Genomic DNA, 144,179 nt, shown 5'->3' with positions numbered 1-144,179 from the left:
GGCGCCGGCACACCGGGTTCTAGTCCCGGTTGGGGCGCCGGATTCTGTCCCGGTTGCCCCTCTTCCAGGCCAGCTCTCTGCTATGGCCAGGGAGTGCAGTGGAGGATGGCCCAGGTGCTTGGGCCCTGCACCCCATGGGAGACCAGGAAAAGCACCTGGATCCTGGCTCCTGCCATCGGATCAGCGCGGTGCGCCGGCTGCAGCGGCGGCCATTGGAGGGTGAACCAACGGCAAAGGAAGACCTTTCTCTCTCTGTCTCTCTCTCTCACTGTCCACTCTGCCGGTCAAAAATAATAAAAAAAAAAAAATATATATACCATGGAAAACTTTAGAGTCTTAATAATTTGGTGACAAAAATGGTTGTCTTGGTGTGGGCATGTGGCACAGTAGGTATGACACCCCTTGGAATGCCAACATCCCTTCCTAAGTGCCTTAGTTTGAATCCTGCCTCTGCTTCTGATGCAGCCTCCTGCTGATGCACACCCTGACAGGCAGCATATGCTCACTCAAGCACTTAGGTTCCTGTCACCCAGGTGGGAGAGCCGGGTGGATTTCTAGTTTCCTGTCTTCAGCCTGGCCTGCCTTGGTTGCTGCAGGTATTTGGGAAGTGAATCAGCAGTCAGATGATCTCCCTCTGCCTCTCTTGCTGTCTCTGACCCTGTTTTTCAAATAAAGTGAAAATAAATAAAAGAACAAAGAAAATATTGAAATTGATTGTCATAAAGTACACATTTTGGACACATTAAAATCATTCCAGTAGAATAGGCTAATACCTGATTAATTCACTTGTATGGAATTACACTTGACTTATAGCTAAATACTCTGAAATGGATGCTACTCATAGCTTTCATTTGCTTCAATTCAAATGTCACCATGACTTAATATTCATATAAGTTTACACATTTCTTGCTCTTCTATTTTGATTTCAAATTTCTGCACAGCTTTTTTTCTTCTTACAGTAAACAATTCAGACGAATACATAAATAAAGTAATAAAATTATGCACAATTATTTCTTTGGAATTTTTCTTTTCAGCCCAATGGCTGCTGCGGCCAGCGCACTGCGCTGATCCAAAGGCAGGAGCCAGATGCTTCTCCTGGTCTCCCATGGAGTGCAGGGCCCAAGCACTTGGACCATCCTCCACTGCACTCCCGGGCCACAGCAGAGAGCTGGCCTGGAAGAGGGGCAACCGGGATAGGGACAGAATCCGGTGCCCCAACCGGGACTAGAACTCGGTGTGCCGGCGCCGCAAGGCGGAGGATTAGCCTATTGAGCCGTGGCGCCAGCCCAAACTCATTTTCAATAACAGTAAATTCCTTCAGTTCTTCAAAAGGCTTAAATTTAAATTTTCACATGAACATAAATCAGAAGTGTAGGTGTTCTCTGTATTTTTCTAAGAGTAAAATATTAGATGTGTGGTGTTTTATGAATCTTAAGCTATACAATCCCAAATATGTGGTTGATGACAGAATACATAAATAAAGAAATTTAGAAATCAGTAACCAAAGAGAGTATCAGCCCATCACCAAAGTATAAGGAAGTTGCTAGGAAACCAAAACAATGAACCAAAACTAGGAATTCAAAAGGTGAAATGCCTGAGTCATGATTAAAAAAAAAAAAAAGACTGACTCCAATTGCATGAATCCCACTATCTGGCATAAAGCTGAAAACTAACAGCTAAAAATTTTAAAAAAGAATCCAAAATACAATGATACAATGTATTATTGAAAAAAAGTCAGAAAAAGACAGAAACTGTGACCTGGTCTGCTAATCAAGTATAGTAGTAAAGAAACTGATTTTATCTGGTGTGCCACCCAAAGCTGACCAATGAAAAGCTGCTCTAGCGTTCCTGATTTTTGAAAAGGAAAACTGAAGGCAAAGTCATTGCTAAAATTTAATAAAAAAATCCAAAATAAAGTGTACTACAGGAAAATAAGAAGAAGAAAAAAGAAACTGGCCTGGTATGTTAATCATGTTTAGTAGTAAATTAACTATTTTTATTGAGTTTAAACCATTTGAAACCAGCCACTGAAAAATTCCTCTGGCATTCTTTATTTTTTAAAAAGGAAAATAACAGCAACTAGTTTTCAGTAACCATAAATTCCTTATGTTCTGAAAAATGCTTAGATTTAACTTTTGGCCAGTGCCACGGCTCACTTGGCTAATCCTCCACCTGCGGCACTGGCACCCCAGGTTCTAGTCCTGGTTGGGGCACCAGATTCTGTCCTGGTTGCTCCTCTTCCAGTCCAGCTCTCTGCCGTGGCCCAGGAAGGCAATGGAGGATGGCCCAATCCTTGGGCCCCACACCCACATGGGAGACCAAGAGGAAGCACCTGGTTCCTGGCTTCAGATTGGTGCAGTGTGCCGGCCGTATTGGCCACTTGGGGGGTGAACCAATGGAAGGAAGACCTCTCTCTCTCGTCTAAAAAAAAAATTTAACTTTTACGCAAATACTATAGTTGTTCTCTGTATTTTTCTAAGAATAAATCTCAGATGAGTGGTGTTTGTTTTTGTTTTTGAATCCTAAGCTATAATATGTCAAATATGTTGCTGCTGATGACAGAATAAATAAATAAGTAAATTTAGAAAACAAGAACTAATGAGGTGAACAACATATAGCCAAAGGATAAGGGAGTTGCTAGGAAGCAAAATAACATTAAAAAATGATCCCAAAGTGTGAAATGCATGAGCCAGGAAAAAAAATACTATATGTCAAATTACATTAATTCTACCACAGGTGCAGACTCAGAAAATAAAAGATTAAAACTTTTAAAAAATTCAAAATAAAATGTACTACAGGAAAATAATACAAAAATAAAGGAAGGGAACTGTGGCCTGTTCTGTTAACCATGGTTAATAGCAACAGAAGCAGTTTTACCCAGTTTGTTGCACCAAAATGCAATTTTAATAATGATGAAATAAATAAATTTATTAAAAAAACATGAACCCATGAGGACAATAGACAGCCCATAAAATGATAAGAGAGGCACTAGGAAGCCAAAATAACTAAAAAAAAAAAAAAAAAAAAAAACAATAAACAAGGAATCTAAAAGCTGAAATGCTTGAGATATGATAAAAAAAATATACAATTACATGAATCACACCATCTGGCAGGAAGCCAGATAATAACAGACTGAAATTTTTTTAAAAATCCAAATAAAATTTACTATAGGAAATAAAATGAAAGAAACTCTGACCTGGGCTGTCAATCATTGTTAGTAGCAACAGAACTGATTTTATGCAGATTGTACCACCCAAAACTGGCTAAGGAAAAGTTGCTCTATCATTCCTGATATTTTTTAAAATCAAAAAGAGAGGCAAACTCATTTTTAATAAATTTAAAATCCTTCTGTTATGCAAAAGGCTTAAATTTAACTTTCACAGATATATATACCAGAATTGTAGGTGTTCTCTGTGTATTTGAGGAAAAAAAATCTCAGATGTAGGGTGGCTTTTGTATTTAAGGTATGTTATGTCACATGTGTTGTTGCTGATGATAGATTAAATAAATTAATAAGTTGTAAAACAGCAACACATGAGGGGACCACCCCACAGCCATAGGCTAAGGGGGCTGATAGGAAGTCAAAGAATAAAATAAAACTAGGAAAACAAAAGGTTAAATGCTTGAGCCATGATAAGAAAAAAAGACCATATATCCAATTATATGATTCCACCTTCTGGCATGAATCTAAATAAATGACAGACCAAAATTTAAAAAGCAGCCACAATAGAATATACCACATGAAAATAAAAAAAAAGAATTGTGGCCTGATATATAATTGAAGTTAGTAGCAACAGAACTGGATTTTTCCAGCTTGTACTACCCAAAACTGACCAATGAAAAGTTGTTCTACCATTTCTGACTTTTTAAAAGGAAAACAAGAAGCAAACTCATTTTCAGTGATCTTCTGTTTTTCAAAAGGCTTAAATTTGACTTTACCCAGATATATATATCAGAAGTGTGGGTGTTCTCTGTACTTTTCTGAGAGTAAAAACTCAGTTGTAGGGTTTTTTTTAAATATAAGTTATAATATGCCCCATATTTTGCTGGTGGTGAAAGATTAAATAAATAAATAAATAAATTTAGATACAGGAACCCATGAGGTGAACAGCCAAAAGCCAAATGATAAGGGACCCATCAGGAAGACAAAACAATAAAAAAAAGCCAAGGAATGTAACAGGTGAAATGCTTAAGCCATGATAAAAAATAAATATCCAGGGGTCAGTGCTGTGGTATAGCTGGTAAAGCTGCCATCTGCAGTGCCAGTATCCCATATGGGTGCCAGTTAAAGTCCATAGGCTCCACTTCTGATCCAGCTCTCTGCTGTGGCCTGGGAGAGCAGTAGAATGTGGCCCAACATAGGAGACCCAGAAGAAACACCTGGATCCTGGCTTCAGATTGGCACAGCTCCAGCCATTGCAGCCAATTGGGCAGTGAACCAGCGGATGGAAGACCTCTTTTTTTTCTCTCTGTGCCTCTCCTTTTCTCTCTGTGTAACTCTAACTTTCAAATAAATAAATCTTAAAAATATATGTATATCCAATTACATGCATTTCATCATCCAGAGCGAAGACAAAAGTCAACAGATTGAAATTTTTAAAAATCCAAAATAAAATGCACTACATTAAAATTTAAAAAAATAAAGAAGCAAAGAAACTGGCACTCGGGCTCCTATCTAGCCCACAGCTTTAACAGTAGCAGGCGCACAAATTTTAGGATTAAAATTAGTTCAAAGAGAAAATGGGGGAATGAAGGGAGTGGCCAAGAGCCGCCAAGAGCCGCCCTAAAGGTGGCCTTGATAAGATAGAAAAACAGGAACTTCAACCCAGTACTTTTCCACTGACTATACTTTCTCCTCCTCAAGGACCCCCTCCCCTTGTCCAAGCTTAACAAAGAAACCGCAAGGCACGTAGGGCACGTAGCCACCCGTTTCTCCTCCTCAACGACCCCCTCTCCTTGTAGTTGCCCAATGAACTCACGCCACCCTATGGTATGTTAATTTTGTGGTTTTGCCCCTTAAAATCTGTGTGAGATAAGTGCTCGGGGCTCCTCTCTTTCTTGCGGCTTGCGGCAGCCAGCAGAGGGCCCATTTGCGCAAATGAAATAAAACTGCCTCTTGCTTTTTGAAAAAAAAAAAAAAAGAAAGAAACAGGCCTGGTCTATTAGCTGTGGTTAGTAGCAACAAAACCTGTTTTATCCATTTTGTACCACCCAAAACCAACCAATGAAAAATTGCTCTAGCATTCCTGAATTTTTTATTATTATTATTATTATTATTATTATTTGACAGGCAGAGTGGACAGTGAGAGAGAGAGACAGAGAGAAAGGTCTTCCTTTTGCCGTTGGTTCACCCTCCAATGGCCGCCGGGGCTGGCACGCTGTGGCCGGTGCACCGCGCTGATCTGATGGCAGGAGTCAGGTGCTTCTCCTGGTCTCCCATGGGGTGCAGGACCCAAGCACTTGGGCCATCCTCCACTGTACTCCCGGGCCACAGCAGAGAGCTGGCCTGGAAGAGGGGCAACTGGGACAGAATCCGGCGCCCCGACCAGGACTAGAACCCGGTGTGCTGGTGCCGCAAGGCAGAGGATTAGCCTAGTGAGCCATGGCGCTGGCCCCTGATTTATTTTAAGATTTTATTTATTTGTTTGAGAGGTAGTGTTACAGACAATGAGAGGGAGAGACAGAGAGAGAAAGGTCTTCCATCTGCTGGTTCACTCCCCAAACGGCTGCAATGGCCAGAGCTAAACTGATGTGAAGCTAGGAGCCAGGAGCTTCCTCGGGGTCTCCCACACAGGCGTGGGTTCTCAAGGACTTGGTCATCTTCTACTGTTTTCCTGGGACACAACAGAGAACTGGATCAGAAGTGGAGCAGGCAGCACTAGAACCAGTGCCCTTATGGGATGCTGGTGCCACAGGCAGAGGATTAATCTACAGCACCACAGAGCCAGCCTCTCCCTGTTTTTTTTTTAAAGGAAACTGGTGGCAAACTCATTTTTAATATCTGTAGAAGCCCCCATTCTTTTTTTTATTTGACAGGTAGAGTTATAGACAGTGAGAGAGAGAAAAGGTCTTCCTTCTGTTGGTTCACTCCCCAAATGGCCGCCACAGCCATAGCTATGCGAATCCAAAGCCAGGAAGGTGCTTCCTCCTGGTCTCCCATGTGGGTGCAGGGCCCAAGCACTTGGGCCATCCTCCACTGCCCTTCCAGACCACAGTAGAGAGCTGGACTGGAAGAGGGGCAACCAGGACTAGAACCTAGTGCTCATATGAGATGCCAGTGCTGCAGGCGGAAGATTAACCATGGGAACCACGGCACAAACCCCAATCCTTCTATTCTTCAAAAGGCTTAAATTTAAGTTTTCTCAAATCAATATATCAGAATTGTAGGTCTTCTCTGTACTTCTCTGTGCATAAAAACTACATTGTATCCAAGGTATGCTATGTTAAATATGTTGTTAGTGGTGACAGAATGAATATATAGATTTAAAAAACAGAAAACCATGAGATGAACAGCACATAGAAGAAGGATAAGGGAGCCACTAGGAAACCAAAATAATTAAAAAAAAACCTGAGAGATCCAAAAGGTGATATGACTGGTTTTAACTAGTTTCTACCACCCAAAACCAGCCAATGGAAAGCTCCTCTAGCATTGCTGATTTTTTTAAAAGGAATACCAGAGGCAAAATAATTTTAATAACCATAAAATCCTCTGTTCTGCAAAAGGCTTAAATTTAACTTTTGCACATATCAGAAGTATAGATGTTCTCTGTATTTTTTAAAAATGAAGTATCAGATGTGGAGTATTTTTTGAATTTTAAGGTGTACTACATCAAATGTGTTGTTTTTGATGAGAGAACAAATAAATAAATTTAAAAAACAGGAATCCATGAGGCAAACAGCCAATAGCCAAGGATAAAGGAGCCACTAAGAAACAAAAACAATAAAAAAATGGAGGAATCCAAAAGGTGAAATGCCTCAGCCATGATTAAAAATAGACCATATAGGCTGGCGCCGCAGCTCACTAGGCTAATCCTCCGCCTAGCGGCACCAGCACACCAGGTTCTAGTCCCAGTCGGGGCGCCGGATTCTGTCCCGGTTGCCCCTCTTCCAGGCCAGCCCTCTGCTGTGGCCAGGGAGTGCAGTGGAGGATGGCCCAGGTGCTTGGGCCCTGCACCCCATGGGAGACCAGGAAAAGCACCTGGCTCCTGGCTCCTGCCATTGGATCAGCGTGGTGCGTCGGCCACAGCACGCCGGCTGCGGTGGCCATTGGAGGGTGAACCAACGGCAAAAGGAAGACCTTTCTCTCTGTCTCTCTCTCTCACTGTCCACTCTGCCTGTCAAAAAAAAAATAGACCATATATCCAATTACATGAATTCCACCATCCAGTGCAAAGCCAAAAAATAACAATAAGATTTTAAAAAATCAAAAACAAGAATTATACTACACAGATTTTTTAAAAACAGAAAGGAATGTAAGAAACTGGGGTTTGCTCTGTTAAGCATTGTCGGTTGCAACAGAACTTGCATTATCCAGTTGGTACCACCCAAAACCAGCCATTGAAAGTTACTCTAGCATTCTTTATTTTTTTTAAATGGAAACTGCAGCCAAACTAATATTTAATAAACATAAAATCATTTCTTCTGCAAATGCCTTTAGTTTAACTTTTCCCAAATACACATATCAGAAGTGTAGGTGTACTCTGTATTTTTATAAGAATGAAATCTCAGATATGGGATGAATTTTTGAATCTTAATTTATACTATGTCAAATATATTGTTGTTGATGACAGAATAAAGAATTAAGTTTAAAAAAATAGAAATCCATGAGGAAACAGCCCATAGGCAAAGCATAAGGGAGCTGCTAGGAAGCCAAAACAATACAACAAAACTAGGACTCCAAATGGTAAAATGCATGAGACATGGTAAAAAAAATAAAAGACCATATATCTAGTTACATGTATTTCACCAGCTGGTTCATTGCCAAACAATAACAAATTAAAATTGTAAAAAAGCCAAAATATAATGTGCCACAGAAAGGTAAAAAAAAACAAAAACAAAAACAAAAAAAACTATGGCCTGAGCTGTAATCCTGGCAAATAGCAACAGAACTGGATTTTTCTGGTTTGTACCACCCAAAACCAGCCAATGAAAAGTTCCTCTAGCATTCCTCAGTTTTTTAAAATAAAAACTGGAGGCAAACTCATTTTCAATAAGATCCTTTTGTTCTTCACAGGGCTTAAACTTAACTTTTCCCAAATACATACATCAGAAGTATAGGTATTCCCTATATTTCTGCAAGCATAAAATCTCCAATGTGAGAGTTTTTTTGGTGTCTATAGGCTTACTCTGTCAAAGGTGTTGCTGTTTGTGACATAATAAATAAATAAATAAATAAATAAATTTATTATACAGAAAACCGTGAGGGGAACAATCCATAGGCAAATGATAAAGCTGTCACTAGGAAGACAAAACAATAAAAAATGAGGAGTCCAAAAGTTGAACTGCCTGAGCAATGATTTAAAAAAAAATAGTATATCAAATTAAACAAATTCCACCACTTGAGAAGTAGTCAAAATAATTAGAGTGAATTTTTAAAAACCTAGAATAAAATATACCACGTGAAAAGAAGAAAGAAGAAAGAAGAAAGAAGAAAGAAGAAAGAAGAAAGAAAGAAAGAAAGAAAGAAAGAAAGAAAGAAAGAAAGAAAGAAAGAAAGAAAACAGACAAACTATGGCCTGATATGTAATCTAGATTACTAGCAAAATAACTGTCAGCTGATCTGTAATCATGGTTAGTAGCAACAAAACTGGAGTTTCTGGATTGTACCACCCAAAACCAGCCAATGAAAACTTGCTCTAGCATTCCTAATTTTGTAAAAAGGAAAACCAGTGGCAAATTCATTTTGTATAACCATAAGATCCTTCTGTTCTGCAAAAGGCTTAAATTTAATTGTCCCAGATACATGTATCAGAAGTGTAGATGTTATCTGCATTTTTCTAAGCATAAAATCTAAACTGTGTGGAGTTTTTGTATCATAATGAATAGTATGTCATGTATGTTTTATTGATGACAGAATAAATAACTAAATAAATTTATAAAACAGGAGCTCATGATTTTCCCATGATTTTTCCAGCTTGCACCACCTAGAACTCATCAATGAAAAGTTGCTCTAGTGTCGCTCCTCGTCTTCGTGGAGGAACGACACAGGACCCTGCGTTGTTCTTTCATCTGCTCGGCCCTCCCCGGGTTTGCTGCTGGTTCTTCCCGGGTTGGCTACCATCCCTTCCACCTCCGTGGAAGGGCGGTTCCCCCTGCCACGTTCCCCACTTCCGCGGGGGAGCGGCACACCGCCGGCCGGCTCTCTCGGGGGCTGCACAGGTGTTCCCCTTAGATGTTCCTGGTGCATGCCGTCTCTCTCCTCCTTTATAGTCCTTTTCCACCAATCCCAACTCTGCTACCCACACACCGAGTATGCTGCTCTCCTCCAATCAGGAGCAGGTCCTGCAGTTTATTGGTTGAACTGGAGGCAGCTGTGTAGAAGCTGTTTCTCCCTTCTCAGCGCCATATTGTGGGAGAGCAGATGCATAGAATAAGTCTTAATTCCAGTAACTCAGTCCAGTCCGGGTTGCTCCCCACAGATCCCCCTTTCTTTTTATTTTTTGGCATTGATACGCGCCTGTCTTCGGTGTCCCACGGCACACACTCTACTCTACTTGCTAGAGTTGCCCACAGGTGCTTACAAGTCCTATCAATCAGGCAAACCGAATCCGGGTCCTCTCTTCGCCATGTTGTGAGGAGGTTTTTAGGCGCTGATGCGTGCCTGTGTTTGGTGCCCTGTAGCACATGCTCTACTCTGCTAGAACTGCCTGCAGGTGCTTACAAGCCCTATCAGGCAAACCGAATCCAAGCCTTCTCATTGCCGTATTGTGGGGAGACTTATTGATGTTAATTCGTGCCTGTCTTCGGTGACCTGCGGCGCATAAGCTGCTAGCCGCCCGCAGGTGCTCACCACCTCCCTAATCAGGCAGACCGAATCCAAGCTCTCTCTTTGCCATGCTGAGGGGAGGCCTCATTCTTCTCTATTTCTCTATCTCCAGGCATTCCTATCTCTCCTATTTTACTTCTATCTGCCAGCATTCCTATTTCTCTCATTTTACTTCTAATCTTCTGTTTCTCTTATCCCTGCGGCTTCCCGGCGCCCGCCCCGAGGCTGCTTCTCGGCGGCTTCCCGGCTCTGAGCCGCTTCAGCCCGCGCTTCTCCCATCTGCGCGGCTTCCCGGCTTTGCGCGGCTTGGCTTCGCGCACTCCGCGGTCTCCACGCCCTTCACGTCCGCACCACGGCCTCGCGCCAGCCCCGCGTTCCCTATCTATTCACGCCCCCATGCTCTCTCTGCACACGGCGGCCTCCACGAGTCACACAGCCCCAGCTCACGTTTCCGCCACTAGTATTCAATCCAAGTTCCCTGGGCTAACCTGGCGAATTCAACCTAGCTCACGCGTCTGCGCCTTTCGGTCTGGCTTCCCGTCCTTTGCTCCCCGGGCTAATCTGACGGATTCCAACCTGGCGGCCCACGTCTCTGCCTCTGGTTCCAGACCTTCGCCTTTTGCCCCCCGGGCTGACTTAAAGAATTCCAAACTGGCTTACGTCTCCGCCTCGGCCTGCCCCCCGCGGCTTCAATTTCCCTAACATTTTTCTCTACCCGGTATGTTTCCCTAAGTTTTCTTCCAACAATATTCCTCCCTCATTTCTCCTGGCCTCTCCCCACAGTCCGTATCCAAGTCTAAGTTTCTTATAGGTTTCACTTTCACTTTCAACCTGCAGTCCGTATCTAAGTTTCTTCTTGCTTTCACTTTAAATCCTAACTTCTTTCCCACAGTCCGTATCCGAGTCTATGCCTAGGCTTTCAACAGCTTCTTCCGGCACCTTTTCTGTCCGGCTTTTCCCTAGGCTCTTTGCTAGTTTCTCTCTCTGGTATTTTCCACTTCTTCCCGTTTCTTCCCTCCTAAGTTTCCTATCCGAGTCACGGCACCATTATGTCACTCCCCCTCTTCGTGGAGGAACGACACTAAACCCTGCCAAGGCTTCATATCCGAGTCACGGCACCATTATGTCGCTCCTCGTCTTCGTGGAGGAACGACACAGGACCCTGCGTTGTTCTTTCATCTGCTCGGCCCTCCCCGGGTTTGCTGCTGGTTCTTCCCGGGTTGGCTACCATCCCTTCCACCTCCATGGAAGGGCGGTTCCCCCTGCCACGTTCCCCACTTCCGCGGGGGAGCGGCACACCGCCGGCCGGCTCTCTCGGGGGCTGCACAGGTGTTCCCCTTAGATGTTCCTGGTGCATGCCGTCTCTCTCCTCCTTTATAGTCCTTTTCCACCAATCCCAACTCTGCTACCCACACACCGAGTATGCTGCTCTCCTCCAATCAGGAGCAGGTCCTGCAGTTTATTGGTTGAACTGGAGGCAGCTGTGTAGAAGCTGTTTCTCCCTTCTCAGCGCCATATTGTGGGAGAGCAGATGCATAGAATAAGTCTTAATTCCAGTAACTCAGTCCAGTCCGGGTTGCTCCCCACACTCTAGCATTCCTGATGCTTTTAAAAGAGCTAACTCTTTTAAAAGAATGACCCACCGAATGGAAGACCTCCCTCTCTTTCTGCCTCTCCTTCTCGCTGTGTGTAACTCTAAGTTTCAAATAAATAAATCTTAAAAAAGAAGTATAGGTGTTCTCTGTATTTTTATTACACTAAAATGTCAAATGGAGGCTAACTTATTTTCAATAACTATAAGATCATTCTGTTTTGCAAAAGATTTAAATTTAAAATTTTCCAAATACATATAACATGATGACAGAATAAGTAAATAAATGAATTCAGAAACAAGAACACATGAGGGGAACAGCCCATAGCCAAAGGATATGGGAGTCACTAGGAAGCCAAAACAACAACAACAACAACAATAATAATGGAATCCAACATGTGAAATGCCTGAACCATGATAAAAAAAAAGTCTGTATATCAAATTACATGAATTCCACAATAAAAAATGACTGAAAAAATAAAAAAATTCAAGATAAAATGTACCACATGAATATTTTAAATAAAGCTCTTATCCTTTGGCTATGGGTTGTTATCCTATTGGTTTACTGGTTTTTTAAATTAATTAATTAATTAATTAATCCTGTCATCAACAATGTGACATTATATACCTTAGATACAAAAAATAACACCCTACTTCTGATATTTTATACGTAGAAAAAATAGAGAATACCTACACCTCTGAAATTTGGAAAGAGTTAAATTTAAGCATTTTGCAGAACAGAAAGATTTTAATGTTATTGAAAATGAGTTTGCCTCCATTTTTCTTTTAAAAAAATCAGGAATGCTAGAACAACTTTTCTTTGGCTGGTTTTGGATGGTACAAACCAGGAAAATCCAGTTCTGCTGCTACTATCCAAAATGATAGATAAAGCCACAGTTTCTTTGTGTTTTTTTATTAATTTCTTGTGGTACATTAAATTTTGGATATTTTACACTTCAGTCTGTTAATATTTTGGCTAGGAGATGGATGGGGATATTCATATAATTAGATATATGGTCTTTTTTATTGTTTTGGCTTCATAGTGGCTCTCTTATAATTTGGAAATATGCTCTTCCACTCAAGTGTTCCTGTTTTTAAATTATTTATTCTGTCATCAAAAAGAACGTATTTGACATCCAATACCTAAAGACACAAAAATACACCCCACATTGGAGATTTTATGCTTAGAAAAATATAGATAACACATACACTTCTCATATATGCATTTGGGAAAAGTTAAATTTTAGCATTTTGCAGAACAGAAGGATCCTATGATTATTGAATATGAGTTTACCCGTTTTTATTTGCAAAAATTCAGGAACAAGAGGGCAACTTTTGATTCACCTGTTTTGGGTGGTATAAACTGAAAAAATCTGGTTCTATTGCTACTAAACAGGAATTAGAGATCAGGCCACAACTTTCTTTTATTCGTTTATTTATTTATTCATTTATTTATTTATTTTTAAAAGATTTTTATTGATTTATTTGAGAGGTAGAGTTACAGAGAGTGAGAGGGCGAAACAGAGAGAAAGATCTTCTGTCTGTTGGTTCACCCCCCATGGCCATAATGGCCAGAGCTGCACCGATCTGAAGCCAGGAGCCAGGTACTTCTTCCTGGTCTCCCATGTAGGTGCAGGGGCCCAAAGGACTTGGGCCATCCTCCACTGCTTTCCCAGGTCACAGCAGAGAGCTGGGTCGGAAGAGCCGGGACTAGAACCAGCGCTCACATGGGATGCGGGCACCGTAGGTGGGTGATTTACCCACTGCGCCACAGGGCTGGCCCCAACAACTTTCTTTTTCTTCATTTGATACACTTTATTTTGAGTTTTTTTAATTTTAAATTTAGTCTTTTTTTTTTTTTTTTTTTTGCTTCATGATGGATGATGAAATTCATGTAATTGGATATGTGTTCTTTTTTTATTATGGGTCAGACATTTTACCTTTTAGATTCCTATTTGTTTTATTGTTTTGGTTTCATAGCAGCTCCCTTATCCTTTGGCTATGGGCTGTTCCAATCATGGCTTCCTATTTTTTAACTTTATTACTTTATTTATTCTGTCATCAACCATGATAATGTGACATTGAATACCTTAAATATAAAAATACACCCTATATTTGACATTTTATTCTAATCAAAATAGAGAGAACACCTCACTTCTTTTTTTAAGATTTATGTATTTATTTGAAACTTTAGAGTTACACATGGAGAGAAGCAGAGGCAGAAAGAGAGAGGGAGGTCTTCCATTCAGTAGTTCACTCCCCACCTGGCCACAATGGCTAGAGCTGAGCTGATCTGAAGCCAGGAGTCAGGAGCTTCTTCCAGGTCTCTCTCATGGGTACAGGGTCCCAAGGACTTGGGCCATCTTATACTGTTTTCCCAGGCCACAGCAGAGAGCTGGATTGGAAGTGGAGCAGCCAGGACTCGAACTGGTGCCCACATGGGATGCCATCACTGCAGGCGCTGGCTTTACCTACTACACCACAGCGCCGGCCCCCACACCTACACTTCTGAAATATGTATATGGGAAAAGTTAAATTTAAGGCTTCTACAGAACAGAAGGTCTTACGGTTATTGAAAATGAGTTTGCATCCATTGTTCCTTTCTGAAAATCAGAAATGCTAGATCAACTTTTCATTGGCCCGAATTTGGATGGTAGACACACTAAAAATCAAGGTCTGTTGCTACAAACCACTATTATAGATCAGGCTACTTCCTCTTTTTTATTTTTCTTTTTTGTGTGGTAGATTTTATTTTGGCTTTTTAAACTTTTAGTCTGTTACTTTTTGGCTTCACTCAGATTTTGAATTCATGTAATTGGATATTTGGATTTTTTTTATCTTGATTCAGGCATTTCACTTATTGGATTCCTAGGTTTGTTTTCTTGTTTGGCTATTCCAATCATGAGTTCTTGTTTTTTAAGTTTATTTATTAATTTATTCTGTCATCAATAACGACACATGTAACATTGTATTCCTTAAATACAAAAAATAGCATCAACCTGAGATTTTATTCTTAGAAAAACACTTCTGAAATACATATTTGGGAAAAGTTAAAGTCTTTTGAAGAATAGAATGATCTTAGGTTTACTGAAAATGAGTTGGCCTCCATTTTTCATTTAAAAAATTCAGGAATTCTAGAGCAACTCTTCTATTCCTGTTTTGGGTGAGGAAAATCTAGTTCTATTGCTAATAACTGCAATGACAGATAAGCCTACGATTTCCTTTCTTATTAATTTCATGCTGTATTTTTCATTTAGAATTTTTTACACTTTATTCTGTTAATATTTTGGCTAGGGTATGGATAGTTGAATTCATATAATTCGATATGTGGTCTTTTTTATCTTGATGCAGGCATTTCAACTTTCAGATTCCTCTTTTTATATTGTTTTGGCTTCATAGTGGCTCACTTATTCTTTGGCTATGGACAGTTTTCCTCAGTGGTTCCTGTTTTTAAATGTATTTATTTATTTAGTTTGTTATCAATAAAAACATATTCAACATAGAATAACTTAAGACATAAAAATCACCCCAAGGTTGGAGATTTTATGCTTAGAAACATATAGAGAGCACCTACACTTCTAATATGCATTTGGGAAAAGTTAAGTTTAAGCCTATTATCAGGACAGAAGTATTTCTTTCAGAGTTATTCAAAATAAGTTTGCCTCAGGTTTTCATTTTAAAAATCAGGAATGCTAGAGTAACTTTTTATGGACTGGTTTTGGGTGGTACGAACCGGAAAAATCTAGATCGTTTGCTACTAACCATATTAATAGACCAGGTGAAATTTTCTTTTCTTAGTTTTTGTTTTATATATTTTATTTTGGATTCTTTTTTAGTTTTAGTTTGTTATTGATTTGACTTCATATCACATGGTGGAATTAATGCAATTGGATATGTGGTCTTTTTGTTTTCTTATCATGGCTCATGTTTATCAACATTTGGATTCATGAGGTTGTTTTTTTGTTTGTTTGTTTTGTTTTGTTTTTATTGCTTTAGCTTTCTTACCGGCTCTCTTTTCCTTCTGGCTATGTGCCATAGCTCCCAGGGATTCCCATTTTTAATATATTCATTTATTTTTTCTGTCATCAACAACATTGCATTTGACATGATATACATTAAGATACAAATAGCAACCTTCATCTGAGATTTTGTGCTTAGAGAAATACAGAGAATACCTACATTTCTGATGTATGCATAAGGGAAAAGATAAATTTAAGCCTTTTTCAGTACTGAAGGATTTTAATCTTTTTAAAAATGAGTTTGCCTTAGATTTTTCTATCAAAAAAATCATGAATGTTAACGCAACACTTCATTGGCTGGCTTTGGGTGGTACAAATCAGAAAACATCAGTTGTGTTGCTATTAAACATAATTAAAAGACCAACCCAACTTTTCTTTCTCTCATTTTTTCCTCCTTTTGTGTGTGGTATATTTTGGGGGAGAATTTTTATATATACTTTAGTATATTATTTATTTGGTTTCATCACTGATGGAGGAATTCATGTAATTGGATATATGTTCTTTTCTTTTTTCTTCTTTTTATTTTGTTAATCATGGCTCATGCATTTCACCTTTTGCATTCCTCAGGTTTTTTTTTTTTAATGTTTTGGCTTCCTGCTGGCTCCCTTATCGTTTTGGCCACGTCCCATTCTCCTCACAGATTCCTGTTTTTTAAATGTATTTATTTCTCTATCATCAACAATAATGTATTTGACATGGTATACATTAAGATACAAGAAAACACCCCATATCTGAATTTTATTCTTAGAAATATACAAAGAACTCCTCCACTTCTGATAGGAATATTTTTGAACTGTTAAATTTAAGCCATTTCAGTACAGAAGGGTTTCATGGTTATGTATGAGTTTGCCTCAGGTTTTCCGTTTAAACAAATCAGGAATGCTAGAACGACATTTCATTGGTTGCTTTTAGCTGGTAAAACTGAAAATACCCAGTTCTGTTGTAAAAACCATGATTAACAGACCAGACCACATTTTCTTTCTTTTTAAATTTTTCTGTGGTACATTTTATTTCAGAATATTTTTCAACTCTTCACCTGTTATGATTTTGGCCTCCTGCCTGATGATGAAATTCATGTAATTGATATGCAGTCTCTCTCTCTCTTTAATCATTTCACTATTTAAATTTCTTGCTCTTTTTCTTTTTCCTTTTTCATTGTTTTCACTTCCTGTGGCTCCTTTATCCTTTTGGGTATGTGCCTTTCCCCTCAGGGATTCCCATTTTCTAAATGCATTTATTCAAATTTGGTGTCATCAACAGCAACACATTTGACATGGTATATCTTCGGATACCAAAAAACACCCCACATCTGAGATTTTACTCTTAAAATATAGAGAGAACACCTACACTTCTGCTATCCATATTTGGGAAATGTTAAATTTAAGACTTTTCCACTAAAGAAGATATTAATGGTATTGAAAATGAGTGTGCTTCATGTTATACTTTTAGAAAAATCAGAAATGTTCGAACAATATTTCATTGGCCACCTTTCTGTGGTACAAACCAAGAAAATCCAAATCTGTTGTTACTAACCACAATTAACAGACCATATTTTCTTTCTTTCTTTCTTTTTTTTTTTTGAATTTTTGGGTCGTGTATTTTATTTTGGATTCTTTAAAAATTTTAATTTGTTATTTAATTGTTTTTTTGCCCAGTGGTGGAATTCATGTAATTCTATATGTGGTATTTTTTTTAAAATCATTGCTCACATATTTAACTTTTTGGATTCCTCAGGTTTTTTATTGTTTTTGCTTCCTGGTGGCTCTTTAATCCTTTGCACCATGTGCCATTCCACTCATGGATTTCCATTTTGTAATATATTTATTTATTTTTTCTTTCATCAACATCACATTTGACATGGTACACTTTAAGATACAAATAACAACCCTCATCTGAGATTTTATTTTTAGAAATACACAGAGAACACCTAGAATTCTGATATATTTCTAAGGAAAAGTTAAATTTAAGTGTTTTTCAGTACAGAATGATTTCACTTTTTTGAAACTGTTTGCCTCAGGCTTTCCTTTTAAAAAAAATCATGAATTCTAGAGCAACATTTCACTGGCTGGCTTTGGGTGGTACAAACTGGAAAAGTCCAGTTGTGTTACTATTAAACAGGATTAACAAAACATGCCAACTTTTCTTTCATTTTATCTTTTTGTGTGTGTGGTATATTTTGTTTTGTTTTGTTTTGTTTTGTTTTTATACTTTAATCTGTTATTTGGCTTCATGCCCAATTTTGGAATTCATATTTGGATAATGGGTTTTTTAAAAACTTTTTAATCATGACTCTCTAATTTCACTTTTGAATTCCTTTTTAAAATGTTTTTACTTCTTGCAAATTCCCTTATCCTTCTGGCTATGTTCCATTCCCCTCATGGATTCACATTTTTTAACATATTAACTCATTTTTTTCTGTCATCAAGTCTTTTGGATTCTTCTGTTTTATTGTTTTGGCTTCCTTTCAGCTCCCTTATCTTTTCACTTATGTGAAATTTTTGGTGAGCTGTAGTTATCCTTATAGCTATGGGCTGTTCCCCTCATGGATTCCCATTTTTAAAATATATTTATTTATTTTTCTGTCATTAGTAACACATTTGAAATACTGAACATTAAAATGCAAAGAAATTCACACATCTGAGATTTTATTCTTAGGAATATATCAGGAACATCTACACTTCTGATGTCTATTTGGAAAAAGTAAAATTTAAGCCTTTTCAGTACAGAAGGATTTAACAGCTAGTGAAAATGAGTTTTCCTCAGGTTATACTTTTAGTCAAAATTCAGGAATGCTAGAATAATATTTAATTGGCTGGTTTTGGGTGGTATAAACCAAAAAAAATCAGTTCTGTTATCACTAAACGGACCACGTCACATTTTCTTTCTTTTCAGTTTTTAATTATCATTTGGTATATTTTATTTTACACTATTTTAATTTTAGTCTGTCATTTATTTGTCTTCCTGCCTCATGGTGGATTCAGTTAATTTGATATGTAGTCTTGTTTTGTTGTTATTGTTGTTGTTATTGTTGTTGTTAATCATCTCTCATGCATTTCATTTTTGGATTCCTCAGTTTTTTATTATTTTTACTTAGTGCTGCCTCCCTTATTCTTTGGGCTATGTGCCTTTCTCTTCATGGAATCTGTTTTTTAATACATTTATTTGTTTTTTCTGTTCAACAGCAACACATTTGGCATGGTATACCTTAAGATACATATAAAAAACTCAGGTTTATTCTTGGAAATATACAGAAAACACATACAATTCTTATATATGTATTTGGGAAAAGTTAAAAATATGCCTTTTTCAATTCAATAGGATTTCATGGTTTTTGAAAATGAGATTGCCTCAGGTTTGCCATTTAAAAAAAACGAGGAATGCTACAGCAACATTTCATTGGCCAATTTTGGGTGGTACAAACTGGAAAACTCCATTTCTGTTACTACTAATCACATTGAATAAAACTTGCCACATTTTATTTTTTTGTTTGTTTCTACGGTACATTTTATTTTGAAGTTTTTTTTAAACTTTAGTGTTATTTTTTGGCTTTCTGTGTGATGGTTGAGCACATATAATTGAATATGTGGTCTTTTTTTTAAATCATGGCTCACACATTTCATCTTTTGGATTCCTCAGTTTTATTATTGTTTTGTCTTCGTGGTGGCTGTCTTATCCTTTTAGCTATGTGCCAATCCCCTCATGGATCCCTGTTTTGTTTTTGTTGTTTTGTTTTGTTTTTAGATAATTTAGGTAATTATCTAAAATTTTTTAGATAATGGTTTTTAAGCCATCAACAACACATTTGACATAGTACAGCGTAAGATACAAAAACAAAAACAAAAAAAAATCTGAGATTTTATTCTTGGAAATACACAGAGAACACCTAACTTCTAATTCATGTATTTGGGAAAATTTAAATTTAAGCCTTTTTCAATATAGACTGATTTCACAGTTATATTAAATGAGTTTGCCTCAAATTTTCCTTTAAGGAAGTCAGGAATGCTGGAGCAACATTTCATTGGCTGGTTTTGGGTGGTACAAACCAGAAAAATTCAGTTCTATTGCTACTAACCATGACTAACAGAACAGGCCATGACTAACAGAACAGGCCACATTTTCATTCTATTTGTTTTAACTTTCATGTAGTACACTTTATTGTGTAATTTTTAAAACATTTTAGTCTTTTATTATTTTAGCTTATTTTACTCTTATTTTTCATATCATGACACATGCACTTTACCATTTGGATTCCTCAGCTTTTTTTTTTTTTATGTTTGTCTCCCTGCCATTCCTCATCCTTTTGGTTATGTGCCTTTACCCTGAGAGATTCCTATTTTTTAAAATATATTTATTTACTTTTTCTGTCATCAACAACAACATATTTGACATGGTATAAATGAAGATAAAAAAAAATCCCACATCTGAATTTTATTATTAGAAATACACAGAGAGGGCCGGCGCCATGGCTCACTAGGCTAATCCTCCACCTTGCGGCACCAGCACACCAGGTTCTAGTCCCGGTCGGGGCGCCGGATTCTGTCCCGGTTGCTCCTCTTCCAGGCCAGCTCTCTGCTGTGGCCAGGGAGTGCAGTGGAGGATGGCCCAAGTGCTTGGGCCCTGCACCCCATGGGAGACCAGGATAAGTACCTGGCTCCTGCCATCGGATCAGCGTGGTGCGCCGGCTGCAGTGCGCTGTCCACAGTGGCCATTGGAGGGTGAACCAACGGCAAAGGAAGACCTTTCTCTCTGTCTCTCTCTCTCTCACTGTCCACTCTGCCTGTCAAAAAATAAAAAATAAATAAATAAAAAGAAAAAAAAGAAATACACAGAGAATATAGTCACTTCTGATTTGTGTGTTTGGGAAAAGTTAAATTTAAGCCTTTTTCAGTTCAGTAGGATTTCACAGTTATTGAAAGTGAGTTTCCGGGAGCCAAGATGGCGGAATAGTGAGGGCGCGCACCGATAGTCCGGGAAAATTTAGTTTAATAAAAGGGGAGTTACGGTAGCCTCAGAAAAAAGAACCAGGAAAATATTGCAGACAAAACTCTTCTGGATCCAGTGGGCATGAATCGGAGGACCTACTGGGAGAACAAGGTCGCCCACCGCGCGCGAAAGCCAAGCCGCAGGACCGAGCCGCGGGACTGAGCCACGGAAGCCGAGCCGCGGGACTGAGCTGCGCAAGCTGCAGGGTCTGCGCGCAAGTGCTCGAAGGAGAGTGCAACAGCGGGGAGACTTGGGACGTCCAGGGCTCCGAGTCCACACATCAGCGCTGGAAGGGGAGCAGACCTGCGTGGAGAGCGTGGGAGCCCACAGTTCGGGACACCAGCGGCAGACTCAACACACCAGCGCTGGAACGCGAGGTGAGCCGAACCTCAATAACCCGAGACACCGGCAGGCAAGCGGAGAGAGGAGACTAGAGGGAACGACCCCCGGGGCGGGGGGAAAGTTCACCAAGCTAACTGGAAGAGAGAGAGAGGGAAAAAAAAAAAGGTGACTGGTACGGACACGGGTTTCTCTCTCTCCGCTCACCTCTCAAGGGCGAGCAAGACAAAGAGCAGGCGCCATCTTGGACATACGTCATAAGCAGAGCGACCTCAGCTCTGCACCGGCCCTGAGCCTAGCAGTAAAACCTGACTCTGGGTGGGGCGAATTAACAGGAGATTAGGACCTAGTAAATTTATGGTGCTACTGAACTGAGACTGTGAAAAAAGAGACGGTGGGGGAGAGAACTCACGGAATTCACGTGAGCACTCTCCAGAGACGCTACAATTCCGTAACTTTGGCAACCCAGTGGGAGACTGAAGGAGAATTTGAGCCCACTCTAAGGGCCGAACAGATTCCCTGTGTGGTCCTTGGGAAAGAGCTTCTGATCTCTGGCTCCTGTGGGTATATCATTTGCCTGCTAACTACCTCCAACTTCGTTCAGCTGTGCAGAATAACTTCCCTTTTGAATCAAAGAGAGAGAGAGAGAGAGAGAGAGAGAGAGAGGTTTACAACGCCTAACCTGGGAGTGTCACCTTTGGCACACCAAACAGAGCTCTCAGGCCACACCCATCTCAAGCCCTAAGGCTCCATCAAAAACAGATAGTCCACTTAATCTAGAGTCATAGTATAACAAGAAAAAGCACCACAGTGAAGAAACCAAATATCTCCAATATGACAAATAACAAACGCAAAAACCAAGGTAATAAAAACAAGGAAGTCACCATGAAGCCCTCAAATGAAAAAGACACCCAAATTCAAGATTATGAGGATGATGACATAGAAGAAATGCAAGAAGCAGATCTCAAAAAATTGATAAGAACATTAAGAAGTTCTCAAAAACAAATTCTTGAACTACAGAAATCCTTAATGGACAAGATAGAAAATCTCTCTCGTGAAAATGAAATATTAAGGAGGAATCAAAATGAAACGAAACAACTAGTACAACAGGAAACTGGGATAGTGACTGAAGTGAAGAATTCAATAGATCAAATGAAAAACACAATAGAGAGCCTTACAAACAGAATGGGAGAAGCAGAAGAGAGAATATCGGACTTAGAAGACAGAGAACAGGAAAGGATACAGTCAGACCAAAGAAAAGATGAGGAAATTAGAAATCTAAAACATATTGTCGGGAATCTTCAGGATACTATTAAAAAACCCAACATTCAGGTTCTAGGAGTTCCTGAAGGCATGGAGAGGGAGAAAGGATTAGAAGGCCTTTTTAGTGAGATATTAGCAGAAAATTTCCCAGGTTTGGAGAAGGACAGAGACATCCTAGTACAGGAAGCTCACAGAACCCCTAATAAACACGACCAAAAGAGACCCTCACCACGACACGTTGTAATTAAACTCTCCACAGTGAAACATAAAGAAAAGATCCTAAAATGTGCAAGAGAGAAACGTCAGATTACTCTCAGAGGATCTCCAATCAGACTCACAGCTGACTTCTCATCAGAAACTCTACAAGCTAGGAGGGAATGGCGAGATATAGCCCAGGTACTAAGAGAGAACAACTGCCAGCCCAGAATATTATATCCTGCAAAGCTATCATTTGTGAATGAAGGTGAAATAAAGACTTTTCATAACAAACAGAAATTGAAAGAATTTGTTGCCACTCGTCCAGCCCTGCAAAAGATGCTTAAAGATGTGTTACACACAGAAACAAAGAAACACGGTCATCAATATGAAAGAAGGTAAAGGAAGGAAACCAAGGAAGGAAAGCTCACAGCAAAAGATCACAGGGAATTCAAAGCATATATTAGAACTTATCTTTGGCAAATGGCAGGGCAAAGTTACCACTTATCATTAGTCACATTGAACGTGAATGGCCTGAACTGTCCAGTTAAAAGACACCGTTTGGCTGACTGGGTTAAAAACCAAACCCATCTATTTGCTGCTTACAAGAAACACATCTTTCCAACAAAGATCCATACAGACTGAAAGTGAAAGGCTGGAAAAAGATATACCATGCCAACAGAAATGAAAAAAGAGCAGGCGTAGCCATCTTAATATCAGACACCATAACCTTTACCACAAAAACCGTTAAGAGAGACAAAGAGGGACACTACATAATGATTAAGGGATCAATTCAACAGGAAGATATAACAATTATCAATGTATATGCACCTAACTACAGGGCACCGGTTTATCTAAAAGATTTGTTAATGGACTTAAAGGGAGACTTAGACCCCAATACAATAGTACTGGGGGACTTCAATACTCCACTCTCAGAAATAGACAGATCAATAGGACAGAAGATCAACAAGGATACAGTAGATTTAAACGACACTATAGCCCAAATGGATCTAACAGATATATACAGAACTTTCAATCCTACAGCTAAAGATTATACATTCTTCTCAGCAGTACATGGAACCTTCTCTAGGATTGACCACATACTAGGCCATAAAGCAAGTCTCAACAAATTCAAAAGAATTAGAATCATACCATGCAGCTTCTCAGACCATAAAGGAATGAAGTTGGAAATTAGCAACTCAGGAATCCCTAGAGCATACGCAAACACATGGAGATTGAACAACATGCTCCTGAATGAACAATGGGTCATAGAAGAAATCAAAAGAGAAATCAAAAACTTTCTGGAAGTAAATGAGGATAACAGCACAACATACCAAAACTTATGGGACACAGCAAAAGCAGTGTTAAGAGGAAAGTTTATATCAATAGGTGCCTACATCAAGAAATTGGAAAGGCACCAAATAGATGAGCTTTCTATTCACCTCAAGGATCTAGAAAACCTACAGCAAACCAGACCCAAATCTAGTAGGAGAAGAGAAATAATTAAAATCAGAGAAGAAATCAACAGGATTGAATCAAGAAAAACATTACAAAAAATCAGCCAAACGAGGAGCTGGTTTTTTGAAAAAATAAACAAAATTGACACCCCATTGGCCCAACTAACTAAAAAAAGAGAGAAAAGACCCAAATCAATAAAATCAGAGATGAAAAAGGAAATGTAACAACAGACACCACAGAAATAAAAAGAATCATCAGAAATTACTACAAGGGCTTGTATGCCAGCAAACAGGGAAACCTATCAGAAATGGATAGATTCCTGGACACATGCAACCTACCTAAATTGAACCATGAAGACATCGAAAACCTAAACAGACCCATAACTGAGACAGAAATTGAAACAGTAATAAAGGCCCTCCCAACAAAGAAAAGCCCAGGACCAGATGGATTCACTGCTGAATTCTACCAGACATTTAAAGAAGAACTAACTCCAATTCTTCTCAAACTATTCAGAACAATCGAAGAAGAGGGAATCCTCCCAAATTCTTTCTCTGAAGCCAGCATCACCTTAATTGCTAAGCCGGAAAAAGATGCAGCACTGAAAGAGAATTACAGACCAATATCCCTGATGAACATAGATGCAAAAATCCTCAATAAAATTCTCGCCAATAGAATGCAACAACACATCAGAAAGATCATCCACCCAGACCAAGTGGGATTTATCCCTGGTATGCAGGGATGGTTTAATGTGCGCAAGACAATCAATGTGATACACCACATTAACAGACTGCAGAAGAAAAACCATATGATTCTCTCAATAGATGCCGAGAAAGCATTTGATAAAATACAACACCCGTTCATGATGAAAACTCTAAGCAAACTGGGTTTGGAAGGAATATTCCTCAATACAATCAAAGCAATCTATGAAAAACCCACAGCCAACATCCTATTGAATGGGGAAAAGTTGGAAGCATTTCCACTGAGATCTGGTACCAGACAGGGATGTCCACTCTCACCACTGCTATTCAATATAGTTCTGGAGGTTCTAGCCAGAGCTATTAGGCAAGAAAAAGAAATTAAAGGGATACAAATTGGGAAGGAAGAACTCAAACTATCCCTCTTTGCAGATGACATGATTCTTTATTTAGGGGACCCAAAGAACTCTACCAAGAGACTATTGGAACTCATAGAAGATTTTGGCAAAGTAGCAGGGTATAAAATCAATGCACAAAAATCAACAGCCTTTGTATACACAGACAATGCCATGGCTGAGGAAGAACTTCTAAGATCAATCCCATTCACAATAGCTACAAAAACAATCAAATACCTTGGAATAAACTTAACCAAGGACGTTAAAGATCTCTACGATGAAAATTACAAAACCTTAAAGAAAGAAATAGAAGAGGATACCAAGAAATGGAAAAATCTTCCATGCTCATGGATTGGAAGAATCAATATCATCAAAATGTCCATTCTCCCAAAAGCAATTTATAGATTCAATGCAATACCAATCAAGATACCGAAGACCTTCTTCTCAGATCTGGAAAAATTGGTGCTGAAATTTATATGGAGGCACAAGAGACCTCGAATAGCTAAAGCAATCTTGTACAACAAAAACAAAGCCGGAGGCATCACAATACCAGATTTCAGGACATACTACAGGGCAGTTGTAATCAAAACAGCATGGGACTGGTACAGAAACAGATGGATAGACCAATGGAACAGAATTGAAATACCAGAAATCAACCCAAACATCTACAGCCAACTTATATTTGATCAAGGATCTAAAACTAATTCCTTGAGCAAGGACAGTCTATTCAATAAATGGTGCTGGGAAAATTGGATTTCCACGTGCAGAATCATGAAGCAAGACCCCTACTTTACACCTTACACAAAAATCCACTCAACATGGATTAAAGACCTAAATCTACGACCTGACACCATCAAGTTACTAGAGAACATTGGAGAAACCCTTCAAGATATTGGCACAGGCAAAGAGTTTCTGGAAAAGACCCGGGAGGCACAGGCAGTCAAAGCCAAAATTAACTATTGGGATTGCATCAAATTGAGAAGTTTCTGTACTGCAAAAGAAACAGTCAGGAGAGTGAAGAGACAACCGTCAGAATGGGAAAAAATATTTGCAAACTATGCAACAGATAAAGGGTTAATAACCAGAATCTACAAAGAGATCAAGAAACTCCACAAAAACAAAACCAACAACCCAATTAAGAGATGGGCCAAGGACCTCAATAGACATTTTTCAAAAGAGGAAATCCAAATGGCCAACAGGCACATGAAAAAATGTTCAAGGTCATTAGCAATCAGAGAAATGCAAATCAAAACCACAATGAGGTTCCACCTCACCCCAGTTAGAATGGCTCACATTCAGAAATCTACCAACAACAGATGCTGGCGAGGATGTGGGGAAAAAGGGACACTAACCCACTGTTGGTGGGAATGCAAACTGGTCAAGCCACTATGGAAGTCAGTCTGGAGATTCCTCAGAAACCTGAAGATAACCCTACCGTTCGACCCAGCCATCCCACTCCTTGGAATTTACCCAAAGGAATTTAAATTGGCAAACAAAAAAGCGGTCTGCAGCCTAATGTTTATTGCAGCTCAATTCACAATAGCTAAGACCTGGAACCAACCTAAATGCCCATCAACGGTAGACTGGATAAAGAAATTATGCGATATGTACTCTTTAGAATACTATACCGCAGTAAGAAACAACGAAATCCAGTCATTTGCAACAAAATGGAGGAATCTGGAACACATCATGCTGAGTGAAATAAGCCAGTCCCAAAGGGACAAATACCATATGTTCTCCCTGATCGGTGACAACTGATTGAACACCAAAAAGGAAACCTGTTGAAGTGGAATGGACACTATGGGAAACGGTGACTTGATCAGCATAGCCCTGACTGTTAATGAACAACTTAATACATTATCCCTCTTAGTAGTTTTTTTTGTCTGTTCTACTTAATATGACTGGTTTAATTCTGTAATTAATACACAGTTATTCTTAAGTGTTGAAATTTAACTGAAATGTGATCCCTGTTAAACATAAGAGTAGGAATAAGAGAGGGAAGAGATATATAATTTGGGACATGCTCAAGCTGACTTGCCCCAAATGGTAGAGTTAGAAACATACCAGGGGACTCCAATTTAATCCCATCAACGTGGCATGTACCAATGCCATCTCACTAGTCCAAGTGATCAATTTCAGTTCGCAATTGATCATAATGAAAGGACTAAGAGTCAAAGGGAGCACATAAGCAAGTCTAGTACCTGCTAACACTAACCGATAGAATAAATAAAGGGGAGAGTGATCCAACATGGGAAGTGAGATACTCAGCAGACTCATAGAATGGCAGATGTCCTAAATAGCACTCTGGCCTCAGAATCAGCCCTAAAGGCATTCAGATCTGGCTGAAAAGCCCATGAGAGTATTTCAGGCATGGAAAGCCAAGACACTCTGGCAAAAGATCTCTGTGAGTGAGATCCCAGTGGAAAGAACAGGTCTTCAAAGAAGGAGGTACCTTTCTCTGAAGGGAGGAGAGAACCTCCACTTTGGCTATGACCTTGTCTAAACAAGAAAAGAGTCGGAGAACTCAGAGGGCTTCCATAGCCTTGGAAACTCATGACTGGAGCATAGGGAGATTACTGATGCCATAGACAGGAGTGTCAATTGGTAAAGTCAACAACAGGAGTCACTGTGCACTTACTCCTCATGTAGGATCTCTGTCCTTAATGTGCTGTGCATTGAGATTTAATGCTATAACGAGTACTCAAATAATATATTTCACTTTGTGTTTCTATGGGGGTGCAAACTGTTGAAATCTTTACTTAATGCATACTAAACTGATCCTCTGTAAAAAAAAAAAAGAAAAGAAAAGAAAAGAAACTATCAACTCCCAACTTGACTCTCACTGGGATTAAACATGACAATAGGTCTGATCTGATTTCATCATCATTAAAAAAAAATCATCTATTATTTTTCACTTTATGTTTCTGTGTGGGAGCAAACTGTTGAAATCCTTACTTAATGTATACTAAGCTGATCTTCTGTATATTAAGATAATCGAAAATGAATCTTGATGTGAATGGAAGGGGAGAGGGAGTGGGAAAGGGGAGGGTTGTGGGTGGGAGGGACGGTATGGGGGGGAAGCCATAGTAATCCATTATTCGTACTTTGGAAACGTATATTCATTAAATAAAAGTTAAAAAAAAAAAAAGAAAGAAAGTGAGTTTCCCTGAGGCGTTCCTTTATACAACACAAAAATTTTTGAAAAGAAGAAAAGAAATAAAATATGGCCTGGTCTGTTAATCATGATTAGTAGCAACAGAGTTGGATTTTTCTTGTTTTTACCACCCAAAACTAGCTAATGAAGTGTTGCTGCAGCATTCCTGATTATTTTAATTTTATTTATTCATATATTTTTTTTTATTTTCTTTTGACAGGCAGAGTGGACAGTGAGATAGAAAGAAACAGAGAGAAAGGCCTTCTTTGCCGTTGGTTCATCCTCCAATGGCCGCCGCGGCCAGCACGCTGATCCGATGGCAGGAGCCAGGTACTTATCCTGGTCTCCCATGTGGGTGCAGGGCCCAAGGACTTGGGCCATCCTCCACTGCACTCCCTGGCCACAGCAGAGAGCTGGCCTGGAAGAGGGGCAACTGGGACAGAATCCAGCGCCCCGACCGGGACTAGAACCCAGTGGGGCTGCGCCGCAAGGCAAAGGATTAGTCTAGTGAGCTGCGGCGCCGGCCAATTCCTGATTATTTTAAAAGGGAAACCTGAAGTCTGAGGTGAACTCATTTTCTTTCTTTCTTTCTTTCTTTCTTTTTTTTTTGGACAGGCAGAGTGGACAGTGAGAGAGAGAGAGACAGAGAGAAAGGTCTTCCTTTGCCATTGGTTCACCCTCCAATGGCCAACGCGGCCAGTGACCTGTGGCCGGCGCATAACGCTGATCTGAAGCCAGGAGCCAGGTGCCTCTCCTGGTCTCCCATGGGGTGCAGGGCCCAAGCACTTGGGCCATCCTCCACTGCACTCCCGGGCCACAGCAGAGAGCTGGCCTGGAAGAGGGGCAACCAGGACAGAATCCGGCGCCCCGACCGGGACTAGAACCCGGTGTGCCAGCGCCCCAAGGTGGAGGATTAGCCTAGTGAGCTGAGGCGCCGGCTGAACTCATTTTCAATAAGCATGAAATCCTTCTGTACTTAAAAAGACTTAAATTTAACATTTCCCAAATACATATATTAGATATGTAGGTATTGTCTGTATTATTATTTTTTTTGACAGGCAGAGTGCATAGTGAGAAAGAGAGAGAGAGAGAAAGGTCTTCCTTTTGCCATTGGTTCACCCTCCAATGGCCGCCGCGGCCAGCGACCTATGGCCGGCGCATAACGCTGATGTGAAGCCAGGAGCCAGGTGCTTCTCCTGGTCTCCCATGGGGTGCAGGGCCCAAGCACTTGGGCCATCCTCCACTGCACTCCCAGGCCACAGCTGAGATTTGGCCTGGAAGAGGGGCAACTGGGATGGAATCCGGTGCCCGGACCAGGACTAGAATCCGGTGTGCCTGCACGGCAGGTGAAGGATTATCCTATTGAGCTGCCATGCTGGCTATTTTGTATCTTAAAGGAAAACATGAGACTACCTCACTTTCAAACTGGGAAATGCTTCTGTACTGAAAAAGACTTAAGTTTAACTTTTTCCAAATGCTTATAACAGAAGTGTGGGTGTTCTCTATACATTTCTAAGAATATCAACTCAGATATGGGGTGTGTTTTTATCTTATGGTATACCAGGTCAAAAGTTTTGTTATTGTGTTAAAAATAGATTCATATATTTTATAAACTGAAAACCATGAATGGAATGGCACATAGCCAAAAGGATAAGTGAGACAGCAGAAAGCCAAAACAATAAAAAAATGAGGAATTCCAGAGGTGAAATGCATGAGCTATGATTTAAAAAAAATTCCATATCCAATTACATTAATTCAATTATTGGCAGGAAGGCCAAAAAAATAAACTAAATTTCTTAAATACAAAGTAAAATGTAAAATATAAAATAAAAATATAAAAGGAAATTTAAAAAAAGAAAATTTTACCTGGTTTCTAAATGTGTTAATAGCAACAGAACTGCATTGTATTCACTTGTATCACCCAAAACCAGCCAATGAAATGTTCCCTTAGGTTTCCTGATTTTCCTAAAAGGAAAAAAGGAAAATGTGAGGCAAACCCATTTTAATCCCCGAAAAGTTCTGCGCTGAAAAAAGTTTAAGTTTTCCCTAATGCATATATCAGAATTTAAGGTGTTCTCTGTATATTTGTTAAGACTAGCTTTGTTTTTGTTTTGGCATCCAGCAGCCACTTTTTTTTGTTTATGGGAGGTTCCCCACGTTTTTCTCCTTTGTAAATTTATTTACTTGTTGATTAATTTGTTTTTTTTTTATTGATTCTATCAAACAAAACACATTTGATATAGTATCCCTTATGATTAAAAAAATACCAAAAAAATTGAGTTTTATCATTACACAACTACAGGGAACTCCTACGCTTATGATCTATCTGTCTGGGAAATGTGAAATTTAAGCCTTTTGTAGAAGAGAAATATTGAAAGCTTCTCCAAAATGAGTTTGTTTGTTTCTTTTTTTGTATTTTTTCATGAATTATATTTCACTTTTTTATAAATATTATTATGTTATATTTTGGCTTTATACCCAATAATGGAATTCAGGAAATAAATTAAATTTTTTATTTTATCAGGACTCAGGTATTTTACCTTCTGGAATCCTAGGTTTGTTTGTTGGTTTTGACTTCAAGGAGCTGCCTTTTCCTTTGTTTACAGGCTGTTAACCATATTTTTTCTGGTTTTAAATTTATTTGTTTATTCATTACTTATTCTGTCAAAAACAATACATTTGACATAGTATCTCTTGTGATACAATCAAATTCAATAACTATTGATTTTATGAGTTGAAAATTGCAGGGAACACCTACCCTTATGATATGTGTCTGGGAAAAGTGAGATTTAGGGCTTTTGAAGAAGAAAAGGATTTAAATTTCTGCAAAATGAATTTTACTGCAGTTTCCTTATTAAAATCAGTCAGAACGCTAAAGAAGCCTCTCCAGGTTTTGGTGGCCCAAAGCAGAAAAATCTGAATCTCTTTTTGCTATGCTGCACATCAGTTCTGCCTACAGCCTCTGTTCATTTATTTATTTTTTTGTATTTTTTCATGTATTACATTTCATTTTGGATTACAAATTTTATTATGTTACATTTTGGCTTCATGCAGGATAAGGGAATTCTGGTAATCAGATAATTTTTTTAAATCAGGGCACACGTATTTTATCTTATGGAATTCTAGGTTTGTCTTATTGTTTTGGCTCCAGCAGATGTTTTTTCTTTGTTTATGGGCTGTTCCCCACCTTATATCTTCTTTATATTTATTTGTTAATTCATTTATTCTGTCAAAAACAACAAAAACACAACTAGTAGGAGTTTCATGATTAGAAAACTACATAGAACACCTACTCTTTTGAACTTTGTGTCTGAGAAGAGAGAAATTTAAGCATTTTGTTGAAGAGAAGGAATTTAAATTTCTCTAAAATGAGTTTGACTGCAGTTTTCCTGCTAAAATCATCTGGAATACTAAAGCAATGTGACAGGTTTTAGGTGGCACAAACCAGAAACATCTGGTGCTTTTTGCATAGCTCCATACCAGATCTGGCTACAACCTCTTTGCTGGTTGGTTTGTTTACTTTGCGTTATTTTCATGAATCACATTTGATTTTTGTTTATAAATTTTAGTATGTTACAATTTGGCTTCATGCTAGATAACAAAATTCATGTATTTAGCTTAATTTTCCTTTTTTAATCAGTACATAGTAATTTTACCTTCCAGTTCCAATTTTTCTTTCTTTATGTGCTATTCCGCACTTTTTTCTAACTTAAAATTTGTTTATTCATTTGTTTATTTATTTATTCTGTCAAAAAAACAACTCATTTGACTTTTGTATTGCTTATGATACAAAAACACAACAAATTGTCTTTTTATGATTTGAAAACTATAGGGAACAACTACCCTTATGATCCATGAGTCTGAGAAAAGTGAAATTTAAGCCTTTGTAGAAGGGAAGCATTTTAAGTTTCTACAAAACAAGTATGATTGTGGTTTACTTGTTAAAATAATTTGGAATGCTAAAGCAACTGGGCCAGTTTTGGGTGGCACAAACCAGAAAAAACTGGTTTGCTTGTTGCAAAGCTCTGTATCAAATTTAGCTACAGCCTCTGGCTACAGCCTCTTTGTTTCTTTTTGCATTTTTCATGTATTCTTTCATTTTGGGTTATAAATTTTAGTATATTACATTTTGCCTTCATTCCAGATAATGGAATTCAGGTCATTGGATTTAATATTTTTTAATGAGGAAACAGATATTTTACCTTCTTTAATTCTAGGTTTGTTTTATTGTTTTGGCTTCCAGCAAACGATTTTTTGTTTACAGGCTGTTCCTTACATTTTTTCTGGTTTTAAATCTATTTAATTCTGGACCTTTCTCTCTCTCTCTCTCACTGTCCACTCTGCCTGTCAAGAAAGACAGATAGAGATAGAGATAGAGATAGAGATAGAGATAGAGAGAGAGAGAGAGAGAGAGGCCGGTGCCTGCACCTGGCACTGTGACCCGGAAGTGCACCCGCACGCCTGGCGCCTACAGCCCAGTGGTCTCAGGTGGGAGTCAGCACCGTGTCCGCTCCTGCCGAGAGCCTGCACGAGCCGTGAGTAGCTGTCTGCGATGCTGCTGGCCGAGCCTGAGGGACACCCAGCGGCCCCAGGGCCAGGCCGGGATCAGGAGAGGCTGCCGCGCTGTTTCCCAGGCACGTTTTTCTTCTTCAGCCCCTTCCAGAAGCAGCGGCCTTGGCGGGCCTCTGTCCCGCCAGCAGACCGGACCCCCTTGGAGGTGAGTGACGCGTGGCTGTTGCGGTTTCCCACTGGGTCCCGACGGTGCGAGTGGCCTCGTGGTCATGCTGTGCGAGAGCAGAGGTGGCTCTGTCTCCTCCCGGAATGGCCCACACGTTCCCGTGTGTTTCCTTTTTGATGGCCCAGCCGCCCTGCTCTAGACCTCTGAGACTCTGGACTGGAGGAACAACGGCGAAAATGCTGGTCCGTTTCCTGGTCTAGGAGGACAGTTTTGGGTTCCTTGCATTTGGTGTGATGGTAGGGCTCTGTGGATTTTCCGTAGTGCTTTTTGATTATTATTTTGGTAAGGTTGGTAGTAATGTCCTCGCTGTCATTTCTGTTGTTTAATCACTTGAGTCTGTTCTCTTTTTCCCCCCTGTTTCCTGTGGATAAATGTTTTGTCAGTTTCACTGAGTTTTCAAGAACTGTATTTTGGCAGGCGCCGCGGCTCACTAGGCTAATCCTCTGCTTGTGGTGCCGGCACACCGGGTTCTAGTCCCAGTTGGGGCACCGGATTCTGTCCCAGTTGCCTCTCTTCCAGGCCAGCTCTCTGCAGTGGCCCGGGAGTGCAGTGGAGGATGGCCCAAGTGCTTGCGCCCTGCACCCCATGGGAGACCAGGAGAAGCACCTGGCTCCTGCCTTTGGATCAGCGGGGTGCGCTGGCTGTAGTGCGCCAGCCGCGGCAGCCATTGGAGAGTGAACCAACGCAAAGGAAGACCTTTCTCTCTGTCTCTCTCACTGTCCACTCTGCCTGTCAAAAAAAAAAAAAGAAATCTATTTAATTCTTATCTATCTATTTATCATTCTGACAAAAACAACAACACATTTGGCATAATAAACTTATGTTACAAAAAACACAATTTGTAGTTTTATGATTAGAATATTACAGGTAACATCTACCCTTATACTCTACGTGTGTGGGAAAAATGAAATCTAAGCCTTTTTTAGAAGAGAAGTATTTTAATTTCTCCAAAACATGTTTGACTGTGGTTTTCTTGTTAAAATCATTCAGAATGCTAAAGCAACATCAGTGGATTTCAGTGCCACAGATGAGGGAATTTCACTGCTATTGTTGCTAACCTCCATATCCAATCTGGCTATAGCTGCTTTGTCTTGCATTTATTTCATGTATTGCATTTCATTTTGTTTTATAAATTTTATTCTGCTACATGTTGGCTTCATGTTGGATAACTGAATCCTTATGATTGGTTAAATTGTCTTTTCAATCAGGGAATAGGAATTTTACCTTTTGTAATTCTAGGTTTTTTATTGTTTTGGCTACCAGCAGATGATTTGTCCTTTGTTTATGGGCTCTTACCCACATTTTTTCTGGTTTTAAATCTATTTGTGTACTGATTTGTTTATTTATCCTTTCAAAAACAACAACACACATGATATAGTATCCCTTAGAATACAAAACACACAACAAATTGGAATTTTTGATTAGAAGCATACAGGAAGCACCTATCCACATGATTTATATGTCTAAGAAAAGTGAAATTTAAGCCGTTTGTAGAAGAGGAGGATTTTACATTTCTCCAAAATGGGTTTGACTTTTTTTTTTTTTTGATAAAATGCTTTGGAATGATAAATCAACTTGGTTGGTTTTCAGTGGCACAAACCAGAATAATTACTTCTCTTGGTCATAATCTCCATATCAGATCCAGTGACAACCTCTTTGGTTTTTTTTTTTTTTTTGGTATACATTTTATGTATTACATTTCATTTTGGTTTATAATTTTATTATGGTATATTTTGGCTTCATGTTGGATAATGGAAACCTGGTAATTTGATTAACTGGTCATTTGAATCAGGACACATGAATTCTACCTTCTGGAATTCTGGGTTAGTTTTATTGTTTTGTCTTCCATCAGCCATTTTTTCCTTTGTTTATGGGCTATTCACATGTTTTTCTGGTTTGTAAATTTAGTTGTTTATTCATTTGCTTATTTATTCTATCAAAAACAAAGACACATTAGACATAGTATCCCTTAATACAAAAGAACACAATAATTTGGATTTTAATCATTCTAAAACTATAAGGAACAGCTACCCTTATGCTCTATGTGTCTGGGAAAAGTGAAATTTAAGACTTTTCTAGAAGAGAAGGATTTTAGTGTCTCCAAAATGAGTTTAACTCGTTTTCTGGTTAAAATTATTCAGAATGGTAAAGCATCTTGGCTAATTTTGGGTGCAAAAAACAGAGAAATCCTGGCCGCAGAGCACCGCCCTCCCCCGCCTGGCCCTGGGCTGGCACCTGTTCCTGTGCATGGAGAGCTGCAGGGAGGGGCCCGTGGATAGAGCAGACCCCAGGGACAGAAGCGAGTCAGACTCGGAGAAGGCTGCCTGGTGCAGCCACGTGATGATGGAGTTGGCGCCCTCCTGGATGGTGCGCCACTGGACGCTGTCCAGGTCCGAGGCCTGGTCTGAGGCGGCCGCCTCCTTGAGGCAGTCCTGGGGTGCCTCTACTGGCCACTCGTCCTGCCCAGAGCCCGGGCCTTGCGGCGCCTGGGCAGGGCTGAGCCGATGCAGCGGTGCAAGAGCTCCTCCTCTGAGCACGAGCTGGGGGAGCTGTGGTCCCTGGCGCAGGGCCTGGGGGACCGTGGGCTCCAGGCCTCCCAGGTGGCTGGCCTGGCCGGCTGCTCACAGGGCTCGGGCTCGCTGAGTGAGCTGGCCGAAGAGCTCAGAGAATAGCAAGGTGGGGGTCTCCTTGGCGATCAGCCAGGGCTGGGCTGAGGAGGGGAGCGGCTGGGCCTGAGAGGCCGCCTTGGCTGGGGCCCGGGCCTCCTTCCCGCCCCGCCTCAGGGCCTGCAGGATCGTGGACAGTCGCCATGGGTGCGGCCCGGCAGAGGAGGGCGCCTCCTCAGAGTGATAGAAGCAGTACACGGCCTCCTTGGTGGGCGTCCTGAGGCACAGGGACTGCCTCCCCACTTCCCCCAGCCTGGTCCAAGTGGGCACTTGCGGGCCGGCCCAGGGGCAGCTCCAGCCCGGTCCGGCTCCTGCCTGTTCCCCGGCCCTGCTCCGGGCTCTGGCCAGCGCCCCCGGCTTTGAGCCGGTTCCTGGAGATCTGGCTGGCTGGGGCCGCGAGGCCGGGGGGCTCCCGCCTGTCCAGCCAGCCTCGGGGCTGCTCCCTGGTGGGCCCTTGCAGGGTCTCCTCGCTGAGGGACGCGGTGCTGGAGAAGCTGACCGGAGTGCCCTCGGCCGAGTCGGTGCACGAGTCGTCGTCCTGGGCCCGGGTGGGCACCAGCATGTAGACGGGGATGGGCAGTGCCCGGCGGCCGGGCACCAGTGCCAAGGCCACCTTGCAGAGCCGCACGGGCAAGGCCGCCCCCAGGCACTCGCGCAGCAGCTCCAGCGCTGGCCCCTCCTGGCGTCCGGCGGCTTCTTCTCATCAACGGTGGCTGGCGTGGAGGTCGGGGCAGGTGGGCAGCAGTAGCCCCAGCTCCAGGTCCTGCTGCACGTAGTGCTCGTGCAGGGCCAGCACACTAAGTCTGGAGGCACAGAAGTTCTCGTCCAGCTTCTTCACGGTGAAGCAGATGCTGCAGGCGTCCAGCTCAGAAGGCAGGCGGCAGGGCTGCCGGCAGTTGGGGATGTCCAGGAAGCGCTTCCCGTAGCTCTCCCACTGCAGGCTGACCTGGCTGTCCTTGGGCTGGCCGGGCTGCGCGGCCAGCAGCGTCTTGCTGCTGCTGGGTGGCATGGTCTGCCCGAGGCTGTTGGGCAGCTCCCTGGGGCTCACCATGCTGCTGCCCAGTCCGCCTTTTCTCCATTAGTTTATTTCCCAAATGCCGACAACAGTTAGGGCTGGGCTAGGCCAAAGCCAAGAGCCTAGAATGCAATCTGGTTTTTCTATAGGCTTGGCAAGGACTCAAGTGCTTGAGCCATTACCTGCCACCCCAAGAGTGAACATCAGCAGGAACCCTGATTGGAAGCAGAAACCCAGGACTCATACTGGACGGTGTGATATGGATGCATACTCCCAAATAGTGACTTAATCACTGCACCAATGCCTTGCTTCTAAAAATCAACTTATAAAAAGAAGTTACAGTGAGTATTAATAATTTTATAATCAGAAATGGCCACTACGGCTGGCGCTGTGCCGATCCGAAACCAGGAGCCAGGTGATTCCTCCTGGTATCCCATGCGGGTGCAGGGACCCAAGCACTTCGCCCATCCTCCACTGCCCTCCTGGGCCACTGCAGAGAGCTGGACTGGAAGAGGAGCAACCACGACTAGAACCCAGTGCCGGCCCCAGGCTATTACCCAAGTGAACCACGGCGCCAGCCCCAGGTTTTGGTTTTTATTTTAAGATATTGTCTTTTTTTTTTATTATTTGACAGGTAGAATCATAGACAGTGAAAGAGAGAGACAAAGGTCTTCCTTCCTTTGGTTCATTCCCCGAATGGCCGCTACGGCTGGAGTATGCCGAACCAAAGCCAGGATCCAGGAGCTTCTCCCTGGTCTCCCATGTGGGTGCAGGGGCCCAAGCACTTGGGCCATCCTCCACTGCCCACAGCAGAGAGCTAGACTGGAAGAGGAGCAACCAGGACTAGAACCCGGTGTCCATATGGGATGCCAGCGCTGCAGGTGGAGGATTAACCAAATGAGCCATGGCAATGGCCCCGAAGATACTGACTTTGATAATCCTGAAAGCAAATGAGTGAACACCCAATTCATGCCACCATAAACCTTCAAAGGAAATGAAACAGAAGGAAACTCATGATCCTAAAAGTGAATATACTGAACTTGATGAAGCTGTTTGATAAGCAAGAAAATTATCACTGAAGCCTACAGAGCCCACAGCAGATAAAGTCAATGGGAACCAGATAAGTGGGAATTTTCGAAGGAGTGAAGGAAAACACAGATCACCTATGATGATGGTGATGAAAAAACAAACTATATTCAGAGACTGGAGACATACAATAAACTGGTTTTAAAAATGAGGAGAAACCAAAAGAAGAGGGAAGAGGACAAAGAAGAGGAAAAAGAAGCAGAAAAAGATTGAAGAGGGGGCAGAAGCACACAAGGGGAAACCCACTCAACAGCATTTTAGCTATGGTGTCTTTAATCAGTAGATAGTTAAGTGAATGCTTTATTTGTTTAAAAGCTTATTTTCGCCGGCGCCGCGGCTCACTAGGCTAATCCTCCGCCTTGCGGCGCCGGCACACCGGGTTCTAGTCCCGGTCGGGGCGCCAGATTCTGTCCTGGTTGCCCCTCTTCCAGGCCAGCCCTCTGCTGTGGCCAAGGAGTGCAGTGGAGGATGGCCCAGGTGCTTGGGCCCTGCACCCCATGGGAGACCAGGAAAAGCACCTGGCTCCTGGCTCCTGCCATCAGATCAGCGCGGTGCGCCAGCCGCAGTGCGGCGGCCATTGGAGGGTGAACCAACGGCAAAGGAAGACCTTTCTCTCTCTCTCTCTCACTGTCCACTCTGCCTGTCAAAAAAAAAAAAGCTTATTTTCAAAAATTTTGCTCTACATCGAACTGTTGGTTAATAGACTGTTGCTTCAAATATATATATATATATTTAGTCAATTTTATAATGTTTTCTCATTTTCATGATTTTTATATTTTGAATTTCTGTCATTGAAATTTAAGATTATAGTTGCTAAATTTACCAGAAGCATTTGTTCTGCTAAATATTTCCAGAAGAACCCACTGAAAATGATGCTGAACCATGCTCCACTAACGGCATGCTAATCACTTTGTGTTAGAAATGTAATCCGGTGGCCGACCCTGCAGCATAGCAGGGTAAGCATCCACCTGAGATGCCAGCTGCTGTGCACCTGAGTCCCAGCTGCTGCACTTCTGATCCAGCGCCCTGCTAATGGCCTGAGAAACAGTGGGAGATAGCCCACTGAACCCATGAGGGAGACCCGGAAGAAGCTCCTCGCTCTTGGCTTTGGATCGGCCCTTCTCTGGCTATTGCGGGCCTATGCGGAGTGAAACAGCAGATGGAAGACTGCATTCTCTGTCTTTCCCTCTTTCTTTCCTTTTGCCTCTCAAATAAATAATCTTTATTTTAAAGTAAAAAATAAATACAATCTTTATGGTAACATTACCTACTATAAAACCATTAACTAATTAAAATCAAGTAAAAGTCTCAGCATTTTTAAAGCACCACATGTAATAGTCATAAAATCTTGCTTGTTTGCATCAGATCCAAAAGAGAGTTAAAAGAAAGCTAGTCACATTAAAGTCATATTTTTAGAATGACTCTACTATTAAACATAATTTTACCTTATTTAAAAATTATTATCTAGAGTGAAATCTATTTAAAATATCGATATTATTGAAGTGAATTGGCATGTATTTTATAAATTAGTCACATAATAGTTTATTCAAGAATAGGATATTTGTAAGACTATAAATATCACTGGTTCTTATTTGAGTTGTAGAAGGATCCAGACACACTGACAAATGTCCACTAGAATGCACTTCATTCTGCTGAAGTTTATTCTCAAATTGGTAGTAAAATACATAAAACCTTCAGAAAGTATTTCAGGTCTTTCTGAGACAGACAGAAAAGAGAGCTGCCATCTGCTTGTTCACATTTCAAATTGCAATAGACAGGACTGAGCTGAGCCAAAGCCAGGAGCCAGAAACTCAATCCAAGTTTCTCACAGAAGACAATTACTTGATTCATCACTGCTGCCTCCTAGAGTCTCCTTTAGCAAGTAGCTGGAGTCGGGAGCTGGATGTCAAACCCATGTAGTCCAATATGGAACACTGACATTTGAACAGCTCAGTCACTACCGTAAACACCTGCCTCCTCATGCAAATACTGAAAAGTTGATGCACCAATATAAATATAAAGCAAGTAGTCACATTTATGTTTATAGAAGGCAAAAAGCATTAATTGGTATGAAGAGGCACTATATGAAATAAAGGTGATAGTCCATCAAGAAGATGTAACAATTATCAATATGTACACACAAGAGTGTAGTTTTAATGCTCATTTATTTTAAAAAGGCATTAAAATGAAAAGATCAGCAAACCCAACTTTCACAATGGGACCTAGAAAAATGTTCTCTGCTTCCTATCGAGTTTCCTGCCAAAATTTCCTATGAGGCAGCAGATAATTGCCCAAGTACTTGGGCTCCTGCCACCAATGTGGGAGACCTAAACGGACTTCCTAGCTGCTGGCTTTTGCATGACTAACTTTGCTCAGGTATTTGGGGAGTGACCCAGTGCATGAAAGATGTGTATCTACGTGTGTGGGTCTATGTATCTCTCTCCACTCTCTCTTAGCCCTCTTTCAGATAAAAGAACATTTTTTGAACAGTGATGGCAGTGAAATAGGTGATTCATCACATTAAAATAGGAGAAAGGCCTGTAAATACAAAGCTAGTAACAAAAAGTTATGTAGCCAAAACATAGGACTTTAAAAGTAATAACAGAATACCATAAACAAAGTTTATCTTAAAATATAAACTTACTATTTTTGATTTAACTTATTGTAAAGACAAAGAGGGAGGCAGGGAGGGAGGGGGGAGGGAGGGAGGGAGCGAGCGAGCGCGAGCAAGCGAGCACAAGTACGCTGCCTTCTGCTGGTTCATTCCACAAAATGTTTGCAACAACTAACTGAATCCAGGAGCTGAGAAGTCTGTGGTTCTCCCACATAGGTGGCAAGGACATAACTAACCTAGTTATGATCTGCTGCCACCCAGAGTGCACATTATTAGGAAACTGAAACTGAGAATGGATCCAGCACTTGACTCAGGCACTCTTATATGGGATGTGGGGGTCCCCAGCGGTATCTTAACTTCTAGGTTAAACGCCAATACTAGCACATATTGAACTTCCTTCTGTAAAAATAGAAAATCCAAATAATAAACATTAAAAAATACCACATTGGTGACCATAGTTCTCCTATAACTATAAGACATAAAACCATGTATTTTTAGAAGACACATTCTCAGTGTTCAAAGAACTGCTCATTTTCATATTATGTAAACCTTTTGAGAACAAAAGGGACAGCAGTCTGGTTTGTTGTATAATACTGATACCAAAAGCATAAATGGAAAGAAGAAATATAATTCATTGTATAAGTCTCAAAAGTGGACATAAATACAAATATTTCAATAATAATTTAATAAACCAAATGTAGCATTTTAAATATCAAACAAAATAGAAATTCTGGTAAAATAGCATAAGAGACGCATGGGAACTTTAAATACGTTAAAATGAGACACGGAAGAAAGTTTAGCCAATGAGTTTGTATGTTTAATGTTGGAACATCAGGTAACAGTGATGGTTCCTGTGAAGTCACCGTGCCCTTGGACATCAGTATGAAGGAGTAGCATCACTCCAGTACTTGAGAGTACAGTCTGGACTTCAACAAGGTCTCCTCAACCGGTGTGAGAAGCAAAAGCCTATTGCAGATGGTCTGTCAGTGACCTCTCTAAGGGCAAAAAATAATCCAATTATTACTTCTCAGCTGGCTGTTACACAAATTAAGATAAATTTAGGAAATTATACTCTGCTTCCTTTATATATGAAAATGATTTTAAATAAAAGAACAAAGAAAAATCAATACACAAAATCACCATCAGATGAGATCAGTTGTAGTCTCTGAAATTTAAAACAACAACAACAACAAAAAAAAGTGTCAGGTATTTTCAGAAGGAATCAAAAATAGTTGTAGTCATAGGCCTTAGGGGATCTTGAGAACACTTTGCCCCCTTGGGCACAAAATCACTAGAAATTAAAGAACAGAGATTGTTTTCTGATCAGAATATTCCTTCCTTGTTTTTACTCTAGTTAAATCCTACAAATAGAACTTAACAAGTCCCTTTGGGACAGCTGATCCACTTTTCTGAATTCTTAATCTGTTCCTGTAACTTCTTGCTACCTAATCTTTCTTTGTGAATTGATTTTTAAAAAATATATATAGGATAAATGTTCAGGTCAGGTATAACATAAAATGTAAACACTGAGGAGGATAGAAATACTGATTGGGCTCCACCCTCCCTAAATAGCAATTAATCTATCAAAGGATTCATAGGTGGAGAAATGTTGGAGTTCTTAAAACTCTAATTAATCTGAGTTTGTGGCAACTATACTGCATGAAGTGGTTTCTAGAAGTCATTCTATTGCTTCTTAAATTTGTGGTCATGGCTCCTGTGGTGAGTGAGTCATCAGCTTGGGTCTCTTTCTGTGAACATCCCTCCAGGGAAAATCAGAGACAGGAATAGGGAGAGCCCCTACTCCAGATAGGGGCAGGTAGCAGTGTGTGTAATGGACTTTTCTCTTCTATATCGGCCAGATTTCAGGACATCCTAAGAGGCAGCTGTGCCAACCAGAGGATAAAATCAATCAAAAACGCTTCCATGCATTTTCTTAGAGAAAAGTTTCAACACTAACTTACAGATGTTCTTTACTTCTTTGTGAAGTTTCACCCAACTCACATCAATTTCTCACTTTTAGTTGGAAGCCATGGGTAAGTTTCTTGGCATATCCAATTTTATTCATCACACAACTTCAGATAGACTAATGACTACTGCAATGGAAAATGTAGTGGTTCTTGTTTTGTAAAATCAAATCTCTGTGATTTATAGACTGATATTTTCATGATAATTTAAAATTACATTTTCCCTTAGATACACCTCCTATGGATAATTTACTTTGATGCATTTTGTGTAGAATTTCATTTCTGGTTTGTAGGATTAAGAGCTGTTTGACAGATTGGCTTCAAAAGTTTCTATTGCCTCATGAGATTTAGAAGTGATTTCATTAAGCAATGTGCCTAATCAGCTACAAAATGGATATCTGTTTACAGAAGAACAATGTCCTGATGCTTTTACTTTTAAACATGAAATTCCTTTTTCTGAAATGAAGAAACATGAGAATCAACATATTTGTGAGCCCTTGAACAGTCTTATCCATCCAAACAAGTTTTATGTGTGAGCAAGCACGAAGTATCCTATACACACATAGTTAGCAGCATAAAATATGTGTTCAGCAAAACCCGTCCATTTGGTCTTTTGTGTTTCAGCTTCTTGGAAATAGGAAGAATGTGAGTTGATACTCATCGTCATCACTCTGTGCCTTTATCATGTGAAATTCTACAAATAGCATCGTATCTTCATTGGCCCCAGATACTGCAAGAACGCTGAATGGACATCTGAGCCCAATGAATCCTGCAGTGGGAAATCACCTTTGAATTTTTCTAGATCAATTCCTCACCAATCAGGAATCCCATGCTGAATAAATGGTTAATCGATTTATGATTTACAACCTTTGCTGACATAAACTTCATTCCTATGAAAAGGACTAATTTTCAAGGAGGTGATTCCAGTGGTTATAGAGTTCTTTCTTAAACAAAGATAACATCATTTGTCAATAATTTGTGCTGAGTGAATTAAGCCAGTCCCAAAGAGACAAATATCATATGTTCTCCCTGATCGGCGACAACTAACTGAGCACCAAAGGGGAAACCTGTTGTAGTGAAGTGGACACTATGAGAAACAGTGACTTGATCAGCTCTTGTCCTGACTGTTGATGTACAATGTAATACTTTATCTATTTTAGTATTTTCTCTTTATTTTGTGGAGAATGATCCATCATGCGAAGCGGGATACACAGCAGACTAGTAGAAAGCAGGTGTCCTAAATAGCACTCTGGCCTCAGAATCAGCCCTTAAGGCATGCGGATATGGCTGAAGAGCCCATGAGAGTATTTCAGGCATGGAAAGCCAAGACACCCTGAAAAAAAAAAAAAGAAGACCTAAATGAAAGATCTCTGTGAGTGAGATCCCAGTGGGAAGAACGGGGCCATCAAAGAAGGAGGTACCTTTCTCTGAAGGGAGGAGAGAACTTCCACTTTAACTATGACCCGGTCTGAATAAGATCGAAGTCAGTGAACTCAAAAGGCTTCCATAGCCTTGGCAACTCATGACTAGAGCCTAGGGAGATTACTGATGCCACAAACAAGAGTGTCAAATTGGTAAGTCAACAACAGGAGTCATTGTGTACTTACTTCTCATGTGGGATCTGTCCTTAGTGTGTTGTCCAATATGAAGTAATGCTATAACTAGTACTCAAACAGTATTTTACACTTTGTGTTTATGTGTGGGTGCAAACTGATGAAATCTTTACTTAATATCTACTAAATCAATCTTCTGTATATAAAGAGAATTGAAAATGAATCTTGATGTGAATGGAATGGGAGAGGGAGCGGGAGATGGGAGGGGTGCGAGTGGGAGGGAAATTATTGGGGGGGGGAAGCCATTGTAAGCCATTAACTGTACTTTGGAAATTTATATTTACTAAATAAAAAAATATAAAAAGATTCCCGCGATGAAGAGAACATCCTTTGGTGCACTCTTTTTTTTTTTAGATTTCTTTTATTAATTTGAAAGGCAGAGTTACAGAGAGAGATAGAGGTCTTCCATCTGCTGGTTCACTCCCCAGTTGGCTGCAATGGCTGGCGCTATGCTGATCCAAAGCTAGGGGCCAGGAACTTCTTCTGGGTCTCCCATGCGGGTGCAAAGGCCCAAGGACTTGGGACATCTGCTGCTGCTCTCCCAGGTAATAGCAGAGAGCTGGATCAGAAGTGGACCAGACAGGACTAGAACCGGAATCCATATGGGATGCTAGTGTTTCAGGCCAGGGCTTTAACCTGCTGTACCACAGCACCAGCCCCGGTTCACTCCTGAAATGGCTCCAACAGCATGAACTGGGACAGACTGTCGCCGGGAGCAAGGAAGTCCAACCAGGTCGCCCACATTGGTCGCAGGGGCCAAAGCACTTGTGTCATCTTTTGCTGATTTCCCAGGCACATGTACAGGGAGGTGGGTCAGAAGCAGAGCATCTGGAACTCAAATCAGTGCTATGACATCGGATGCTGGCCTTGGTATAAATCGCTGCACCAAAAGGATGGCTCTGCCATATAATTTTAATGTAACAAAATTCTTGGAATAAAAGCTTAAAATATGGTTCAAAAGTAAATATATATTTGGGGAAGGAAGTAGCAAAGATATGCTTTTACAGTGGGAGAAGTATAGAGTGGCTTGCAATTGAAGGAAGCCAGGAAACACTGAGTAAATAGGATTCAAACTCCATGAGCTTCCAAATTAAACAATACATTTACAATAGAAATATTTGGTAATTCATTTCAGGAAAGCAGTCTGTAGTAGATCAGCATTCCTTTCTCCCTGGGGAGGATAGAATCCTTGGAGGTGCTGCCTGAATAAACTCCATGGGGGTCACATTTATCACATCATAAAAGTTGATTTTTGTATGGGATAAAAAGTAGGGGTCAATCTTAATCTTCTGTATAAGGGGATTCAGTTTCCCCAGCACCATTTATTGAAGAAAGAGTACACGTACTTTCAGCACTTTTGTCAAAAGATCAATTATTAGTAGATACATGGATTAGTTTCTGGAATCTCCCGTTCTATCCTATTCATCTTTGTGTCTCTTTTTATGCTAGCACTATGCTGTTTTGTTTACAATAGTCCTGGAGTACACCTTGAAATCTTGTCTTGTGATTCCTCCAGCTTTGTTCTTTTTGTTCAAGTTTGTTCTGCCTTTGCTGAATCTATTGTGCTTAGACATGAATTTTAGTATTGTTTTTAACACAATTGTGAAAAATGTCATAAATATTTTCATGAGGAAGCACTGACCCTGTAAATTACTTTGGGTAATATGGAAAGCTTTAAATTACTTTTTACAATCCATGAATATGAGCAGTCTTTGCATTTTCTGTGTCTTTTTCAATTTCTTTCTTCAGTTTTTTGTAATGTGCATTGCAGAGGTCGTTCACTTACCAGGTTTAATTTGCTCCCAGGCATTTTTTGGTAGTTCTCCTGAATGGGATTGCTTTTTTCATTCTTTCCACAGGGAGTTAATTATTGGTGTATAAAAATGTAACTTGTTTTGTGTGTTGATTGTATCCTGTGACTTTACAGAATTTGTCAGTTCTAATGTGTTTTTGAGGAGTCTTTAGGTTTTTCATCATATAGAATCATATCATCTGAGAAGGAATAGTTTGAGCTTCTCCTTTCTACTTGTACTCTTTCTCTTTCCAAATGGCTCTGGCTAAAATTTCCAATACTATATTGAAGAAGAGCAGCAACAATAAATATATATCCTAGTGTGGTTCCAGATCTTAGAGGAAATGCATTTGATTTTCCCTCGTTCAATAGGACAGTGACTGAGAGTTGTCATATATTACCTTTATTATATTGAACTATCTTTTTTTATGAAACAGGAATGGGTGTTGAATTTCACTGAATGATTTTTTGCATCCATTGGAATAATTATATCATGCTTATGATTCAATGTACTTGTATGATATACTATATCTTATGATACATTGTGAAATATTTTATATATATATATATATTTTTTGGGGGGGAAAACAAAACTCAAGCCTTCCTAGTTTAGAAGGAATTCACAGTTACTGTAGTATACATTAATATAAAAAAGAGCCACCCACATCTGAGATTTTATTCTCAATATGGCATAGAATACCTACATGTCTGATGTATGTGTGTAAATATATATGGAAAAAGTAGATTTAAATCATTTTAATTCAGAAGAAATTTTCAGTATTAAAAATGGGTGTCCCTTAGGTACTTCCTTTAAAAGAAAAGGGGCGCTAGAGGACTGTACATGGGGTGGTGTTTTTCTGGTACAAATTGGATAAAACCACTTCTGCTGCCAGGAACAGATTTTCCCATTCTAGCCTACAATTTTTATTCCCAAAAAAGACAGAGAATACCTCTTCTTCTAATGTATACATTTGCGAAAAGTAAATATAAGCCTTCTTAGTTCAGAAGGAATTCAAAGTTATTAAAAACGGGTTTTCCTCAGTTAATTCTTTTAAAAGAAATCTGGAATGCTAGAGGACTGTTCATTGCCTGGCTTTTGCTATCACAAACTGAATAATACCAGTTCTATTGCTAGGAACCGATTCTCCCATATGAGTATACAATTCTTTTGTGTGTGACTGTGTCTGCATGTGTGTGTGTGTTACATTATATTTTCTATATTTTTATAAATTTTCTGAGTTACATTTTTGGATTTATGCTCGATGAAATAATACATGTAATTGAATACCCAGTCTTTTTTACTAAAAATTCACTGATTGGGACTAGTCACCATTTAGAGTACTCATTTTATTTATATTTTGTATTCATGCAGGCTTCCTTATTTTTTGGCTGTATGACATTTCTGTTGTGGAATACAGTTTTATAAATTTATTTATTTAGTTTCCTTTCATTAACAAAACAAAACTGCCACAGTCTACCTTAATGCGGAAAAACGTTGACCACATCGGACATTTATTCCCAAAACAGAGAACATCTCCACTTCTGATATGCATATTTGGGAAAAGTAAGTTTAGGCCTTTTTTGTTCAGAAGAAATTCACAGTTATTGAAAATGGGTTTGCCTCAAATAATTCTTTTAAATGAACTAGAATGATAGAGGACTGTTCATTGGCTAGTCTTTGCCAGCACAAGCTGGATAAAACCAGTACTGTTGCCAGGAAGTGATCTTCCCATACTAGTCCGCATCTGTTTTCTTTTTATTTTGTGTGTTAGATTTTGTTTTGGATATTTTTATAAATTTACTGAGTAACATTCTTAATTTTTTGCTTGATTTAGGAATTCATGTAATTTATCAGCTCTATTTTTAAAAAATAATTTCTGGACTGCTTTCAGTAACCATTTAGAGTCCTCATTTTATTTATATTTTTGATTTCACAATTGCTCCCTTATTCTTTCAGGTTTGTGTCCTTTCCCTCATGGATTCTCATTTTTTAAATTTACTTCTTATATCTCCTTCATCAACAACAGTATATTTGATATGGTGTACCTTAATACAGAAAAAAGTTTTCCACATCTGAAACTTTCTCAAATAGCCAAAGAATACCTCCACTTCTGATATAAGTATGTGCGAAAAGTAAATTTAAGACTTTTTTTATCACAGAAGTTAATTCACAGTTACTGAAAATGGGTTTACCTCACGCATTTCTTTTTAAAAAACTGGAATTCTAGAGGACTGTTCGTTGGCTGGTTTTGGATTGCACAAACTGGATAAAACCACTTCTTATTTGTTTCTTTCACAACAACACATTTGCCATAGCATACCTTAATACAGAAAAAAGCTGCCCATATCTGATATTAATTCCCCAAAAGACAAAGAGCACTTACACTTCATATATATAATATCCATTATATATATATATATATATATATATATATACACACACATATATATGCAAAAAGTAAAATTTAAGCCTTTTTAGCACAGAGGTATTTAGGGGTTGTAAATGGGTTTGCCTCAGGTACTACTTTTAAAAAAATCAGAAAATCTAGAGGACTGTTCATTGGCTGTTTTTGGCTGGCAGAAACTGCATAGATCCACTTCTGTTGCTGTGAACCATTTTCTAATACTAGTTCACACTGCTTTTTCTGTTTTCTGTGTTCAATTTTGTTTTAGATATTCTTATAAATTTACCAAGTTACATTCTTGGTTTTTGCTTGATTTAACAATTCATGTGATTGGATATCAGCTCTTTATTTAAAATTTCTGGACTGCTTCAACTCACATTTCAGAGTCCTCATTTTATTTATATTTTTGGCTTCACACTGGCTGCCTTATTCTTTCAACTGTATGGCTTCTCCTAATTAAATTCTGTTGTTTTAGATTTCCATATTTAGTTTTCTTTCATCAATATAATGTATTTGCCATTGTATACCTTAATGCAGAAAAATCCTGACTACAAATGACACTTAGTCCCCAGAAAGAGAACAGCGACCCTTCTCATATATATTTTTGGGAAAAGTAAACTAAGTCTTTTCAGTTCAGAAGGAATAAGCATACCTTAATACAGATAATACCTCTGATAAATATATGTGTAAAAATAAATTTGAAGATTTTTAAGTAGAGGGAATTCACAGTTATTGACAACGGGTTTGCCTCAGGTACTTCTTTTAAAAACCAGGAATGCTACAGCACTGTTTATTGGCTGGTTTTGAACGGCACAAAATTTATAAAACCTGCTGCTAGGTACTGATGTTCCCATACAAAAATTATGTTTTATTCTTTTTAATTTATTTAGTATGTTATATTTCATATATTATTATACAGAATATCTATTTATATACATATATAAAATATAATATACATTATATATTGGGTAAATTTATCAAGTGACATTCTTGGTTTTATGCTCAATGGAGGAATTTATGTAACTGGATATTCACTCTTTTTTAAAAAAAAAATTCAGGACTGCTTCAAGTCACCACTTACAGTCCACATTTTATTTATATTTTTGGCATCACAACGGCTCCCTTATTCTTTTGGCTGTATGCCATTCTGCTCATGGATTCTGGTTTTTTAAAATTTACTTAGTTTTTTTTTTCATCAACAACAACATATCTGCCATAGTAAAACTTAATATAGAAAAAAAGCTGTCCAGGGACCGCCACACCTGCAGCACCAGCATCCTATATGGGCAACGGGTTCTAGTCCCAGTTGCTCCTCTTCCAGTCCAGCTCTCTGCTGTGGCCCAGGAAGGCAGTGGAGGATGCCCCAAGTGCCTAGGCCCCTGCACCCCATGGGAGACCAGGAGAAGCACCTGGCTCCTGGCTTCGGATCAGCGCGGCATACTGGCCGCAACGGCCATTGGGTGGTGAACCAACGGAAAAGGAAGACCTTTCACTCTGTCTCTCTCTCACTGTCCACTCTGCCTGTCAAAGCAAACAAACAAACAAACAAGCAAACCAGGATTCCTAGAGGACTATTCATTAGCTGGTTTTGCCTGGCACAAACTGGATAAAACCACCTCTGCTATTAGGAACCAATTTTCCCATAAAATCCACCATTCTGGATTTTGTGTGTCTGGAGGTTATATTTTATTGTGGATAGTTTTATAAATTTATCAAGTTCCATTTTTGGCTTTATGCTTTATTTAGGAATTCATGTAATTGGTATCTGGTCCTTTTTTTAAAATTTCTGGACTGTTTCAACTCACCATTCAGAGTCCTCATTTTACTTGTATTTTTGGATTCATGTGGCTTCCTTATCCTTTCAGCCTTGTGCCATTTCCCTTATGGATTCCCATTTTTTCAATTTACTTCTTATTTCTCTTTCATCAGCAACAACACATTTACCATAGTGTACCTTAATATAGAAAAAGTTCCCCACGTCTGACCTTTTAACCTCAAAAAGGCAGAGAACAGCTCCACTTCTGATATTTGCATGTGGCCATAGTAAATGTAAGCCTTTTTTTAGTACAGAGGGTTATTGAAAATGGGTTTGCCTCAGGTACTTCTTTAAGAAAAACAAATACGAGAGGACAGTTCATTGCCAGGTTTTGGCTACAACAAACTGGATGAAACCGGTTCTGTGGCTAAAAACCTCTTTTCCCATACTAGTCCACCATTTTAGTTGTGTTATTTATTCTGTGTGTTACATTTTGCTTTGGATGTATGTATAAATTTCCCAAGTGACAATCTTTGTTATATGGTTATTTATGTATAAATGTAATCAGATATCGGGTTTCTTTTTTAAAAAAATTCTTCAGTGCTTCAACTCACTATTGAGAGTCCTCATTTTACTTATAGTTTTGGCTTTGTGCTGGCTCCTTACCCTTTCAGCTTTATGCCATTTCCCTTATGGACTCCCAGTTTTTCAATTTCCTTCTCATTTCTCTTTCATCAACAACTTTTGCCATCACGTACCTTAATACAGAAAAAAGTTTCCATCTGATATTTTAATCTTAAAAAGGTAGAGAACACCTCCACTTATGATATATTGATGAGGGAATAGTAAATTTAAGCCTTTTTAGTACAAAGGGAACTCAGTTATTAAGAATGGATTTGCCTGGGGTACTTCTTTAAAAAAAGATAAATGCTAGACAACTGTTCACTGGCTGGTTTTGGCTGCCACAAACTGAATAAAACTGGTTCTGTTGCTAGGAACCTGTTTTCCCATACTAGCCCACCATTCTGTTTTTTAATTTTTATTTTATGTGTTACATTTTCTTTTGGGTATATGTATACATTTACCAAGTTACACTCTTGGTTTTATGCTTGATTCAAGAATAACTGTAACCAGATATCCCTTTTTTTTTATCTATACTGCTTCAACTCACCATTTACAGTCCTCATTTTACTTATATTTATATTTTGGCTTTATACCGGCTTCCTTATTCTATTGGCTTTGTGCCATTTCCCTCATGGTTTCCCACAGCAACTCTGATGCCAGACTCATGCCACTGGTGACAGTGAAAGGACTTGTATGCTCATGTGTGGAGCAGCCAGGCCCAGCTGGAGCAGAACCCACACAGCTAGGACATACATATATGCTTACACAGACAGACAGACACACAAACACACATGCTCACTCCACAGGGGAGTGAAGTTCAGGCTCTGCTTTGTTGGGAAGAGCAGAGGCTGCTGGAATGCAGCAGGAGCAAGCCCACAAAGCTGGACGAAACCCACCAGGCCCATCACACTTCTGCAGGGGCCAGAGGTGATCTGGAGAAGCATGGCATTAGAGGAGCCTGAGCTGCTACTGGTGACAGGGATACCTAGCATTCCCTGGTAGTCTCCCCAGTACCTAGCTCTCCCGGGTGCTCCTGCCCCTCCCCCACACTTCCTTGTTGGCAGCATTGGCTTCAGTATTACTTGCATGTGTGTCCAGTATCGGTGCTGAAATCAGTGTTTCATCTCTCAACCACTTACCTGCACCCAGGGCAGGGGCCTTGTTCCTCCCACAGACAGACTAGGTGGGGCCGACACAGGACACAAAGAAGGAAGGCCATGCTCGGCCATCTGCTCCCTTCTCTGTCATCCCGGGAAAACTCTCTGATGATCAGTGCTGACAGCACCACAGAGGAACAGGACAGGAGCAGAGTGGGAGGACACAGAATGGATCAGCAGGGCTGAGACCTGTCCTGTGTCAGAAGTTTGTAGCCTGGGGAGTCCTGCTTACTGCAGGGGCAGGCACAGACTGAACTCAGGGAGCTGGGTGAGGTGTGTGGGGGGGAACCCACTGCACTAACTAAAATTCAAAATGCCAAGGCTTTGAAAGTTGTTACAAGGAGTAGCAACGGCATAGCAGATTAAACTACTGCTTGGGAAATGGGCATCCCATACTGGAGGGCTGGTTTGAATCCTGGCTGCTCCTCTTCCAGTTCGGCTCCCAGCTAATGTGATGGGAAGGTAGCAGAGGATGACCCACGTTCTCGAGTCCCTGCCACCCATGTAAGAGTACAGAACGCCTGGCTGAGACCTAGCTGTTGCAGCCATTTGAGGAGTAAACCAGAGGTTAGAAAAATCTCTCTCCTTCTTTTTCTCGTTGCACTTATTTGCAAATAAAACAATAATAATAATTAATAATAATAAAACATTGGTTCAAAACAGAGGTGTATTGGAGGAAGAGGACAGGTTACAGGTAGAGAGCCCTGCAGAAGGCTGGGATTTATCGAGCAGCTGACAGAAGGTGGTGGCAGAGCTAGGTCATGGCACATTTGCCACAGTTCTTCCCTCTTTCCTCAGCCCTGCAAAGACCACAGAAGCCCCCAGTATAGGGTTGTGCTTATTCTGAGGATGAGGAGGCTGACACTCATCCCTCCTGAGCTGGGAGGGCACCACTGGGACAGGACTGGTAGAACTCCACAAAGCTACCATTACCCAGAACCCTCTCTTTCCATGTTCTGTGGCAGTTAGAGGCCACCAGTGTTTCCAGTAACCCAGAACCCCCTCTTTCCATGTGTCCAGTAACTGACGGACCTGGGGTTCATTTTCTAGACAGGAGGCATGTTTGGCAGAGCTCGATGGATCCAGCTCTGCATGTCCTGCTGACTTGAGGACATTTGCTTCCAGGTGTGTGCCCCTGGGCTCTCTGGGCTGCTGCTGAGGGTGATGCTGGCTGAGTCTTCAGTGATGCCCATTGTGTGCTGAGCGTGGATACAGTCATGTCGCTGCTTCCTCAGAGTGACCCTGGAACATGGGTGCCTGTGTGCCCTGGGTGTGAGCCTGTGTCAGGACACGGATGTCTGGGCAGGCACTATGCAGAACACTCAATTCGGGTGTGGGGTGAGCCCATCTGTGAACCCACCGGGCATGTGGTTCCCACAGGTGGGAGTGGGGTGGGAGCCTTCTGCACAGGTGCAGTGATGGTCATGGGAGGAAAGCTGGATGGCAAAGGAGGATGAAGAATGACCATCCTAGGGAAGTAGGGTGGGGCTATCCATGTCCCTGTCCTCTGCACAGTTCACCATTCTGGGACCTGGACTTCAGGCATTCACTGCCTGTGGGGCTGACACCTCCTCTGATCTGATGGACAGGAGCTGTGGGGAGCAGTTCCCTGTGGTTCTTTGAGGTTGTGTCATGGTGGGATTTTTGCCTTTCAGCTTCAAAGAGCTGTGGGACCTGGAGGTCTTGCTGGTCCAGGAAGCAGCACACATCACTGCTGAGTGTGAGCAGTTACAGAACTGGAGGCTGCATATCGGTGAGTTGGAGATCTGCTTCACAGAACCCCAAGGGGCTGCCCTGGTTCCACCAGTCCCTGATGTCCATGGCCTCTCACCAGGCCTCCCCCACCCATTTGGCATTAGGCCAAAGCTGAGTGACTCACAAGCAACTCAGGGGGCTGGTAGGGACAGAGTTGAGGTACAGCAGGTGCTGAGAGCTCAGGGATTCCCAAGGGCAGGGGGCAGCCTGCAGGTCCTCCCTGTCGCTGGTGGAGCCAGCCCAGTTCAGCAACATTCCAGAGCATGTAGCCATGGGGTGAGGGGCACCTTGCCTGGGCTGTGGGCAGGTGTCCAGCAGATCCCTGGGTCCCACATGGTTGGGCTAAAGGCCTCTTATAGAAGGCTCCTAGGAGGAGCCATGGCTGGGGCATCAGGGGCTGAGAAGCTACCCAGGGACCCCTCCCAGGGAGAGGAGGACAAGCGGGTTTGCAGTTCACAGTGACCTAATTGCCCTTGGTTCCGTGCTGGGAGGAGGACTTGTGGTGGAGGAGGCAGGACTTGAATCTGTTCACATCATCATCCCAGGACTGCACAGAAGCACAGAGACTAGGAGGTGGGCTCAGCAGAGCACCTGGAACAGTGCCCCAGGGGATTGTTCTGGAAATGTATCAAAAACCCACCTTTATTGATGGTTGACTTACGTATTGCAAGCCACGTAGGGGAGGGGGGAGGTATCTTGCCTGAGCAGCTGACAGGACACAGAGGAAAGGATTGGCCACAGCCTGTGTGGTCACTGTCACAGATTCTGGGGCCGACAAGGAAGGGGCACGGTGCGTTTCAAGCACATAGGACAAGCAGGTAGACAAGGGGGCTTCCTTTAAGGGATGTGGAGGCACCAGGATGGGTGGGCGCCTGGGTGAAGGCTCTCAGCAGCAAACAGTTCTCAGGCTAGGCACCCAGACCCTGTCACTTCAGGTCAAGGTCTTCAGGCAACAGCTGCTGAGGGCAGAGCCCACCTACTCCTGGGCAGCACAGCCCTTCTCAGAACAGTCCTCACTAAGCTCTAGCAAAGGGTGATGACTTCTGCCCAGGAAAGGCAGCAGATGGCAAGTCCAGCCCCGCCCCCCCCCCCACACACACACAAGGAGGGTCCTGCTGGCCTTTTCTGCCTTGGAGACAAGGCAACAGACACTCACCCAATTAGAAGATCTAGGGCCTCAGGGTCTGACTCCTTTAAGTTCAGTCATGTTAGGGCTCCTATGCTGCCTCCAAGGGCCACTGCAGAAAGGCCAGCAACTGGACTCATGCCATCCCCTCTCCTCTCCCAGCCACGACACTCACACTCTAGAAATGCCTAAAGATGTTGAAGAACTGGAACAAATATCAGAGTAATAGCAAGGTAAGGAGGAGGTTGAGGGCCCCTTTATGACAACTTCCTGCATGCTTGGTACAAGCAGTGCATATTTCCAAGGCAGTACGCTGCTGATTCTCAGATGGCTGGAGGTAAGTGTTCTCACCCTAAAGTCTTCCTGTCCATCCATTGCATGGTCATCTTCTAGGGAGGGAAACTGATGTCACTATTTGGGTCACCACTAGGTCCAAGGTTGGGAGGCATCTTGGTGCTCCAAAAGGGTGAATCTACTGGGAATGAAGCCCACGCCTCCTGAGAACTGTGGGTAATGAGGCCAGAGCCCAGGCAGAGCCAGCCTCTCCCAAGACACCATGGAGCCCAGGGCTTCCATGTTCCAAGCACCTCAGGCTGTTCTCCACCCCATCCTGTTCCATCCCTGGGGTCTTGTCTCACCCAAGCCTCTCCTTTCCTGTAGCTGTGTCACAAAACAGACATGGGGATCACTGCCCAGGTGTGGGGGAAGAAGTCAACACTGCTGCTAGACATGAACAAGATAAAGACCGAGAGTCCAGGAAAATACCAGGTACGAGCCCTCTACCTGCTCTCACACAGGTAGCACTAACAAGCCAGACATTATCACAGCCAAAGTCTCCCACCTGTTGTAAAGTGCAGCCCAAGGGATGGCCAGGCCTAGAGAGACAGGGTTATCCTTGTAGTATTTTTTTTTTTTGACAGGCAAAGTTAGTGAGAAAGAGAGACAGAGAGAAAGGTCTTCCATCTGTTGGTCTACTCCCCAAATGGCTGCTACGGCCGGCGCGCTGTGCCAATCTGAAGATAGGAGTCAGGGGCTTCCCCCTGGTCTCCTATGCGGGTGCAGGGCCCAAGCACTTGGGCCATCCTCCACTGCACTCCTGGGGCCACAGCAGAGAGCTGGACTGGAAGAGGAGCAACTGGCACAGAACTGGAGCCCCAACCGGGACTAGAACCTGGAGTGCCGGCGCCGCAGGTGAAGGATTAGCCTAGTGAGCCACAGCGCCGGCCTATCCTTGTACTTTAACAGGTGGCCTGGAGAGCAGAGCTTGGAGAGATGAGGTCATGGGAAATCTCAGCCACCTGGAGGTTGTGAGAAGGGCTAGAGTGCAGAGTGAGGGGTCAATGCCAACCAAGAGCTAGCTGGGAGCAAAATCAGGTTGGACTACGATATGCATGGAATGAGTTGAGGGTGAGGGCCATCCAAATTATGCCCTATTTTACTATTTGTGATCTCATATTTCTGCCTTTTTTACTTTTTATTTTGACTATGCCAATGTATCTCAACAATCAGGAATGAATAGTGTACCAAACCAAAAAATTCCATCCTCATAGTTCCTACAGGTATCTGAAGCAGTCTCCCGTCCCGCCTCACACAGCCACTCCCCCAGTGGAAAATAACTTAAACAAAGCCAAATGCATTTGTAGATATCTCAGTGTGCATTAGTAATTTAGAATTGTTTTTTAAACATGAGCATCATCACCCTTCAAATATTGCTGGAAGTCTACAATATCCAGTCAGTATTCATATCTACCTAACTGCCTTCCAGTCTCTAACTACATTCCATCAGAATGTGGAGCTTCTCTGTAGAGGAGCTAGTATTAAACACGTAAAGTAAAAACTTTCAAAAATGCCTTAAATAATGACAATTCCCATTGTGCCACTAAAAAGGCCACACTGAGTTATAAATTCAACAAAATGTTAGGGCATCAGTTCGCAGAAAATTACAAATCACTCATAACAGATATAAAAGATATAAATAAATGCAGAGTTGGACTATGTTTCATGGTTAAGAAGGCCCAGTACTACTATCAGCTTTGCCCACTCTGTCGAGTGGATTCAACCCAAAACCAGTCCAGGTCTCAGCAAGCTTTTCAGTAGACAATGCCAAGCTGATTCTGGAATGGACACAGAAAGCAAAGGGTCTAGAACAGCCAAAACGATGCTTATGCAGAAGAGATATGCTGAGAAACTCAAACTATTCTTTTTAGATTCTTCTACTATACAAGTACAGTAAGGAAGACATGGCTGTGTTAAAAAATGACAGATGTATAGCTCTGTGGGAGAAAATGGAGAAACTGGTTCTCCAATTTAAGTGATCTTTGACCAAGGGCCCAACAGAACTCACTGGATCCAGGTTACTCATTTTAACAAATGATACTGAAACAATCTGGCACCCCTATGCAAAGCAAAGCACAAAGTTCTCAATACATACCTCTACAGAACTGATTTAAAATGGACCACAGATCTAATTAACTATGAAATCATAAATATTCCATAAATATACAGAAGGATATGTACTTTGATTTCATGTTGAGTTTTTGCAAAATGCAAAAGCATATTCCAAGAATGACAGAAAAAAAATTGATCAGTGGAACTTCAACACTTTTATTCTGCCCAATATATTGTAAAGAGAATGAAGTAAAAAGCTAGAGAATGGGTTATGATTAGGGAGTGGGAGAAAATTGTATATTTTTTAAGGATTTATTTATTTGAAAGGTGGAGTTACAGGGAGACAGAGGCAGAGAGAGACAGAAGTCTTCCATCTGCTGGTTCACTCCCCAGATGGCTGCAATGGCTGGAGATGCTCTGATCCGAAGCCAGGAGCCAGGAGCTTCCTCGGGGTCTCCCACGTGGGTGCAGGGACCCAAGGACTTGGGCCATCTTCTACTGCTTCAGGAAAGGAGCAGCCTGGACTCGAACCGGAGCCCATACGGGAGGCCCGTCCTTCAGGCAGCGGCTTTACTCGCTACTCTACAGTGCCAGCATCAGGAGAAAATATTTACAAAACATACAGCTAATGAAGGACTTGTTCCTGATTATACACTGAACACTTAAAATTTAATCCAGAGGGGCCGGCACTGTAGCTCAGTAGGCTAAACCTCTGCCTGTAGTGCCAGAATCCCCAATTGGCACTAGTGGTGTCCTGGCTGCTCCTCTTCCAATCCAGCTCTCTGCTATGGCCTGGGAAAGCAGTAGAAGATGGCCCAAGTGCTTGAGCCCCTGCACCCATGTGGGAGACCCGGAAGAAGCTCCTGGCTCCTGGCTTTGGATCGACTTAGTTCTGGCCATTGAGGCATTTGTGGAGTGAACCAATGGGTGGAAGATCTTTCTCTCTGTCTCTCCCCTTCTCTGTCTGTAACTCTACCTCTCACATAAATAAATGAAACCTAAAAATTTTTAATGAGCAAAAAGGTGACCCCTCCACCCCGCAACTGGCACCGTATATAATAGGACACTATCTCCAATAAGCACACAAAAATAGTATACTGAGTGTTAACAGCATGATGAAATACCACTGCAAGTCTATTTGCGTAAAATCAAACAGAACTGCTAATAGGAAATGTTGACAGGAATGTGGAGTAACAGGAACACGCATTTACTGAAGAAAGGAATTCAAAGCAGAACAGGAACCTGTAAGATAATCTGACAGTTTCTTCCAAAAGTACACACACAGCATCAGACTCCAAATGTGTATCTCTATGTATTCAATTGACCTGGAAAACAAGCACACATAAAAACCCCTTGCCATGCTCACTGTCTTATTCACAATCACTAAAAACTGTAAACTGGATGATCTTCATGAGGGATGAATACGCAAACTATATCAGATCCATAATGAGGAACAGGATTCAGTGAGAAAGAGTAACAAGCCGTGAAGTCATGTGCTGACTGGGCTAAATTTCAGGTACATTTTTCTAAGAGAAAGAATCCATACCCTAAAGTCTACATGCTAAGATTAAACTCACAGGACATTCTGGGAAAAGGCCAAATAGAGATGGAGAACGCACGAATGAATGGCTGTCAGCGGCCACTGGAGTTCAAAGAGTTTGACTGCAAAGGGCCACACAGAGATCTTGTAAGGCAAAGGAGCTGCTACTTCAGTTGTTGGACTGGTGGTTAAGAGACACTCCCATGTGGGTTCAAACCACTGTTGTTTAGGAAACACTTTCAATGTGGGTTCAAACCATTGCTGGTTAGGAGACACCCATGTGGGTTCAAACCGTTGCATCTGTACTTTCCACACACTGCTCATGTAGACAAAAAATGCACCCAACTGTACATCTGAGTTTCATTTCATTTTATGTAGATTTTACCCCAAAGCTCAACAAACATCTATGTTCCCTGAAGGCCTCACTGTTGATTGGCAGATGGTCAGATGGTCACAATAGGACTTCAGTGCTGCTCTCAGAGCTTGTTAGACCTCAGCAGCAAACCGGGAAAACCCTCTTTACTCTCTTTCCCAGGAGGCAAGTCCCATTTCCTGTGATTTTGGTGTATTCTGCCTATGGTACTCTTAAGTGTTCCAAATGAGATCCCTAGGCTATACTCCAGTCAGGAGGTCTTATGTCACAGAGATGCAATCAAAGCATGGGTGGGGGTACTCTCTAATGCAAAACTGAGATAAAAGGAATGGAGATCCAAGCGAGGGGCCTCCCTGGACCTGGCCACAAGTTGTAAGAAGTGGTGCCTTCCTCCTGGGCCTGCATCAACCCCATAGGCTTCGCAGCGTTGGAGGATGTTCCTCTAGCTAGGGACATATCAATCGACTTTGCCAGGATCATGAAACTTGAGTCTGGATCCTGCAGATCTCACCATATTTATCACCGCTCTAGTAGGGAGTCCATGAATCTGAATTTCACTCCTTAAGAAACCCAGTGCCCAGACCTTCCCTTCCAAACCCTTGCCTTGAGGGAAACAGCTGAGTGTATCTATAGTCAGTCCTGGGTCTTTGAAATCTCCTGACTCACAGTCAGCCAACCTCCCCAGTGCACTGAATTTATGGCTGCAAGGGGCCCTGGGCTGCAATCAAGGCAGTTTCATAACTTGTTGGTCCTCATGGCTCTGGCTGGCCTTGCTAAGGTGCTTCTTCCTGGGGGGGTCATGTCTTCAGAGTGCAAGGCTCAAGGCCTGCCATAGGTGTAGTGCCTGGACTGGCACAATGGCCTGCGAGGTCCTGACCTCTGGGCAGATTATGTTACCACCACTCCAAATGCAATCACGCGAGAAGCAGGAATGACAGTTTTGCCTGTACAGCAGGCATTCCTGGGGGACTTCCACAACTGACTTGGATACAATAGGAAAGCTACAAGCTGAAATCCAAGTTGATAGGCCTATTAAGTCCTAAATCATATATGCCTGGGAGGCTCCCCTATGAAAGCAAGGAGGTAGATAATATAAAATGCAGTTTTGCTACATTAAAAGGCAGTAGAATTTTGGCAATCAAAATAGCTGAGTTGCTCAGTGAGGTTAGGCCAGTAGCACAGATATCAACAGTGACCCACCAAAGGAGGAACTCCAAAGTAAGGGTAAGGACTGTCCAGTTTGAGGCCACACAAAGTCATTAGGAATTGGTGTTGTCCCAAGAATTGGTGGACATGTGAATTTCAAGATGGCCTTGAGTGAGGGTGGACTGCTCGACGACAAGTAGGATGATCACAAGTTCTGCCCCCTGAGACACATGACACTACCCCGGTATCTGGAAGGAGGTATCTAATGTGAGATGACTGATGGGGGCTCTGCAAATAGACGAAGTGTCAGAGGCTGACATCCTCGTAAGGACACAGACTCCTCAGGGTGTGGGTTTGTCTGGCCTCTGAAAATACCACTCCCATTTAACAAGAGATTCTCAGTGGCTGGAGGCCAGGGCCCAGCTCATGATGCTGAGGGAGGTAGTCCAAACTCTCTGAGTCAAACAGTAGTGTCACTACAAGCGCAAAGCTAACTTGAAATCCTTTACCCATGGGGCCCTCAGAACCAAAAACTAGCCATAGAGTAATCCTTAGCTTTTTCCTTGGAAGTATGCCTGACCAAGGTGCATCCTTGTGGGTGGCTGGTGAGACAGATGAATCTTAGGGTTCTTTAGAGGTGAGGAAGTTGGTGTTATCAGAAACTGAAAATGTGCTGGGCTTCCCTGGTTGAAACTGAATCAGTGAGGAAAAGCAGATATATGTGGATTCGTTGAGGAATTTGTCTGAAATCCTTGTTCAAAATATAGACCAAAAATTTGAGGTTGCAAGCTCTCATCTCATATGGAACTAAGGTCCACACCCACTTGGACAAGAAGTCAGTTGCTGATGATTGAGGCCCATTTTTCCTCCTCCTCTTGATTATCAGTTGAAACGATGTCCTCAACATAGTGTCACAGGTGGATGCTAGGAGACAACTGAAGGCCAGCCAGATCCTGTTAACACAGACCACGAGCCCTGGAGGACCACAGAGGCAGTCGACTGGAAGTCTCATAAAGGTGCATTGTTGGCCTTCAAATTAAAAGGAAACGGTGGGGCTGGTGCTATGGTATAGCGGATTAACGCCTTGGCCTGCAGCGTAAGCATCTCATATGGGCGTCAGTTTGAGATCCCCTGCTCCAATTCCCAACCAGCTCTCTGCTATGGCCTGGGAAAGCAGTAGAAGATGGCCCAAGTCCTTGGGCCCCTGCACCCAAGGAGGAGACCTAAGGAACCTCCTGGCTCCTGGCTTCGGATCGGTGCAGATCCGGCCATTCCAGTCAATTCTCTCTTTCTGCCCCTCCTCTCTCTCTATAACTCTGACTTTCATATAAATAAATAAAATCTTTACAAAATAAAGTAAATGGTGCCAAATCTCCACAAGACACATACAGTTCTTGCCACAGCAATAATGGCAAAATTATCAGGGGCAGTCTGATAATATCAAGTAAGGCAAATTCAAAGCGAAGCATGACCTTCTTGAGGTGGTGGTAACTTGCGGGATGCCTCCATTCCTATCCGCCAGCTTGGAGAAGGTGCTTGATGGGTGAGTTAATAGATGACTCAATGTATTTCAAAGAATACTTATACTCTATCATGGACAGCTATGTCGATTCCCCACTTGTCCTTCTTGAGTTATATTTTAGGGTGTTGACAATATAGGGATGTGTGTTAAGTGTCCATGCCGCATCAGTACAAAAGACTTGGGATTGATCTAGGTGAAGAACAGAAGTCTTAGGCTGTCCATGCCAAGGAACAGAAATGATAGGCAGAAGAAGAGGTAGGCAGAAGCAACACAAGGACTCATAGGAAGAGGTTGGGTCCTGTCTTGATGCTGACCATGGCAGTCGACCCAAGGGCATGTCCTCTTCATAGTCTGTCAATGAATAATGACTGATGCACTTTACTGGGAATGATCACAATGCCGTAGGAGTTAGTGCCTGATGATCCATAAGGCTCTATAATGTGACCCTAATACATGGTGATTGTCATCCACAAAGATGCCTGGTGATGATTGCTTACCGCTAGTGTGCACAAGAATCCCACCATGGTTGAATGTCTGGTGGTCTTCTCTCTGTCTAGAAGGGCCTCAGTGGTGTCCAGAAACTCATGAGACTTGCCTGAAATGAGCCAGTAGGCAGCAGTGCAGCCTGCGAAGCCACTGACTTTGTTGACGATGTTCAGAATAGGTCACAACATGTATCACAGGAAGTCAGAGAGCGCACCACATCTGATTACACAGCACTGGACTGCAGAGAGATGCTGAAGCAAACTCTGGCTGTGAACACTCTACGTGTCTGCCTTCGTATTTCCCAGGGTGCTTAGGGTTTGCGTAGGTTGATAAACTTCTGAAGTTGCCGCCAACAGGGCCAGAAGTTTTGCTCGGTCCTGTGGTGGGACTGCTTTTACAAGTAACAATGGGAATGCTGATGTTGTGGCACAGCTAACAATGCTTCCGTTTTATATTGTAGTGCTGGGGCATGCCCCAGCTACTATGCTTCCACTCCAGCTTCCTCCTAAGGTGCATGGATAGACAGTAGGTGATGCCTGAAGATCTCAGGACTCTGCAACCCATGTTGGAAAAGAAGATGGAGTTCCTGCTCCTGGCTTCACCTTGGCTAATCTGTAGCTGTTGCAGCCATTTGGAGAGTGAGGTAGTGGTTGGGATGATATCTCTATGTCGTTCCCTCACTAATATTTTTTTTCCAAATAAAAAATCATTAAAATGTAACAATAGCCAAGGAACTGTGACAGAGTTGTTAAGATGTCATTTGGGTTACCCACGTCCCATATCAGAGCACCTGGATTTCAGTATAATCTTCCTGCAGTCAGGTTTCCTGCTAATGTACACTCTGATGGATAGCAGGCATTGGGTCAGTTACTTAGGTCTCTTCCACCAATGTGAGAGAACTGGATGGAGTTCTTGGCTTCTGACTTTGGCCTAGCCCTTTCAATAATGTCTGCAGGCTTTGGGGGTGAGGCCAACAGATGGAAGCATCTCTCTCTATCTCACACTGCCATTCTAATAATTAGTATATAAAGGCATCAATACATTGTATTTGGCATGGCAATTAAAGACATCATTTTTGGTGCCAGCATCCCATCGCAAAGTATCTAGGATCAATACCTGTCATGCATTCACATCCAGGTTCCTGCTTCTGCTTACCCTGGGAAACACAGGATGGCTCAGATATTTGGGCCCTTGCCACTCAAGTGGAGTGATCCAACCAGTGGGAAATCTGTTTTCTTGTCTTTCAATGGAACATAATGACTAACGCTTAAGTAAGTGAATAAATAATTCCACTGGGGCCAAGGTAGCTTGGTTGGGACTGTCCTAGGGGCAGCTTTGCCATTCAGGGCTGGTGGCTTGCACATACTCACTGAAGAATGCCTAACAGCTCTCTTTTATTCTTAATTGTACACGTCCATTGAAATACAGAGGCTCCTGCTGTAGTGTGGTGTTTAACATGATCTGGACACCCACTGCAGTAGAAAACGTTTATGTTCACCCTCTGTGCAAACATGATGCCATCTGTTTGTGCTTTCCAGACAAGCTGGACAGGATCTTGATGTGGCTCAGTGACAGCTGCCAGCTGCCAAGTCTGTTGCCCCGTGATTTGTAGGCTACTTCCTGTCAGGAACACAGCAAGGTTGCCCTTCTCAATCTGTTCCTGTCCAGTCTTTGGGCAGGCTTTGTATCTCCATCCACAGCAAGGTGTATATACATCTGTGTGGACTTCCTTGGTGTCTGAGATACAGAACTTCACCACCTGAGACGGTTGCAGACAAGGCATCTACTTTCTTAACCATGTCCTGGGTGGTACTTGGCAGCATGTGAGGAGCAGCCAGCTGTCATCTGGTGCATGCAGACTCACCATCCCGCAGCACACAAGACTCTGCATTACCCAGGTGGAGGTACAAATGTTTGAAATGATCTCATGAGACCATGTTACTTATACGGGGCTGCCAGCAACACTGTGCACACAACCTCAAGAAGCCTCACTGTCTCACTGGGAGTCTGTGGGGGACACAGAAACCAGCGATAAACCAATGGGTGAACCCATGCACTCCATTAACAACGTCAGTCCACAAGTCTACCAGGTACTATTTCCCATATGGCAAATGACAGAGAAATTTTCCACAGATAAACTTTAAGCCTTTTTGACATGCTCTTATATTTATCACATTAAATATTCCTCAACACAACTGTTAACAATAACTGGATTCAACAACATTGTAGAATACATGATGTTGTGCATGGAAAAATCTAAACACTCCACCAAAAAAATGGTTCAAGATGAAAAACCAATTCAGTAAAGTTACAGGTTACAAAATCAACATACAAAAGCAGTAGCTTTTTATATGCTAGCAACCAACTTGCCAAAAATGAAATCTAAAAAGTAATCCCATACACAATAGAGACAAAAATAAAGCACTTAGGAATCAATGTAACCAATTAAGTGAAAGATATCTACAATGATAATTCTAAAATGTTGAAGAAATGAATCATCAAGGACTCCTAACATGGAAAAATATAACTTGCTCACGGATTGGAAGAATTAGTATAATTAAAATACCTGTATTAATTAAAGCAACCTACAAAATAAATGAAATTCCTATCAGACACCAATGACATTTTTTACAGAATGAGAAAATAATCCTAAATTCCCTAAGAAATCACAAAATATCAAGAATAGCCAAAATTATCCTGAGCAAAATTTAAAAAACAATCAACTTGGAGGCATCAGAATGCCTGCCTTCAAAGCTTACTACAAAGCTATAGCAATCAAGGCAGCATGATAGTGGAATTTAATTAATTAATTCATCAATCCAAACAGGTAGAGACAATTGATTTTTCATGGAAGTGCCCAGACTATACAATGGAAAAAAGTATCATCTATTCAGTAAGTGGTGCTGGCAAAACTGGATGCATCTATGTAGAACTGAATATTACAGTACTATAAAAACTGAAAGCCTGTTATTAGTATCAAAATCATTGCAACTGGAGGACTTCATGCTCAGTGAAATTATTCTGATACAGAAAGACAAATATTAGATGTTCTCCTTTATATATGAGAGCTAAAATTTTCTTTTACGAAAAAAGAAATCAGGCAACAACAAAAGAAAAACAGAAAAAAAAGTTAATGCCTGTGTATATCAGTACTGCTGCAAATATAGTTTTGTTCAACTTTCTTTTATATCTTTATCAAACAAATTCTTAAGGATGATATACTACTATAATTTTAATAATTCATGATCATTTTAAAATTTACTGTGTATTAGTGTGTGGGGAGCAACTGGGAGCAACTCGGACTAGACTAAGTTACTGGAATTAAGACTTATTCTATGCATCTGCTCTCCCACAATATGGCGCTGGGAGAGGAGGAAACAGCTTCTACACAGCTGCCTCCAGTTCAACCAATAAACTGTAGGACCTGCTCCTGATTGGAGGAGAGCAGTGTACTCGGCGTGTGGGTAGCAGAGTTGGGATTGGTGGAAGAGGAAAAAAAAGGAGGAGAGAGACAACATGCACCGGGAACATCTATCTGAAGGAACACCTGTGCAGCCCCCGAGAGAGCCGGCCGGTGGTGTGCCGCTCCCCTGCGGAAGTGGGGAAAGTGGCAGGGGGCCCGCCCCTCCACGGAGGTGGAGGGACGTAGCCAACCTGGGAAGAACCAGCAGCAAACCCGGGGAGGGCCGAGCAGACAAAAGAACAGCGCAGGGTCCTGTGTCATTCCTCCACGAAGACGGGGAGCGACATTAGTGTAGTAGTCATTTTTATAGAAACCTTTGATTTAATAAACATAAATCTCATAAGTACAACTTTTGGATTACAGCAGTTCTTCCCCCCATACCCACCCTCCAACCCGCAAACCATCCCAACTCCTACCCCCTCTTCCATCCCATTCTCCATTGAGATTCATTTTTAATGATCTTTATATACAGAAGATCAATTCTATACTAAGTAAAGATTTCAACAGACTGCACCCACACAGACACACAAACTTTAAAGTACTGTTTGAAGACTAGTTTTACCATTAATTCTCCTAGTACAACACATTAAGGACAGAGGTCCTACATGGGGAGCAAGTGCACCGTGATACCTGTTGTTGATTTAACAATTGACACTCTTCTATTTGACATCAGTGATCACCCTAGGCTCCTGGTCATGAGCTGCCAAGGCTATGGAAGCCTCGAGTCCACAAATTCCAACATTATTTAGACAAGGCCATAATCAAAGTGGAAGTTCCCTCCTCCCTTCAGAGAAAGGTACTGACCTCTTTGGCGGCCCTTTCTTTCCCTGGGATCTCACTCTTAGAGACCTTTCATGTGGGTGATTTTTTGCCACAGTGTCTTTCTTGTCTTTCCATGCTTGAAATGCTCTCATGGGCTTTTTAGCCAGATTCGAATGCCTTAAGGGCTGATTCTGAGGCCAGAGCACTGTTTAGGGTAGTTGTCATTCTAGGAGTCTGCTGTGTGGCTTGCTTCCCATGTTGGATCATTGTCTCCTTTTTAATTCTATTACTTTTTTTTTTTTTGACAGGCAGAGTGGACAGTGAGAGAGAGAGAGAAAGACAGAGAGAAAGGTCTTCCTTTGCCATTGGTTCACCTTCCAATGGCCGCCGTGGCCGGTGCACTGTGGCCGGCGCACTGCGCTGATCTGAAGGCAGGAGCCAGGTGCTCCTGGTCTCCCATGGGGTGCAGGGCCCAAGCACCTGGGCCATCCTCCACTGCACTCCCTGGCCACAGCAGAGAGCCGGCCTGGAAGAGGGACACCCGGGACAGAATCCGGCGCCCTGACCGGGATTAGAACCCGGTGTGCCAGCGCCGCTAGGCGGAGGATTAGCCGGCTTTTTTTTTTTTTTTTTCCTATCTATTACTATCAGCAGATGCTTGGTCTTATTTAGGTGATCCTTTTTTTGGTAACTTTTATTTAATAAATATAAATTTCCAAAGTACAGCTTTTGGATTACAGTGGCTTTTTCCTCCCCATAACTTCCCTCCCACCCACAACCCTTCCATCTCCCGTTCCTTCTTCCATTCCATTCACATCAAGATTCATTTTCAATTGTCTTTATATACAGGAGATCGATTTAGTATATATTAAGTAAAGATTTCATCAGTTTGCACCCACACAGAAACACAAAGTGTGAAATACTGTTTGAGTACTAGTTATAGCATTAATTCACATTGGACAACACATTAAGGACACAGATCCTACGTGGGGAGTAAGTGCACAGTGAATCCTGTTGTTGACTTAACGATTCACACTCTTGTTTATGGTGTCAGTAATCACCCCAGGCTCTTCTCATGAGTTGCCAAGGCTATGGAAGCCTTTTGAGTTCGCCAACTCTGATCTTATTTAGACAAGGTCATAGTCAAAGTGGAAGTCCTCTCCTCACTTCAGAGAAAGGTACCTCCTTCTTTGATGGCCCATTCTTTCCACTGGGATCTCACTCCCAGAGATCTTTCGCTTAGGTTTTTTGTTTTTGGTTGTTTTTTCTTTGTTTGTTTATTTTGTTTGTTTGTTTGTTTTTGCCAGGGTATCTTGGCTTTCCATGCCTAAAAACACTCTCATGGGCTCTTCAGCCTAATCCGAATGCCTTAAGGGCTGATTCTGAGGCCAGAGTGCTGTGATCTCTTTGACACTTAATGCCATCTTACTAGTTAAAGTGATCAGTTTAAGTTCATAACTGATCATAAAGATAGGACTTTTTTTGTTTGATTACTTTTATTGCCCTTGCCTATATTCTTCCTTAATAGATGAACTCTTTATTGAATGGAATATAAAGCTCTTATGAGGTAAATTTAAAAATACACTATTTCAAAAATAAAAGATTTTAAAAGAATGACAAGCCCTCACTTTTTTAATTTCTGGTTTGTTAAGAATAGTGTACAAATTAAAATGTCTCTGTAGTGATTCTCAAAAACCAATAAAATCCCAAATATGAAAAAGCTTATCTCATATTCATTGTATTGCTCTGATGCTGTTCAATTTCACATACACACATGAAAACATACTACCATTTTAGTTTATTAAAGGAAATAATCTAAAATAAATATCCATCACCAACTTAAAACACAGCCAGGTAGCCCTTCGACTGAGCATGACAAGAAAAGAACAGTTCAGTTATTTACAGGTTATGTTTTTGCTTGTATTAATTAACCATTTTCAAATACCATAATATTAGTTGTGACATTAATCATTTAAAACCCCTTAACTTTATACACCAAGTAACATGTTGGTATTTTTCCTTAAATTTCATCCACAAGAGTTGTACATATTTATGGGCTAGTGTGACATTTCAATACTCATATAAAATTTGTACTGATCAAATCTACATTAATCTTTGGCATTATTTTATGGACAGAGCCTTGGGCTCCTTTATTTCATTTTCTAATAAAAGATAACAGATTACTGTGAGCTACACACATCCCCGTGCATGATCCTAGGAAATGACTCAGTAATCTAAGGCTACTGGGATAATCATCCGTAAACCATTTTTTCCACCTAGTTTTAATATTGCAATTGGTTTCAAAAGCAAAACACGGAGAAACAATAAGGGGGAGGGGGGAGGAGAGAGAGAGAGAGAGAGAGAGAGAGAGAGAGAGAGAGAGAGAGAAGATACCACCCATCTAGTAGTTCATTACCCAAATGTCCAAAATACTCAGGGCTGATCTGACCCAGGCTGAAGCTGGAAGATGGTCTCCAATGTGGTAGCAAGAATCCAACTACTTAAGCCATCACTGGCTGCCACTGGTATCCTGAGCATTGTCTTTCCCACCATGCCAAATGTCTACCCTTCAAAAAACTGTCTGACACACCCTCATATAGCCCTGGCTTCCAGAGGAAGAGGCCACAGTCCCCTGTCTTGACCCCATCACTGCATGGTCTCCTACTCCCAAATCACTACACATGCCAAGCTCCTGCCCAACTCCAGCCACAGCATCTGGTTTAATGGATCCAACTGAAGACACTGGGGACCCTGGCCCACCAGGGTTACCAAACATGCAGTCACTGGACGTAAAGGCCCACATCTGAGGCAGAAGCAACCTGGATAACCACATGTCCAAAACTGAAACTGTATCACTGTTACACCACATATTAAAATCAGCTCAAAATGAACTGAAAGTCCATACAGAAGATCTGAACACTTACAACTTATAAAGTAGAAAAGTCCTTGACATCAGCCTCAAGAGTGGTTGCTTATGTGCTAACAACTAAAGCACAGAGAGCAAAAGCAAATGTAAGGAAATGAAACCCCAACAAACTAGTAAAGCAAAGATCAGTGAAATGAAAAGGCACACCAATGGATAGGAGGAAATATTAGCAAACTGGATGTGTGATCAAGGGAATAATACAAGGAAGGCATACCACTAAGCAGCAAAGAATACAATTTAAAAAGGACAAAGGACTGAATCAATGTTTTCCAACAAAGACATACAATGTACCCTGAGGGTATGTGAAAAAGTTCTGAACATTGCTATCATCAGCAAAATGCAAATCAAGATGACAATGGTTATTATATCTGTTAAATGGCTACTATTAAAAAGTTAAAAGATAACAAGTATCGGGCACAATGTAGAGTAAACAGAACACACACTAGTGGAGGGAATGTAAATTGTGCCAGCCATTATGAAAAGCAATATGGAAGTTCCTCAAATGAAATTAAAAAAGGAACAACCTTTATTAGCCATGAATCCAAAAGAAAACCACCATCTCAGAGAACTGTCTGCACCCCCACATTCACTTCAGCATCATTCACAATTCCACGATATGGAAATAACCCAAATCTTTGTTGATGGACCCATAAGGAAAACTGGGATACACACACAGTGGAATCCTCGCCAAACCTTAAAAACAAAGGAAATACTACTGCTTGTCACGAGATGGATCCAAAAGTATGGAACTACAGGACATTACAATGAGTGAAACAAGACACAGAAATAAGAAATACTACATGAGCACACTTACATGTGGAATACACAAAAGTCAAACTAACACAGTCAGAGAGCAGGAAAAATGAAGAGATGTTAGTCACAAGATACAAATATATGGTTATGGTGCTGGAGCTGGGGTGTAAAAGCTTGAGCCTCCACCTAGACGGCCAGCATCCCCTATGGGCACCAGACCGAGTCCCAGCTGCTCCACTTCCCATTCACCTCCCTGCTAATGTGCCTGGCGAAGCACTAGAAGATGTCCCAACGGCTTGGGCCACTGTGCCAAAGTGGGAGACCTGGGGTCCAGCCCTGCCACTGAAGACATTTGAGGAGTGAAATAATGCATGAGATGAGATATCCCTCATCCTCTCTCTCACTCTATCTTACTCTCTTTCCCTGCTGCCTGCCTTTCTTTTTTTTTTTTTTTTTTGACAGGTAGAGTTATACAGTGAGAGAGAGACAGAGAGAAAGGTCTTTCTTCTGTTGGTTCACTCCCCAAATGGCCCCTAGAGCTGGCGCTGCACTGAGCCAAAGCCAGGAGTCAGGTCCTTCCTCCTGGTCTCCCACGTGGGTTCAGGTGCCCAGGCACTTGGGCCATCCTCCACCATCCCGGGCCACAGCAGAGAGCTGGACTGGAAGAGGAGCAACCGGGACTCGAACCCGGCACCCATATGGGATGCCGGCACTGCAGGCAGAGGATTAACCAAGTGAGCCATGGCACTGAACCCTGCCTTTCAAATAAATCTTCTGGGAAAATACATACATAAATAAAATTTAAAAATTTTAAAAACACTATAGGAGTGATAACTTTGTTAAGTAGCTTCATTGCACTACCCCTTTCATAGTGTATGGTAAGTACCAGGAGAGTCGAAAAGTTTGTGTGAAAATGCAATGTAAAGATCAGACTCATATCGAAACACACATTGCATGCCTTGAATATATACAATTTTTGTTTCTCGGTTGTATTGTAATAAGGCTGGAAAAATAAAACATGCAAAAATAGGTTCCTATACTTAAAATGCAAATAAAAATTAAGGAACTTAGGTTAATATTGTGGGGTTTTGGTAGGCTTCATGGGAAAGAAATGAGTTTTAAAACATTCATGATTGGGGCTGGCTGGCACTGTGGCGTAGTAGGTGAGGCCACCAAATGCAGTGCCGGTATCCCATATGGGCATCGGTTCAAGTCCCGGCTGCTCCACTTCCAATCCAGCTTTCTGCTATGGACTGGGAAAGCAGTAAAGGATGGCCCAAGTCCTTGGGCCCTCGCACCCACGTGGGAGACTTGGAAGAACCTCTTGGCTCCTGGCTGCGGATCAGCAGAGTTCTGGCCATTGCGGCCAACTGGGGAGTGATCCAGCAGATGAAAGACCTCTCTCTCTCCCTCCGCCTCTCCTTCTCTCTCTGTGTAACTCTGACTTTCAAATAAATAAATCTTAAGAAAAACATTCATGAACTTGACTAAACTAAATTTCAGGCGGTTTATATCTTGAAAATAAAGATTCAGGATTTCTATCAAGAGAATATTTAAGACAATATCCAAGTAACACATTACACTGTCACCTCACCTCCCTCAGACTGAAAACTCAGAAATAGAAAATAAAAGTTAGTATATCTGAAGGAAACCAGGAAAGTGAGAAGTGAAATTAGAATTATAAATTACCATATGGTATTCTCCCACCAATGGGTGTACATTCCTATATGCATGTAACACAGTTACATATTACAAGCAGGTTGAGAATTCGCCCAATTAAACCATGGAACTGAAAAGGCAGGGCCTGCTTCATCAGCATGTCACCAGTGACATGGCAACTGGACCCAACGAAAAAGAGTACGCTCTCTGCTGTCCAAATTCTTGCTGGATTTCACTTGAATTTGTACTTTGTAAATGAAGGCTGATAGGAAGATGGGGCAAGTGCTGGGGCTTGGAGCCAGGGGGCTCATGCATAGTTTGATCTCTCACTGACTCACCGGGACAGGTCTTGGTCACAGTCCTCAGGCTCACTGCCCTAAAATGCCTTCCATTTCCCATCACTGGTGACCACAATGGCCCTTGGTTCAAAGCAATAGTTGGTTGTGGGCACATTATGTTTTGAGAACACACCTTTGGGGAGGCACCATGGTAGTTTTTCACCTAAACTCAATCTAAATTCCTAGGGTTTCCATATTTAAATGCATGACAATTTTTAAACAGCCCAATCTGCATTTTTCAGTTCCTACCAGGAGCTACACCTTATGGAGTTAGTTCTGTCAAGTTTTAGAATTTACACTTTCCTATAGTTTTCACAATGACATTCTTTCAGCTTATTTTGTAATCACAGGAAAGGAAGGAGGGAGGAGGGCAGCATGCTGGGGAGAGGAGGGAAAGGTGAAGTATCACTATACTCCTCAATCTGTGTCTATGAAACACATGATATCTGTTCACCTCTGTATAAATAAAAATTATTAAAAAAAGAAATTTAGCTGTGAAAACTGCAAGAGGAAATAAACGAACCAAATGGAGATATCATGTATTTAAGTTGAAGAACAAAGCAAAACATGGCAATACCAAAATATTAAACCAGGATGCTCACAGCAGTATGGCAGGGCCTTCCCCGTGGAATGAGTAGCAGTACAGGCCTACGGCATCTTAGTCACCAGGGGCTGCAGCCTCTGCCAGGGTCAGAGGTGCTCACGCTGCACTTGCTTCACTGGATCAATAGGTGGCAACGTCTTCACTGATCAGGTTGCTTTAGAACCTATTTTCATAAATGGCAGGACCCCAGTAGATATCATGAAGTATTTTACCAGAAAACTGTGGGTCCCATTACATTTATCATATTATCTCTATGTACCTCAAAAATTTAGGGTCTGCCAAGAATTACTCAAATTCTACCTGCACAGAGCAGAGGGCTATACACCATGAACATTAGTCTACTACAAGAATATCTCTTGGGGACGGCACTGCGGCATAGCAGGAAAAGCTTCTGCCTGTAGTGCCGGCATCTCATAAGAGCACTGGTTTGAGTCCCCACTGCTCCACTTCTGATCCAGCTCTGTGATATAGCCTAGGAAAGTGGAAGATGGCCAAAGTGCTTGGGCTCCTGCACCCACAGAGAGACCCAGAAGCAGCTCCGGGCTCCTGGCTACATATCAGCTCAGCTCCAGCCATTGCGGCCCTATGGGGAGTGAACCAGCAGATCGAAGACCTCTCTCTTTTTCTCTCTCTGCCCCTGCCTCTCTGTAGCTCTGCCTTTCAAATAAATAAATCTTTAAGAAAAACCTTTCTTTCCCCATTTGACACTCACATGTCATCTTCCATAGTAATCAGGTGGGGAAATCAAGCAAGGTGATCCATTAGTGTAGGAGGAGTTATCAATCACATAGAGCTCAGTGTTTGCTGAGGCAGTACTTTTAAATTTAACATCATATGTATGAAAATGTTTACAAGGTTTAAATGTCTTTGAAAGCAGCACTCTGAAAACTACACATATACCAATTCATTGAAGGATTTCCTGGACTCCATGCCTGTTCTCTCACTACAGCACTTCAGTAGAAAGCTTTATATTTGCAATACTGAACTGCAAGTCACAGTTTTAGTTTCCCCATACGTAATTATAGAGGCCTACATAACTCACAAACACAATTGTATAGAGGTAACAAAGGCATTGTTTGTAGAAAACTCTTCACCTAGTTTTCCCCCATAGATATGACTTTAGTTAAGCAGAGGAAAAGCATCTTAAGATGTTTGGCATAAACCACTCTAATTTTGGAATTTCCTCACAAAGTTTCTATATTTTAACTTCTTATTAGTAGTGCACTAGTAGTTGCTAGCCTAGGCTTTTTGTGGGAGATGCTAAAGTTTCATGGTAGTCACAGGAACAGAGGTTTGTGGAAAAGGTGACAGAACTGAGACGCAAAAGTGAAAAGCAAAAGAATCACATATTCATGTGGCTTTGAGAAGGGTGTAGGGACCAGACAGCCTTTGAGATGCCTGGTGATTGTTGTCAGAGAACATCTGTGGACTGGGAGCATGAGAAAACAAAAGAACAGATTTTTCTTGGTTTGTTGTGTGTGAGGGCAAATTATGGAATCAAGGAATCAAGTTTGAAAATAGCCAACACGAGAAAACCATGGGCAATATAAATAGGTCAAGCTAACAATGAGAGAAAGAGCCAAGACCTTCCTGAAACACGGTACAGAGATAAGGCTGCCTAGGATGAGAAGACCAGTGAGAACAAACACATAGACTGAACATGGGGTCATTTCAACTTCTGGATTTGAACAATCAGCACTAACAGGAACACCAAGAGTGGATAATGAGGAAACTGGAACATCCACGAGGACGTGCACCAAGGAGCTGTTTCGGAGTAGTCACTGGTCAGCATCTCATAAGATGAGGATCAAGGAATGATCCTGGGATATCAACACAAGTAACTGCTAACCAGAAGGAAGGGAGACTTAATTCACCACATACTGTAAGAACCAAACCACAAAACACAATACCTACGGATTTTGAAATTTTGTGTTGTTTAAAACACAGGACAAACAGGGATTTCAATTCACCAACCGATGGTTTAGAACCAATTACACGGCAACCAGAGTGGATACTGCCCAGAAACAATGCCCCTGCCTTCTCAGACCTAAAAATGGTCTACAAATATCATAATCCGAATGATTTCAGAATTTCAAAATCGAATTTAGAAGTAAAAAGAACCTGTATTGAGTTATTCAGAACCTTATAGTTTTATACCTGAAACAAATATACTTAGGAAGTAATGCTACCCTCTCAAAATTTCGGTGCCATCCTCTGATGATAAACGGAGTCCCCATATTCCTAGTTAATGCAATAGTATGACTGGGATATGTAAATTTTACATGATATGTCTTCCCAGATAACCACACTCATTAACACAATACAACAATGTATTCCTCAGGAACTTTTTCATAAAATTAGGGAAACACTGGATATCACAGAGGCAGAATTAGAATTCAGTGGGGCGATGACAACAATGTACAACCATCTTTTTGGGTTTAGCAGTCAAAGTTATTACTGCTGTGTTGGAGAACCTTCAATGCAAACTGAGAGAAACTATCTTAGCAAATTAGGAAAAACAGGAAGCAAAGCCTGTGAGCAGGAACTTCCTTCCTGGATGACCAGATCCACTTTCTCAGCTCCTATCCACTAAGTAGAACTATAAATCCAGAAAATAAAACAAGAGACCTGGAAATCAACACAGTTGCTGGGCATCTTAATTGCCCACCTATAAGAAGATGACTCACCTGCGGGCACCTGCTGGTTCACCCATCCTGGCATCAGAATTCAGCCAGGTAGGCTCACACCTCCTGGAACTGTCTGTGATACCTCCGAGCACATATACGGTTTACAATATACAATTTAAAATCTATTTAGAACATATGATATGAAATTTATAATATATAATAAAAGGTTATCATATAAAATACAGTATTCAATTTATAACATACAATTTATTCTTCCCTCCCCCTGGCTCCTGAAGGCCCACGTGTCCCCTGCCTGTGTCCAGGACCGGCATATGATACGCACAAACATTTCAAGAAGACTCACCAGGCGAGAATGGACAAACCTGAGGGTCCTGTTGAATCCACTGCCACTCCTCCGACACCGGCAGCCCGGCCCTTCCTGTAGGTGTTGCTCTCGGCTGCTCACCTCCTTGTTCTTAGGGCCAGGGCTTAGCACATGCTCCAATGAAGAACTCCACGGCGCTGGACACCAAGAAGAGAAACGAGAAACAGCAGCACTGAGCACCCCTTTTATAAACTTGGTATTTAATAGCATACATCATTTCTGGTCAGATTACCTGCAGGCTCCAACCAATCAAAAAACAAAGACCAAGCCCACGCAGGGGTGTGGCTCCAGGCTTCTCCTGGGCTCCTGCTGTCTGTCCCCAGTAGGCAGTGAAGCCAGGCGCCAGCGCAGTGGGGCCACAGGTCAATTGTTTGCTTCACTTTTGTCATGGAATTTATTCCACCATTCGATTTAAAATTTGACAGAGTTTTTCTCTTTAGGTACAATACATACTCTTCTGCTTTTTCTCCTTAGAGTGTTCAAATAAAGTGAAATTGCTTTTATAGGACTCATGCATTGGGAGTGGTGGCTGTTTTTCAACTACTAGATTACAGAAAGAAAACAAGGGTGGGATGCTGGCATTACAGGTGATGGCTTAACCCACTGCACCACAACACTGTGGTGTAGTGGTGACTCCTGCGGTGCCAGCATCCCATATAGGCAGCAGTTCGAGTTCTGGTACTCGGATTCCAATCCAGCTCCCTGCTAATGTGCCTGGGAAAGCAGCAGAGGATGGCCCAGCTCTTGGGCTCCTGGCTCTTGGCTTAAAAATTTGCTCTGTGGGCCAACGCCGTGGTAAAGTAGGTAAAGCATCCCTCCGGCAGCGCCAACATCCCTCATGGGTGCGGTTCGTGCCCCCGATGCTACTCTTCCAATCTAGCTTTCTGCTTATAGCCTGGAAAAGCAGCAGAAGATAGCCTCACTTCTTGGGCCCCTGAAACCATGTAGGGGACCTCAAAGAAGCTCCTGGCTCCAGCTTTTGAATCGGTTCGCCTCTGGCCATTGCAACCATTTGGGGAGTGAACCATTGGACGGAAAACCTCTCTCTCTGTAACTCTACCTCGCAAATAAATAAATCTTTAAAAAAGTTGCTCTATCTCCCACTGCTTTTCAGAGAGAAGGTGGATAAAAAGGTGCTGTGCGCTCTAAATCCATTTGACAAAAAGGACTAAGATAATCTAAGATCAGGAGCAGTAGTAAGCAGCCTTTGAACCACAAAATAGAATAAAAACTATGTTGCTTAGCACACCAAGTGTTGGTCCACTACTACTCAAAAGCAAAGCATTTCATCCTTGTAATTATGCTCACACGACACACACTTATATACCCTAATGGTTGCGAAATTTTCTTCAGAATACTCAAGACTTTAATTTTTAAAGAAGAGAAAATGCCAGCTTTGATAAAATGAACATGCCTGCACTCGAAGGGAAAATTAAACCTTTAGAAAAAAAGCAGTGAAACCACCAGATTGTGAAAAGAGTATTTTATCCACCAGGAAGTTTCTGAAAGCTGTTTTCTGTCATAAACAAACAAGGTGCCCAAACTCAGGACTGAACAACACATTCTACCAGTGCCACACAGCCACGATACTAAATTATTGTTCTTGCCAAGGCTTCAAATAGAGGGTACATTTCTAATTATGCTGGGTAAGCTCCAACTCCCTCAGTTTTGAGCAAGCAGAAAATTGTAGTCTAATGCTGCAAGTCTATCAAGTTCCTAGTACCACGGGTTCAGTAAGTTATAACACACGTAAGATGGTGAATTTACTGATGACCAAAGATTGCCAAAATGACTTTTCACATACATTCCCTCAGGTTTTTAAACAAAAGGCATTTTAAAGTTGCTATAGCAATATAAAGGGAAAGTAAAGAATGACCAATCACACTGCCTCTGTTAAGGTCAGAGATGCTCTGTCTCACCTGCATTCCTTGTAGGCTGAGTCTCTCAAACACAATTCTGCAGAACGGCATAGTTTCTTTTTCTTTTTTTTTTTTTTTTTTTGACAGGCAGAGTGGATAGTGAGAGAGAGACAGAGAGACAGAGAGAAAGGTCTTCCTTTTGCTGTTGGTTCACCCTCCAATGGCCGCCGCGGCTGGCGCGCTGTGGCTGGCGCACCGCGCTGATCCGATGGCAGGAGCCAGGAGCCAGGTGCTTCTCCTGGTCTCCCATGAGGTGCAGGGCCCAAGCACCTGGGCCATCCTCCACTGCACTCCCTGGCCACAGCAGACAGCTGGCCTGGAAGAGGGGCAACCGGGACAGAATCCGGCGCCCCAACCGGGACTAGAACCCGGTGTGCCGGCACCGCTAGGCGGAGGATTAGCCTAGTGAGCCGCGGCGCCGGCCAGAAAGGCATAGTTTCTAATTTCACAAGGCTGTAGTGATTGTATCTGGTGCCCAACACAGACAACCTAGTGCTTGCTGTGCTGCTCAAAAAATCCCAGCAAACCTTGTGGTCAGTTCAATTCTAGAAGTCTCTTCTGCCTTCTCATTAACTGCTACTGGTTTTCTTATGACTTTCCCACATGGAGCATTCTCTAAAATACCTTCAGGCCAGACTTCAGCCCCTGGATCCTCAAGAGTACAATAATGTACAGTTTGCAGGGCACTGTTAAGAGGTCAGGGAGAAGTCCCCTGGTGTTAATAGCTTGAGTAATATTGTTTTCTCCTTTAGACCACATCATTAAGGTGCTTTCATTATCCATAAAGCAATTCTTTATGTCACAGCAAATGAGATCCGGCACTAATTCAAATAGGCTAATTTCAACCTAACAAAATAATTTATTCCTAATAACTAAAGGACCAAGACAATGACCAAAATTTGTAAAGACTTGTTATGATACATGAGGGATCTTCAAACATTATATAAAACATACGTATTACAAAAAATATGCATGGCTTAAAAAAATTTTACACTAAAATAAAGGTATCTTTTGATTCCATTTCCCATTAACTTTCTGAACTATTCTGATGAAGAAAAGAAAAAGCACGGTTTTAAAAATGAATCCTACCAGAGCAAAGGATGATGCTACATGATAATTTACAAGGGAGAAGCCAGCAGAGAAGACGCAAGAAGCCTAACGCAAAAAAATGCTGCCCTTCCTGAATTGCAAGGTGACTTGAAGCAGAGGAATGAGATTTCCTTTCCAAGTTAGAACAAATGCACACATTAGCATTAAGTTCTTTTTTAAAAAAGATTTATTTTACTTATTTGAAAGAGTTAGAGAGACAGAGACAGAGACAGAGAGGTCTTCCAACAGCTTGTTCACTCCCCAAATGACTGCCAATGGCCAGTGCTGAGCTGATCCAAAGCCAGGAGCCAGAATTTTCTTCTAGGTCTCCCACACGGGTGCAGGACCCCAAAGACTCAGGTCATCTTCTACTGCTTTCCCAGGGCTTAGCAGAGAGCTGGCTCAGAAGTGGAGCAGCCGGGACATGAACCAGCACCCATATGGGATGCCAGTACTGCAGGCCAACACTTTATCCTGCTGTGCCACAGCGCCGGCCCCAGCATCAAGTTCTGATAGGACCATCTCCTCGTCCTGAGGCTCTGCTCCATACTACTGGAAAGACACAGTTTTACCTTCTAAGCTACACACAGATTTAGTGACAGCCTCCAGAGCACCATGGCTTGCTGTGCCACCCTGGCATCCCAGGAAGATCCCACAGTCCCAGCAGGAAGCACTCAGCTCCACCATGAGGCGGCACTCAAAAGTCTTCACCATGGGTGTCTGCAATCACAGTTGGATATCCAAGTGGTCACACAGATCCGAGGAACTCTGTTACATGTTTTCTGGCATCTGGAAACTCAGAAGTCAACTCAGTACATTTCCAGAGGCCAGAGCCTCTACACCTAGGACCAAGCAGCTCAGAACATGTCCTGGGGTGGGGGCAGTGAACTTCCCAAGGCAGGAAGTGTTCAAGTTGCACATAAAGACCTGACCTCTGGTCCAAGATCCATTTGTGGGGATCTTGAGGTGACCTTAGTTATAAGGGGGCTGCTTGGATGCAACATTTCTATCAGGGGCCTTGTCTGGACCTTGATTGCCAGGCTCAGAGCAGGAATAGAGCAGGGACAGACTGTCCCATGAGTCATTTGCGAGCACAGTTCTCAAAGTGTGGTACCATAGAAACACTAAGCGGAGCTGTGGGGACCCAGTACTGCTCAGAGAACTTGCAGGAGGTCTCTGCCACACAGCAGCATTCCAGTTCCTCTCAGTGCTCTAGGTCAGGGGTGAGGAGCCTTACTCTAGAAAAAAGATACCAGTCCTAGCTAGGCAAGACAAGAGGTCTCTAAGAAAATCGAGGAGCGTGATCACGAGACAGTATGACTAACTAGTCCACACAATCCTCAGGGAGCTGATTTAATAAGACATAAGTCTGCCCAGGTGCCCTGGAGTGTCACAGGATTATACCTGGACTGGTTAAAGCCAATGGGTTATATTCAGCAGCCAGGGCCAACCTCATGGGCGTGCAGCCTACATGGTCACACAGAAACAGTCACACGGCTCGCTCTCTGAAGGGCCTGCACTGGGTTTAAACCTCTGCTGGTGGTGTCTTAAAAATCCTCAAAACTCTGTCTTTGAACTTGTGTTTTGTAAGCCAGTCAAAAGAGCATGAGTCTGAGCCAAGGAGGTAGGTGGAAGAAAGGAAAGAGCTTTATGTTTTAGTATCTTTAGTGGCCCTTTATCCCTGCCTTTGGAACAAGGTTCTCACAAAATTGTGCAGCAGGCCCAGTTAGCAGTGGTGAGGTAAACCCCTCCCAACTAGCCAGCCACACTTTGAAGGAGGGAACTGAAGACTAATCAGGGATGGGCTTTTGGTATAGCGACTAAGCCTCTACTGCAATCCCCACAGCTCATGTTAGAGTGCCCAGGATCAAGTCCTGGCTGAAGTCCTGATTCCAGCTTCCTACTATTCCAACTTGGGAGGCAGCAGGTGATGGCTCAAGTACTTACATCCCTGCCACTCACATGGGAGACTTGGATTGAGTTCCCAGACCCTGGCTTCACATACCTTTCCAGCTGTTGAGGGCATTAGGGAAGTAAACTAACGCATGAAATATTTCTTTCTTCCTTTGAAATAAATAATAAATAAATTTTAAAAAGACTAATCACCAGGGACCTTGAGGACTCCTCAAACCCTCTGGTCCTAACCCTACCAGCAAATCTCCTTTCATACCTCAAGGTCCCTCTTAAAAGTCAGTTCCAGTCCCAGGGTGGCAAGGTACCCTCCTCAGACCCCCCCGCCCCCCGCCAACAGCTCAAGACTCCCCACTGGTGTGAACCAGGACACAAGACCTATGTTAACAAATCACAGCATGAGGCCACAGCATTAGCAAGAAGGGTCCTTAGTGACACAGCTCAAGTCCCTGTAGTTATTTATGCTCCACACACAGACAAGCCCAAAGACTAGGACCACTGGTTTTCTCCAGCTACCACCTCTCTGATACCCCAACTCTGGAACCGATGGAAGCTGAGGTTCCAACCCCAGGAGGGACACAGCTCTGGGGCAAGCAAAGCAGGATTTAAACTGGAACTTCACTGATCTTGATATATGGCCTAGGGCAGGTTCCCACTTCCTTTAACTAATATTTATAAGGCTATCAGAAGTGCCTCCCTCACAGACCTTTGAAGAGAATTAGACAGGACAATGTGGTATAATTCAAAAAAACAAAAACAAACAAACAAAAAAACCTCTTGCTTCCCCTCCTTGTGTTGTTATTTAGAAATGAGACAATGGTACCTTAAGAAGCCTGACAACTGAAAGTGCTTCATTAATGCTGATTCTGTTAAACATCCTTTCTTGTCCCTCCAACCTTTATTCTTGTGACCAGAGCCTTCATTAACCATCACTTCCTGTCCCAAGACGCAGCAGTGAGGGCACTGTTAGTTCTGCATATATCAAATACCAACTGTGACCAGAGACTACAGGAATGAAAGCAGAGAGATAAAGTCCTGCCCTGGACAAGCTCACAGTCTTGCATGAAATAGGTACACAGCAAATAAATGGTGATTAAATGGGTAAGTACTTTACATATATAAAGAGTGTGTAACAGAAATATTTCTGTAATGAAATACATCCAAAAGCTCTGGATACTTACCTCTGTCAGGGGAAGGAGAGAAAAGTATCACAGAAAAGGAAGACACCTATACGGAATGCTGGTACAGCTGGCGGTGGCTTCACTGACTATGCCATGGCTCTGCCCGCCCCACACCCCCAAACCCCCAACAACCCAGGCTGTTCCCACTTGTGATCAAGCTGTCTGTGTGCAGTCTGTGAAAATTCACCAGATTCTGTGCAAATTAATTCGAGCGCCCCATGCCCGTTTTCCTGCACACACACCTTACACTTCCGAACAACCTGGAGAAGAGAGGCCGTGAGTCAAGGTCCTCTTCTCAAGGACGCGACCAAGGCTACTGCTGGCCAGGGACAGAAAACACCCAAGACGCAACCGAGGCCATGGGAAAAGTTCTTCCTCTCCCAAACCCCGCCACCACCCACACCCACCAGGACTCCTGTCACTCTCCACCTCCCTTTCCTCTCCTCCACGCGGGTTTCTGCCCCTCCCTTCCTCACCTCCACACCTACACATCACCTTTTCATTCTCCTCCCTTCCTCTCTCCTCCCGCGTCCCCCTTGAGCCCCTCCCTCCTCCACTTTCTATCCCAACTACCCCTCAAACACACACACCCTCCCTGCTCTCTGCACCTCGGGCCCCACCCACCCAGTGACAGGAAGGCCACCACGGCCAACCATCCACAGAAAGAGCTGAGTGGATATGAAGCCAGGAGCCAGGAGCTTCCTCCAGGACTCCCACACAGGTCCAGGGGCCCAAGGACTTGGGCCCTCTTCAACTGCTTTGCCTGGCCACAGTAGAGAGCTGGAACGGAAGTGGAGCTGCTGGGACTCGAACCAACACACATATGGAATGCTGGTACTGCAGGCGGCAGCTTCACCCGCTATGCCATGGCTCCAACCGCCGCCCCACCCAGGCTTTTCCCACTTGTGATCCAGCTGTCTCCTCAAACGCCTAGGAAAGCAAAGGAAGTGGCCCAAGGACTTGGGCCCCCGAACCCACACCGGAGTACTGGATACAGTACCTGGCTTGGGCTCCGGCCTGGTCAAGCACCGGCCATTGTAGCCACCTGGCACCTGGGCGGGGTGAGCCCACACACTGAAGATCTCTCCCTCACCGCCTCATCTATAACTCTGCCCTTCAAACCAGTCTTTAAATAGAAAAAAGTCGCGTACTTACTATGAGGTGTCAGAATCTTGGGGCAGGCTGGAACAGAGCAAAGAGGGATTCTTGGGGTTTCTCTAAGCTTCTGCTTTCTCCTCCCTGTGTGCAGTCTGTGGAAAGTCACCGGATTAGGTGCAAATTAATTCGAGCGCCCCATGCCCGTTTTCCTGCGCACACACACCTTACACTTCCGAACAACCCAGAGAAGAAAGGCCGTGATCAAGGCCTCTTCTCACGGATGCGGCCAAGGCTATTTCCCGCCAGGGGCAGAAAACCGGGGCCGTGGGAAAAGTTCTTCCTCTCCCCACCCCACGCTCAACCACACACTCACCGGGATGCCTGTCACTCTCCCCCTCCCTTCCCTCTGCCCCAAGAGGGTTTCTGCCCCTACCTTCCTCGCCTCCACACCTGCACGCCACTTTTTCATCCTTCCCCCTCGCTCCCTCCTCCCACCTCCCCCCTACACCCTCTCCTCCACCTTCTATCCCAGCTACCCTTCACACACACACCCCACCCCCGCTCTGCACCCTGGGCCCCGCCTACCCAGTGACAGGAAGGCCACCACGCCAAACTCTCCGCAGGAAGGCCGTTTCTGTGTCTCTGGAACATGAACGCAGTCTTGAGGTGTAGTCTTCCAGAAGGGGCCGAAGCAAAAGACTGCACCTAGAAATTTCCCGAAGCCCAAGATAACTGATGCGGCCGCCTCAGACTGCAGCCTCATCTGAACCCGGCCTGAACCTGGGGGGGGCACTCACTGTGTCTCCTCAGGGTGGGCCACCAGCGTCGAGGATGGCTCCTCAAGGCTTGTGCCAGCGCTGGGCAGGAGCGGACACGACGCTGACTCCTACCTGAGCACCAGCACAGCTGCAGATGCGCCTGCGGGTGCACTTCCAGGTCACAGCGCCAGGCGCAGGCGCACTCCTCACTGGCCGTCGCCATGGCGCAACGGGACGCATCTGCGCACTGCGACATCCCGCGTCCAGCGCCCCCAGGGTCACTTCCAGTCCCGCCCCTCCAGGCTTTACCCAGGCGGGGCAGCCGCTGGTGGCCCAGGTACTCTGCACCCCACTTCCCTGCCTCCTGGGAGTCCTCAATGGAGCTCCTGCCCCCTGGCTTCTGTTTGGCACAGCGCATGCTGTTGAAGCCACATGGGGAGAGAAGCAATGCAAGCGGCATCACGAGCGCTCTTTCTTGCCAGAGCGTCCATCTGGGGGATCAACCCCCCAGGTGACTACAAAGGCCGGGGCTGGGCCAGGCCAAAGCAGATGCCAGGGACTTTATCCGGTGCTCCCTTCTGGGTTCAGGGGCCTACGTCCTTGGGCCATCTCCCTCTGCTTTCCCAGGTACGTTAGCAGACAGCTGGATCCCACGGGGAACAGCTTCCGGGAGGGACCAGCGCTGTGCGGTAGCGGGTAAAGCCACCGCCCACAGTGCCGGCATCCCATATGGGCTCCGGTTCGAGTCCCGGCTGCTGTACTTCCGAAGCAGCTCTCTGCTGCGGTCTGGGAATGCAGCAGAAGATGGCCCAACTCCTTGGGCCCCTGCACCCATGCAGGAGACCCCGGGGAGGCTCCTGGCTCCTGGTTCCTGGCTTCAGATCCGCTCAGCTCCGCCCTTTGCAGCCAACAGGGTAGTGGACCAGCAGATGGGAGACCTCCCTCTCTCTCCTCTCGCTCTCTCTCTCTGCCTCTCATCCTCTCCATGTGTAACTCTCAATGAAAAATAAGTAAGATCGAAAAAAGTAAAAAATTTAAAAAAGGAAGACATAGCTGTAAATAAAATACTGCATCAAGACCAACTACTAGAGTTTGTGTAGAATTTGATATTATATGCACTACATACCCTATTAACACAGAATTTGAAAAAGAGTTTAACTTAGAAAAGATTCTGGTACACATTCCTTCTCTTCTTCCTTACAAACATTCTGTCTGGCGTATTCTCTGACTCACGCATCAGGAAATCTTTGCAATGTATTTATTCAGACTCTTACGTGTCCACTTGCACAAGGACACGGAACACCTGTGATCTACACAGTTCTCCACAGAACACAGGTCTGCTTGCCAGTCACCACCCTTCACAGTCTAGCCCTGCATTTAACCTATGGAACGTGTTTGAAATGGGACAAATCCTATCTTCCACAAAGCAAGACAGAATACAGAAAGGCAGCATCTGAGGTCACTGTTGACATTTTCTACGTGCACGTTATCATGTTGGTACTTTTTCTCTCATTTCTCAATGTTAGATACATCAGCTAGGAGCTGCATCATAAGCAGCACTAGGTGTTGGCACTGTGGTGTTGTGGGTAAAGCTGCCCCCTGCAACGCCAGCATCCCATATGGGTACCACTTCCAGTCCCAGATACTCCATTTCTGGACCAGCTCCCTCCTAATTGCCTGGGAAGGCAATACAGATGGCCCAAGTGCTTGGGCCCTACCACTCTTGAGGGATACCCAGATGAAGCTCCTGGCTCTTGACTTTGACCTGGCCAGTCCCAGCCACCACTGAGGCCATTTGCGGAGTGAACCAGTGGATGGAAGATCGATCTATCTCTCTCCCTCTCTGTAACTCTGCCTTTCAAATAAATAAAATCTTATCTCTCCTTTTTTTTTTTTTGAGTAAAGTAGCAACACCAGGACTTGAAACAGGGAATACCATATGGGATGCAGGTGTTCCAAGCAGCTTCTTAATGCCATCCAACATCAAATACCTGCCCCTGAAGGTCTTCTTACTCAACTTCTCATTTCACATATGAGGTTTACAACCTTTGTTCCTCTCAAAAGGACAGTACTGTACTGCCTATGTTAGAAAGAGGAAATCTAGCAGGTAAGCGCTGTGGCGTAGCAGGTAAAGCCACTGCCTGCAGTGCAGGCATGAGCCTCAGCTGCTCCACTTCCAATCCAGCTCTCTGCTATGGCCTGGGAAAGCAGTAGAAGATAGCTCAAGTCCTTGGGCCCCTGCACCCATGTGAGAGACCTGGAAGAAACTCCTGGCTCCTGGCTTCAGATTGCAGCAGCTCCAGCCATTGCAGCCATCTGGGGAATGAACCAGCAGACGGAAGACCTCTCCCTCTGCCTCTCTCTCGTCCTCTCCTTCTCTCTCTGTGTAACTCTGACTTTTAAGAAAATAAATCATTAAAAAAGAAAGAAAGAAGAAAGAAATCTAATCAGAGCAAGATCAGCAGTAACATTCCCGTGTCAGGCATTTGATAAGAGAAATGCCCCTACGTGTTCAAAGTGCCTCCCTGTATTCTCTCCATTTACTGAGTGCATGTATTGGTCAAACGACTGGTGCTTTTGAGGAGGATGAGCAGAACAAGAATAAGAGGCAAAGGATGACAATAATCTGCAGCAGGGCCATGGAACAAAGGTGGCAGAGAGGGAAGATTCTAGTCATACCAAAGCTATAAAGAGAAAAAGCTGAGTCGCTCCACATGCATGTAGAAACATCTAAAGGTACTCTGCTTTCTAGCCTAGGTAGGAGGCGTGAGTAACAAGAGCACCCATCAAAGAGAACACAGCCTTTTTTTACCTATTAAGACTGCTAACAATTACATAATAATGACCTGGAGTTCACACTACAGAATAGAGAAGCAGTGTGCTTCAAGACAGCACACTTGAGTCTTTTTTTTTTAAAATTTTTTACAGGCAGAGTGGACAGTGAGAGAGAGAGAGAGAGACAGAGAGAAAGCTCTTCCTTTTGCCGTTGGTTCACCCTCCAATGGCTGCCACGGCCGGCGCATTGCGCTGATCCGCTGGCAGGAGCCAGGTGCTTCTCCTGGTCTCCCATGGGGTGCAGGGCCCAAGCACTTGGGCCATCCTCCACTGCACTCCCGGGCCACAGCAGAGAGCTGGCCTTGAAGAGGAGCAACCGGGACAGAATCTGGCGCCCCGACCGGGACTAGAACCCGATGTGCCGGCGCTGCAAGGCGGAGGATTAGCCTATTGAGCCACGGCGCCAGCCATACTTGAGTCTTAAACCAAGGGTTCTTACATGATCCAGGAGCAACCAGGACTATAACCCGGCGTCCATACAGGATGCTGGTAATGCAGGCAGAGGGTTAACCAAGTGAGCCACGGTACTGGCCCCTCCAATCACTCTCATAACATCTCCACAGTTCCCTCCTCATGCGTGTCCTCTCTCAATCCCTACTCAGTATAGATTCTACTGTCTGGCACTATCAGGCCCCCCACCAGGTGCCCAGTACTCATCCTCTCCTCCTCTGTTTCTCTATCACAGGAACCTTAAAGACCTTGATATGTACTAAACCCAACTCTCCGCCATCACCTCACCTCCACACAAATAGCTGGCCATGGTTCAAGGATGCTACAAGGAACTGCATCCCCTGAACTGTAATGTCTCCATCATTAACGTTTTACCACATCTGTTCCAATCACCTTCTTTATCTAACTGCACCCATTCTCATTACTCTTAGAGAGCAAGTTTCTGACATAAGGGCTGATCTGCCCTATGTTCACCAGAGTAAACGTTCCACAAGAGAATATTCACCTCTGGAACCTCAGATCACTAGCTGAATAAGGAAACTGATACCACACTGTCAGTCCAATCTAGAGGTCCTCTGCACACGCTGTGCCTGTCAACAGCAGCCCTTGCACTTGCTGCCCAGCATCAAATGTGGCATTCCCTTGCTGTACCTCTTTTATTCTCAAATAGCTGCTCAGTGTTTCCCCACCTTTGTGATATTGACAATTCTCAAGAGTTCCAATCTTTCACTCTTTAGGATGTCCCTCAAGCAAAAACTGTAAAGGTGTCCTCAAAGTCAAACTCATGTTGGCATTTTATCAGAAAAACCTCAGAAATCACACTAACCTTTTCTCAGCTTTTCTCATCAAGAATCACATGATGTCAACGTATGTCACGACTGGTGAGGTTAACCTAGATCATCTGGTCACCAGATTTTCCTCTGTAAATCATAAGCATTTTGTGGGGAGATAACCCAATACTACACAGCATTCAATGTCTCATCAAACTTCTTCCCACCAACATCAAGATCCATTTGTAACTTCCATATGAATCAACTATCATTATGGTAGACGCCAAATAATGGCTTGTTTTTTTAACTACCCATTTTACGGGGAGATAACCCAATACTACACAGCATTCAATGTCTCATCTAACTTCTTCCCACCAACATCAGGATCCATTTGTAACTTCCATCTGAATCAAGTATCATTATGGTAGATGCCAAATAATGACTTTTTTTTTTGAACTACCCACTTCTTCATCATTAACAAAACGCCCCGCTGTAAAGAAGAAATTTTTCTTATCTCTCACTTATTCGTATACAACATCAACATTTACTTTAGTGCTGAAATTATCCAGTATCTGGCCAGTGTGCGCTCCTTCAAGCTAACTTCTGCATCTTCATGACACACCCTATCACTCTGAAAGAATTTTTTTTAAGATTTATTTATTTATTTGAAAGGTAGAGTTAGAGAGCCAGAGAAAGAAAGGGAGAGAAGAGAGACAGAGAGAGAGAGACAAGAGAGAGATGAGAGAGAGAGAGAGAGAGAGAGAGAGAATGAGAATCTTCCATCCACTGGTTCACTCCAGAAATGGCCACAATGACCAGAATTTTGCCAATCCAAAGCCAGGAGCTTCTTCCAGGTCTCTCACATGGATAAAGGGGTCCAAGGACTTGAGCCATCTTTCACTGCTTTCCCAGGCACATTAGCAGAGAACTGAATCTAGCAGCTGGGACCCAAAGCGGCACCCATATGGGATACTGGCGCCACAGGTGGTAGCTTTACCTACTAAGCCACAGCACCGGCCCCTGAAGAGTTCTTCAATTCCTTAGAGAAATATATTTCCCAGGCTCATTACACATACCCTGCAATCAACTGTTCCTTCAAGGAACTTTGATTTCCCTCTTAGGAGATGACAGAATTTACAAATTCATCTAGCTATTTTTGATTGTAGACATCTTCTATGACCATTCTGAGGACTTCCCATATGCATGGATTTCAAACTTTTCGCATCAAAATAAACTTATCTCTTAATTCCATTTTCTACAAACTTTTAAAGTGGTGTCATATGCATAGATTTTCAGTATCTACATTTATATTCATGTTTTAAAAACCATGAATTTACTTTAAATTTCCAATTCCTGTCTGACATCTTCAAATTCTTTTTAATCTTCCTCATTCTATATTTATAAATTCCTTATCTGTCAATAATAAACATAGTTTGTTGTAACCTCAATATATTTACTTGGTTGCTCAATCTCCTGAATATATAACCAACTTCATTGGCTGCCTATGCAGCTCTCAGTCCCACTGCCTCCTTCACCTCTAGTCTGGTTGCCCACTCTTCAGCTCCTGTACCTGTCACTGCCTCCAAAGAAAGGGAAGGTAGGGAAATCCATGAAGAGTCCATAACAATCCCAAAATGGAACTCCATATTTTCTCCCTGCAAACCTGCTTTTCTCTGAGTCTTCCACTTGTCAGTAATCCAATGTAATTCACTTCATTGTCTGGCCAAAATTGGGTTTGCTTCTTTTTCTCAGTATCCATCTAATAACACGCTTATTTGCTCTACCTTCAAGACTTAATCCAAGCATTGCTACTTCTCTCCAGCTTCAGGCCAACTTTTACAGCCCAAGTCTACTTATGCTGCTCACAAAGACTGCTTTAAGAGTCTCAAATTCTCTGCCTTGCAAGCCTACAATCTATTCCCCAGAGAGCAACCAGGATGACTTTTTTTTTAAGACAAACACAAACCAACGCACAGCCTACTCTACTGAAAATTCTCCATGGACTTAGACGTAAAATAAAATCCAAACCCTTCACCGTATCGTATCAGCTTCTTGAAGTACCCCTGCTACTTCTCCAACCTCACCCACCAGCTAACTAGCATCTGCCACTCAGATCTTTCTGTGACCCTCAGTCACCAGGCTCTGCTTCATGCACTCTGCGCTTGCTGCTCTCTTCCATAAACTGGGTGTAGTCCCTCACATCGAACAGCTGTGCTAGAATGTCACCTCCCCAAGAGCCTTTTCTGACCTGCATTCAGTACCTCTAGCTCCATCTTCATACACTGCTTTTTTGTTTTCACAGCACTTAACACTATCTGTAGCGCTATAATGAGTTTTATTCAGTAGTTTAATGTCTGTCTTCCATTATAAATCGTTATTCTTATAGAGACAGCATATTGACCACACAGTATTACTTATAACACCTCATGAACACTGAATAAATGTTTGCTAAGCTGACACATTTACAGAACTGTGTATGGAATACTACATGAAATACAATCACTTGAAGCTACAGACTCAGTATACATTCCAAAATAATAGGGTCAGCAACCACCAGCAATTTCTAGAGTATACCCTCAAACCAGAGATGTGCCATTAACAGCAGAATTTCTGTGATTACAGAATGCGGCAACTAAAGAGACATGAATACCAAGTCAACTGACAAGCTGCTGTCTGCAAAATATAAAAGGTGAGCAGAGAGCCGCATGGAGAAAGTCTTTCTGAGCTGCCCAAATGACAAATATCTTCATAATAATATAAAGCTCTATCTGGAAGACATCTATAAGATTCAAAAATGCATACTCCAGTGGTTTGTACATGCATCAAGAATGAAAACCAACCAAATAAAAGACCATCTATGGCTCTTCGCAGCCCTGAAAGAAAGAAAAAGAAACAGGATGGATACACAAATGAGGCAGATTGATGGCATGAAGGAAAACTTGACAAGAATAAATGGGACTGCAGGAAACAATCATGATGGAGAAAAAGAGAAATGAAAGTAACCATTCCATCCAGCATTCCCCAGAACAGTGATGGAAGAACATGTAACTAAAAATAAAAATAACTCCAAATAGCTGTCCGCAATGAGAAAACTCATAGACAAAGGTATAGATATGTGCACAAGCACGTGTAAAACAAATACTCATACAAAAAGGGGAGGCTGATAAACTTTCAAAAACAATGATTATTAAATGCATGTTAGGTCATATTATATGTTAAAAAACTACCTTTAAAATTTTTCCCCAGCATGATGGCAATGTGGCATAATATGTTAAGCCTGCACCTGCATCTCCAGCATCCCTTCTGGGCACCAGTTCAAGTCCTGGATGCTCTACTTCTGATCCAGCTTCCTGCTAATGTTCCTGGGAAGGCAGCAGCAGATGGCTCAAGTGCTTGGGCCTCTGCACCTTCTTGGGAGACCAGGAAGAAGCTCCTGCCTCTTGGCTTTGGATTGGCCCAGCTCCAGCCATTGCGTTCTTCTGGGGAGTGAATCAGTGGATGGAAGATTGATCTCTCTCTCTCTCTCTCTCTACTCCCCACCTTCTCCCCCTCGCCCTCTTTCTGCAACTCTGTCTTTCAAACAAACCTTCCAAAAATGGCAAAATATTAAAGGGTTTGGCAAGAATGTGGAGAAAAGAGAAGCTCTGCACACTGCTGGTAGGAATGCAGATTACTACAGCCATCTTGGAAAACAGTATGGAAGTTCCTCAAAAAACCAAAAAGTAGAACTACCATATGATCCAGCAGTTCTACCCCTCGGTATATATATCCAGGGGAAATGAAATATGTCCATTGAAAAGGCATCTGCACTGCCATGTTTATTGAAGCATTATTCACAATAGCCAAGACATAAGACAAAATCTAAGTACTGGAATACTGATAAATATATAAGGAAAATATGATACCTATAAATAATGGAATATTACTTAGCTATAAAAATCGAAATCTTTTCATTTGCAACAACATGAACTGGAGGTCATTGTGTAAGTGAAATAAATCAAACAGAGAGAACTATGACTTGATCTCACTCTAAAAAAAGTCTTTGTGGAGTCTTAAAAAAAAAAAAAACAGGTAATCTCATAGAAATTGTGTATATAATAGTGGTTACCAGAGGATGGGGAGCAAAGTGAGGTGGGAGTGATGGGGAAAGGTAGATGGATGAGTACTAGGTTCCAGCTAGATTGGAATAAGGAGTTCTGGGGTTCTATTGTACAGTAGGGTGACTACAGATCATTACATACCATATAGTTCTCTGTAAAGAAACACTAGAAGATAAAAGGCAAATAAAATATATCCCTAATTCAACGCTTCCACCATCTCTATGGCTGCCATCTGAGCCATCAACTTCATTCCCTTTCATTGGATCATTTAAGTGGCCTCCTAACTGATCTTTGTGATTTCATCTCTGTCCCCTGCGTGCTGTTCTCAACACACAATCACGTCATGCTACTCGTGACCTTAGTGCTTCAGTACAATCATGTTGTTTCTACCCTGACTCAGTGTCTTCCAACTGTTTGTCATCCTGCTCCACACAATGTACCCCAAAAGGCTCTGAATGATGTGGTGCCCCTGACCGCATCTCTCAGATCTCAAGCAATTCATTCTGCTATTTATTCTTTCTGGAAAGTTCTTTCTCTGCAGAGCTGTGTAGTTCACTCCTTTCCCTCTTGAAATGTCATCCTCTCAGGCACTATTTGTTGAATGAATGAAGGAGTCAATGTTGTCAATAAAGCTGCTATACTCACTCAGGCCAGGCCCTGCAGGCTTCTAATCCCCATGATGTAGTCAGGAACCAAGGACTGGAACCCATACTTGAAGGATACTGTGTTCACAGCCACCAAGGCATTAGCAGGCAGCTGAGGCTGTGCCCACAATCAGAGTAATATTTTTGCTATATAAGTTGATGGCAAGTCTGTATGTACAAACACAGAACTAAGTGTACAAATACAGGACTTTTTGTGAGGATAAAATTAACATTGCCGGTCAAAGTATGACCATAAATTGATACCATTTCCACACTCATATTGATATTGTAATTAATAACAAGCATTTAGAAACCTCACAGCAATTGGACAGTGCTATGGCACATCAGTGAATGGGTCTCACATGGGATTGTACTGCATACAGTCATGTGCAGGCAGATCACTAATCTACACAGGTTCTGCATTTGTTTAAAAAAGAAAAAAAAAACAGTCCTCACCACAGGCAATATTAAGTGCATTATTAAAAAGTACATCTTTACAGAGGACAAAATACAAGCATCTGCCTGAATACCTACCAAATGACCTTTGTTCTTTTAAATATACAGAAAACTACTAATTTTTGGTTTTGACACTTGTTCTCATAATTCAAATGTGCATCCAATTTTCTTTCTACAACATATACAAATAACACATAACAATTTGGAAAGTGTGTGTGTGTGTGTGTGTATATGTGTGTGTGTGTTAACTGTCAACACTGATAGGTATACTAGCAGGTGACCACTTCCCAGGATCTTCCTGGAGATTAACAACACTGTATTTGACACGTAGATTATAATAACTTTTTCACGGAACTTCTTGTAGTCAAAATCTACCAACAATAGATGCTGGAGAGGATGTGGGGAAAAAGGGACACTAACCCACTGTTGGTGGGAATGCAAATTGGTTAAGCCACTATGGAAGTCAGTTTGGAGATTCCTCAGAAACCTGAATATAACCCTACCATTCAACCCAGCCATAACACTCCTTGGAATTTACCCAAAGGAAATGAAATTGGCAAACAAACAAGCTGTCTGCACATTAATGTTTATTGCAGCTCAATTCACAATAGCTAAGACCTGGAACCAACCCAAATGCCCATCAACAGTAGACTGGATAAAGAAAGTATGGGACATGTACTCTATAGAATACTATACAGCAGTCAAAAAACAATGAAACCCGGTCATTTGCAAGAAGATGGAGGAATTTGGAAAACATCATGCTGAGTGAATTAAGCCAGTCCCAAAGGGACAAATATCACATGTTCTCCCTGATTGGCGACAACTAACTGAGCACAAAAGGGGAAACTTGTTGAAATGAAATGGACACTATGAGAAACAGTGACTTGATCAGCTCTTGTCCTGACGGTTGATGTACAATGTAATACTTTATCGGTTTTAGTATTTTTTTTGTTCTAGTACCATTGGTTGAACTCTGTAATTAACACACAATTATTCTTAGGTGTTTACATTTTAACTGAAAAGTGATCCCTGTTAGGAATTTGGAAAACATTATGCTGAGTGAAATAAGCCAATCCCAAAGGGACAAATACCACTTGTTTTCCTTGATAGGTGACAACTAACTGAGCACCAAAAAGGAAACCAGTTAAAGTGAAATGAACACTATGAGAAACGGTGACTTGATCAGCCCTCACCCTGACTGTTGATGAGCAACTTGATATGTTATCCCTCTTAGTATTTTTTTTGTTTGTTCTACTTAATACTTTTGGTTGAATACTGTAATCAATACACAATTCTTCCTACATGCTGAAACTTAACTGAAAAGTGATCACTGTTAAATATAAGAGTGGGAATAAGAGAGGGAAGAGATGTGCAATTCCGGACATGCTCAAGCTGACTTACCTCAAACGGTAGAATTAGAAACATACCAGGGGATTCCAATTCAATCCCATCAAGGTGGCATGTTCCAATGCCATCTCACTAGTCCCAGTGATCAAGCTCTGTTCACAATTGATCATAATGATAGGACTAAGAACCAAAGGGATCACATAAACAAGACTAGTGTCTGCAAATACTAGCTGATAGAATCAAAAAGGGAGAGAATGATCCAACATGGGAAGTGAGATACACAGCAGACCCATAGAATGGCAGATGTCCTAAACAGCACTCTGGCCTCAAAATCAGCCCTTAAGGCATGTGGATCCGGCTGAAAAGCCCATGAGAGTATTTCCGGCATAGAAAGCCAAGACACTCTGGGGAAAAAAAAACCTAAATGAAAGATCTCCGTGAGTGAGATCCCAGTGGAAAGAACAGGTCATCAAAGAAGGAGGTACCTTTCTCTGAAGAGAGGACAGAACTTCCACTTTGACTACAACCTTGTCTAAATATGATCAGAGTCGGTGAACTCAGGGGGCTTCCATAGCCTTGGCAGCTCATGACAAGAGCCTATGGTGATTACTGATGCCATAAACAAGAGTGTCAATTGGTTAAGTCAACAACAGGAGTCACTGTGCACTTACTCCTCATGTAGGATCTTTGTCCTTAGTGTGCTGTACATTGAGATTTAATGCTATAACTAGTACTCAAACAGTATTTTTCACTTTATGTTTCTGTGTGGGAGCAAACTGTTGAAATCTTTACTTAATGTATGCTAAACTGATCTTCTGTATATAAAGAGAAACGGAAATGAATCTTGATGTGAATGGAAGGGGAGAGGGAGTGGGAAAGGGGAGGGTTGCAGGTGGGAGGGACGTTATGGGGGGGAAGCCATTGTAATCCATAAGCTGTACTTTGGAAATTTATATTCATTAAATAAAAGTTTAAAAAAAAACTTTCCAATACAACATTATGCAATAATGTCCTCTCCTAAACCACTCAGTCCTCTGAATGCCCTCTTGATAGTTCTCATCACATTCCAACATTACCATATAACTATCCATCTTCTACCGGACTACACCACTGTAGGGAAAGGCACCATGTCTATACGGGTTTATCACAATACTGAAAGTAGTTCCTGGCTCACACTAGGGATTCAGCATACTTTTATCATGAATTCATCTTACACAGGAAAGAAAACTGAAGGTGACAATAAAATGTGGCCTCTTCAACTGGCCAAAGGGAACATAGTGTCCACTTCCTAAACAAGAAGATACAAGACAATGGTGTAGCTCTCAGTATTATGGAAGTGAATGAGCTTTAGTGCATATTCATATGCCTGTGATTAGAAAAAAACAGTGAAATGAACTTAGACTTTTGCACATGAATGTAAAAAAGTAAACTAATATTAAATCGTTTGCAAGAACAGAGGCAAAACAAAAAGTTTCCTTTGAACTGGAATGTTTTCCATAACATATATGTGCATGCAAGGTGGATACCTCAAGGCGGGGAGGAGAGTCAGGAGTGTGGAAGCAAATACATTACTGTCCCTGAACAGAACTGATTCTTGTCTCAGCCAAAGACTTGATTTTGGCTTGTTTCTGCCTTTTCTCTGGCTTGACCAGAAGAGGAAAAAAAGTTTAAACTGTTACAGATCAAAAGTCTACTGACAGGTGATCCATATTACTTAGTTACTATGAGGAGACTTCAAAAAGTTCAGGGAAAACTGGAATTAAAAATTAAATTTATTCTCATGCAAAAAATGAAATCTATTTCATAATACACATTTTCCATAAATTTGAAGACCCCCATATATGATATCAATTCTGCAAGTCACAGTTTTTTTTCTACTCTGAGAGGCTGGGTGTCCCACACCTCCCTGTCCTGCACTCCCTCTGGTGCTCCACAACCATTGAGGGACTGAAAATGCTGGGGGCAGAAGCACACGCTGCATGCTGTGCAGGATAAAGGTAGCAAAACGTCCTAAGTGACTCTGCAGGAGTACTGTGGGTCTCAGCTAAACCTTGCAAGACTGCTAACCATTCACCAAGAGGGTGGGGACAAGTCACTTTGATTGACTAGTGCAGCACTCAATGATAACCTTCTACATGCTAGGTATATCTGCAAGCTCTCACTGGCCCATGGTAAGCTACCATGGAAGCACACAACCTACATCAGTACATGTGGTTCTGCCTCCCCACTACAAGAGGTCTATACCAGCGCAGATTACACCTCTAGGATTCAGCACCTAGCACACTCCTACAGCTAGAATACATTAGTAATTGTTAGTTGCGAAGACAACAAGCTTTTTCATTGTTGAGTCCGTAACAGTTGTATCATTCAGATCAGTGGTACATCATGTTTCTCGGGAGATTTCACTCCTTCTAGATTTATCAAAAACACACAAATATTGTCATTCCTCATCAAATATGATACACCTACATTTTCCCCTTTATTTAATCATGATCTCAATCACTTGTCTCATGACACAAATGTTAAAGGTTTACCAATTTACCACTTTGTATTAAATCACACAATTTGCCTTGAAGAAGATTTTTATAAAACTATTACCCAAGTTCTATACGGTGTAATTAAATAAGTCAAACCAACCCTTAGGGACCTCTTGCTCTGAAATGAAATTTAAGAGCCAAAGAGTGCCTGTAACCTTTACTGAAGTCATGTCTAAAATGTGGCTTTAAACTTAAACTAATCAGATCTCCATAGAAAAGGCTGGTCACACTCACTGACATGCATACGTGTGAATTTCACCCCCACCAGAAAGATCAATATGGAAAACAAGACCAGACTGTTCCAAGGGTACTCAAAGCTAGGAGTTTCCCTATCACTCAAGGTTAGAGACAGTAGTGCTGCTTGCTTGTTCGCTGTCCCTCCAACCTCTAGCAGTTCTATAGATAAGGAAATAAAAAAATATTTCATAAGGCAACCTAGGTGGTGCCAATCACCAATCACTAATTTAATAAACATCTCAAAGCTCCTTTATGATGCAAGACCCACCAAGTAGATCCAAAGACAGTTCCTGGGGCTGGTGCCACAGTACAGTGGGTTAAGCTGCTGCCTGCGATGATGGCATCCTCTATGGGCACAGGTTTGAGTCCCAGCTGCTCCCCTTCTGATCCAGCTCCCCGATAACAGCCTGGGAAAGCAGCAGAAGATGGCAGAATTGCTTGGGCCCTTGCATCCACATTGGAGACTCAGAAGGAGTTAGTTATGGCCTCCTGGCTTCGGTCTGGCACAGCCCAGACCGTTGTGCCATTGAGGGAGTAAACCAGCAAGTGGAAGATTCTGTTTCTCCCTCTCTCTCTGTATTCTGCCTTTCAAATAAATAAAAAATAAGTCTTTTAAGAAAAAGATACAATTCCTGCACACAGGGGCCCCAAGTATCTATTTCACACAGCATGCATACATTATCTCTTTAAAATTAGCTAAATTCATGGGGCCAGCACTATGGCTCAGCAGCACCAGCATCCCATATGGGCACTGGTTTGAGCCCCAGCTGCCCTACTTGTGATCCAGCTCCCAGCTAATCCAACTGGAAAAGCAGCAGAGGATGGCCCAAGTCCTTGGACCCCTGCACCCACATGGGAGACCTGGAAGAAGCTCCTGGCTTCTGACTTCAGATCACCTCAGCTCCAGTCATTACAGACATTTGGTGAGCAAACCAGTGGATGGAAGACACTTTTTCTCTCTCTTGTCTCTCTCTCTCTCTCTCTCCCCCTCTCTCTGTAACTCTCTCAAATAAATAAATCTCCCTTAAGAAAGCTAAATTCATATGCATTTAGCAGGAACATTATTCATCTCAGTGTAACCTGAGTGTCAAACATCCTCTCCAATTACCTCTCAAAAGCCAGAGGGACAGGGCACTGAATCAGAATTAAGAGCCAGAATTTTGCTTCTACTTATTATATTGACACACTGGCTGGATTTGATAAAATAACTTCTAATTTCTCAATTTTAGCTCTTCACATTCAACAGATGAAGCAACTCTTAAAAAGCTGGATGAGCACAGATTATCTGAGAAGTACATGAAACAGTCAGAAACAAGGAGAAAGATGTATCACTCCTACTGAATTAGATCTTCAAAAAAAGAGACAGCATAAACAACAAAACTGAAAAGATAGCAGAGCTAAAGAAGAAATTAATGCAGTCATAACTGAAGGCTTTTTTTTTTAGATTTATTTATTTATTTGAAAGTCTGAGTTACACAGAGAGAGAAGGAAAGCCAGAGAGACAGGTCTTCATCCGCTGGTTCACTTCCTGATTGGCCACAATGTCCGGAGCTGCACCGATCCAAAGCCAGGAGCCAGGAGCTCCTTCCACGTCTCCCACACGGTGCAGGGGCCCAAGGATTTGGGCCATCCTCCACTGCTTTCCCAGGCCACAGCAGAGAGCTAGATCGGAAGTGGAGCAGCCAGCACTTGAACCGGCACCCACATGGGTGCCGGTACTGCAGTCTACGGCTTTACCTGCTACGCCACAGCGCTGGCCCCTATGTCTTGAAATACTAAAAATCTTACAAAGCCTATAGTTAAGAGTACTGGATAAAGAAGGTGCTTCCTGATGATGGCTCAGACCCTTTATCTCATATTCACCTGTCAAGACTCTCCACACCTTCAATCCAATAGCTTATCACTTCCAGACTAATCCTTATGAAATGTTCACTTCCTTTAATATTTTCTAACTCGAAAACTTAGGATTTCCTGAACCAGGAAATCACTATCTAAATTCCATTACATGATTCTCCTACAATTGTATGTATTTTTACTACTTATTTTTACTTTGTGAATATACCTCTTGGCCGTCCCATAAAAACCTTATGTCCAGTCCCATGTCATATTTAGGTTGATCATGGTTTCCCCATCTTCTGTGACTCTTCAATTTTGAGAATATCAAACCCAAAGTAGCCTCCAACATCCCACTCAAGACTGCCTCCTCTATTTATGGCCTTTTTCTATTTTCCACCTTCACTAAGTTGGCTTCACTCTAAAAGAATGTTTACCACAAGTTTATCACTGTCAAGATAAACAGAGAGTAGGGAAACATTCATATGCATCATATGCTGTATCCATGCAGCCCCCCAAAATTGTCCATGTCTCTAATTCCTGGATCCTATGAAGATGTTCTTCTTCTGAGAATGAAATAATATTCTGCATTTAAGCATAAGCTCTTAAAACAGAGGTGAGAGCAGGGAAGAAGACTGCTGACTGGAACTCAGGCTGCTGTTGCTGGAGAGGGCTGCATGGATACATGAGAAGGGGTGTGAGCAGCCCGCAGCAAAGGGGCTTCCATCCCAGGACAGCGGGAATTGAATCCAGGCAACTGCAATGAGCTGGGATGTCGCTCCATCCTCAGAGCTCCCAGAAAGGAACACGGACAGCCCTACTGGCAACTTGATTTTGGCCTCATGACACTCTAAGAGGAGGACACTGTCACACACACCATACTGACCTGCAGAACTGTGAAATAAGATAGGAACATTGTTTTAAGCTGCAAAATCTGGGGTTCTTTATTACAGTAGCAACAGGAAACTAATCCACACACACATATGGCTGTGCAGGGTCAAGCAAGAAAGCAGGCAGGCCAAAACACAAGTTCAGACATGCCATCCAAGCACCTCTAAAGTGCTGGTACTGAGGCTGGTCAGATAAAGATCAACACGCCCACTGGAACAGGAATCAAGTGAACGGGTGGACTTCATGACTCAGTTTTTATTAGGGAAAACTTGGAGAGATTCCTCTAACCAAACTGAATTTTAAAGTAATCAGGTCAAATATATTAGAATTACAGCATAAGACAATTTGTTTCAACTATTCTTGACATAGTATAAGAGATCTGCATTTAACTTCCAGACTCTCAAGCAATACATCCCTTTATGACCAAATGTAAGGTTTTTTTTTTTTTTGACAGGACGTTTGCACAAGACGCAGCAAAGTCGAACAGCTGCATCCTGACTGTACGCCCAGCCTTGTTATTAACATTACACTAACGAAGAGCTCAATGGAGTAAACAGATAACTGCACAGGATGTTCTTCACTAACCTGAATATCTGCTTATAGCTAAACCAATACAAGCAGGGGATTTATCCGGAAGCTTTTGAGGAGAGCAGGGTGAAACATCAACTTGTTGGTGGAAATCTTGAATCCATTTACAAAACCACTGAGCCAACAGATGGGCGAGAGGGAAATGTGACCCCAACAAGAGGGTCCCCAGAGAAGATTCTGGTAATGTGACAACCAGCATTTTTAATTGCCTTACACAGTGAGAACAGTCCATCTAAAGGTACTAACTTTTAATCAAATTAAAATAACTTCAGACAATTTCCCCCAAAATGTACAGTAACATGCCCAAGAAAAACACATACAAACACAATCACTCATAATCCCAACATCCGGAGGTAACTCCTGCTATCAGTATGTTGTTAGTTGGTTTTCTGATTTATATACATGTTTGTATTTGAATATGTATGTAAGAGAATACTTAGAAATGTCATACTGTTATAAAATTCAGCATTAATCTTTTACATCTATTTTCATGCACATCTCTGGCCTCAACAGAGGCAAAATGAACTTCCGACTTTACCAATTCACTGGCTACTTGGCATTAGAAAAGTCACTTCATCTTGGCTTCAACATTTCTACATACAAAAATGAATATAATAGTACCTGTTTCACAGCAATACAATTAGGTATGCATAAAATATTGCCCAAAACATAATAAGCTAGTATAAAAATGTTAGATCCTATCACTATCATTTCCTACAACCAATCTCCAAAAGTCTAACTGATGAGAAGAAAGGCTTACCTCTTAAGAATTTTTAGGATGCATTAGTATTATTTTCTCAAGAAAGAATGGTACAAAATAAATTATTCACCTTTAAGAAATTCATTTTACTGCCTCATAGCAATACTGGATATACTAAAGAAGCACATACTATCCTCCACATGGGAAAAAATGGAACTATAAAATTAATACCTTATTCAAACATTCTCAAAGATAAATTTTGTTTTGATTCAAAGAGCCTAAAACTGTTATATATTTTGGCTATTTAAGGATCCCTAGGTGGCTTCTTCAAAGAGAATGGGCACAGAAACAAACTAGCAAAGAAGGGGTTAGTGTTTGACACAATGGGTTAAGTTATACCTTGGAACACCAATAACCCATCTATGAGTGTGTGGGTCTAAGTACCCAATCTACTTCTGATCCAGCTTCCTGTTAATGCATTTCCTGGGAGGCAGCCAGTGATGGTTCAAGTAGTTGTGTCCCTGCCACACATGTGGGAGACTGCACTGAGTTCTGGGCTCCTGGCTTCATCCTACTCTGACAGTCCCAGCTGTTGCAGATTGGAGAGTCAATCGGCATAAGAAAGCTAAGTATGTCTGTCCATCTGTCTCCCAACCTCCTTCTTTCCTGGCCTCTGCCTTTCATATATGGATGATTTCTGTCTCTCTGCCATTCAAAAAATAGAAATAACCAACAAAACAACAAAATAAATTACTATTAACTAAGAAAAATATTTATGCATTGAGTATTGGCTACAGTTGGTATAACAACAAGGAACACATTTGTGATTAACAGCAACTTATGTATTGTCAGGTGCTGCCATGGTCTTACTTAATGATGACCTAGCAAAGAAATGCACAGTGAATTCTCTGAACGTGCTGAGTCAAGCAAACATTTATTGGCATAAACTTCAAGGCTTACAGATCACGCAACATAGAAGAGTTGAGACCCTTATCAGAAGAGTTGGTGATGTCAACAGGGACAATTTGCATGCAATACATTAAAGATAATTCACCCCAACCATAGGAGTAACAGGCTTTGAGCCCTGAGTCACAATGAGAGGTACACCTGCATTCCTAAGCAGTACACATTACTTCCTAATCAAACACACTATAAGTTCCTGCAGAAAGCAAGCAGAAGTATCAAGTATCATCAGGACAACATGGGAAACAAAGCACAACTTGAGTTCTTCTTCTATATATCACAATATGTTTCTGTCTCTAATGCCATACAGAATTCACTCAGGTACAACTCAAGCAGTAATGGAATGCACCCAATAAAAACAAGCCAACATAATTAACAGGAAATAGGTGACCAGCATTGCAGCATCATGGGTAAAGCCACTGACTGCGATGCCAGCATCCCATATGGGTACCGGTTTGAATCCTGGATGCTCCACTTCTCATCCAGCTCCTTACTAATGCACCTGGGAAAGCAATGAAAGATAGCAAAGTACTTGTGTCCCCGCACCCACGGGGGAGACACAGATGAAGCTCCTGGGATCTGGATTGGGCCTGGCCCAGCCCCAGCCATTGCAGCCATTTGGGGAGTGAATCAGAGGATGGAAGATCTCTGTCTCTCTTTCTCTAACTCTGCCTGTCAGAGAAATCAATCAATCTTAAAAAAATAAATAAAAATAAAAAAAGAGGAATTAAGAGTTCCACACAGGGGCCAGTCTGTTATGTACTGGGTTGAGCTGCTGTCTATAGCACCAGCATCCCATATGGGTGCCAGTTCAAGTCTGGCTGCTCTACTTTTGATCCAGCTCCCTGCTAATGCACCTGGGAAAGCAGTGGAAGATGGACCAAGTACCTTGGCCCCTGCACCTGCGTGGGAGACCCAGAAGAAGCTCCTGGCTTCTGATTGGCCCAGCTCTGGCCACTGCAGCCATTTGGGGAGTGAACCAATGGATGAAAGTGCTCGCTCTTGGTGCTCTCTCTCTCTAACTCTGCCTTTCAAATTAATATTAAAACATATAAATAAATTTTGAAAAAGAGTTCAACACAAAGACTAGAAATATTATTGCTCTAGAAAATGGAAGAGTAAACTGGGTATAATTCAAGGTTGTTTTGTATTTACTTAATTATTTTGAAAAAGTTAGAGAGGGAGAGATGGAGACAGATCTTTGATCTATTGGTTCACTTCACAGATGGCCAAAATGGCCAGCCCTGGCACAAGCCAAAGCCAGGAGATTAATCCAGGTCTCCCATGTGGGTGGCATGGGCCAACACCTGGGTCATCTGCTTTTCCCCAGGCCATTAGCTAGGAGCTGGATAGGAAGCTTAACAGATGGAACTCAGACCATAGGGGATGCCAGCGTTGCAGGCAGTGGCTTCACTAGATATGCCACAATGCCAGCTCAACCAATTTGTACACAATGATGAATATGCCTGAATTGAGCACTCCTACAAACACTGAAGATACTGGCAGCTTCCTATCAGGGCAAGTACTATCACTCTTTCAGAGGGAATGAGTTCAAACTAGAAATGGTTCAGATTAAAAGTGTAAATGGGCTTGATAAGGGTTGTGTGTTTTGTGTTTTGAGAGAGAGCTGAGCTGATCTGAAGCCAGGAGCCTCCTCGGGGGCTCCCACGTGAGTGCAGGAGCCCAAGGACTTGGGCATCTTCCACTGCTTTCCCAGGCCATAGCAGAGAGCTGGATCGGAAGTGGAGCAGCCGGGACTAGAACCAGCGCCCATATGGGATGCTGGTGCTTCAGGCCAGGGCATTAACCCACTGCGCCACAGTGCTGGCCAATAAGGGTTTATATATTTATGAAAGATGTATGCAGCATAAGTTATAGAGAAAAAAAACGAATCTGTTTGCTTAAAACTCTAATTCTCTAAGAAAGGCAAACACACACCCCTCCATACTTCATCCTCCCTCACCCCCACTCACCAAAAACAACCTGGTTGTGGACAGTGGATGCTAACAGTAGGCTGATCTGACCCTCATGGCACATCACTGCTCCACGAGTGAGTGCTTTCTCTGGTCCCCAGGTTACAGTAGTGAAGTCCATTACAGTAAGTGAGTTCTTAGGAAAGGGAGTGCTTTTCTGAGTGATTTTGTATCCATCTCTTTTGAAGTCAGAACGTCTGATATTGGACACCTTTCAAATCCATTGTCAGACAACACCAGAGTTCTTCACACTAGACATTCAACGACTTTTCCAAATTATCATTTGCACAAACTCATAATACATTGTACAAAGGCAGACCTAGTACTTGTATTTATAGAACTATTTACAAAAATATCTCTAGTAGAAAATTAGAAACAAATTCATTAAGAGATCATGGATGCTGGAAAACTACTTCACTTAGGAATCAGGAGAATGTTTTATTTATTTATTTATTTATTTATTTATTTATTTATTTTTGACAGGCAGAGTGGACAGTGAGAGAGAGAGAGAGAAAAGAGAAAGGTCTTTCTTTTCCGTTGGTTCACCCCGCAATGGCCGCTGCGGCCCACGCACTGTGGCCGGCACACTGCGCTGATCCGAAGTCAGGAGCCAGGTGCTTATCCTGGTCTCCCATGGGGTGCAGGGCCCAAGCACTTGGGCCATAGGATGTACTCTTAAAAATAGCACAAGGGTGAACATTTGAGACCCACATCCCATTTTAGCGTGCCTGGTTCGAGTCCCTGCAACTCTGCTTCAGATTCAACTTCTAAAATACTAATGCACCATTTTACGCACAATACAAGAACATTTTCTAATAGGTGACTGCCAAATCTCATTACATTTAAAAGCTCTTACAAGGGCCAAAAGCATGGTTAACAAAACAGGAAAAGATTTCATTGTGATTTTAAGAGGGGAACATGGCCACAAAATGATATTTACCCCAAATCTCAACCATCCATACCAAAAAGCAGAGAAATATAAAGGAACGAAATAATACCTGTTAAGAGTGGTTGCCTCAAACAATTAACTAATTTTGCTGGAACCTTAATTAACTGCAAAACAGGTCAAAGATTTAACAGACACTTTAAGTCTATAGATAGAAAAATAAGCATATATTATATTATAAAGATATATTATATATTATAAAGATATATAACATATTATAAAGATGTTATAAATCATTTGTCATCAGTGAGGTTTAAAACAACATATCACTCACTACACAACTATTTGAACAGGAAAGATCCAGAACTCTGACCTCACCAAGTGCTAGGGAGGAAGTGAAGCAACTCAAAGGCTCACGTATTGCTCGCAGGAATGAGAAATGTGCAGCCACTTTAGAAGGAGGTTTTGTGGTTTCTTGAAAGCTAAACCACCTCATACACTTCCACCCAGCAATCAAATTCCTTGATGATTACACAGAGGAGGTGCAAACAGGCCCATACAGAAAGCTGCCCACAAATGTTTATGGCAGCCTTATTCCTAATCGCCAAATCTTGGAAGCAACCAAGAGGTCCTGCAGTAGGTGAAACTTTGGTACATTCAGCCAAAGGAATCCTATTTGGCACAAAAAATACTGGATTATCAAGTCATGAAAACACATTGAGGAACTTAAATGCATAGTACAAAGTGAAAGAAGGTAGTGTAAAAAGTTTACCCACTGGGTGACTCCAATTATATAAGTCTAGGGAAAAAAATCAGAGTTAAGAGATTGGTGGTTGCCAGGCATTGGAGGGCAGAAGGGATGAATAAGCAGAATATGGAGGATTTTTAAAACAAGAAACTACTGTCACAGTAGATAAGTGCTCCTGAAGTTTGTCCAAACCAACAGAAAGTACAACAGCAATAGTGAATTCTAATGTGCACTATGGACTTTCCGTGGTAATGATACGTTGATGCAGGTCCACTCCATGTGTGGGGGATACTGATAACATGGTAGGTTATGTGTGTGCAGGAGTACAGGGTAGATGAGAATTCATTGTACCTTCCCCACAATTTTGCTGGGAACCAAAAAATGCTCTATAAATAAAGCCTAGGGGAAGCATTTGGCCTAATAGCTACAAAATCCACATCCCACAACCTGGGTTAAGCCCTAGCTGCAGTCCAGATTCCAGATTCCAGCTTTCTGCTAATGTACACCCAGATTGGGTTTCATCACTGCAACTCACATCGAAGACCTGGATTCAGTTCCTGGCTCCCGGTTCCGATCTTGCCATGGCTGTTCTGGGCACGTGGAGAAAGAAGCAGAGGACAGGAGCCCTGTCTTTCTCATGTGGTCCCTCTGGCTCTCAAACAATAAAATATAAACATAAATTAAAAAGTCTATTTTAAAAAGAGGTAAAATTGTGGCTGGGCTTATTTTTATTTTTTACCATACAAAGCTTCTAATGCTTTACTAATTTTCTACAATGAGTTTATTTTTATAATAAAGTTTTTTAATAACTGCTTGCTGAATACAGTCACTTAATAAAATTATCAGGAAAAATGAGTTAGAGGAATCCACAGCATTACATAGACAGGAATAACTGCTAAAAAAAAAAAAAAAACATTTTGACAAGCCATTTAACAGAGTCTGACAATTTGATTAGCAAATTTTACCAGTAAGTTAAATGTTCATTAAATAGGAATACTTTATGTACAGTACTAAAGTAAGGAAAATGGCCTAAATGATCTACTTATTGAGCTTTAAATAATTAAAGCTTCAAAAAATTGAGGCTATTTTTGAACTAGAGCTTTATTTAAAATCCTTACCCTTGAAATCTTAAGAAAATGTAAATAGCTATAGATATTGTCACTAAGCATTTAAAAATAAAGAATGATCTAAATATAGGATAGTTTTCAAAAGCTACCAAATTATGTTGTAACTGCTCATCAAGAAAGAAGTAAAATTCCACATGACCTGAACTAATGGCCACAGCTTGGAGGTACCTGGGACTACTCTTCAGACCCCAAGTTTACTGCACAATGCTGCCAGCTGGGTCACCAAATACATCCCTACCAAACCAGCCTTTGGCACTGTCCCCTTCTCTTTCTGGGTTACTGCATAGCCACTCACTGTTCCTCTGCTTTCACCATCAACACCCCTGTGCTGACCCCTAATTTAATCCCATCTCCTGCACCATCAACACCCCTGTGCTGACCCCTAATTTAATTCCATCTCCTGTCCTAGTCCCCTGCTTCCATTCTGAATTCCCACACGCACCAGTGGAGCAGTCAGTCATCTTTCCAGTTCCTGTTCTGAAGGTACCCTTCTTACTCAAGTAAAAAGGAGATCCTCATGAAAGGATCCAAGGCACAGTTCCTGTCATCTATGCAGCTTTCCTTTGGCTCCACTCTAGGCCAAGGTGAAGCTCCCCCATCCCTATTCATCCTGAAACAGCAGCACCTCTAAGAGGCATCTCTGGGTCACCCAGGTTAAACTGCAGCTCATGCAACCCCACCCCTGCGCTTGCTCCTATTGTTGTCCCAGTGCATTTAGCACCAGACAACAAACTAGTCTGTTTAGTATTTATTCTCTGCCCCCATGCCCTGCCACTAAGTAAAAGCTCAATGAGAACAGGAATTTGTTTGGCTCACTGATGTTTCCCAAGCATTTAGAATTTAACTGGCACAATGAACAAGATCCATGAACATGTGTTGAATGAATTTTTACAAAAGGCCCATTCATAGATCACAAAACTAACACAGAAGCACATTACGGTAACTCTGCCTAAAATTAAGTGTTATGCTTCTCTCTCAAGACGAGTGACACTTAATGGCTGTACTGCTACAAGTGATTATGATGATTAGATACCAGAAATCTACCTTCCTTGTTAAGAATAACATGCCCTGGTATAGCTAAAAAGGATGTCTGAAAAAAAGAGAAAGACATTCCTTCTCCAAAACCAAACTCTCAATACCCTTCAATTCCTCTTCCATTCACTATGCATATGCATTAAAAATCAGAATATCAATAGTAAATATGACATTAACAATAGTAAATATGACATTAACAATAGTAAATATGACATTAACAACTAAATAGTGGGTAGTGAAAATAGATAAAATAAAAATTCAAGAAGTCAAGATACTATTGGTAGTATCTACTGTGGCAGAATTTCTGTTCAAACCAACCATAATGAATATTCGGATATGCTTTTCTATAAAATTTTAAACTCTTTGAGACATGCTGGCTCCTGCCTCACCTTGCATAGTGTTCATCCCTTGCCAGCAAACAGTGGTTTGCAAAGCTACAGAGCAAAAAAATCCTCTGGTCCAAGCACATGGAAAACACTATGAGATCTACTCTGGATAAGGCAATCCCTTAAGAAAATCTGGAGGAACAAGATAATAAATGAGCCCAATTCCAGCTCTATGTCCATGGTTGTCTACCACAGATATGTTTGAACCACCAGAGAGCTTTGCTAAGTACCTGACCCTTAACCAACAGGGATTCTGATTTAATTAGTCTGAGGTAAGACCCAGACATCTAAAATTTTTTATTTTATTATTTTTGACAGGCAGAGTGGACAGCGAGAGAGAGAGAGACAGAGAGAAAGGTCTTCCGTTTGTGGTTGGTTCACCCCCCAATGGCCGCTGCGGCCAGCGCACGGCGCCGATCTGAAGCCAGGAGCCAGGTGCTTCTCCTGGTCTCCCATGCGGGTGCGGGGGCCCAAGCACTTGGGCCATCCTCCACTGCACTCCCGGGCCATAGCAGAGAGCTAGCCTGGAAGAGGGGCAACCGGGACAGAATCTGGTGCCCCGACCGGGATTAGAACCCGGTGTGCCGGCACCGCTAGGTGGAGGATTAGCCTATTGAGCCACGGCGCCGGCCGTCATCTATAATTTTTAAAGCCCACCAGGTGATGTGCAGCCTGAATTGAATTCTAAACATTCTCTTCTCTAAAATGTAGATTCCAAACATTCATTTTCTATGTGTCTAGAGGGCTCTCTCTTCCTGTCATGTTGCTTTTCTTACAGAAGTCCTCCCAAGGACCCACGGCAGGAAAGCCCCAAAGTGGGGTCTGCCCTGTGATGTTAGGGAGAACTGGTGGTCAGAGAGCAAGCAGTTGGGCATGGGTGAGACCAAGAGACCACTGTTGTTACTTGAGAGGCCCTGAAGAACACCCAGCTGTTCACATCTCAGCTTTGAGTCTGTAAGACGGAGGTGTCAAAAAAGCCTCAGCGTGGTTTAAGTATTCCCCAACCCCCTAAACAACCATTATTGTGTACCAGTCCCACTTTCAGTGCTTTGAAACATTCCCTCTCAGAAGGCATGTTTTATCACTACCCCCAATTCACAGGCAAGGGAATTGAAACATAGAAAGGTAAAACTTGGCAGAACTGGAATTTAAAACCAAGGAGCTCTGGCTCCAGGGTTAGCCCAGACACTCATCATTAATATGAGAAAAACAACACAAAAAGCCCAAACACTCTCCTGCATTTACGCTACCTGTATCCTGGGGTTCAAGTCAATCTGCAAATACCACTGTCTGAAACTGTGTGCTCCTAAATCCTGGTTACTTTTTAAGGCAGAGGGGTGAATGCATCTACAGCCCACAGGCACAGACACACCTCATTCCTGAGGTTGCCGTGAAACATCGAGTTTGTTACTGCTTCCGGGCTGCCATGACCTGCATTCAGTACCGCAGCTATTCCCAGAAATTACTAAAACGCAGTACATGTATGTATTGCTCAAAAGCAGAAGAATAAACTACATCTCACATTCAATGAAAGAAGTATTCACTTCCTGTGCCCATCCATAAATATATGCTAAGCACTTACTGAGAACAACTATTCCTGCCATCAAAGAAATTCAAGTCTGACATGCAGCCTAGCAGGTAGGGTGCTGGTTGGGATGCCTGTGTCCCATGTGCTGGATGCGCCACTCCAGCTTTCTGCCAACACTAGTGACTTCCCGAGAAGGCAACAGTTTGGCTCAAGTGATAGGTGCCTGCTCCTCACACAGGAGACCCGGGTACAGTTCTCAGCTCCCAGCTTCACAACTGGCTCTTGCAAGCATTTGGGGAGGGAACCAGTGAATGGGAGCGTGTTCGCTTTGTGTCCCTCTCTGCTTCTCAAGTACAAATTTTAAAAAGAACTTCCTTCAGTGAGGGAAACAGACGTGGGGCCCTGCCAGCGCATTCCAAGGCTCTTTCAAAACCAAGACTCTAGGTGTTAAGAAAGATAAAGCACAGAATGTGCTGAAGAATCAGGAGAAGACCGTCAGAATCAGAGAGAGCTAAGTAAGCTGCAATCTCGAGAAACGAGAAGGTCAGAGGGATAAGAGCAATGGTTATTTCAATACGGAGCACACTGAGATTGCGAGCCTGAGGGACAAGGAAGTCAACAGCCAGACCTCTACCTCAATCTGAAACTCCTAAGAGTGTGTGGCCATGAAAATATGCATTTTAAAAACACCAGCTTCCAGATGGCAATTTATGTGATGGACGCATCTGAGAGTGCTACATAACAATGTGAGGAATTAGACAAAGACCATAGACAGTACCCCAAGAGTGCCTGGTAAGAGAAAAAGAAGCCAGATGAGTAGGGGACACCCTGAAAGAAAGGAAGTAGAAACCTATTGCATCAAGAAAGTCAAGGGTAGAGAGATTTCCACGAGTGTCAAGAGTGTCTAATGCCATTAGGAATCAAGGGGGATTAGGGCTGAGACAGGTTCACTGATCGCAGCAACAGTGACCCTTAAGTAAGGCTGGTGAGGACAAATGCAAGGGAGCTGCTGCTGGGTGAAGTCAAGACTGAAGCAGGGTGAAGATTAAGCATCAGCAGGTCTAGAGGTGGCTGTTTAAGACTAGGGGAGATTAAGGCACACTGAAATGCACACTGGAGACAGCGAAGGAGCGACTGAACAAAGATTAACTGCAGGCTAACGTATTCAGCCAGCACTTACTAAGTACTTACTATGCATCAGAATTTGTTCTAGATATGGAAATATGACAAGGTAGGGAGAGATATGGGAATATGGCATGGCAGGGGGAAGTCATTGCATTAACAAAGGAAACAACAAACAATAGCAACAAAGAAGGCGTGGCCAGTCAGTGTGGAGTAACTAGCACTAGACCAGCCTTCCTGCAGTAAACAAAGGAAAAACAAAAGAAAACAGGAGAAACAAGTGTTTTCTGTCACTACACTGGCATCCCTAAGCACCAAGCATACCATGGAAGACAGGCTACATAATTTTGTCAGATGAGGAGAAGTCAGGGGAATTTGCACGAAAAACGCAAAAAGGAAAGGCTTTTAAGGCTGAAGTTCAGAAATCTGCATATGCACCTCCTGGACTCTAAATGCCAAGCTGTATATGACTGCCATGACACTGCATGAGCAACTGCTAGAGCACACAGGGCTGGAAGGCATCAGAGCCCCATGGACAGTTCAGTCCATGCCTGTGCATTCAGCAGAAACCATGGAAGCCCACATGCTGGCATTAGAGTTAAATAAACCCAGCAAGGAAGACTACTATTCACAACACAAGAACAAAAAACCTCAAAGCCAGGCTTGATCATTGCAGGTTGATGTGTAATGTAGTTTGCTGCAAGAATATACTTTTTAAAGGAAAATGCATGCTCAACCAGGAGAAAAAGCAAACCATGTAAAGAGATGCAGCAATCAAAGAGAAAATGGAATACTCAGGGCTTCCAGTGAACTTTCACATATTAACTATGCGCACAGATAGACATTAGAGGATTTGAAGAGCCTCAAGGACAGTGGATCTACATGAAAACATACAAAATAGAACAAACACCTAGAGTTAAAAGCACCTGAAATGAAATAAAAGATTGGTGAGTTTGAAGTCAGGGGAATAGAAACGATACCAACTGAACCATGGCTGCAGTTGGTGGGGAGGAGCTGAAACAGTCTCAGTAAACAAGGCCAACAACAAGCAACACAACACACAAGTCATCAAAGGCACAGAAGGAGGTATTGAAGATACACTATTTAAAATTTGCCAAATTACTTAAAAAATAACAACTCGAATATAAATGAGGGAGGGTGGGTAGAGAGAAAATCAACAAATTTCAAACAGAATTTTTAAAAAAGACACACAATAATGAAATACCTGAAAACCAGTGATAAATAGAAATTCTTACAGAGCAGTGGGTAGGAGCCAGGGGGAAGAAAAAAAATATACACAGGGAAGACACAAGAGTTACTGTTAACTTTTCATGAGAAAGAATACAAACCAGAAGCTGGTGGAAGAACATCTTCACATTCAGAATAAAAACTAAACTGTTTTTCTGGTAGTCTACATGCAATGAAAAAGTCATTCAAAATGGAACCAAAATTTTTAAAACCAAACAAAAGAGAGTTTGTGTTCAGAAGACTTCAACTTCACAAAGAAAAAAGCTAGAAAGAGAAAAATGGAAAATGTTATCAGGTGAAAACATGGTGAAAAAGATTAAAGAGCACTGTACATCGTGAATTTAGGAAAATATATAAATTTAACTGGATTTGTGCTTTTAAGCTTTTTAAAAGATAACTGAAAGCTAAAAGCAAAATTAAAAATGTAGAGATTGGGACAGTGCTGTAGCATAGCAGGTTAAGACCCCAGTCTGCAGTGCCAGCATCTCATATGTGTGCTGGTTCAAATCCCAGCTGTTCCACTTCTGATCCAGCTCTCTGCTATGGCATGGGAAAGCAGTAGAGGATGGCCCAAGTCTGTGGGCCTCTGCGCCCACGTGGGAGACCCAGAAGAAGCTCCTGGCTCCTGGCTTCGGATCAGCACAGCTCCAGCCACTGCAGCCATTTGGGGAGTGAACTAGCTGATGGAAGACCTCTCTCTCTCTGCCTCTGCCTCTCTGTAGCTCTGTCTTGCAAATAAATAAATAAGCCTTTTTAAAAAATGTAGAGATTACTATATCCATATAACTATAAAACATAAGACAGTAATAGAATGAGGAGAAAGACTGAAATGAATATACACTGCTTAAAGCATCTTTTACAAAAAGATTTAAAAGCTACATAACAGTAAATTACAGATAAAAATTGTAAACTCTAGAGCAACCAGCAAAAAATTAAAAAGATGTGGTTAATAAGTGAAAACGATATAGCAGATTATACGAAAAACTCAAAATGCAAAAGAAAAATAATTTCTACTTCATTGTGATCAGGTACATACAACCTACATTTTTAAAGGAAAATTATTTTAATAGTTACATGGACTTACCATGTATAAAGACAAAAATGGGCTTTATCATTGCTTGAAATTTTATTTATTTTGATTGTTCACTGATTGTGTGTCCCATCACAACAAACGTTGCATGAGAAAAAAACTTTTCTTGTAAAATTTTATTCTATGTTTATTACTGTAACTCCTAATGCCTAGAAAAATACAAGGCACATAGAAATAAATTAAATGAATAAACTGATCTTTTTTAAAAAATGTTTTTTGCTAAGACTAATCCTTGAGAACAGATGAATGTTAAGTAACTGCTTCAATTTTATTTATTTATTTTTTTGACAGGCAGAGTTAGACAGAGAGAGAGAGAGAGAAAGGTCTTCCTTTTCCATTGGTTCACCCCCGAAGTGGCTGCTATGGCTGGCATGCTGCGCTGATCTGAAGCAAGGAGCCAGGTGCTTCCTCCTGGTCTCCCATGCAGGTGCAGGGCCCAAGCACTTGGGCCATCCTCCACTGCCTTCCCAGGCCACAGCAGAGAGCTGGACTGGAAGAGGGGCAACCAGGACAGAATCCAGCGCCCCGATCGGGACTAGAACCCGGGTGCCAACGCCACAGAAGGACCGATTAGCCTATTGAGCCGTGGCGTCGGCCTCCCATTTTATTTTTTAAAGGCAGTACAATCCACTTCCCAATCAAAATCCTATCTGGAAATGGAATCTATATAGAAGTTCAAAGAAGGCCCCTGAATACCCAAGGCAGCCCTGAAGATATCTCTATGAAATACAAAGCTCAATTCAAAAACTCTTGCTTTCTGTCATTTTACTGACCACTATGAAATACCTTGGTTTTAAAAACAGTTCCATTAAGTTGTCACATACCATGACATTTACCCATTGAAGTGTTCAAATCAACAGACTGTCGAATTCAAAAGCTGTCACTAACACAATTTTAGAAAATTACACCAACCCAAAGAAAAACTTCATATCCATTACCAGTTAATCCCCATTTCCAACCCCAGCTCCAGTCCTATGCAACTATTCATCTTTCTCTTCATATAAATTTGAAGAATTTTTCTTATACAAGGAATCATACAATATATGATTTTTGTGTCTGGCCTCTTTTAATTGGCATAATGTGTTCAACATTCTCCCATGTGATAGCATGTATAAGTATTTTGTCCACTTTTGTTGCCAAGCAGTATTCAAGTATATGGATATATCATATTTTATTTATCCATTCATCAATAGACATTTGGGTTACTTGTACTTTTTGATGAATAATACTGCTAGAAACATCTGTGTACCAGCTTTTACATAGCAATGCTTTCATATTTCTTGGGACATATGGTAACTGTATCTTTAATATTTAAAGGAACTACCAAACTGTTTTCCAAAGTACTTGTACTTAATTCCCATAAGCAAAGCTTGAGTTTTTTTTTTTAATTTCTTTGTTGACTATGTTTTTAATGTAATATCTAAGAAACCATTACCTAACCAAGGATCAGGAAAACTTACTTTGCTACTTGCCTCTAAGAGTTTATAGCTCTAGCTATAATGTGATTTGAGTTAATTTTTGTGCTTGGTGCGAGGCAGAGGTCTAAACATTCTTTGAATATATAGTTGCTCAAACAAAAAAACATTAACATGTCTTTTATTTCCTGATTTCACAGTCCTAGTACACTTGTTGAAAATCTGTTGACTGTGAAAGTACATTTCTGGACTCTCAATTCTATTCCACTGATGTGTAGACCTTTATGCTAACGCCTGTTGTCTCCATCACTGTAGTTCTGGAGTATCATTAAAATTGCTAAGTGTCAGTCCTCCCATTCTGACCTTCTTTTTCATTGTAGTTTGGTAACTCTGGCTCCCTAATACTACTGTGTGATTTTAGGATCAGCTTGTGAAAATCTACAATGACAACAACAACAAAAATCCAGCAAGATCTTTGATAAAGTGTGCTTAATCTGTAGATTAATGTGGGGCTTAATACAGTTTTAACAATATGAAACCTTCTGATCTATAAACATGTCACATCTTTCCATGGATTTAGATCTCTCATTTTTTCAAAAAACATTGTTGTTTTCAATACTACTCTTGTGCGCTTTATTTAAAAAATTGTTTTAAAGTATGTTTTAATGCTATTGTGAATACAGCTGATTTTTTAAAAAGATTTATTTATTTGAAAAGTAGAATCAGAGTCAGAGTTAGAGAAAGACAGAGAGACAGAGAAGAATCTTCCATATGCTGGTCCACTCCTCGAATGACCACTATGGCCAGGGATGGGCAGGTCAAAGCTAGGAGCCTGGAATTCAATCAGTCTCCCATGTGAGTGGCAGGAACCTAAGCACTTGGGTCATCTTTCGCTGTTTTCCCAGGCACATTAGCAGATAGCTGCATCAGAAGTGGAGCAGCCAGAACTTGAACGGATGCCATGATATGTGGTACCAGCAACGTAGGCAGCACTTTAATCCTCTGTACCATAAACCCGGTCTCTGAGGTTGTTTTATTAATTTCTGGACTTCTTGCCACTACAAACTACACTTGAGAAGACTCAACCATCCTTGGATGAAAATGAATATGTAAAGATTACAGATATCATAAATCAAATAATCTAATTTTTTTCTGAAATACTGTGACTGGAATTCCTGAGTCTTTTTTTTTTAAGGAGAGAGAGAAAGAGAGATATCTTCCATCCACCGGTTCACTCCACAAATGGCAGTGATAGAAGGAGCTGGGCCAGGCAGAAGGCAGAAGTCAGGAGCTTTTTCTGAGTCTCCCACATGGGTGCAGAGGCCCAAGACTTGGGACCATCTTCTGCTGCTAATCTAGATGCATTAGCAGGGAACTGGATCTGAAGTAGAGCAGCCAGGTCTCAAACCAGCACCCATATGGGATGCCAGTACTACAAGTGAAGGCTTAACTTTCTATGGACAGCACCAGTCCCTGAAATTCCTGAGTCTTAATGAACATTTTCTTATTCCTTCTTTTTCCCTGGTGCTGATAAATTCTTGCAAATTTTGTAATTATGCATAATTTGAAATTTTGTGTTAATACTCAGTTGCCATTTGCAGGAGGACAAGATTGCAACATGCATACCAATAACACATGTAATTTTAATTAAAAGAAATCAAATATTAGATAATACAATGGCATCATTAGCTAGTCCACTGTGTTGAAGATAATATATAATATTAATGGTAACATCATCTATTTAGGTAATCTAAGCAGAACAAAATATTTTACAACCAGTTCATTAATTCCCTACAATATCAAAATGATTTGGTTGTATCAGGACTATCACCCTCATCTCAGTTTTATAGCCAGAAGTACGTGACAGAACAAGTAAACAATTTGTTCAAGGTCATCCAGCAGAGCAAAAGCCAGTTTCTTATTTTTTTCATTTGACCAGAAATATACAGTTCTGAAAATACACGTGAAGTTTTGTGTACGTACTCGTGCTTTAAATGCACCACAGGTGCTACTAACAAGAAGCCATCTTGGGGCCAGCACTGTGGTGTATCAGGTAAAGCCACTGCCTGCAGTGCTGGAATCCCATGTGGGTGCCAGTTCGAATTCTGGCTGCTCTACTTCCAATCCAGCTCTCTGCTATGGCCTGAGAAAGCAGCAGAAGATGGCCCAAGTCCTCGGGCCCCTGAACCCACATGGGAGACCCGGAAGAAGCTCATGGCTCTGGATCGGCACAAGCTACATCCATTGCGGCCATCTGGGGAGTGAACCAGTGGGTACAAGACCTCTCGTAACTCTGCCTTTCAAATAAATAAATCTTTAAAAAAAATGTAATGGAAGAAGTATAGAATAAAAGTCAGGTAGGAATGAGGCTTTCTTAAGGACACTGTTTAATGGGCTACATACACAGCTTTGCTATAGCAATCCCACATTTAGAAATCTGTAGCACATATACAGCAGCACCAGCTGCTGGAATAGCAAAATACTGGACATAACCCATGCAACTGGGCTCAATAAACCATGGTATATCCATACAACAGGATATGACCGGGGTGGGGGGGAGGCATTCCCTATGTACAAATTGGAGAGATTTCCATACTATATTGTTAAGGGGGGGGGGACAGGCACAGAAAACTTTGTGCTTGAAATGCTACCATTTATATAAGACTAGGGAAAATTAAAATATGTGTATTGACAAAAAGAATACATGAATAAACAAGAAACAGAATGGGAGAAACTATTTTTAAAATCATGCACCTGATAATGGTTTAGTGCCCAGACTGTATAAAAAACTGCTACAACTCCACAACAAAGACAACGCAATACAAATAGGCAAATGACTTGAACAGGCATTTCTTTAAAGATGATATTCAAATGGCCAGCAACCATATGGAAAGATTATCATCACTAAATATTAGAGGGAAAGATGGGGCATACATTTGGAATATCAGTTGAGAAGCCACTCATTATACCCTCATCCCATATGGGAGTGATGGTTTTTTTGTTTTTTGTTTTTGCCAGGCAGAGTTAGACAGTGAAAGAGAGAGAGACAGAGTTATAGACGGTGAGAGAGACAGAAAGGTCTTCCTTCCATTGGTTCACTCCCCTAATGGCCGCTACGGCCGGTGCTACGCTGATCCGGAGCCAGGAGCCGGGTACTTCTTCCTGGTCTCCCATGTGGCTGCAGGGACCCAAGCACTTGGGCCATCCTCTGCTGCCCTCCTGGGCCACAGCAGAGAGCTGGACTGAAAGAGAAGCAACCAGGACTAGTACCCAGCGCCCCAACCAGGACTAGAACCCGGGGTGCCGGCACCGCAGTTGGAGGATTAGCCAAGTGAGCCACGACCCAGCCAGTGATGGGTTTCAGTACTGGCTATGCTCCCCCATTTTAGCTTCCTGCTATCGTGCATCCTGGGAGGCAGGAGATGGCTTAAATAGTTGGGTACCTGCCACCTATGTAGGAGACCTGGATTGAGTTCCTAGTTTCCAGGCATTTGGGGAAATGAATTAGCAGATTGGTATCTTTCTCTCAAATATTTTTTGAATTAGGTAAAAATCAAAACCAGAATGATATTACATTTCACATCTATTAGGTTAACTACAATAAAAGAAGAAATAACATCAATGTTTGCAACAATACAAAGACACTGGAATTCTCACATATTGACAATGGGAATATAAAATGGTTCGGCCACTCTGGAAAGCAGTTTGGCCATTACTCCAAAATTTAAACTAAAAAGTACTATAAAATCCAACAATTTTGCTCTTAAGTATTTACCCAAAAGCATTTGAATCAGAAACTCAAATACATTAACATGAACGTTCATGGAAGCACGACTCAAAACCACCAAAGGGTGGAAACAATGCAAATGCCCATCAATGTAGGACTCAAGAGATAAACTGTGGCAAACTCACCATAATGGAATACTACTCAACCACAAAAATGAGGAAGTACTGACACATGCTACAACATGAATCAAGACGCCAGGACGAAGAAGCTAGACACCAAAGGTCCTGTATTGTTCCATTTCTGTGCAATCTCAGAATAGGCAAAGCTATACAAACACAATAGATTAAGGGTTCTCAAGGACTGAAGGGAGGGAAGAATGAGGAATGACTACTTAATGGGTATGGGGTTTCCTATGGGGGTGATGAGTGTATTCTGGAACTAGACAGAGGTAGTGAGAGCACAACATTGTGACCATATCAAATGTCACTTCATTATTCACCTCAGGACGGATAATTCTATGCTATATGAATTGTACCCCAACAAAACAATTCTTAAAAGAAGCAAGCTAATAAAAATGGTAACCTGTAAGGGGAAGAGACAAGTGGGCTGGAGGGGCAAGGATGTATGCAAGACTTCCGAGCACATTTTCCTACACAGTTCAGCCTTTGAGTTCTGCAAATGTGTGTATAAAATACTCAAAGAATTAAAAAAATAAATTTATTAGTGGGAATGTAGTTTTTTAAGTAACTTTCCCTTTCTCTTATGAAGAATGTTTCTTTGGAAAGTAACCCCAGTTATTTTAAGATCCTTACAACATCTTTAACTATTTAGAAAAGAAGCATGGTTTGTCATTCATGTAGCCTGCCAGTCTATCATCACACTGATTCAGCATCAATCAGTTGTGTGCCTTGAGTTACTCTCAGGACGTCAAGACAGGTTCTGATACCTTCTCATGTTCCTCGGCTCAGCCCCCACAGCCAGCGGTAGCAGGACAGGCCAAAGAACACGGCTCAAAGGCTGACCACCCACAACTGTGTCCTTAGTACTGCACTGGAAGAAACATACATGCTCTGAAGAAATCAGCTCAAATTAAATGACCCAAGAAAATCAAAGATGACTTTCTAATTCCTTTTACTTTGATTTTGAGGCTTCGAAACAATTTGACAAAAAATTCCATAGTACCATCTTGCCTCCAAGTTTTTTAAAGTCTTTGGGGGTTCTAGAAAGATATTTTCTTTCACATACAATTAATACACTTATTAGTTTTCATTTCAAGAGCCTTCAGTAGATAAGCTCTGAAATATCTTAAAATTTTAGAACTAAGAGATATCATGAAATACTATGCTATATTATGAAGAGTTAAATTTCGGAAAAAAATACACCAACTTCAAGAGCTTTGTGCTTGTCTCTGTCAAAGTCTATGGGCAACATTCAATTTTTATAGAGTACAAAGTTTAAATTAAGACTGCTTGGTCTTCCTTTTTTTTTAAAAAAACACACTTTCCCTGACAGTATCAATGTACTAGCTTCTCTAATTCTTAAGTTCCAACAAAAATAACTACCTTCAACTTTTTTGGATAAACAGTATAAGGCTTGCTTGCTTTCTGATAAAAATCCTGGAGCCAGGAGCTTCTTCTGGGTCTCCTACATGGGTACAGGGGTCCAAGTACTTGAGCCATCTTCTGCTGCTTTCTCAGTTAGCAGGGAGCTGGATGGGAAGTGGAGCAGCCAGGACTGGAACCATAGGTAGTACTTTTTACCTGCTATGCCACAATGCTGGCCTCAATTTGCTTTCATTCTAGAAGCAGTGTAAGACAGATGACAGTTTTTGTTTGTTTTTGTTTTTGTTTTTGTTTTTTAAGAAAAATGACAAGCCCCATACCTCAAGTAGGACTTTTTCTGGCCATATTTAATATTACTAAAACAGAACAAGAACAACTGCTTAAAATACAGAAGTTCTTTGGCTAAAATCTCAAAGATCATACTTTGATTCAGAAATCTTTACTTATTTGTAAAGAACAAAAATCAGTCTGAATGTTTCATCTATTTTTAGGGATGTTAGCCCTATTTTTAGGGATTTGGAGGGGTTGAAATCAATGTAAAATAAGGCTAATGCTAAATAGCAATTTATAATAACATGAGTTCTTATTCAAAAAATAAATGCACTCTACTTGTAGCTTTCTCCAGAGTCCAAGGTGTATATAAAAAGAAAACTTGTAAACAAAGGACAGGAGAAATAGCAAAAAAATCTAACTTCAGAGAAGAGCAAAGATGTCTGGAAACTGGAGTCTCTCATAGGCCTAATTACTGGAGTGCCTGTGTTGGGAGGGAGAAGAGTGGCTGTGAGCACGAGGCTGGAGTTTCTGAAGCCCATGTGGGCATCTGTGGGCATCTTCCACCACTTCTGGGCAATTCTATTAGGCAAAATCGAACTTGTTCTTTCTCGCTCAGAAAAGACAGCTTGTCTTGGTACCAGGGCATCTCTTTAAATGTTCAAATTTTAAGAAACGCATAGGCAAAAACAAAGGATCAAGAGTGGGCTAACCTTGAACAAACAGAAGAAGAAAACAGATTTTCAATATAAACAAGAAACCAGAACAATCAAATTGAAATCCTCCAACAGGACACTGCAAATGTGTTTCAAGTGCTACATTTCCTCCACTGACTGCAACTGAATGGCAGAAAGGGCATTAGAATCAGCAGTCAACAGACTAACACTAGATGCCTTTGGGAGTGGGTAACAGACCCTTCTCCATCACTGCAGCAGACAATGACAGAAACTCAAAATGGACAAAAATACTATCAAACACACAAAGATAGGTCATCCAAGTAGTGAAAACCCATCAGGCCAAGATGCCAGAGAACACACTCCACAGGATTCAAAATCACCTCTAAAATCTAAGCCACCAGCTGGTGGGTGTGGATAGATCACACTGATGACAATCAAATCCAGACATTCTCACAGGCACTCAGCCACTACAGGGTCCTCCACAAACCATTCTGGGAGCAGCGGTCTCATCTCCTTCAAGCACAACACCTGGCAGACCCCTGTCAAGAAAGACCCATCCCTCCCCTGTGAAGACCCTTCTCTGAAGAAAGGTGGGGGGTTGCCCATGGCTAGACTGCTTGCACTCTGATTAACAACACCCAAGCAGCTAGGGAGGTAGCTCTTGTGTTTCATACACCACAAATTTCTGTTTTTCACACATACACACACATACTATACTATGCTTACCAGTTCCTGGGAGGCCCCAAAGCCTGACTTATCACACCAATTTGTATTCAACAATGGGCTGCTGATTCTCCACCCCACTTCATGACTGGCCCCTGTGGATCTGTCTCAGGGGCTACGCCAAAGAGGCCTACACTGTCGAAGGACTTCTGTGGCATCTCAGCCCCACATTTTTCACTTGGTGCTAGATGGCATCTATGTCAAAATCTCTATTCTATCCCAGCTGAACTCCCAATCACAGAAAGAATCATACTGTCTAGTGACTTGAATAAATTTGATTGCCAATACTAAATTTACTCTAGAGCCTCATCAACAGAACTATTCCTTCTCTGCTTTGTTTTTTAACTAAACCACCTAATGCAATGGCAGGGCTGAAACAGTAGGTCAGTAAAGTCACCAACAAGCCCAAAACACTCCAAAAAGTCAAAGAAATATCCAACATTTGTTGGAGAAAGTGCCAGAAGGCTAGAGGAAGAGACTATCAACAAAAGACTAGAAGAAAAGGACAACCAACACAGTTAAAAGGTCATGAAACAAGTAACAAAGAATGACTCCTGTGTATTCTATTTGAGATGAGGAAGGAGAAATATATTAGGGGTTCATCTGATCTGATAAATTAATGACTACAATAATGGTTATGATTTATTAAGCAAGACACAGTGCTAAGTGTTCTACATACATTATGTCTTCTAATCCTTAGAAAAACCTTGTGAAAGAGAATAACTTTGTCTTATAAATGAGCACCTGAAACACACACAGATTACATAACTTGCTCAAGGTCACACAGTTCATGAATGGCAGAGTCAGAATCTGAATTCAGCTCTAAGACTCATGACACCACACTACAGTACATGACTTAAAACCTGACTTAAACCACAGTTTCTATGTGCATAGGGTTTTTAAGATTTATTTATTTACTTGAAAGGCAGAGAGAGGCAGAGGCAGAGGCAGAGAGAGAGAGAGAGAGAGAGAGAGAAAGAGAGAATAAGTCTTCCATCTGCTCATTCACTCCCCAGATGGTAGCAACGGCAGAAGCCGGCAGCTTCTTCTGGATCTCGCACGCAGGTGCAGGGACCCAAGCACTGGACCATCTTCTCCTGCTTTTCCAGGCCATAGCAGAGAGCTGGATCAGAAGTGGAGCAGCCGGGACTCGAAACGACACCCATATGGGTTGCCGGCACTGCAGGCAGCAGCTTTTCCCACTATGCTACAGTGCCAGCCCCTGTACATAGGTTAACAAGGTATCAGTATGTGCTAATATGAAGTAACGTCTGAGATACAGTAAGTCAAAACAGGTTAAGTGTGCTCCAGTCAGCCCCTCTAGTACACTACCAGGTGTATAAGACAAAGGACTGGAGGGAATACACATAGAATAACCAACATTTCCGAGACTGGAACAGTGGCAGCCTTAAATAAAGGCAACTGTGGATTTGAGAATCCAGAAAGTACACACTTTTACTACTGCCTTTTGCTATGGTAAGAATTTAACCAACTCATGTCATTTTCCATAAATAAATACATAATAAAATAACTGCTAAAACCAAGATCCTGTAATGAAAAGATACTTTGGCAGCCTCTGCTCACAAAATCTGAACAATCTAAAGAACAAAGGAATGCCCATTTTAATCCAGCATCCTTTTTAGACGTCTTCATCATCAACATTGCTCACATCCTAAGTATGGACCAAACCAGCTTCTACCCATGGAAAGGAAAAGGCTGTTCCTATGACCCCAGAGAAGACATTGCAGAAACCTAGACAGAGGCGTGGAAAGAAGAAAGGCCACAGAGAAGAATGGGCAGAGGACAGACCCAGGGGAATATGGTCACTGAACAAAGCTAAAAAGATGAAGCATGGAACCATCTAAGCAAGGTTAGGACATGGAATTTTCCAGATGCAAACAAAACCCCTAACACTTGAAAACTAATTTCATCTGTTGAAATGAATAATACTCTTGAAGAGGGGTGGGAATTTGGGAGGGAGGGAGGGTGGAGGGAAGAATCATTATGTTACTAAATTTGTACTTATGAAATGCATGAAGTTTACATATGTTAAAGAAAGAAGTTGCTGTGAAAACAAATCAGCATTTTTCTACTTACCTTTACTTTTAGAACTGCTGTAATTTTATGTTCATTCAAAATTGTTGGCAATGCTTATTAGTGCCCTCCCCACCCATTTTCAAAAGGTCTGAATACTATTTGCTTAAAGAGCAGAAACTCTGGACAGTTTAAGCATAAAGAGGGAATTCACTGGAAAACAAATTGGAGTAAAAACCTAACATCCAAACCTCAGTATAGACATGAACCAGACCAGCTCCAGGCTATAGGGATTTGTAGAGCTCCACAGAAACAAGGCAGGTCATGATGGACAGAGAGATGGCCAGTGGGTTCCCGAAACTGGTATATTGTAGCGAGTCAGGTGCCACCCAGTAGTTGCCTACTACACTACAGCATTCACAAAAAATGCTCTAATTTACATTTGTACAATTAAAAAACTCAAATACTCTACATACTAAATTCATGGACATTTAAATTCACAAATTTTCACTTACAACCACATGCTTCAAATATTATTGTGCATACCACCATAAAAAAAAGTCAATGTGCTACATAGATTCCATATCAGAGTTGTTATTGGAAGAATCTTACAGTAGAATCATAAAGATTAAACAGCACTAACCAGAAATCAATGGTACAAATATGTTTATCAATTCATCTTTCAAAGGAATTTTTTGTTCTTACAATGAGCCTGTAACTTAAGAAACAGCATGCCATGCCTTTTTCAAATACATGAACAAAATAAGGCCCCAAACAATAATTTAAGTTCAAACAGAATTTAATTTAAGCTCAAATAGAAAACAAGCACTGAAATCCAATGTCCACTCACATGCTCTCAGGATGAACCAATTAACTCTTTAATTCCCCATTCCTCCTAAAATCCACTAACACCACATTGCACTCAATTTTAATTGCTTTCATAATTTAAAAAGGTTACAAATGCTTGCCGTTTGAAGCAGACTATTGAAAAAGAAAAGAAAATATTCCTCCCCCTCTACAACACAGAGATAACTGTGTCAAGCAGGCTGCCCTACTCCTTCAACCATACTCATTACACTATAAAAAGCCAAGTAATTTCTTACTTGCTGTTTACCTAATGTTATATCCCCATTACTTTGTTTTTCTGAGATTTTACATCATTTCTTCTGTAAAAAGCAACAGATGCTCAAAGAAGATCAGAAAACAGAGACAAATAAAAGGAAAGACCCACAATCCTACTCACCAAGAGGCAACTGCCATCTCAGTGTTCTGGCTCCAGATCCTTTTCCACTTGTACAGAGGGCACTTCAAAAGTTCATGAAAAATCAAGTTTAAAAGATGAGCTCTTGGCCGGTGCCGTGGCTCACAAGGCTAATCCTCTGCCTTGCGGCGCCGGCACCCCGGGTTCTAGTCCCAGTCGGGGTGCCGGATTCTGTCCCGGTTGCCCCTCTTCCAGGCCAGCTCTCTGCTGTGGCCCGGGAGTGCAGTGGAGGATGGCCCAAGTGCTTGGGCCCTGCACCCACATGGGAGACCAGGAAAAGCACCTGGCTCCTGCCATCAGATCAGCGCGGTGCACTGGCCGCAGCAGCCATTTTGGGGTGAACCAACGGTAAAGGAAGACCTTTCTCTCTGTCTCTCTCTCTCACTGTCCACTCTGCCTGTCAATAATAATTAAAAAAAAAAAAGATGAGCTCTTTCATACAAAGAAAATGAGAAATCCATGCAGTTTTTTCATAATATACATTTTCCATGAACATCTCCAAGACCTCTCATATATGCTGAACACTTTTCATGTCAACTGGAGCCACTCTACAGCACCCTTCCTAAAACCTACACAGTACTGTAGTCCTCATACATGCTATATGATCCACTAAAAAAGCAGCCAGAAAGATTCAGATCCTCTTCATTTTGGCCAGGATCACCTGGTGTTGACTGGAACACAAGAGACAGAGGACTCAAGCCAACCCTGCCTATACCATAAAAGCAAAATCACAGAGCAGGTTAGGTCGCCCAATGTGTCCTCACTAACTGATTTGTGTCGCTCCCCCTCTTCGTGGAGGAACGACACAGGACCCTGCGCTGTTCTTTCGTCTGCTCGGCCCTCCCCGGGTTTGCTGCTGGTTCTTCCCGCGTTGGCTACCGTCCCTTCCACCTCTGTGGAAGGGCGGTTCCCCCTGCCACTTTTCCCCACTTCCACGGGGGAGCGGCACACCGCCGGCCGGCTCTCTCGGGGGCTGCTCAGGTGTTCCTTCAGATGTTCCTGGTGCATGTTGTCTCTCTCCTCCTTTATAGTCCTCTTCCGCCAATCCCAACTCTGCTACCCACACGCCGAGTACGCTGCTCTCCTCCAATCAAGAGCAGGTCCTGCTGTTTATTGGTTGAACTGGAGGCAGCTGTGTAGAAGCTGTTTCCTCCTCTCCCAGTGCCATATTGTGGGAGAGCAGATGCATAGAATAAGTCTTAATTCCAGTAACAGTATAGTCCGAGTTGCTCCCCACAATTTGGGATAATTTATTCACATGCCAAATGAGGTTGGCATTGTTTTTTAAAAATCTCTTTTGTTGCCAAGGGTATCTAAAATGAAACTCAGTTTATTCATCCAAGAAACAAAAACTTTGAAGGCCAAGTACTTGTGAATTTTTTCCTAAGTTTTAGTCACAGCTAATAAATGCTAAATTTTTTATTTGCTGTGAAGAATTGATCTACATTAGAGGCATTTTACAACTTGTTTCATGCTTCTGGTTGCACAGAAAACAGCAGTTAGAAATGTAGACAATTTTTGACGAACTGTAATCCTCCACATTAGATATAAGTAACTTTCAAAGTTAAGGAGTTGTTGGTGAGCAACCATCAGCCAACTAAATATCAAGTTACCTCATCAACGAAAATGACTGCATTCTCAACTGTCCTTAACTCTCAAGCACTAAGGTTATCTTAACCATGTACTTTTTTCCATGTATATGCTTCTTTGAATTGTTGCTAAAAATACCTTATCCTTTTGGCATTTAAAGTAGCTGAAAGCCAAGAAGACCCAAGTTTTGTCTTCCCCTATCCATGGCAGCAAAACCCCAGTTCAGAATGTAACTTGAAATTCACTGCCTAACCATGGAGGTCTTGATGTTTGGCACCTGTTCAGCAAGAATCCTATTATTCTATAAGCACCAAGTTCAAGTCCTCTGGCTCAGTCTTTCTTCCTCTTACATCTCTGTTCTCCGAATCGCCGCACCTCAAGCAGGGCCTGCTACTTCTACCCCTATTCATGTCCCAAAAGCTGACCTCTCAGACTCTCTGTGGCTTAAAGCTTCCGCCTCACCTCAACCCCTCCACCAGCCACGGTGAACTGCACTGCAGTATCTTAGTATCAGTGCACTTCTGCCCTAATCAAATGTAAGCTCCATGAAGTAACAAACAATTTTATTAGCATTATGCCTTTACTGCCTTACACATCTTACTCGCTAAAGCAAACTGAATTACCTATACTCTCCTTAATTGACAAAAACCACACTTATCATGTATACTATGTTGTTTTGAAATAAATATACACTGCAGAATGGCTAAAGTCAATTACAATGCCCAGTAGTTCACAAACTTTTTGTAGCAACAACAGTTAGAATCTACCATCAGCAAATTACAAGAATAAAATACACTGTCATTTCCTAGAGTCACCTGCCAATGCAGACAATCCACTGTCCTCAGGTGCTTGTTTCCTAGTGTTCCACCTATGCTGTGTCTAGGCTTGAATTTGTTTTAATCCAGCTTGATTTCACTATGCTTCTGGACCCTAAGAACTCGGGCCTTGCAATGAAAATGAAAGATTTCTCAACCATTTATCTTTTTTTTTTCTTTTTTTTGACAGGCAGAGTGGACAGTGAGAGAGAGAGACAAAGAGAAAGGCCTTCCTTTTGCCATTGGTTCACCCTCCAATGGCTGCCGCGGCCGGCGTACCGCGCTGATCTGATGGCAGGAGCCAGGTGCTTATCCTGGTCTCCCATGGGGTGCAGGGCCCAAGCACTTGGGCCATCCTCCACTGCACTCCTGGGCCACAGCAGAGAGCTGGCCTGGAAGAGGGGCAACTGGGACAGAATCCTGCGCCCCGACTGGGACTAGAACCCGGGGTGCCGGCGCCGCAAGGCAGAGGATTAGCCTAGTGAGCCGCGGCGCTGGCCCATTTATCTTCTAATAGTTCCTCCCCTACTCCCTATTTCTGGAAATTCACAGAAGGCAATACTGAACCTCTCATTCTCAAGTTCATGAGTTTTAACTTCTCATTTTCCATTCTTTATTCCTCAGTACTGTATTCTAAGCAGTTTGATCCAATCTCCTTTAAAATCAATAGCTTTCTCTTCAATTATATCTACAACTATTTAACCTGCCCATTGAGGTTACTTTTTAAAATTTAATGACTATAATTTCCATTTCTAAAAATTCAATTTGGTTCTTTTCTGTGTTCTTTTTCTCATCTGCAATCTGCAATCTTTCACTGGGGTCTTACCTCTTATCTCCAATCATTTTAAATAAATAATCTCTTTCATATGTCCTATCATCTACCTACTGAAGTACTAATTATCTTATTGATAATCTGCTCTCTTTCATAGTAATTCATTTCATTGTGTGGCTGGACAGCTGTGTATTGTAAGCTCATCTTTGGCACGAGCTGTTTCTTCAGTAGACACCAATGAATTGGCTCTGCAGGACAGCATCACAGTTCCTTCTAAGGGCTCTATTAGTGTCCATTGTTGTGGACTAGGTTCTGTGCTAATTTCTCAGCTTGACGGTTAGATTTTAAGAAATTGTGGATTTGAACTCACTCCCATTGTGAGCTGCAGCCTTGGAATTTAGATGTCTTGTTGGTTTACTGTTTATTATTAATCCCAATTATCACCAGCCCTGAAGCACAAGGTTCTCTGCACTTTCTCAGACTAGCAGTCAAGTTGTTCTCAGCCTTCTCTCACAGATGTAACAGCCCATCATGATTTTGTGCTGGAGGACCTCCACTCCACCCTCCTACTGTATGCAGGCCTCACACCACCTCTGCTCCTTCAAGAGATCCTCCAGACCAAGCCTGTGGCACTTGTACCCTCCCAGCTGTCAGTTTTCACCTCTGGCACAAGGCATTTCATGGTCTTTCAAGCTCGCAAATGTTTTGGGCTATTGTTGCTATATTTTGTCAGCAATTTCTGTGCTTATAGGAGAGTAAGATGGGCAGTCTCCATAGGAGCTGTGTTGGCAATGTCGCTGGAAGCCTCCAGTAGTTAGAACATACAAAGCTGGAACATTAACTTCAGAAAATTGTGATGATTACTTCCATTTTGCCAATGACAATGGCCTACATTTTTTTCAGCCTTGACAACAACTTTCAAATTTGGGGTAAAAAAATTCAAGACATACTAAAATCATTTTCTCGCTATTTCAAATGCCTGTCTACTCATTTAATAATTCTAATTCATCTTGTATCTCACTCCTAGAATTTTAGTGAAATCAGAAGACTGGAAAAGATCACCACTTCCCATCTAATCAATGAATCCAATGGTCTTTTTAGTACTCATCTCATTCACCTCTCTGCAGCAATATTTTTTGATCATTCCAGTTTTTCTATTCCAACACTACCTCAGGTCATTTTTTTCTTTACTGTTCAATTTATTTTTTTAAGATTTATTTATTTATTTATGTGAAAGGCAGAGTTACAGAGGGAGGGAGGGAGGGAGGGGAAAAGGGAGGGAGAGAGAGAGAGAGAGCGAGGTCTTCCATCTGCTTGTTCACTCCCCAGATGGTAGCAACAGCAGAAGCCAGGAGCTTCTGCCAGATCTCCTACGTGGGTGCAGGGGCCCAAGCACTGGGGCCATCTTCTACTGCTTTCCCAGGACACAGCAGAGAGCTGGATTGGAAGTGGAGCAGCTGGGACTCAACCGTCGCCCATGTGGCATACCAGCACTGAAGGCGGAGGCTTAGCCCACTCCACCACAGCACCAGCCCCGGTCATACATTTGTTATCGCTATGTTATCAATCATTTCCTAATATATGCCCTTAACTCTCCCCTCTAGAATTCTTCCAGTAAACCATAATCAGATTAATATTCCTATAATAGTTCTCTCCTTATATGAAGCATTCACATTCTCCATCTCCAATACAGTGACTCATTATTCCCTAATACTGAGAAGACATTTTGTGGATTTCTAGCCACCAACGTGTAAACAGTAACACCACCTCACAAGTGCTAACTGCATACTATGTACTTGATAAGGCGCAAAATACCTCACCTGTTATCAATTGATCCTCACAATACCTGTATGAAGAAGGTTCAACTACTACACAATTCTTCAGGGATGAGGAAAATAAAGCTCGAAGATTAAGTAGCCAACTCAAGAAAACACAGCTAGCAAGAGGCTGAGTCAGTTTTATTTTATACCAAGTCCAGCCTCTTAAACAGTGTATATTATCCACAAGCACTTGTACCCAAAGCCCCTACCCTTCCTGTGACTGTAAAAAACATCCATCCAAACAGCCTCTTAAAAGCTCTGCCTGGTTGCTTCTATAGGGACCTCACACTAATGCACTCAAAACCAAAATCAGGATCACACTGCCCACGCTGTGGTGGTCCAATCACAGTGAAAAACTTACTACCCAACCAGTCATGCAAGTCAGAAACCAGAAATCACCCTTATTTTCTCACTCACCTACATCTGCAACCTATGACCAAATTCTGACCATCTTCTTCCTCTCTAACCTCTACGGCATCCATCTTCCTCCAGCCCAAGAACCACACCACCCTTGCCCAGCTGCTACAGCCTAACTCATCTACATTCTCATTTCTTTCAACCCATTCTCCACTGTGCAAAACAAACCAAAAAAGCACATCCTCCCCAAAAGATGATTTTAAAATACAAATCTTATTTTTTCATCAATTTGAGACTCAAAATCATAGCTTTAAGTCCATCTTTATTCCAGAGTCTGAAACTATAGGAATGCAAGTATTGGTGACATCTGGGTTTCAGTAACAAAGCAATTTGCAGTGAGCCAAAAATGATGCCAGGACAGAAAGAGGAGCAAACTGAGAAATGATGACTAAGAGGACAGCACCTGAGGTTTTCAGCACTTGGCTCCAGTGACTCCTGAAGCAGAGCAGAAACCTAAACCTGCCCACATTTCAAGGTATTTTTCTCATTACACTGTGATACCCCAGGACCCTTCCAGAAAAACCCTTTTTCTCTAAAGTAGTTCAGACTAAGTTTCTAGCTTGCAACCAAGATTCTTTGCTAAGAAAAAGGCTTTGAAAGAACTATGGTAACACACTTATAGTATACCTACAAAGCAAAAACTGAAATTCCACATAAAGTAAAAAATACCTTTGCCTAGCATATATATACATACAGTCTATGTTTGTAAACTCATGCACCTCTTCCATTTAAAGATGTTACATAAAATGCTTTAGGTCAAGCCCATGCTTTCCTTTATGTTCTCCAAACCATCACAGTAAGGGCTTGATGAAAGCGGAAAAAAAAAAAAATCAGGGGCAGGCATTTGCCCTTCCAGTTAAGACACCTGTGTCCCTATTAGAGTACTGGGGCTCAATGCTCAGCTCTGGCTCTGGAGTCCAGCTTCTGCTAATCCAAATCTTAGAAGTAGCAATGATGCCTCAATTGGGTCCCTGCCACTCACATACGAGACCCAGATCAAGTTCCTGGTGGCTGGTTTCAGTCTTGGTCCAACCACAGCAGGTATCCAAAGACTGAACCAGTAGATTGGAGCACAAGCTGTCTCTCCCTGCCTCTCAAATTTAAGAGTACTAACAATTTACATCAGAAGTAAAAGCGTAACTATACAATATAAATCAGGGCCTGCACTGTGGCGTAGCGGTAATGCCACTGCCTGCAGTGCCGGCATTCCATATGGGTGCTAGTTCAAGTCAAAGCTGCTCCACTTCTGATCCAGTTCTCTGCTGTGGAGGATGGCAGACCTCAGAAGGCAGTGGAGGATGGCCCAAGTCCTTGGGCCCCCGCACCCATGTGGGAGACCTGGACAAAGATCCTGGCTCCTGGCTTCAGATCAGCACAGCTCCATCTGTTGCAGCCAGTTGGGGAGTAAACCAGCAGCGAATGGCAGGTAGGTATCTCTCTCTCTCTCTCTCTCTCTCTCTCTCTCTCTGCCTCTCTGCCTCTCTGCCTCTCTCTGTTTAACTGACTTTCAAATAAATAATCATTTAAACAAATACAAAATCATGTTATGTCCCTGTTTCTTTGGGTACAGCCCACACAATACAGCATAAATGCCAACTCTATCTAGGTGACTGAACTTTCCCCACCATTCTCTTTCCTACTTGTGATATTGCATCGTCAAGTATTATAAACTCACCTTGCTCTTAACCAAAATTTTACCTATTGCATAAATACTTTGTAAAGTAGTGTGTCACAGAAGAAACAAAGGAGTTGTAGAAACCACAGATTATATTCTATGCGAAGACTTTTTCTGTTGTCATCTGGTGGTTTGTATATAAAATCAACACTGACTTCCATCATACAGAGGGGCTTGGTCACACACTATCTTGTTCTTTCTGCATCATCTCCAACATCTAGGGAGAAGTCAAGGCAGAACTGAACCTCACTCTGAAAAAAACCCCTCTCTGACAATCAGAAACATACCACAAATAAATTTAGGACTACACTGAAAAAAAAAAAAACCCACAGACACTACCACCCCTGGAAGTGACCACCTTGTATAAATGTGACTAGGTTACAACAATGACATAAAAAAAAAATTCCTCCTTATTTCACATCTGAAATACTCAGATTTCTTGGGGTACTTAAGTTCCCACCCCCAATTATTATCAATAGTCACAGAGACAATAGTAGGAGTCATATTTCTCCCCTGGCCACCACAGTCACTCTTTGGTTACTTCCCCATATTCTTTTCTTGAAAACATCACCTGTGTTAAATCAAACTTAGAGTACTGCAAATCTCACAAGCTAAAGAATCAAACTTACAGAGTACTGCAAATCTCACATGCCTAAAGAATCAAACTTACAGAGTACTGCAAATCTCACATGCTAAAGAATCAAACTTACAGAGTACTGCAAATCTCACATGCTAAAGAATCAAATCCAGAATACAGAGTTCAGAAAAAGCAGCACACCACTGCACGAAAACCTGATTTTTTTCTGCATCATAATACGAGTTCCAGGGTCTAGCCCATTTTCTAAAGTTCACATCTGCAAAGACTACTTGATTAAAAATCATAATATTTTTTAAAATACAGCAAAGCCAAAAACATCAAGAAGTACCTTCTTAGCCCCATTCCACAAGCTAATCTCCAAAGATCAGTAAATAAATAAATCTTATCAGTTGTCAAGAAACTGGATTGATAGCTGTATCTTCACTAGATATTGCCTGAGCATTAGTGTCAACTAAGTCTATTACAGTGAAAAATAATTCTTGTGTTAATTTTAAGGACTCTCTGCTTTACTAAAAGTCCTTAATGAAGACAAGTAAGCCAAAATAACATGAGGTTGAGCACAGAAAACTCAAAACACCAACTACTAATCTCTTTCATTACTTATGGTCACTGTCCAGTAAACAGCTACATTCTTACAACCAATTCCTATCCCACATCTTGTTATATCTCTCAGAGCATCAATTACCTTTGGTAGATTTCTATTAATCTCATTACTCTTTCTTCTTCTGACCACTTAGATAAATTTTCTTAAAATAAGATGCTTATTTAATTCTCCAAATTTACAGCTTACATTGATAAATTATGCCACTAATTTGCTTTAGAGAACCTAAAATTTTGAGCATGAACCATTGTACGGCTAGAGGAAATGCATCATGTGTTAGCAGCATCTCAGGAGAAATGCTGTCTTCAACACTGAACATACCTGGCAAACTAAAATGAAGAGAGTTAAATTCTAGGGACTAAGACATATGGAATTACAGAATCCCCAAAGAGGAGACACACTTAGAGAGTCTGGTAAGGGCAGAAAAGATGTGACAACATACAGAAGATCAGAGAATCAGAGCAGAACAGATTTGAACAGTGAGTCTAACCGCCTCCCTCTGTATAGATGAGCAAACAGAGCAAGAGAGGCTACCCGACTTGCTCACACTGCAAGGCAGTCACAGACGAAATAAAACCAGAGCTACCGACGCTTAGCCCAATGCCTTCTCCATTCACTACATCGTGTTCCTAGGAAAGCTTTATTAAAAATATTCTCATTCCCACAATAACCACAGGGGAATGGGGCCAGCCTAATGCAATGATTCTCTGGCTTTAGAGCTGTCAGGAAGCCAGATCACCTAAATACCAACACAGCAAATGCATCAACAGAGATTCCTGAAGCAATGATCCCAAATATTTGTGGGCGTGTATGCTTGGATATAGTAAAACTAGTGTTAATATAATGAAGTTCCAAGATTAATTGCAATAAACTTCTTCACAACAGGTCTCAGGTATGGTCAAACTATGACAGTTTTGCATTTCAGGAATTCACTAAAAATTTTAACTGTAATTTCTATGTGCTACCAGAGGATGGCAGAAGGTGCCACTTGCAGGCTCAACTAACCATATATTCTCCCTCAGGATTATGGGTACAGTTGTTCATGACTTTTTAATTGGGAAGTGTACAAATTCAGGGGAAACTTTAAGAAAATGTGTTACAGAACCACTGAAGTCAAATCAGAATAAAAGGACTACATGAACTAAGATACTCACCTACATTACACACAATATATCATTGTATACCAAGAGTATTTAAACCAACTGAAATCAACAGCTTTGCATTTTCTAACTTAAGTGTCCCTCTTCTTCATACTATCCCTTTCACCCAGATTTTCATTCCCACCCTCTGCTTTCATGAATTGGACTTCAAGGGCCTACTTTCAGAACTACCATTTTCTAAGTTGCTTAGAGAAACTGAAGCATGAGCCATCACAATGCAGTTTGTGTTTCCTCCTGCTGCTATGTGCATTCCCTTCTCTATGTGTAGTCAGGCAATATCCCTAGCCTCCCGGCTCCTGGACACCTTGAGGAAGGCCAGAGAGCAAGCAGAATGACACTGCCTGCCACAGACCAACGCCATTTCACACACCCCATCCTATGCACCAAAAACCACCCAAGGGCTCCTCAAAAAGCCCATGGCTATGGGTATGGTGAAAAAAAATGCATGAATTTCACACTTTTTTGGCCAACATACTTCCATTTTTTCCAGGAATTTTTTGAAGTGGTACATTTAACTAGAAAGACTTATCATTCATCACTTAATTACCCATTTAACTTGCAGTCTTTCCACTTTGTTTCACCTAAATATTTGAGAGTACAGGAAGCTTCCTGGATGTACAGGGTGATAATGGCTATTACTGGATTTGCAAGGCCAACAAAGTAGCCAATAACCACCTGTTAAATATGCAACAGCCCAAGCAAGGTAGCCTGGGACTCCTAGAAACTCAAGTTAAAGTTGTGAGGGGAAGGGGCCAGGGATAAGAGGAAGAGGGGCAATGAATCACTTATCGATTCACAGAAGGCAGTGCGGGCTCAAAGGAAAGCAGACTTGCAGTGACCTCGATCAACACTGTGCTGTAATTTCCCCAGCAAACAACTGACAGAAAAGCCTAATTAGGAGACCACCCAGGGCTGGGAACTGACTTAACACAAGTGAGCCAGGCCACAGGAAAGCATGCTAGGGTGGCAGAGAACCCAGAGATTATGAGATCAACCATCACAAGAATAAAAATGTAACAAGAGAGACAAGAATCACTTGTCAAACTTCTAAACAATGCCCAATTCTGAGAGTCAACAGACCTCAAGTGGAGCTCAAATTTTCAATTATTTTTAAGATTTCACCGGTGATTATGATGCATGCTCCAGATGAGCACCCAAGTAGGAGCTCAGCAGTCTGCACAGGAATAAACAGAACTCGCAGCTTAAAAGCAAGTAGCTCAGAGAGATCATGAACCTGGGACAGGCGTTAGTCAAGACAGGTTTAAGGTCCATAAGCTGCCGGAATGACTTGGGGGATGACTGGACACCTAGGACAATGTCTGAAGGAAAACTGAATCCTGTGATCTCACTTAAAGGCTAAGCGCTGCGGTTCTTAAACTTGGCTACACATTCTAATCAGCTGGAGAGCCTGGCTCTCTCCACCCAGGTCAAACCTCAAATCCATTCAACAAAGTCTGGAAGACAGATGGAGGCGCAACACTGAAAGCTCCCAAGTGCTTCCAATGTGCACCCATGTTTGAGAAACACCAGCTTAGAGAGTTCTGGGGAAATCAGCAGACTGGAGTGAGGAAAAACAAAGCAGTATACATCAGTGGTTCTGAAACTCAAGTGTATGTCACAATCCCACAGAAAGCAAGCTGCAGCTCAAGTTAGCACAGAAGGAGGTGGTCCCTTAAAGTTTTACCAATCCTCCAGGGAGCCGGTGGGTGGGGGAGAGTGTGTGCTCAAAGTTTGAGAGCCACTGGCCTAAGAGACTGGAAACAACTGCAGGGAGAAACTGCATGCTATGAACAACCAGGGACGGTAACTGACAAGAGCACTCCTATCCCTCTGGGACTGATGATGTGTCCTGAAAACCACCAGAACCAATACATCAGCAGTCAAGCTAAAGGCACCACTGACCACATGTGATACTTAGGATCCATCCTTCTCCCAAGCCACTCCTATCTGGCTTCTCAGCAGAAAGTATAAACAAAGTGTGTATTGCCACCTGCCTTTCAGAATTAAAGATTTGGCTTTTTAGGTATCTAGAAAAGTCAAAAGCAATTAAATAATCACCAATAATCAGTGTGCAACTCTTTGTTACCATGTAGAACAGAGTTACTCCAGAACATTAAAAAGGTGTTTTTTTTGTTTTGTTTTGTTTTGTTTTCTGTAAGATCTGAACTGCCTCCAGGGTCAACAATATCTTCTTTTGTAACTTCTGCTGATTATTTGTAACTTATACTGATAAATGATGCATTTATTCTCTTCCAGGATGATATGACCAAGCCTACCCAATAGCTTCACCTCGCTACATAGTAACAACATGGTGCTTATGACCAGTTGCAACTTACTGGTAACTACCCCATTTAGAATATTACATTGTATCTGATAAGATTCAAGAGATCACACTCCTTGCATATGACCAGCTCATCATCCCATCAGAAATCGCTATAGCAGCACCAGAATTTTCATTTTCAAGATACATGAGCTTTTGTCAAACGGTGACATCTCCTCTGTAATATGAATTTTCAATGATATAAAAAATGATGGATATATTACACATTTCACAGAGAACAGAAACCTGTCAATGAATTTAAAATTTGTGACAATCTATTTGAAATTCTACACTAAAAGATCTGTACACTTTTACAAACCATATAAATGTAAAACAGATACCAATGTTTTTACCGACAAGGAATAAACTATTCCTCCCTAAGAAAGTTTGGCAGTTGCCTTAGTATTTTAATTAATGTATTTTCATTCATTTCTCATCTGTAAAAATACTTCAAACAGCCTTCAGAGTGCCAATGACCAAAACTTTACATCCATGTAATAAACTTCAAAACAAAGCCACTGATTTTCCCCACTGTTTCAATCTGTGCACATCTTCAAACACGTAAATGCAAATATCTTACTGTAAAGTGCAAGTCACTTTTTTTTTAAGTTTTTTTTTTGAGTTTAAAGAAACTCAAAAGGCTTCCATAGCCTTGGAAACTCATGACTGGAGCATAGGGAGATTACTGATGCCATAAACAAGAGTGTCAATTGGTTAAGTCAACAACAGGAGTCACTGTGCACTTACTCCTCATGTAGGATCTTTGTCCTTAGTGTGCTGTACATTGAGATTTAATGCTATAACTAGCACTCAAACAGTATTTTTCACTTTATGTTTCTGTGTGGGAGCAAACTGTTGAAATCTTAATGTATGCTAAACTGATCTTCTGTATATAAAGAGAATTGAAAATGAATCTTGATGTGAATGGAAGGGGAGAGGGAGTGGATAAGGGGAGGGTTGCGGGTTGGAGGGACATTATGGGGGGGAAGCCATTGTAATCCATATTCTCCTTTGGAAATTTATATTCATTAAATAAAAGTTAAAAAAAAAGAAACTCAATAATAAAACACCATTTCTATTCTAAAGGTCAAATCAAGTGATTTCAATTTCTTCAGTTAAACCTGGCTTCTCTGGCAATCCAGATCCCATTTTACAAAATGACTTAACAGACGCCTTGCTTCCAGACTAAGATATTAAGCAAGAAGCACAAATAAAAATGAAAACTGTACAACTAATGCTGGAGTTAAATTGAACATAAGCAGGACGATTTGTTTTCATGCAGTAAGACCTCAGGGAACCCATTTATGAACCCCTGGGGGAGGCACCATTCAGATACTATTAGATAAGCAGTTTAAAAATTTTGAGTTAGTTTCTAAACTGTGGCATGCGGGCTTTCAATTCAGACCGTCAACATGCTGGTGCGTTTGAATCCTTTCCTGTGCAGTAAGCTAAATCATCTGCACGTGACGCAGAACACAGCTAACTGGAGTTCAAGGCTGTCCCACGTCAGTCAACCTCCGAGTACCCAGTTCCTCACCGAGATGGTTTTCCAGGATACAGCTAATGAACACAGCCCAAAGTTAATTTGACTAGCGCTGCCAACAGCAGAAGAGCCTGGCTAACCTACAGACCTCATCCGAAAAGGGTGGTATGTAAGCGGCTGTTTCTCCCCCACCCCCTCTTTTAAGACCAGCGAACTGCAGCGGAAAGGGTGCTGAGGGGCAGGCGAAGGGCTCCGGCCGGCCGGGGACAGCTCCTTTCACGGAGATTCCCCCTCGCCGTGCCAGAGGTCGTCTGGAATCGGCAGATCGCCGCTTCCTATTTCAGCGATCACCACTGGAATGTTCCAAACCGAGGCCCACAGAGCGAGGGAAACAAAGCCAAGCCGCACAGCTGTGGGCACGGAAAGTTTTGCTCCACCGACCGCACACTCCCACCTAGGGGTCGGGCTCGGGGCAACCGCAGCAGCGGGAGGCCGGGGTTGCCCGGGAGGGGGGCGCCCAGCAGCTGGCGCGGCTGCATCTGACGCTGGGGGTCCGCGGGGGCGAGCCCCGCACCGCCGCCCAGACTCCGCGGGGCAAAGAGCGACACCCGTCCAGCGGCTCCAGCTCGGCGCGCTGGGTCGGACTCGGGCAGCCTCTCCAGGAGCGGGTGCCTGGGGCTCCCCTTCAAAGGCTTTCGTTCGCAGGGTGGGCTTCGAGGAGCTCACCTGCCCCTCCCCCGCCCCGGGTGGGTCTAGCGGGCACCCCGCGCGCCGCAGTCCTGGCCCGGCGGCTCGGGGGGCAGGGGACACCGCGCACCCGCGCTCGCAAAGTTCGCCGCGCTGCACCCCGAAGCGGCGCCCGACCTCCGGAGCCCGCCCCCGGGGCGGCGCCCAGGACCCCGACTGGCGCCCATCTCCCCAGAGCCCACTCCCGGCCCCGGCCCGCGCCTACCTTGAGCCAGCGCCCGCAGCAAGTGCAGCTGGAGCAGCAGCAGCGCCCACCGCCCGCGGCCCGGGCTGAACTTTGCCGCCTGCCGTCCGCCGCGCTGCCCTGCGCACTCCGCGTCCTCGCCGGCAATGCCTGGCGCCGCGCGGGGTCCCGGGCGCTCGCGGTCGAGGCAGGGGCCCGGCAAGGACCCAGCGCACTCAGGGAGCGGCGGGCCGCCGGCGGTCACCGAGGGCCGGGCACCGCGGACCATACCGAGGAGCTGCCATCCGGAGCGCCACGCCGCACCGGACGGCTGGGACGGCCCCGGGTGGACGCGGTGCCCGGCGCTGAGGGGCGGCGTCCCGGGTGCCCGCGTGAGGGGCGCGGCAGGGGTCGAGCGAGGCGGAGGAGAAGTCGTCAGCGGGGGCAGTTCTCGTCGCGACGCCCGGAGCCCTTCCGGGCGACCGCCGCGCTGTCACCCGGCGCTGAGGAGAAAGTGCGCCCGCCCGCGCGCCGGCTCTCGCCCTCCGCCGCGGCCGCCGCTCCCCATTCACAGCCCGGCCGCACGCGCCGCCCCCGCTGATTGGCCGAGGGAGGCGGCTCCGCTCCCGGGGCCCGCCCCCACGGCCCTCGCTCGTTTTCAAACTCGACGCGCCCGCCCGCCTGCAATTTCGCGCCGGCAGCGGCGCTGGACTCGGGCAACTTCCCGCGCCGGCAGCGCCGCTCCAAGTGCCCTGGGAGCCGCCCTGCTCCCCGCCCGGGGCTCTGCGCTTGGGGCGCAGTGGAAGGGGGCGTGGGGGTTCCGCGCCAAGTTGCCATAATTGCGAACGAGAAACGGGCGCCATCGGTTTCCTAAACGCTAGGGACAAAAGGCACCGTTTGGTTCAAAGCCGCCGCCTGCTCAGAGGAGTGGACATGGCTTCGTAGAGGCGTCCAAGGTCATGTTTGTCCTGGGGGCCGGCAGCACAGGCCGCCTCCGCCGCTCCCGGGTCTGGAGTAAGGGTCTGTCAAGGGAGGGGTTTCTCCCGGCCGCCCGGGGAGTATGTGGTAAGCATTAGCCGAGTTTATGGGATGAAGTAAGCGCTCCGGAGCGTAGAGGCCCGCGCGTGGCGGGAGGAGGGCTGGAAGGTGACACCCAGCCTGCTGCTGCTGGGAGTCAGCCAGGAGGAGCCCAGGGGCACGTGATGGTGATCGGGTGAGATCACCCAGTGGGGAAGGGCCAGGGGCCCGGGTGTGCGCCCCGAGAGACAGCCGCGTCTGCTGGGGTCCGCATCTGGACCCCAGGCGGGAGAGTGGGGAGCAGCAGGCCAAGGAGTCGGAGCCTGCAGAGCACCTGTGGGTGCTGGCCAGCATGGGGCAACCGAGACCTGGGGCAGCTGCCATGTGGAGGAGGCAGACGCTAGAAGGGACACACACACACACACACCAAAAAAAGGCAGGCAGAGATGGATGCTCTGTTCTCTGACAACATCGTGGAGCTTCGAAACGGGCTGTCTTCCCGCCTTGCTGTCCTCAGATGAGACAGGGGCACGGGTGGGCTGTCGTTTGTTTGTCGGTATTGCAGGCAGCCCTGAGCTGCTGCAAACTTGCTAGGTTGGCTGAGAGCCTAGGGAGGCTCTCAGTGGGCTCTCTGGGCCAGCCCTGGGCAGTGGCACCTTCTCACTGCCTGTATGTGAGAAGTGCTGGCAGGAGAAACCTCAGCCTTAACCAAGTGACATGACCTGCGCAAAGTCAGCAGGTCCCCTTCCCCCACTGCCCAGTCTCCATTGCTCTGAGCACCTCTGCTTTGCTGTGAGACTGAGGTTTGGGCTACACCCCTGGAGCAGATCGGGCTTTGAGGTCTTCCTACTTGTGACCTTCGGACAATTGTTGACTCCATTGCTGCCCAGAGTGAAGGACACTCCCCATCTCCCGGGGTTGTTGCAGGAAAGGGAGCTAACACACTCCATAAATGCTTCTTTTCCATCCCCTCCCTCGTGCCGGTGTGGCCTTGCTAGAGCCACTGGTTGTGTTTGGTCAGCAGCCCTACGTTCTTGAGTGTGCTTTCGAATCAGAGCTGGAGCCCATATCCCCAGCCGTACAGTGCCTGCATGAGCAGAGCTCGGGCTACTTCTTGGCTTCAGGACCCTGCAGAATTGCCCGGAGCCTTGTTTGCTGTGATGTATTCTGCAGTTCGCCGAAAGCTTTGTGGAAACTTGCTTGGAGATTGGAAAGCCCAGGCAGTGCAGGGGCGGTTGTAAGAGATGGATGACGTCACTGCTCCTAGAGAAAGTCCAGAGACCCCTCTGGGAAATTCTAATTCGAAATCTTCCTGCGGAGGCAAGGCTCTATTATCATCTCCGTTCTGCAGTTGAAGAAGTTGAGCCAAGAAAGTTTAATAGATGCAAAACAACTGTGTTAGAGCCAGGACCAGAATCCACCTCTCCTGAGCCCCGTCCTCAGACTGTGTTGCTGCTTCCAGATTCATTAGGTCATTATAGGGGGAGGGGCAGCTTACATGACAGCTGTTCCTTCTTTTAAAAAAAAAAGAGACTACTTCTGTCCAAAAGGCCAATTAATCTCTAACTCAATTTAAAAAAAAAAAAGATTTATTGGAAATGCAGAAGGACAGAGAGAGAGCAAGCACCTGCATCCATTGGGTCACTCTCCCAGTGGCTGCAATAGCCAGGGCTGGGCCAGGCTAAAGCCAAGAGCCAGGAACTCCATCCTGGCAGCAGGGACCTGTCGCTCCCCGTCTTCGTGGGGGAACGACACTAAGCCCTGCTTAGTGTCAAGTGGAATGGATGGCAGAACAAAGGGTATGGTGACTGAAACAGGGAAGACCGGAAGTCACTCTGGGGGCCTTTGTAAAATACCCGGCTGTGTGGCTGTTACCAGGCTTCACTGCAGCACCACACCAGGGCCCTATCCAGCAGCCATTTGCAATTCAGTGTCAGGGAGAACTTTCTAGCAATTGAAGGATTCTCTGATAAGCAGCTCTGAAAGGCAGTGAAACTGGTGCCATGGCTTAGGCCGGTGCCGAGGCTCAATAGGCTAATCCTCCACCTGTGGTGCCGGCACACCGGGTTCTAGTCCCGGTTGGGGCACCGGATTATGTCCCGGTTGCTGCTCTTCCAGTCCAGCTCTCTGCTGTGGCCAGGGAGGGCAGTGGAGGATGGCCCAAGTGCTTGGGCCCTACACCCACATGGGAGACCAGGAGAAGCACCTGGCTCCTGGCTTCGGATCAGCACAGCATGCTGGCCACAGCGGCCATTGCAGGGTGAACCAACAGAAGGAAGACCTTTCTATCTGTTTCTCTTTCTCTCACTGTCCACTCTGCCTGTCAAAAAAAAAAAAAAAAAGGCAGTGAGTTCCCTAGCAGGGGGCAAACAGAGACCAAACATCCAGTTCTCAGGACTGTGGTGGAGGGGCGAAAGCACAGGGCTCGAGGCAGAAGACTGAACTCAGCACATTAGGATCCCTCTTTTCTGTTCTGTCTAGCTCTGAGATTTTTTAATTTTACTTATCAGTACTGTGTCTTATCCATGAAAAAGACTTGTACACAAATGTCCACAGTAGTTTTATTCATAATAGACCCAAACTTGAAACAACTGGAATAGTAGATAATAATAGATAAATGAATAAACAAATTGTACCATGGTCCAAAATGAGGTAATATACAGTAATGAAATAGATGTAGCTACTGATATGTACAGCACCAGGAATGAAGCTCAAAAACCAAACAAACAAAAAAGCCAGATATGAAAATTGGGTACCAGTGCTGGAGGAGCAAGTTAATCCGTAGTGATGAAAAGCAGACCACTGCGTAGCAGCTGTTGGCCTGTGGTTGGGATGCCTGAATCCCAGATTGGAGTGACTGCTGGATTCTGGGTTCTAACTCCTGACTCCAGCTTGCTACTAATGGAGACATTGGCAGCAGTGGTGGCTCAAGTAATTGGGTTCCTGCCTCTCCCTTGAGAGGCCTGGATTGCACTCCCAGTTCCTGGCTTTGGCTTGGCCCAGTCTGTCCATGTGGGCACTTCAACAGCGAAAAACAGATAGGAACTCTCTCTATATTTATCTATTGTCTGTGTGTGTGTGTGCATCTGTGTGTGTGTATGTGTGCTTCACAAAAAAATTCGCTTAAATGCAAGTCAGTGGCTCCTCAAGGAATTGGGTCAGAGTGATTAACTTTAGAGGGGCATGAAGGAACTTTCATGGGTTGATGGACATGGTCTACATCTTAATAATGATGTTGGCTACACGGATGTATACATTTGTCAAGGCTCATGGAACTGTACTCCCCACAGGTGTATTTAACAATATGTAAATCTTACCCAAACAGCTGATTTTTAAGAATATCATGCTTCATACTCAGAAAGATTCAAGGAGGCTTCCATTCGCTTGAAAGGACTTTTTAAACACCATTGGCACCTTCGTCTTTCCAGTGTTCTGATTCGGTGAGCCAGGTCCTGTTCACCTCTCCACTTTCAAGGATTTCCATGTGCTCCTTTGCCTGTTTCACTGGTCCTCATTCCAGACTGAGGAGCCCAGCTTTCTGGCCATGGTGCCTCCCTCCCCTGGCTGACTTGGCATCTTTCCATCTCCCTGTGTCTGTCTTGAAACACACAGACTTGATCCAATCATGCATCCCATTAATCGTGAGTGCCCGCATGAAAGACACCTCTTGCAAATATTAAAGCATTCCACAGAGATCTGAGCAGGGAGCTCAGGGCAGTGAGGGGTGAGTGTGGTTGGGGAAGATAGAGAAGAAGGGGTGCTGGGGGCTCACAAGGTGGTGGGGGAAGACACAATTGAAAGCCCAAAGTTGTGAAGTGGGATGGGGGAAGTTAAGACGCATCCTCAGGACAGGAGATAGGGAGAGAATGGCAGCCATTTCCCAACTTCAAAAAGCAGTGGGAAAATGCACTCCATCCCTTAATGACCAATGCCCATTTCCGGAAGGGTCCGGCATCCACTGTTAACCTGGCTGAGGTGGTCCAGTGGGAGTGCCCGTGCCTCTTCTGACCTTCCCTTGGGTCATGCTGACGTCTCCAGCCCATTTTTCCTTGTATGTATGTATGTCCAGAGTTTCCCCAGTGAAGCTCGTTGGCTGCTTCCCCACCACATGCTCAGCCCTGATGACCTGCACCATCTGTCTCCACTGCACTGGCGTCCCACCAGCCAGGAAGGTGCAAGGTCACGTGTTCAGTTGCAGATTCTGCTGGATATACTTTCTTCTGGATCATTTGCAAAATTCTTATGAGGGACCATTTCTGGGGTTCCTGGCCGGGGTTCCCAAACCGAGGCCGCTCCTTCCAGAGCTGCCCCTTTCTTCCTGTTCTCCCTGCATCTGCGGCATTTTCTCGTCCACTTCATCAGCCCACGATGTCTGCCCCACACCATGCCAACTAAAGCTTTAAAAATGGGTCCGGGTGCAAGAATTTGTCAGGGCTCTTTGAACATCTAAAATATGATTTCTGTATGTTTCCTCTGGACCATGGTTTACTCCCTAAAAGACCTGTCATCCACCCTTACCAAA

At 42.6% G+C, this 144,179-nt stretch overlaps 1 protein-coding gene and 1 pseudogene across 1 annotated transcript; both read right to left on the bottom strand.

Moving 5' to 3' along the window:
• Positions 1–34,518: 34,518 nt before the first annotated feature.
• Positions 34,519–42,821, bottom strand: LOC149123176 (adenomatous polyposis coli protein 2 pseudogene; annotated as a pseudogene).
• On the bottom strand, positions 41,302–139,477 carry LOC103345879 (uncharacterized). The gene is made up of 6 exons (XM_089311024.1): positions 139,138–139,477; positions 138,683–138,875; positions 83,144–83,263; positions 82,616–82,710; positions 75,359–75,497; positions 41,302–43,493 (listed from the first exon to the last, which is right to left on the bottom strand). The coding sequence occupies exons 1-6, from the start codon at positions 139,475–139,477 to the stop codon at positions 43,379–43,381; spliced, it is 1,002 nt and encodes a 333-aa protein (XP_089167150.1). The 3' UTR covers positions 41,302–43,378.
• Between the last annotated feature and the right edge of the window lie 4,702 nt (positions 139,478–144,179).

This window comes from Oryctolagus cuniculus, chromosome 12, assembly GCF_051225735.1.
Source record: "Oryctolagus cuniculus isolate XC-2025 breed Fujian yellow rabbit chromosome 12, ASM5122573v1, whole genome shotgun sequence".
NCBI classification, from domain to species: domain Eukaryota; kingdom Metazoa; phylum Chordata; class Mammalia; order Lagomorpha; family Leporidae; genus Oryctolagus; species Oryctolagus cuniculus.
This window is presented reverse-complemented; position numbering and strand designations above follow the sequence as displayed.

Excerpts from the sequence above, each read along its gene's own strand:
- LOC103345879 (XM_089311024.1), bottom strand. The coding sequence starts at position 139,477 with ATGGCAACTTGGCGCGGAACCCCCACGCCCCCTTCCACTGCGCCCCAA. Across the intron at positions 138,876-139,137 it reads CACTTTCTCCTCAGCGCCGG|TGCGCTGGGTCCTTGCCGGG; the intron begins GTGACAGCGCGG and ends CCGCTCCCTGAG. Across the intron at positions 82,711-83,143 it reads GGTGGCCTTCCTGTCACTGG|ACTGCACACAGGGAGGAGAA; the intron begins GTAGGCGGGGCC and ends GACTTTCCACAG.